Source organism: Balaenoptera musculus, chromosome 13, assembly GCF_009873245.2.
Source record: "Balaenoptera musculus isolate JJ_BM4_2016_0621 chromosome 13, mBalMus1.pri.v3, whole genome shotgun sequence".
Lineage (NCBI taxonomy): Eukaryota > Metazoa > Chordata > Mammalia > Artiodactyla > Balaenopteridae > Balaenoptera > Balaenoptera musculus.
The window spans coordinates 14,765,054-14,903,845 of NC_045797.1; the positions used below are offsets into that span (position 1 = coordinate 14,765,054).

The 138,792-nt window shown below is 46.4% G+C and overlaps 8 protein-coding genes and 2 long non-coding RNA genes across 23 annotated transcripts in view; 5 read left to right on the forward strand and 5 right to left on the reverse strand.

The window, feature by feature from the left end:
• Positions 1 to 2,463: 2,463 nt before the first annotated feature.
• On the reverse strand, positions 2,464 to 31,723 carry USP39 (ubiquitin specific peptidase 39). 7 transcript variants are annotated; one of them, XM_036873417.1, is made up of 13 exons: positions 31,389 to 31,722; positions 28,418 to 28,487; positions 27,053 to 27,147; positions 25,710 to 25,846; positions 24,328 to 24,480; positions 19,564 to 19,789; positions 17,865 to 17,942; positions 16,905 to 16,972; positions 15,964 to 16,152; positions 10,838 to 10,980; positions 5,912 to 6,047; positions 3,820 to 3,906; positions 2,464 to 2,973 (listed from the first exon to the last, which is right to left on the reverse strand). In XM_036873417.1, the coding sequence occupies exons 1-13, from the start codon at positions 31,654 to 31,656 to the stop codon at positions 2,926 to 2,928; spliced, it is 1,698 nt and encodes a 565-aa protein (XP_036729312.1). In that variant the 5' UTR covers positions 31,657 to 31,722; the 3' UTR covers positions 2,464 to 2,925. The 7 variants fall into 7 exon arrangements, with proteins under 7 accessions (XP_036729312.1, XP_036729315.1, XP_036729319.1 ...); XM_036873420.1 differs by having other exon boundaries at positions 31,396 to 31,526; XM_036873424.1 differs by lacking the exon at positions 27,053 to 27,147 and adding an exon at positions 30,904 to 30,955 and having other exon boundaries at positions 31,389 to 31,489.
• A 1,602-nt stretch (positions 31,724 to 33,325) lies between these two features.
• C13H2orf68 (chromosome 13 C2orf68 homolog) lies at positions 33,326 to 41,348 on the forward strand. 2 transcript variants are annotated; one of them, XM_036872362.1, is made up of 4 exons: positions 33,326 to 33,548; positions 33,632 to 33,750; positions 34,632 to 34,783; positions 41,154 to 41,348. In XM_036872362.1, exons 1-4 carry the CDS (start codon positions 33,442 to 33,444, stop codon positions 41,331 to 41,333), a joined length of 558 nt encoding a protein of 185 aa, XP_036728257.1. In that variant the 5' UTR covers positions 33,326 to 33,441; the 3' UTR covers positions 41,334 to 41,348. The 2 variants fall into 2 exon arrangements, with proteins under 2 accessions (XP_036728257.1, XP_036728258.1); XM_036872363.1 differs by lacking the exon at positions 41,154 to 41,348 and adding an exon at positions 35,150 to 37,415.
• Positions 41,349 to 41,869: 521 nt separating this feature from the next.
• TMEM150A (transmembrane protein 150A) lies at positions 41,870 to 46,135 on the forward strand. Of its 2 annotated transcripts, XM_036872360.1 has the most exons (8): positions 41,870 to 41,999; positions 42,523 to 42,702; positions 43,144 to 43,191; positions 43,532 to 43,618; positions 44,264 to 44,331; positions 44,611 to 44,738; positions 44,955 to 45,132; positions 45,355 to 46,135. In XM_036872360.1, the coding sequence occupies exons 2-8, from the start codon at positions 42,536 to 42,538 to the stop codon at positions 45,594 to 45,596; spliced, it is 918 nt and encodes a 305-aa protein (XP_036728255.1). In that variant the 5' UTR covers positions 41,870 to 41,999; positions 42,523 to 42,535; the 3' UTR covers positions 45,597 to 46,135. The 2 variants fall into 2 exon arrangements, with proteins under 2 accessions (XP_036728255.1, XP_036728256.1); XM_036872361.1 differs by lacking the exon at positions 43,144 to 43,191.
• A 686-nt stretch (positions 46,136 to 46,821) lies between these two features.
• Positions 46,822 to 49,080, reverse strand: RNF181 (ring finger protein 181). Of its 2 annotated transcripts, XM_036872367.1 has the most exons (5): positions 48,925 to 49,080; positions 47,782 to 47,912; positions 47,489 to 47,598; positions 47,233 to 47,307; positions 46,822 to 46,964 (listed from the first exon to the last, which is right to left on the reverse strand). In XM_036872367.1, exons 1-5 carry the CDS (start codon positions 49,008 to 49,010, stop codon positions 46,905 to 46,907), a joined length of 462 nt encoding a protein of 153 aa, XP_036728262.1. In that variant the 5' UTR covers positions 49,011 to 49,080; the 3' UTR covers positions 46,822 to 46,904. The 2 variants fall into 2 exon arrangements, with proteins under 2 accessions (XP_036728262.1, XP_036728263.1); XM_036872368.1 differs by lacking the exon at positions 47,233 to 47,307.
• Positions 49,081 to 50,959: 1,879 nt separating this feature from the next.
• Positions 50,960 to 57,828, reverse strand: VAMP5 (vesicle associated membrane protein 5). Of its 2 annotated transcripts, XM_036872370.1 has the most exons (4): positions 57,734 to 57,750; positions 54,923 to 54,998; positions 51,906 to 52,043; positions 50,960 to 51,429 (listed from the first exon to the last, which is right to left on the reverse strand). In XM_036872370.1, the coding sequence occupies exons 3-4, from the start codon at positions 51,987 to 51,989 to the stop codon at positions 51,220 to 51,222; spliced, it is 294 nt and encodes a 97-aa protein (XP_036728265.1). In that variant the 5' UTR covers positions 51,990 to 52,043; positions 54,923 to 54,998; positions 57,734 to 57,750; the 3' UTR covers positions 50,960 to 51,219. The 2 variants fall into 2 exon arrangements, with proteins under 2 accessions (XP_036728265.1, XP_036728264.1); XM_036872369.1 differs by lacking the exon at positions 54,923 to 54,998 and having other exon boundaries at positions 57,734 to 57,828.
• A 2,085-nt stretch (positions 57,829 to 59,913) lies between these two features.
• VAMP8 (vesicle associated membrane protein 8) lies at positions 59,914 to 64,066 on the reverse strand. Of its 2 annotated transcripts, none has more exons than XM_036872364.1 (3): positions 63,887 to 64,066; positions 61,653 to 61,811; positions 59,914 to 60,373 (listed from the first exon to the last, which is right to left on the reverse strand). In XM_036872364.1, exons 1-3 carry the CDS (start codon positions 64,049 to 64,051, stop codon positions 60,233 to 60,235), a joined length of 465 nt encoding a protein of 154 aa, XP_036728259.1. In that variant the 5' UTR covers positions 64,052 to 64,066; the 3' UTR covers positions 59,914 to 60,232. The 2 variants fall into 2 exon arrangements, with proteins under 2 accessions (XP_036728259.1, XP_036728261.1); XM_036872366.1 differs by lacking the exon at positions 63,887 to 64,066 and adding an exon at positions 63,134 to 63,413.
• Positions 64,067 to 73,027: 8,961 nt separating this feature from the next.
• GGCX (gamma-glutamyl carboxylase) lies at positions 73,028 to 94,807 on the forward strand. Of its 3 annotated transcripts, none has more exons than XM_036872389.1 (15): positions 73,028 to 73,173; positions 73,567 to 73,737; positions 74,871 to 75,029; positions 75,332 to 75,497; positions 77,171 to 77,249; positions 77,682 to 77,788; positions 78,659 to 78,822; positions 79,172 to 79,437; positions 79,585 to 79,716; positions 80,104 to 80,255; positions 80,697 to 80,866; positions 81,082 to 81,212; positions 81,835 to 81,982; positions 82,161 to 82,356; positions 82,792 to 86,005. In XM_036872389.1, exons 1-15 carry the CDS (start codon positions 73,131 to 73,133, stop codon positions 82,982 to 82,984), a joined length of 2,277 nt encoding a protein of 758 aa, XP_036728284.1. In that variant the 5' UTR covers positions 73,028 to 73,130; the 3' UTR covers positions 82,985 to 86,005. The 3 variants fall into 3 exon arrangements, with proteins under 3 accessions (XP_036728284.1, XP_036728286.1, XP_036728285.1); XM_036872390.1 differs by lacking the exon at positions 73,028 to 73,173 and adding an exon at positions 73,237 to 73,373; XM_036872391.1 differs by lacking the exons at positions 79,585 to 79,716; positions 80,104 to 80,255; positions 80,697 to 80,866; ... (2 more) ...; positions 82,161 to 82,356; positions 82,792 to 86,005 and adding an exon at positions 94,498 to 94,807 and having other exon boundaries at positions 73,049 to 73,173; positions 79,172 to 79,223.
• MAT2A (methionine adenosyltransferase 2A) lies at positions 86,376 to 93,115 on the reverse strand. The gene is made up of 9 exons (XM_036872392.1): positions 92,893 to 93,115; positions 90,584 to 90,661; positions 90,366 to 90,488; positions 89,985 to 90,097; positions 89,754 to 89,897; positions 89,361 to 89,579; positions 88,964 to 89,146; positions 88,679 to 88,812; positions 86,376 to 88,007 (listed from the first exon to the last, which is right to left on the reverse strand). Exons 1-9 carry the CDS (start codon positions 92,981 to 92,983, stop codon positions 87,905 to 87,907), a joined length of 1,188 nt encoding a protein of 395 aa, XP_036728287.1. The 5' UTR covers positions 92,984 to 93,115; the 3' UTR covers positions 86,376 to 87,904.
• A 37,469-nt stretch (positions 94,808 to 132,276) lies between the features above and the next one.
• The window catches only part of LOC118906517, a 14,848-nt gene continuing 8,332 nt past the window's right edge, over positions 132,277 to 138,792 (forward strand). Inside the window, exons 1-2 of the long non-coding RNA XR_005022499.1 lie at positions 132,277 to 132,290; positions 134,249 to 134,252. This is a non-coding gene — a long non-coding RNA (uncharacterized LOC118906517). The remainder of the gene's footprint in view (positions 132,291 to 134,248; positions 134,253 to 138,792) is intronic.
• The window catches only part of LOC118906516, a 6,923-nt gene continuing 3,034 nt past the window's right edge, over positions 134,904 to 138,792 (forward strand). The window contains exons 1-2 of the long non-coding RNA XR_005022498.1: positions 134,904 to 135,028; positions 138,551 to 138,671. This is a non-coding gene — a long non-coding RNA (uncharacterized LOC118906516). The remainder of the gene's footprint in view (positions 135,029 to 138,550; positions 138,672 to 138,792) is intronic.

Here is a 138,792-nt window from a genome sequence, read left to right on the forward strand (position 1 = left end):
CCTAGTCTTTTTAGGTAACACAATACTCAGCGTGGCTATGACTGGATTTGAGGAGTAATACATATAACTATCAGAGGATACATGACTCTTGGGACTGCATCTCATTTTGAGAAAGGTTGAAAACTTGTTTTCTCGTAGGAAGGGCAGCTGTCTCTATTAGGCATAAGGAGTTGTCTTCTTCATTGTGGTGGCCGCTGTATGGGAGTCTGTGTGTGTGAAACAGCACGTAAGGCATGGGATTTCCCTGGCGGTCCAGGGGTTAAGACTTCACCTTCCAGTGCAGGGGGTGCAGGTTCGATCCCTGGTCGGGGAGCTAAGATCGCACATGCCTCTTGGCCAAAAAACCAAAACATAAAACAAAAGCAATACTGTAACAAATTCAAAAGACTTAAAAAAAAAAAGAGCACACAGGGCAGCTGAGTCATCAAAGGGGTGGACTGGGCAGGTTATCAATTTAGTGCCCCTCAGCTCCAATTTCAGCCCTTTTGCCTGTTCTCTGAATGGATTGGAGCCCTTTAGATTTTTCCTGCCAGCTGCCACTGAGGCTTGGCAGAAGAGGGCGCTGGAGACACACCACAGGGAGAAAGGGCTTTGCTTCCCGGTTCCCGGGGGCTCCCTTGAAGGCAACGTGTGCAGCTTTCTCAGCATCAGGCTCTTGCCGCGCCCGAAGATTCTGCAGCGCACGGCCTCCAGCAGCAGCCAGGAGCTTCACCAGGCACTTCCCGCCTCCCCAGGCAGTCTGGTAGCAGAGTGAGAAGCCTCCCCGTAAACAGCTTTCCTTAGTGCACTAGAGAGCAGATTTCTGACAGGTTCCAGCGGGACAGATTTTCAGCAAGGTCTAGACTTCAGCCTTGGACACTCTATGTCACCCCAAGGAGCAGTGGCTGCTCCTTCTAGCTGCTATTCTTACACTCTCTTATTACTAGCCATTTCCTCATTACTCCAGTCCTATTACAGCTATTAATTCCTGAAGTTAAACTTTCCCTGATCATATTTTTGTATGGTTTCTCTCTCCTGATTGGACCTGGATTAAGCTGGCACTAGCGTAGACTAGACAGTGGCAGAGAACAAAAGGAAGTGGGGAGATTCAAAAGACACAAAGTAAAAGACAGGACTTGGTAACAGATTAGACAAGGGAAGTAGGGGTGAGGGGGGGATGACACCTGGAAAACTGTCCAGTCTATATAACTAGATGAACAGGGGAACCCTTCACCTACACAGAAACTTCCAGAAAGGGGTCACGATTGAGGAGAAAACTCACAAGCTCAGTTTTGAACAATGTTGAGCTTGAGTTGACTTTAAGACACCCAAACCATATCGAGTGGGCAGTTGGCTCTAAAGTTCAAGAATTTAGAGGAGTCTGGGATTAAGACTGGAGTCATCTCCCTTAAACTGGTAAGTAAAGCCACAGGCATAGTTGAAATGGCCTAGGGAAAAAGTAAACAGTGAGAAGACAGTGCCTGGCACTGAGTCTTGAGGGATCCCAACTCTTAATGGCTGGATAGAGGAAGATGAGCCCGCAAAGGAATGCTGAAGCTGTAAGAGAGGCAGAGGAAAATAAGGACAGTACGGTCGGCCCTCCACATCTGCAGGTTTTGCAGCCACAGATTCAACCAACCTCAGATTGAAAATACTCCGGAAAAAAAATTCCAGAAAATTCCAAAAAGCAAAACTTGAACTTGCCACATGGCTGGCGACTATTTACATAGCATTTACATTGTATTAGGCATCGTAAGTAATCTAGAGATGATTTAAAGTATATGTGAGGATGTGTGTAGGTTACATGCAAACACTATGCCATTTTATATAAGGGACTTGAGCCTCCTCAGAATTTGGTGTCCACGGGGGTCCTGGAACCAATCCCCTGAGGATACCAAGGGATGACTGTATTGTGTCCCAGAAGCAAAGGGTGGCAGCCAGAGGTGCACAGCTCCTACCTCCCATTAAGAGAACTCGCTTCAGCTGACTGACGGCCACCAATGGCTGTATCTTCAGATTTCCCACATCTTCAGGTCTGCCACAGTGCCCAGGCCAAGGCCACCCTTCCTCCAGGCAGCTCCTAATCAATGAGCTTGCCGAAAACCACTTCTGCTCGATTCTTCCGTGCTGCAGGCTTCCCACCGGCCTGGCTGAGAGGTTCTCAGAATTGCACTGCAGTCAGATGCTCTTCCTACCTCCTTCCCTCCCTCTTTCCTCACACAGCCCTGCACTGCAGGTTGAAACCACCCACCTCCAGACTTCTAGTTAAGCCCAATAATAATTTATCTCTTTCAGTCAGATATTTTGTTACTTAGAGATAAATGCATCCTAAACTGACACACCACCCACAGGCTGACAGGAAGAGACAAGCATGATGTCCACCGGATGACAGACTATAAGGTAGACAGTTTGTGAGGATTTTTTTTTTTTTAAATCCTCCCCTTAGGCAGCAGCCTAAGGGAAGGATATGAAACAAGAGGCTGGTTTAAAAACAGGAAAATATTTAATCCATACCAAAACACACACCAAGAAATGAAGAGAACTATAAGAAAACTATCTACCTATGATGGAAGAAGGGTGTTACTGGTTGCAAGCTCTAATTCCTATAATCTTGAGGCTTTGATGCTTAGAAGAAAACTATCTTGTCCTTCAGCTACTCCCAGCTATTCAGAAATAAATTACATACATCTGTAAAAGAGTCCTGGCCTGCTAGAAGGGAGACAGACAGGAAGGAGAAAGGAGCATCCATTTACAATAAATTGATCAAAGACCAGCTGAGTGACAGCACAGAGCCATCCTAGGCAGAAGGACCGGGGATGCTCTGGTGTGAACCAGGACACATAAAACCTGGGCTGGCTCAGGGGCTGGGCCATCAGCCTGTGCTCAGTATTCGTTATTTCCATCTTCAGCCAAAGCCCCCTGGGAGCAAAGCTCTAGATGCCTCCTTCAAGCCCCCTGCTGATTGGTTTCATCGTTATCTCGCCTCTTCCAAATCTGTAAGAAATGAATACAATAGATATTTAGGAGCCGGCATTCAGTCCACAAATATTTATCAAGTACCTAAATCTGCGCTAGGCAATGGACAAACTATCACCCCACTTGTGTATTTGCTAAGTCCCCTGAAACTAACTCATAATCTTTCAGAAAATTCCCTTTCATTCAACTGTCACTTTTCTACCCATCCTTCTCTTCCCATTCCAAACTCCTTTGCTAAAAAGTGACTCATAGTCAGACCTGCAACTTTAGACAAAGTCCCCAAGGAAAGAGTGATCTCTGGAACGAGCAGCGTCTCCCTCCTTTTTTACAAAGCTATAGCATCTTCTTAGCCTCAGTCTTCCTTCTCTGCAGGTACTAGGACAGTTAAAAAAAGAAGACAGAGATACTCTACTCCACGACCTCCCAACCCAGCGGAGAGGACAGTTAAACCAGTCCAGCTGGTGCTCCACGAAGACAGGAGACAGTGCGGTGGGGTCACGAAGAGTGCTGACTTTGCCCGGGGGGCTGGGGAAGCTTCAGAGACAACTCCTAGCTGGCGGCCCGGATGGTTCTGGGCTCTTCCTCCTTGAAACCAGACCCCACACTCGCAAAACTAACCTGGCTAACCGTTAGCAGAACCTCCTTGCTCACTCATCACTCTTCCATGCTTCTCCACCCTTCTCTTCCCTGAAGATCACTCCTGGGCTTTAAGGGCCATATAATCTGGTCCCACCACACTCCCCGGTGCACGTCAAAAGGCGCCCAACCTAACTCAACCCCATTCCGTGCCTTCGCCCACGTCATTGCTCTCACTGGACCCACACTCCATCTCCTCCGTGCTCGTGGCGTCTGCAGCCAACCCACCTGGATGTAAGCCTCCGACAGTGTGATCATCTGCGGAAGGATGTCAGTCACCTGGAGGTCTTGTAATTCATACCATTTGCCTGTCCCCTGCAGAGAGTACGAAGGGCTGGGTTAGTCTGCTCTCTGAAACTGAAAGGGTATAAGAGGGAAGGGATCACAGCTGAAAGCTAGAAAAATCAGAATAGTCACTAGACCATCACCCAGCAAGAGTTGTACGTAAAAGGGTGCATGGCCTCTGCTGGGCATCATTCAATTTAAAGACTTTTTAGGATGTTCATCTTGGCAAACTCAATTCCTGCTGAGGACTCCTTGAAGTACAATGGAGTCTCAAACACTATACGCCTTTTAAGGACAATAAAGAGAAAGGAGAGGAAGCCCTCTACTCCTCACCTAAGACGTCCCCCTGCTGCTCAGAAGTGACGGAATAGACACACTGACTTAGGAGGTGCAGTGTTAACCACAAGCGGACATTCCCACCCCCCGTCCCAGAGGACACAGCAAGTTAGTCAAGAAAAAGTGTCCTTGGTGGACACTGTCCACCATACTAACCTGTTTCCTTTGGCCTAAAAAAACAGTGCTGCAAATACGCAAAACCTACCTTACTTCATGCTTCCATAAACAAGGGGGAAAAGAGGTTTCTGGATTATGGCAGAGGCACTTCTGGAAGCTCACCAGCCTCACCCATCCAAACTTCTAAGAAATGCCAAAGACAGATATATTCCAGATATTCTGGATATTCCAGTAGTTCAGAACAGGAAATACAACAAAAGCTCAGGATCACATAATCAAGTCCCTATTCCTGGTAAAACCAAATATCTAGGTTCAAATCCCAATTCTACTGACTTCAGATAAATTATTCAAACTCTGAGCCTAGGTTCCTCACTAGTAAAAAGACAGTATTAACACCTATCTTTTTTTTTTTTTTTTTTTTTTTTTTATTTATGGCTGTGTTGGGTCTTCATTTCTGTGCGAGGGCTTTCTCCAGTTGCGGCAAGTGGGGGCCACTCTTCATCGCGGTGCGCGGGCCTCTCACTATCGCGGCCCCTCCCATTGCAGAGCACAGGCTCCAGACGTGCAGGCTCAGCAATTGTGGCTCACGGGCCTAGTTGCTCCGCAGCATGTGGGATCTTCCCAGACCAGGGCTCGAACCCGTGTCCCCTGCATTGGCAGGCAGATTCTCAACCACTGCGCCACCAGGGAAGCCCTTAACACCTATCTTGAAAGTGTGTTTTAAGTATATAAACGAGATGAACATCCATGAGCACATGGCATACTGTCTAGCACACAGCAAAGCGCTTGACAGACAGCTAGTTTTTATTAAACCCACGGCCCCAGAAGACTAATCAAATTAGAACAATCTGTGCTAGTAAGCTGTGTGATACCAAATATAGCTTAAGCGCGTTTCAGCCATTTTCAGAAAATTCACAAAATTTTTTTAGCTGAAAGGGAACCTACACACCAGTGCTTTGTAAACTTTAATTTCACACCAATCAGAGGGTCTTGTTAACATGTAGACTGTGATTCAGGAGGTGTGGGAGGGGTCTGAGATTCTGCGATTTGTAACGAGTTCTTATATGATATCAGTGCTGCGGGTCCAAGGATTCCACTTTAGGTGGTAAGGCTCTAGTCTAGGACAGTGCTTCTCAATCTTGGCTGCACACTGGAAATCTCCTGGGAACTTTAGAACACCATGATGCCTGGTTCCCACCTCCAGATAATCTAATGCAGTCTTAACTCTGACGCTTTGGGCCAGAAAATCCTTCGCTGCGCAGGCAGCCTGTGCACTGTGAGATATTTAGCAGCATCCCTGGCCTCTGCCCAGTTGAAAACCAACAGGCACAAATTATGTTGTTCCCGCGTAACTGGCCTGGGGTGGCCCAGGTGTCAGGAGTCTAAAATCTGCCCACAGGGGAGTCCCATGTGCAGCCAGAATTGAGAACCGTTGCCTTAAACTGACCACTGTCAGCTCTATTACTTGCAGAATCCCAAAGTCAAGGATAAGAAAGAGCAAACTGAAAGGAGCGCCCTCTGAAATGCCAAAGGAACCCCCCCTGCTCCTGCCACTGCACCATGAGAAGTCAGCCCCACTCACATGATGAAGCACGTGAATCCGGTAGGAGCCCTCAGAGGGCTTGCCGTCGTGTACAATGTTGGCGATGAGGTCGTAGGTGGTATTCTTGTGCACTGCCTGTACTTCTTCAGACAAGTACTCTCTCAGATCCACATTTCTGATGATGATGAAAATAAAGTGAAGATCAGACAAAGCCTACTAGGTTAGCCCTGTAGAGGTTAACTGTCTTACCCAAATGGACGGTGAAGCTGTGCAACCCTATTTCAGGACCCTGGATCTAGGTGGGCTTGAAGAGCCATGGGAGCCCAGGTTTGTGGAAATTCATATAATCTGCCATAAAAATGAGTCAAACTGGAAAGACTGGCTCTATGGGAAAAAGCACACTTTAAAAGCATGCTTAGGACAGGGAGGTCAGCTCAGTGCTTTGTGACCACCTAGAAGGCTGGGATAGGGAGGGTGGGAGGGAGACGCAAGAGGGAGGAGATATGCGGATATATGTATGTGTATAGCTGATTCACTTTGTTGTAAGGCAGAAACTAACACACCATTGTAAAGCAATTATACTCCAATAAAGATGTTAAAAAAATAAATAAATAAAAAGTAAAAAATAAAAGCATGCTTAGGGACTTCTCTGGTGGTCCTGTGGGTAAGACTCCACGCTCCCAATGCAGGGGGCCCGGGTTTGACCCCTGGTTGGGGAAGTAGATCCTGCATGCATGCTGCAACTAAGAGTCCGCATGCAGCAAAAAAGATCCCATGTGCCGCAATTAAGACCCGGCGCAGCCAAAATAAATAAATAAATAAACCAATCAATAAATAATAAATTTTTAGAAAAGCATGCCTAGCCGTCAAAAGTGCAGGGCCTGGAGTCATTCAGATCTGATCTGGAATCGGGGCTCTGCCACCTCAGAGCTGTGTTTGAGTTTAAGCAGGTGACATAACCTAGGGCTCCTCTATGAGAATGAGAGTCACCTTCTCCTCTGAGATGAGAACAAGTGTAACCGCCTCACCCTCTGCCCTATCTGGGAATCAGCTGTAGCTGCAGTGTCAAGGGGACACCTGGTCTCTGGCCTTAGGCTATGAAAGTCTGATCACATGATCATGTGGGCTGTCACTGTATATAATCACTGTTAACAATTTCAATATGGCAAACCAGGCAGATCAATCCGATTTATTTTTTTCTTTGATCTTCTGGAACCTTGCTTCTTTATTTGATTGTATTTCTTTTAGTTAAATAAGCAAAAGGTTACAAGTAACAAAAATCCACCCTAGGTAGCTTAAGCACAAAAGGGGTATTTATTCAAGGGTTTCAGACTAGGAAATGCAGCTGAAACCAAGCACTGGAGAGGCAGCAAGATCCGAGAGCTACCTGCCCTCTTTTCTGCTTTGACATCAGCTTTACTCTTTTCCCACCCAGCTTTCTTTCCTTTATGGAACCCACACAGGCTACCCCACAGCTTCCAAATTTCTCAGTTCCGGTTGCCAAAAGAAACTACTGACTAGGTTCCTTCAACTGGGACTTAGAAATATAAAATTTATTTTTAATACCTGGACATTCATTTTTTAAAATATAGAGAAGCATTCTTGATGTACTTAGAATAAAACCTGCTTTTGTGTTTTATTTGTTGAATTCTGTCAGTTGAAGTATATACATGTACACCGGTTATTACGAAGTCAAGAGCTATATAATAAATGCTTACTGTGAAGACTACATGACAATTACTAAGATCTTTCAAATAGCTAAATAGGGAAGTAGATTGACAGTTAACATGAATATTAAGAGAATGCTAACTACACTATTTTCAGGAAAAATATAACCTTCTGTAGCCTACAAATATTTATAAAAATTTAAATACAATGTAGAATAAGAGAGATTATATCCTATTTCTAATCTCTGTAGAACTGTCTGATGTGCTACCACTCAAAACACAAAACACAGTAATGTCATCTCTGGAAGGATTTACAATAAATGCTAATAGTGGTCACATCCAGTGGTCACTTCCAGATATGTATCTCCTTTTGAATTTTAGACTATGAATATATTATCTCTCCAAAAATACAAAAAGTTTTCAATGCAAACCATGTATTAATAAACAACTTTGTTCTAACTATATTATGTAACTTTCTGTGTGTTCATGATAGCTATTTATTTCTACAGACTGACAGTGTCCCATACAGATCAAACATTCGTTGTTGCTTTTTGTTGGATGTTTTGTTTTGTTCTGGCGGCCGCGCCACGCAGCTTGAGGGATGCTGGCTCCCCCACCAGGGCTCAAACCCGGGCCCCGGCAGTGAGAGCGCTGAGTTCTAACCACTGGACCACCATGGAATTCCCTAAACAGTCACTGATAAAAGAAAATTTAGATACGAGTCCGAGGAAACCCATGTGAGCTCTAGAAATGCCTCCCGGCTGCCAAAAACTGACTTCTTGTATTGTCTTCTCAGCTTTAACAACGGCTGTTCAGACTTCTCTGAATGAGTCCTAGAGAAATCTTCAGAAGTATTTATACTCAAGTTTACATGACTGAACCGAAACTGTTTAAGTGACAAAAGGGAATAAATACATGTTAAATCATTTTGTTTTAGAAAACAGTCAACGGAGCAAACCATACTCATCCGCCAATCAGAACAGTCCTATTTTGAGACCACCTAACTGGCTGGAAGTGAAACTTGAAACCTGTGCTCCAGAAACCCTATCTCCAAATGAGCAGAGGGTCCCTAATCCCTGCAAGTCTGATCAATCTCTGGTAAAAAGAAGATGTGTTATGAATAAAACACAGGAGAAGAATTAGGTCTGATAAGGGTCCTCCTCAAGAAGCAGGGACCTTGGCTAACCTAGAACCGTATTAGTCTAAAAATAATGACAGTGCACAAAGTAATTAAAGTACAGGTTTCCAGAATCAGTCGCACAGTTTGATGTTCTCTAAAAGGCTGACTGGTTGAGATGTAATCTTTTTCTCAACTTCTCCAAAGCTTTCTGAAAGACAAACTACCGAAGTCACAGTTACCAAAAATCCAAATGCAACTGGTGGCAAAATAAACATACTCCAGGTCCAATATAAAAGAAACTGCCGGAGTAAGGAAATTTCTGTGGTGACTGAGCAGGAACTACCACCAACACATAGTTCTTCCTCTGGAGCTGCCCTGGAGTCAAGGGCGCTCCTTCCTTCCAGGAACAAACTGGTGACTGTGGCAATTCACAAAAGCCCAGTTCTGAACTAAAACTCTGATCCACAGACTTTCAAGGAAAGCCTCTCTGTGGTCCTACGCAAGTTGGCAGAGAGCTGGCCTTCATGTCCCCCGATTTCATTCTACTTGTCACACAAACACGATACTAGAGAAGAACAGGATGAAAAGTGTGTGAAAAGAGAAAAAGAAGTTCTCCTGTAATCCTAACTACAAAGCTTTTCTCTCCTCACCTCTCACTGTTCTCAGAGTCCTGGTGATGATGGAACCAGAAACAATAAAATGTTACACCTGGAAGGACCCCTAGGGCTCATCTAGTCCAAGCTTCTCATTTAATCCAGGAGAGAATATGCAAATGACCTGCCCAAGGCCACATGGCTAGGACGGCACAGAACTCAGACTTCTTTAATTTTAGTTGCTACCCTCTTAAACACTACACAGAATTAAGAACCGGTACTGGGACTTCGCTAGTGGCGCAATGGTGAAGAATCCTCCTGTCAATGAAGGGGACACGGGTTCGATCCCAGGTCCGGGAAGATTCCACATGCCGCGGAGCAACTAAGCCCAAGCGCCACAACTACTGAAGCCTGTGCACCTAGAGACCATACTCCACAACAAGAGAAGCCACTGCAATGAGAAGCCCGCGACCGCAAAGAAGAATAGCCCCTGCTCACTGCAACTGGAGAAAGCCTGCGCGCAGCAACGAAGACCCAAGGCAGCCAAAAATAAATAAATAAAATAAATAAATTTATTAAAAAAAAAAAAAAACCGGTACTATTTTCAAAGGAGAACACTGGCAGTCCTGGAACAGTCTGGGCATCTGGAAAATGGAGGCGATGGAGGTAGAAAGACAAGAGAAGAAGATGAACATTTGCCCATTACCGCTCCCAAACTACTTTCTAAGGTTTAAAAACACCACACTCCTGAGCTATTACCGCATGGTAATCCTATCATCCAGCCGTCCAAATCGTTCTCAGTAAGAAACCACCTTAGGGCTCCGCTCTTACCTTATCTAAACGCCCACACACAGACCCACATTTCTCCCTGCCAGCCCTGCCACCAGGCTTCTCCGGGTTCTCAGAGAGATCATCTTCAGAGTGTGAAAAACCATGTCTCTTGGGAACTGGAAACCAACTGTCTACCCCCAAAAGGGCCTTGCAGGAGCCTTCTGTGACTCCTCCCAGTTTGCCATTAGAACACTCATAAATGTTTGCAAAAGGACAACTGCAGGGTCAATTAAAAATAAGACTATACATCAAAATGTATACCTTCCTCATCAATAGGGAGAAACTGAACACATTTCAGACTTTATCCTCTAGGGGAGAAATAAGGTAGTAGGGCCCCAAGAAAGCAAGCCAAATCTAGAGTCATCCCCACTGTCCCTCCTTAACTACAGCATACAAGATGCAATGACCAGCAAACAGATGGACAGACTAACTGCTCAGGATTATCTTCAAAGCCAGGAGAATCCTACCTGTCCTACCCTACTTTTACCAACTGTTCTTCCCTTTACTGAAAGACTACAATTCCCAGCAAGCAACAGGAGAGAAGATAAAAGAGGAATTGCCGCCAGGGAAACATCCATCTTTGAGGCCCCTGAAATATCTCTATCCTTCCAATAAAAACCCTTAACTTATGTAGTGTAGGTAGGTGCCTTGCAATCTCCAACTAAGACAGTCCAAAACTAAGAGTGGCACAAAGATATAAAAAGAAATTCAAGCTCATGCCCCCTAAGAGGAAGTGAAGGAGGGGAACACTCACGTAATAGGGAAGTTGACAATAGTCGGATTCTTCTCCACAAAGAAATTGTTCTTAGTGAATCGCTTAATACAAAAGATTAAATATGGAGGCAGCTTGGTGAGCTGGAAGCGCTTCAGAAAGTTCTCCTTGTAAGTCTTATATTCCTAGAGAGAGAAAAGAAAATTATCAAATTAGAGCAGGGACATGAGTTTTGTTTTGGCTTGTTTTGGGTTTTTTAATATAATTTTGCCTTACATGTAGAATTCAGAAGACACCTGATCCCAGAAACCACCTACAAGGCTGAGGAATAGCTGTTTAGCTACGGCTAAAATACCTCAACTGTAGGCCGCATTTCAGCCAGCACACAATCTTACTGTTGAACTCCAGCCACAGTAACATGGATATTCCTTTCTATAAGGAAAACAAAAATGTCAAGTGAAAAAGAGGATTTGCTAAAAGCTCAGAATTTAAAAACCATGAGAGTCTCACTTAATTCAAAATAAAGAAGAGCTTCCTGACCATTAGACGCATGCGCTGTGGAATAGGCACTTATGAGGCGGCGAGGAGCCCCTCATCACTGAGGGCTTTCCAGCAGAGCTGTCAACTGACATCCCACGTTCCTTCCTCCTCAAAGGCCCCGAGACTGGTGGGTCAAGTGCGATCTGGTGGGCAACACTTACTGAGGCCTCACTCAGCACGTTTGAGGGGATGGAGTGGTGGGGGCCCAGGACATTCTCCTCAGCCCAAGAGGCTTAAAAGCTAGTGAACATATATTTACTTTTCCTTAACACAAACACAATGTAGCACAGTAAAAACTAAGAGATAGGAATGAAAATACCAATGACACCATCACTCTCTGGAGCGTCACATCACAAGAAAAGACAACTACAGATCAATATTTCTATGAATATGGACGCCAAAATCCTCAACAAAATACTAGCAAACCAATTCCAACATAAACAACAGAGAATTATACACCAATTATACATGACCAAGTATGATTTATCCAGGAATACAAAGTTGGCTTAACATCCAAAAATCAATTAATGTAATGTACCATTTCATATTAATAAAATAATAAGGCAATAAATAGCAATAACCGAAAACTATACAATCATCTCATTAGACACAAAAAAGCATCTGACAAAATCCAACACCTTATCATGAGAAAAACACTCAGTAAACTACAGATAGAAAGAACTTGCTCAACCTGATGAAGGGTATCTATGAAAAATCCACAGCTAACATCATACTTACTGGTGAAAGCCTGGTGTGCTCCCTTAAGATCATAAGGATGTCTGCATTTACCACTTCTATTCAACACCGTACTAGAGGTTCCAGCCAGAGCAATTAGGCAATAAAACTTAAATAAGCAAATAAGAAGCATCCAGATTGGAAAGGAAGAAATAAAACTATCTCTGTTTGCAGATGACATGATCTTGTATGTGGAAGATCCTAAGAAATCCACTTTAAAAGTTTGGCAAGGTTGTAGGTTACAAAATCAATATACAAAAATCAACTGTATTTCTACACACATGCAATTAACAATCCAAAACTAAACTTAAGAAAACAACTCCGTTTACAATGGCATCAAAAAGAATAAAATATTTAGGAATAAACTTAAAAGAAGTTCAAAACATACTCTGAAAATTATAAAACATTGTTGAAAGAAATTAAAGAAGATAAATAAATAGAAAAACATCCCATGTTTATGAATCAGAAGACTTCTATTATTAAGATGGCAATAACCGCCAAACTAATCTACAGATTCAACACAATCCCTGTCAGAATACCAGCTAGCTTCTTTGTAGAAATCCAGAAGCTGATCCTCAAATTTGAACGTGCAAGGAGTTGCAAGGAACCCAAAATAGCCAGAACTATCTTGAAAAAGAACAAAGTCGGAGGATTCAGTTTCTGATTTCAAAACTAACTACAAAGCAGTAATAACCAAGACTGTGGTCTTGACATATACGTCAATGGAATAGAATTGAGAGTCCAGAAATAAACCCATGTGTCTATGGTCAAATGATTTTTCAACAAGGGTGCCAAGACCATTCAATGCGAAAAGAATAGTCTTTTCAACAAATAGTACTAGGACAACCAGACAGTCAGTCATATGCAAAAGAATAAAGTTGTACCTTGTACTTTATACCATATACTAAAATTTACTTTAAATGAATTAAAGGCCTGAAATGTAAGAGCTAAAACTACAAAAGTCTTAGATGAAAACACAAGAGTAAATCTTCATGACCTAGGATTTAACAATGGATTCTTACATATGACAACAAAAGCACACACTATAAAGGAAAAACCAGACAGTATTTCAACAAAATTAAAACTTTTATGCCTCAAATGATACTATCAAGAGGGTGAAAATGCAAGCCACAGAATGGGAGAAAATATTTGCAAATCATACATTTGATAAGGGACTGGTATCTAGATTATATACAGAATTCTTACAACTCAATAATAATAAATAGATAAATAACCTAATCTTAAAAATGCACAAAGTATCTAAATAAACATTTCTCCAAAGATGATATGCAAATGTCCAATGAGCACATGAAAAAATGGTTAACATCATTAGTCATCATGGAAATACAAATCAAAACCATACTGAGATACCACTTCACACCTACTAGGATTCCTATAATCTAGAAGATGAACAATAACGAACATTGGTGAAGATGTAGAGAAACTGGAACACTCATACACTGGTGGTAGGAATATAACATAGTGCAGCCACTTTGGAAAACAGTCTGGCAGTTCTTCAAAGGGCTAACCATAAGAGTTACCATATGACTTAGCAATTCCACTCCCCAATACCCACCCAAGAGAAATGAAAACATGTCCACACAAAAACTTGTAGACTGGTATTTATAGTAGCATTATTCATAACAGCAGAAAGGTGAAAACAACTCCAAATGTCCATCAGCTGATGAATGAATAAACAAAATGTGGTGTATTCATACAATGGGATATTACTTGGCTGCAAGAAGGAATGAAGTACTGATAGATGCTACAACATGAATGAACCCTGAAAACGCTATACTAAGTGAAAGAAGCAAATCACAAAAGACCACATATTATATGAAATGTCCAGAAGAGGCAAATCTATAAAGGCAGAAAGTAGATTAGCAGTTGTCTAGGGCTGGGGGAGACAAGAGGGTTGGAATGATAACTAAAGGGCGATAAAAAACATCGATGATGGAAATGTTCTAAAGCTGACTCTGGTGGTGGCTGCAGAGATCTGTGAATGTAGGAAAAAACCACTGAACTGTAAACTTTAAATAGCTTAATTATATGGTGCTGTGAACTGTATCTCCATAGAACTGCTACTTTTTGTGTGTGTGTGTGTGTTTTGTTTTGTTTTTTTTTTTTTATTTTTATTTTTGGCTGTGTTGGGTCTTCGTTTCTGTGCGAGGGCTTTCTCTAGTTGCGGCAAGCGGGGGCCACTCTTCATCGCGGTGCGCGGGCCTCTCACTATCGCGGCCTCTCTTCTTGCGGAGCACAGGTTCCAGACGCGCAGGCTCAGTAGTTGTGGCTCATGGGCCTAGTTGCTCCGCGGCATGTGGGATCTTCCCAGACCAGGGCTTGAACCCATGTCCCCTGCATTGGCAGGCAGATTCTTAACCACTGCGCCACCAGGGAAGCCCAGAACTACTACTTTTTTAAAAACTAAGTTCCCTTGCCACATGATGAGTAACCTGACAGCGCTGGAGAAATAAAAACTTTCCAGCTCTAGCACACATACCACAGCCACACCTTCTTTTAAGTAAATTTCTGATCATTTAAGGGTATAAGCACTATTGGAAAAAAATGTCTTTTTGGTGATATGAAGTAACTCATCTCTGCGTGACTGAAATAAAATACTGTGCTAAAAGCAAAGAAAAATTTTTAATCAAGTAAATGCCAAGAGATTTCACTGCCCACATCTGTGTCTATGAACAAGTTGACATCAAGAGGCACTATTTTTAATTATCTCAGAGTAGTGAAGGATAGACAGATTTAACATCTAAATGATGTCATAGCCTAACTTGAAAAGGTTTCTCTGGAATTTATGAGAAAATACTGGGGGGAAGGATTCCACCCTGGACATCAGTACCACATTCACACAGCAAGGTTTTAGCTAAACTCACATTACAAGAGCACTATTAACCAATTGTATTGGTTTCAAAGTTTTGTTTGTATAAAAGTTTGTTATAATTTAATAAGTGCCTAAAAGCTGTAGGTATAAAAAGCTTATACCAACATTGATGTTTATACTAATTTAAGTAATATTATAATAACAATAAACTTAAATCAATACTGAAGGTCCACGGGAATCTTAATATTACTTAAATTTGAACACACAGTAATAATAGGGACCATGCGGCATAGTTGAAAAAGTCAGATGAAAAAATCCCCAGCTCTGTCATTTAAAACCAATATAAACTAAAACCAAATAAAATAAACTGAACTAGATGAGCCCCAAGGTCTCTTGCCTCCCCAAAATGAAATGAGCCTAAGAAACAGGCTAGATATTTTAGGTTACCTATCTCTATGCATGTGCGTGTGCATGTGTGAGAGAGAGCGAGAGGAGGGGATGGGGGTGGGGGGGAGAAATGGGCATTTACTATCTGAAAACCAATGAACCTTAACTAAAAAAGAGAGCAGAAAGGGTTTGGAATGAGGCATCAAGTTAAAAAAAAAGAACCAAAGTTAAAAAGTTTAAAAGAATCAAAAGGATTAAATTTGTCTAGGATGAAGAAGGGAATTAAACCAAGAAACAGTTAACTCAGCAGATAAAAAGAAACCTTTAACTTGATGCAGAGCGATGGTAGAATAAGAATAAATTTTTTCATAGTATCTGTATTTTAGTTCTGTTCTTTTTCCACTTTAATACTGATGTCCTGTTTTTTAAAAGACGGGAGTCTTTTGTACTTTCTACTATCCTAAATACCCCCTTCCTTTCTCCATACTACCCAGAGGCACTGTAACTCAAGTTAAGAGGTGGGGGTGAAACACCAGGAAGTCTGGGAGGCTCAATAAACACAATACACTTTAAAATAAACGCATTACATACATGTGGCAATTTCCAAGTATAAAAAGAAAAACATCAAGAGAGAGAAAGGGGTATCAGCAGGGCAGGTGTGCTAATGGGCTACCTTCTCAGTGATGCCGTTGAACTTGGCCAAGATGTTGAAGAGCGGCACCTGGGGGATAATGAGCTGCTCCTTCTCGTCCTTGTAGAGCGGGGCAGTAGGAAGGTCCAGTGTCAGGTACATAAACGTGGACTCCACCATCGTCTCTTGGTACTCATCATTATGGAGCAGCTGCTCTTTTTCTTCTGCTGGCTAGCAGTGAGGGAGAAGGAAAAGGAGGGAAGGAGTGTGAGCAGAGTAGAGAACACCACAGGTGGAAAGAAACGATGTTTCTGTTACATTTACTTCATTTAATATTGAAGTGAACCAAGAGGGGTGCCCAATAGACTGGGCACTTTCACGTGCAGTTGTACCTGTTTAGATTAATACAAAAACCGAGCTTCCATCTTCAGAGAGATTTTATTTAAATACCAGACTCTTTACCAGACTCTTTTAAAAACTCATCTAGTTTTTAGATGATCTAGAAAGCTTATCTGAGCTTTCTGGAAAAAACACGCCAGCACCACCCAGTGGCCAGAACACTGAAATCAGTCATCCCTCGGTATCTATGGTTGGTTCCAGGAGCTGCCTTGGATACCAAAATCCACGGATGCTCAAGTCCTATAGTTGGCCCTCCATATCCACAGATTCCGCATCCTCGGATTCAACCAACTGCTAAACGTAAATGTAGTAGTTTCATGTATTGAAAAAAATCCATGTATAAGTGAACCAGTGCAGTTCAAACCTGTGTTGTTCAAAGGTCAACTGTATATCCAACCACTACCTCCCAAACTTAAGCACACTGGTGCAACAGGAACCTAGGGGAAGTGCCACTTGGCAGGTGTACTGTAGAACCTCTTCCTGGAGCAAAAGGCTGTACCAGTTATCTAATAAGCATCTCTCTGTCAACCCTAAATCCCCTCAGGTGATATAAATCGGTCCAAAACTCGGTTCAAGCCACTCACCAAATCAGGATGAGGAAGCTTTTTAGTGAAGATCCTCATGGAACCCTGGAAAACATCAGTCACAATAGCTGTACAAACAGAAATCAAAATGCAAATTCTGTCAGTTTGGAAAGCGTTTCCAAAATACAGTCCTAACTCCTAAATTTCTGAAATAAACCAGCATCTTCCAGCATAAGACCCAAAGCTCTCACTAAGCACAGAAGAACCTTTGTAACATATACCACTAAATTATACCTTTATAAGTATTTGTGTAAATAATTATTTTATGTCTATCTTCTTCCCAAGAGAGATGGGGCACACAGGCTGAAGATACCTGAAGAGGTGGCAGGGCTATGTGATAGAAAAAGCAGGAGGCCACAATCCCGCATGAAGAAACCAACACCATCAGAACACAGAAAGAAGAAAACTGCATTAGGTCTCCAAAATTATTCACCTGGTTCAGCAGTCTCTAAGCTAAGAGTTATTTTTGGCATTCATGAAAAATGTCTAGCTAGTGCTAAGCCAACCTGGATGCTAAGAAACACAGAGACTCAAGGTCTGCGAATCTATAGAGCGGCCAGCCTCATCTCCCCAAGTACACGCTCAGGGCGAGGGACGAGCTTTTAGTTTGTTCCACCAAATTACAAGCCAGGCAATCCGCCCACCAAGCCCTCACTCTGGCACCACTAGCATGTCTACAACATGCTGCCCGGCCCCCCAGTTTGAAACTGGGTCAGGATTTCTAGAGCACAATTATATAGCCATTTCCACTTATTAAAAATGCCATGAGATATAACCATATTCTAATAAAGAAAAATGGAGAGGAAACCATTCAGGAACAAGATTTAGCCCATATATACAGAGACACTACCCTAACACAAAAAGATAAACAGGTAAGAAGAAAAGGATGGGAAGCTGCAAAGCGTTTTTTAAAAGAAGCAAACAAAAAAGTGCTCCCTTTCACAAAATAACATGACTTACTCTTTTTTCTCTTCTTTGTGCCCCCCAGAGCTGAGTGTAGAGCATTCAAAAACCAGGAGAGAAAGTCGACTCCATCCCCTGGAAAAGAAAGAAAGATGGTACGTCAAAGCTGGGAGACAGTACGATAGTCCAAACCACACGCGGGTTGGCATGACTCCACATTCTCAGTGTTTCTCCTTCCTCTCCGGCCACGCCACCCGTCCCCTGGGCATCCTCCTCTACCTGGCCACTACACGCTGGCACTCCACCTTCTGATCTTTACTCTTCCCCTTGGCTCTCTGGTTCAACCAAAGTCTTCGATTATCATCTCTATTCCAAACCTGAGTCTCATCACCCATCAAGAGCCGTGACTGGGAGTTCCCGGTAGTCTAGCGCAGGGGTCCCCAACCCCTGGGCCGAGGACCGCCGTTGGGAAGCGGGGTGCAGAGCAGGAGGCGAGCGGGGGGCGAGCGAGGAAAGTTTCATCCGCTGCTCCCCATCGCTCCCACTACAGCCTGAACCACCACCCACCACCCTCCCGCCCCCCGTCCGTGGAAAAACTGCCTTCCACGAAACCGTTCCCTGGTGCCAAAAAGGTTGGGGACTGACTGCTGGTCTAGTGGTTAGGACTTGACGCTTTCACTGCTGTGGCCCTGGTTCAATCCCTGGTCGGGTAACTGAGATCCCGCAAGCCATGCGGCATGGCCAAATATTAAAAAAAAAAAAAAAAAATTAAATTAAAATAAAAATTTTAAAAGCCATTACTGAACTTCCCTTTTAAGTCACTCCTCAGCCAGAATGCTTTCAAAACAAAAATGTGAAGGCATATCTTTACTTAAAAGCCTTCACTGACTCCCCACTGTTATCAGGATGTAATCCAGCCTCCTTATAGTGGCATATAAACCCAACACCTGGTCCACCTCGGCTCTCATCATTGGATCCAAGGGTCCAGCCACATGCAGTCTTCTCTCTGCACCAGGCACCTCCATGCTCCTGTCCAGTGTCTTCTCTACCTGGAATGCCCAACCCCACCCTGTCTCCCCGCTACCTAAAACTTAGGTGGTCTCTTCCTTCACTCTGACCCCCAGCCCACCTCCCATGTGCTCGACGGGCGTCCTTACTCTGTGCTCCCTCCCATAGCATGTTGTGCTTCCTCTATCCCAGCACTTAACACCCTGTAATCATCTTTCTACGTAACTATCTTCCCCACTAGAATAGGAGCTCCTGGAAGAAAAAACTGTGTTTCTTATCCTGGTAGCATTAAAACCTACTAGCACCATGAGTGAATGGTGAATCAACTGACCTGGATGCTAGAGAATATCATATCAGATACAGGTACTAAGAGCTACTCATGTGGCAATAACTAATTGAGTTTGGAGGGATAAAAATAGTCAAAATAGAATATTCTAGTCTGCAACAGGGCAAAATGAGAACCAAAAGTGGCAGGCGCTTAATATGGGTTGGTGCCTTTCCCAGCCTCCTGGTTTTCCTGAGTCATAGAGTTTAGTTCACCAAAGCAGATAGACTTTCTATCCAGCTGAAATCGCTTGGGACTCCGGGCAGGGCAGGCTGAGGAAGGAAGAATGAGGAACCTAACCACACTATGCACTGGACACTCGCTCCGGCTACTGTCAGGTTCACAGCAAAGTGGAAGTAAATGTGCTCATCAAACTAGTTGTGTTGCCCTAAAGTCAGAAAACATGAATTACTCCTTCCTTACCTTGCTTGGTGATCTGAAAAGTCTTCTTGCTGCAAAGGACGACAGCTTGAAGCATCTCATGGGGAGAGACATGTGCCTTGAAATTTCGAGGGTTCCAGAGCTTTCTCATCAGCTCTCCAAAACGCTGGACCAACAAGAACATGATATCCCCGGGAGGACGCTTGATGTTCTTATAATTGTCTTCTTCCAGGAAGTAGTTCCGGAGAGGAGGAACGTTAGACAGAGCCTGGAAATCAAACAAACACTCCGATTAATCCACAGCCCTTCTTCAGGACCCCTGGGAGCCAAGCTCGTCCACCTAAAGTTCTTCTAATAGAACTGTGCCTGTGATGCCTTAAAGAATCAGAAGCAAATGCACTCCCAGAGAATCCCCCCCAGAGTTCACATTACAGAAACATCCTTTATAGTGAGTTTCATAGAAAGTTCAGTTCTGCAGACACTCTGCTAACGTGGGTATAACAAAGGAGTTTTAAAATAAAGGTATTCAAATCCCTATCTGCTGACCAACTTAATTATTTCCTTTGTTTACTCTAATTAGACCTGTGACTATGTTTGGATTCACAGGAACTGAAGGCTAGAAACCCAAATACTCTTTCTTCAGCATGTATTTGGCTGGGGCAGAGAGAACTATCTGGAGACCACAGTTCCCCCATCTCTCAACTGTACATTAAAACAATATGAAAAACATCTTAGTAAAACCTGGCGTCTTCCCCAAATGCGGTATTGAGAGGGTGGTAATAAAACGATACAGAGACTTCCCTGGTGGTCCAGTGGTTAAGACTCTGCACTTCCACTGTAGGGGGCACAGGTTTGATCCCTGGTTGGAAAACTAAGATCCCACATGTTGTGTGGCACGGCCAAAAAAAAAGAAAACAAAACAAAACGATACAACTGTATATAAAAATGAATGTACTCTGTTATGATGGAAAATAGTCAAAAGGTTTAAGAGAACAAAAATTAATTTTATCTCATTAAGCAAAAAGATAAAGACCAGCCATGTTAGTTCAAGAAGAAACACATGCTTATTAGTGTGAGTTATGAAACTGGGAAGGAGACCACGGAACAGACCCTAAATAAATGCATAGTCTCCCCATAGGTCCCTCCTGATGGGTTCATGAATCCTCGTCAGTGCTATGTTTACCATGACCACAACTTTCTTTGACAAGGTAATTCCTTTAGCAAGGATAGGAGGATGCTGTTAAACACAATAAACCCAGGTGTCTCTGGGGAAGACCCACATGTCTGGGGAAGATAACTCAGGATGCAACTCAGGATAACGATAGAGGTGATCAGGAAAGCCCCTACAAGCTTAGCTCAGCTGAAGAAACAAGGATTTCCTGCTTAGAGTTACTCTCAAAAAAAGAGAAGCATATGGATAGTTTATACTAATTCTTGGTTATCCATGCTATGGAGAGAGGTTGCTCTCTGGTTTCAGCAACAATACAAGCAGTAGGTGTCCTTGGAGAGAAATTATTCAGCCTCCAGATGGAGTACTTGGTCCATTCAATCCCATTTTAGTGGAAACATCACAAAGGATTTGTGCATCTCCTTGTTTGTACAAATAGAAGTCCAATGTACTATCCATTGCGCTACAGAGCCAGGTGATCTACTTATTTGTATAAATAAAGAGAACTTCCTATGGGGACTGAAACCCATCACAAAGCCAAAACTAACTGCCCTGCCCATATTCAAATCCTATCTGTCCATCCTGTAACAGTCTTCACAAAGCCACGAGAGGCTGTAAGAGAAACAGTCCGCAAAGTCTCTCTCCACCTAAGAATTTGACCTCTCCAGGGACCAGGCATGACACCAATGGCAGACACCAAAATTCACAGATATACTTTTACAATTTTTTACCAAATTCTTCATGCAAAAATACCACAAACAAAGTTTAAAGGCCAAAAAAGAACTAGAACAAATTATGTGCAACATATGCAAAAAAAAAGGCCAATATATATATGTATACTTTTAATCCTCAATAAAATGGACCACTAATAGAAAAATGAGCACATAAGTCCCAAAAACTCATGAAAAAATATAAGAATCAACTTTAGAAGTGAATTTTGAAAAAGTAAATTAAAATGGAGATACCTATCAAAATGGAAAAAGTTGGGCTTTCCTGGTGGCGCAGTGATTAAGAATCTGCCTGCCAATGCGGGGGACATGGGTTCGAGCCCTGGTCCGGGAGGATCCCACATGCCGCGGAGCAACTAAGCCCGTGTGCCACAACTACTAAGCCTGTGCTCTAGAGCCCGCGAGCCACAACTACTGAGCCCGCGTGCCACAACTACTGAAGCCCACGTGCCTAGAGCCCGTGCTCCACAACAAGAGAAGCCACCACAATGAGAAGCCCACGCACCACAACGAAGAGTAGCCCCCGCTCGCCGCAACTAGAGAAAGTCCGCACACAGCAACGAAGACCCAATGCAGCCAAAAATCAATAAATAAAATACATTAAAAAAAAATGGAAAAAGTTTTTTTCAGTGGTAACAGTGACAATGCAAGATGAAGAACACCCTTTTGGGAACCCTCCTACATTGTTAGTAGGAATGTAAATTGGTGCAGTCACTATGGAGAACAGTATGGCGGTTCCTTAAAAAGCTAAAAATAGAGCTACTGTATGATCCAGCAATACCTCTCCTAGGCATATATCTGGAGATAACTATAATTCGAAAAAACACATGCACCCCAATATTCATAGAAGCACTATTTACAACAGCCAAGACATGGAAACAAGCTAAATGTTCACCAACAGATGAATGGATAAAGAAGATGTGGTACATATATACAATGGAATATTACTCAGCCATAAAAAAGAATGAAATAATGCCTTTTACAGAAACATGGATGGACCTAAAGATTATCATACTAAGTGAAATAAGCCAGAAAGAGAAAGACAAATACCATATGATATCACTTACATGTGGAATCTAAAACACAACACAAATGAACTTAACCATGAAACAGAAACAGACTCACAGACAGAAAATTTATGGTTACCAAAGGGAAAAGGGTGGGGGAGGGGATAAATTAGGAGTCTGGGATTAGCAGATACAAACCACTACATATAAAATAGATAAGGGCTTCCCTGGTGGCGCAGTGGTGAAGAATCCGACTGCCAATGCAGGGGACACAGGTTCAAGCCCTGGTCCGGGAAGATCCCACATGCTGCAGAGCAACTAAGCTTGTGCGCCACAACTACTGAGCCTGTGCTCTAGAGCCCACGAGCCACAACTACTGAGCCTGCGTGCCACAACTACTGAAGCCCGCGCACCTAGAGCCTGTGCTCCGCAACAAGAGAAGCCACCGCAATGAGAAGCCCGCGCACCACAATGAAGAGTAGCCCCCACTCGCCGCAACTAGAGAAAGCCCATGTGCAGCAATGAAGACCCAACATAGCCAAAAATAAATGAATAAATAAAAATAAATAAATCTATAAAAAAATAAAATAAAATAAAATAAAATAGATAAATAGGGTCCTACTGTATAGCACAGGGAACTATATTTAATATCCTGTAATAAACCATGATGGAAGAGTATGAAAAAGAATAGATATATATATATGTATGCATAACCGATTCACTTTGCTGTATACCAGAAACTAACACAACACTGTAAATCAACTATACTTCGATTTAAAAAAAAAGAAAAAGAAAAACACCCTTTTGTGTTGCTGGTGGGTTTGTAAATTGCTACAAACCCCCTACAGCCTAGAATCTAGGCCCAAGGTGCATTAATACAAGAAGAGAAGGTTAAATAAATTAAATTCAACAAAATGGATTGACATGTAATCATTAAGGATGCTGCACAAGAATATTTATTGATTTCATAATATGCTTTTAAGTTAAAATAGAGATACATATACATACTACATTACTTTATAGATTAAAAAATACGAGCATATTTCAAGTCCAGAAAATAAATATAACAAATGTAACAGTGTCACAAAAAATGCAAGACTATATATATAGGATACTCACTGCAACACTGGTAACAGAAATAAAAATGTAAGACAAGTGAAATTTTATGTATCAACTGGGAAATAACAAAATAAACCATAATACTACCACATGACAGGATATAATGCATGTGTGTACATGCGTTTAGAATAAAGTTCTGGAGGTCTCTATACTGCTAACTATCCCAGGACAGAGTACTAGGGAAAGAAAGGAATGAAGCTTTTGTTTTATACTTTCTATATCTTCCCCCTACACAACTGCTTGTTTATAGTTTTTATTAACCAATTTTTTTTGAGTGAAGTAGGATGATTATTTATTTTCTTATGCTTACCAACGTTTTCTAATTTTTCTACAACATGCGCATATTACTTATGTAATTTTTTTAAAAAGCAAAACAACTGCAAACAGGACAACTTTGGCTTTCTGTCTTTCCCACTGCAGGACTTCAGCACAGGGGCAGGACAGAGACATCACAGAGCCAACACAATGAACATCTGCACCATGAAAAGAAAAAGCATCATCTAGCTCACGTGTCTCTTACTTGGTACTGCAGGCCCAGCGCAGCTCCATCCCCCATTCCCTGGAAGCTCCAGAGGCTGGAACAGGCCCACCATTTGGCGGCAGCCCCTCAAGCAGACAGGAATGTTCTGCTTGGTGCAGAACAAACACCCAAGAAGAGTCCTTGGCAAGACTCGGGGTCTGAGGACCACCCGACTGCACTCCACCAGAAGGCAGCTGTTTCTTAGCCAAGCTTCACAGTGTTCCCGGGTTACCCCCTCCCTCATGGTTCCCACCTCCAACCTACCTGAAGGACGGCATTGGCGTAGTCGTTGGCCTTTATGTTATTCAGGCCCACGATACCGGGCAGGTAAGTGGTGCCATCATATGCCCGGGACAACTTGGCTTGCTTGTCCAAGTTAGCGATCTGCTGCTTTGTGAAAGTGGGCTTCAACACATACTGCAAAGCAAGAGAAAATCCTAGGCTGTTTTAGGGCAGTCTACAGAGTTCACAAGATATATCCGCAACAGCAATTTCTGCCAAAAGAAAAGATACTTTGGTCGTGAACATCTCACCACCCACCCAAAGGGCTTCCAACAGTAGGTCTAAGGACTGAGGTAACATGGAATGGGCCCGCTCCACGCTGCTCATTTAGAAGGTGATCTCTGTGTTTAACCCAAAGTCACTGAACCCCAGGCCTTTCCTCAGACCGCAGGTCCAGCCAAACCCATGACAAACAACAGGGAGAAGCTGCAGGACACTCAAGTCTGCAGGAGGCAGGAGTCTGAGTCCCAGGTGGGACCTCACACAGAGCCAGCACGTGGGCCCGGTGCGGGAGCAGGAGTGTCACCTCCTATTTGTGCAGGACTGAGATCTCGGGACTCCCTGTGGCTGCAGGGGCAGGATCAGAACCTTCCCTGTCCTAGAGCTATGAGGGTCATCATGTCACACACTGGTCAGGGGTCGCCACTAACTCACTTTGAAAGCTTGAATTCCCTTCAGCTTCTCCGTCTATAAATACTGTCCTTAACCACTTTAACTTCAACTTTAATAGAATGTTATAAAACTTATGAAGTGGAGTAAGGAGTGTTTCAAATACTCTGAACACCAAGCTTTCCTTAATAAATAGAGCATTCAACTCTACTGAACATGCAGCCACTGCTGAAAAGGGAAGCAATAACCAACAGCTCCAACAGTCATCAAAGCCCAAGAGGACTCTCCATACCCCCCACTTAAGGGCAGTGACTCCTGGCACAGGTCACAAGCCAGAGCCCACAGATGGGCATGCTGGCCACTCTGGCAGCACCAGGTCAGAAGTAGCCGGAGGCTGGTATACCTCTTGGTATCCACTGTCCTACAGCAGGCCCCATTCACATCCCTACTCCAAAATATGGAAGGGTAATTTATTTCACAAAAACGCTTTCACCCTAACTGAAAAGTAGCAATATTTCTTCAGTCCTAACCCTCAACATTAAAAGCAGAAATGAGAGCTAGGCTGTAGACCAGGGGCCAAAATTATGAATTGTGACCTCCTTACTCTGTTTCCCTGGTTCCTCCCAAGGCGAAAGGAGCCTCTCGAAGCCCAAGGGACTGAGACTCTGCCCTGACCTTGGGTGGGGCAGATCCTCAGGAGCCCTGGGGTGGCTCCCAGGATAACTAGTTCCAAACCAACCCTCTTGGACACGCACCGTGATATCCTCCAGCGAGGAATCGATGATCTCATAGTTGTCTGGGAGGCAGTAAAACTTGAGGGTGTGGAGGTTGAGGAAGACATGGTGACTAAACTGGACACTGTGAATGTAGGCGTGAGACTTCAAACCCCGGCCTGTAGGGAAGAGTGAAAGGCTATGAGAGAAGGGCAGACTCCATAAGCACACAGATGAGGGGTAATTTTCCTTTCATTATTCTGTACCAGAACATGTTAATATCAGCAAAAACAAAGTACTACGCCATCCACGAAAGGAATCTCCCACATGAACTCCTCTCATCACAAAAATTAGCAAGAAAGAATAGCACGTTATCTTTATTCCCTAGATGGCACAAGACATAAGGGAACTAATTTCATATACATGAACACAGAAAATACGTGTGGGTGTATTTGTGCGTGTGTGTGTATATGTGTGTGAGTGTTTGTGTGTATATATGCATGTGTTTATGTATATGAACTAGTTTCATGTATTAGAAACTAGGAATATCCACATATATTTATATACAGTACATGTACGTGCATGCATACGCAGATTTGCACATACACACGTACATATCTGTGACGGTCCATCATCACTTAGTCCTGATTTTTCAACTGTCCACATTCACGACAATCCTGTACCTACATACTTTTGTTCACGTTGCCACTCCTTTCTAGAGCATCTCACCCTTAACCTATTCAAACTCTACGTCCTGCATACAGAGTACAAGTTCCACCTCCTCTGTGAACTCTACATAAACACTCCAGCTAACAATGATCTTTGCATATTTCAACTCCTATCATCCCTATTTATACTCAGCGCCACACAGGCCAGCCGTAATCTTTATGGTCTTAAGAGAGTTTGCTGATTGTTTTACGTGTTAACTTTGACAGTTTATAAGATCCTTATTAGAGCAAAGAATGTAGTTTATATTTCTTTTGAATCCTCCACTATACTGTGTACAAAACATTTGCTTGCTCTGAATGAACTGAAATAATAAATTTCCAGAAAAGGACAGAATGAAAAAGTCCTTAGAGTAAAAGGATTCTCAGAAAAAGACACAAGTATAGAAAACATGAGAGATTCAAAAACCCAGAGTCTCTGATACTTCCTACATAGTCTCTCATATGGCTAGTTCTTTCTCGCTTTCACATGTATTCGGGTTCTGACCAATCAGAGAACCTCCTGTGGATTTTCTAAGAGTATTCCAACTTCCTGGGAACAAAGATAGGGCTTATTAGACATGACTCCTAACAGCAGCTTACTTACTTAAAAAAAAAAAAAAAAATCCCTGAATAGAGCTGTGGCTAGTGCTGAAAATGTGATGCAAAACATTTATTTACCCTGAAAGTACTTGCCACACACCAGACAGGCATATGCATTGATATGCGAGAGGGAGATGGAACACAGTTTCTCAAAGTCAAAGTCCAGCACACTCCTAAGAGAACCAAAACAAAACAGAAACAATTAACAGGGATGGCTGCCTAGGTGAGCACCTGAGCGAAGCAGTGTCGCTGGCTCCCTGTTCTGCAGTCACGCAGCCGCCTTCAGAGAACAGTTCAACAGTCACATACAAACCGTGGGGAACATTAACTCTTCCTTACCTGGGCATTTAATATAGCACCGCCACCCACCAAGCCCCAAACCAGTGCAAAGGTATCTCCACCAACGACCCTCTTTCTTTTGAGTATTCACAACCAGTTGAGAATCTTCCATTACTTTCTCTGGAGGAAAAGCCACAAGTAGGACTAAAGTAACAGGGCCCCAACAGCATTCCAAATTAAAAGACATTAAAGGAAGGACATAAAAAGAGTGACTAAACCCTTTCACAAAAGAAAATTTTATTTTTGTCCATAAAAATAAATGGGAAGCCTGAAGAACTTTAGGGGAATACCTACCAACAGATCTACCTATTCAAGTGCAAAGTAATGAGATATGAGTACTGGGCGGGTTAAGTGACAAAAGAAAATTTACCTCCACTGAATTCACAGGTGGCAAGGGGATTCATTCTCAAGCATTAACTCTAATTAACTGGTAATGGTCCCAGGAAAGCTGCACTGTCAGTCAAAGGGGCCACTAGTCACACATGGCTATTGGTGTTTAAAAGTAAAATAATTAAAATTAAATAAAATTTAAAATTCAGTTCCTCAAACCACATTTCAAGCGCTCAATATCCACAAGTAGCTTGTGCCTCCCACAGTGGACAGCCCTTAGAGAGCAATTCCATTGTTGCAAAAAAGCCCATTAGACAGTGCCACCCTAGAGCATAAATGAAAAACCATCCTAAAATGCATCTGGGATCAAAGAATACCAAGATGGGGTAAACACCTCTGCTTTAGGATATATTTTTGTCTGTTTTTCCTCTGCTGAATCCCAGGCACCTAGAGTAGTACCTAGCACACAGTCAGTGCTCAATAATATTTAAATTTGCTATTGTCATCGACACCACATATCCCTTTATTTCCACATACAAATTCAAAATGAGCTAAAAGCTCTTTCTGCATGTGCCCACCCTAAAACAACATGCTCTCTGACACTTTAAATTGGAGGGCAAAGATTAAAAAACAAGGCAAGAAGCACAGTTTTCTGGGCAGAAAGCTTTAAAAGAGATAAAGTTTTTGAACGTATTGTTTAACGTACAGGCCAAAGAACTTTCTGCATAGACCCCATTGTTCTGCTGCTGCCCTAGGCATTCCTGTGCTACCGACCTGTTAATGGTATCCAGGTAGGGGCAGTGGCGGCTCCTCCGATCCTCGGAATCCATGCGGCCATTCTTTGCTGAAAGGAGAAGCACCAAAAGCTGTGAAAATGGGAAACCCATACTCAGGGTCAACTACCAGTACAAACAAACACAGAAATGGGAAAAATTAATCAGGATGAGCTCCTGTACAGGTAGCCAGACAACACCAAAAGAGCCCACTTAACGGAACAGGCCACAAACTGAGAGAATATACTTGAAACACATATAACCAACAAAGGAATTGCTTGCAATTACATAAAGAAATCTGGTGAAGAGATTAACAACAACAACAAAAAAAAGACAACCCAAAAGAAAATGAGGAAGACAGCCCTCAAACTTATGAAAAAATGCTGGGAATCCCCTGGCCGTCCAATGGTTAGGAAGGACTCTGTGCTTCCACTGCAGGGGGCTGGGGTTCGTCCCTGGTTGGGGAACTAAGATCCTGCAAGCTTCACAGCATGGCCAAAAAAAAAAAAACAAAGAAAAGAAAAGAAAAGATGCTCAACCTCACCAGTAATCAAGAACATGCAAATTTCCTTGCACAATGATATACCACTTCACACCTACCAGAGAGGAAAAAATAAAATCAGGCAATTCCAAGTGTTGGCGAATATGAAGAACAATAAGAATGCTCATGTAACTGCTAGTGGGAGTATAAACTGTTACAACCTCTTAGAAAATAGTACAGCAAGATCAAAGCTGAAAATACACAGACCTTTTGGCCCAGCAATCTCTCTTCTACTTATATACCCTAGAGAACTTTTGCACATGTGCCATCAGGAATGCTTTACTAAAAAGTATTTATAGCAGCAATATTTGAAAGAGACCAAACTGGAAACAACCCAAATGTCTACAACATATAAAAATGGGAGGAATATGTTTTGGTATATCATCAATAGAACACTGTGTTGCCATGAACATCTACCCAGATAAACCTCAACAATATGGCTAGCAAAAAAAAAAAGGCAAAACAGAAGACAACATATAGTATGATTCCATTTATAACAAACACAAAATAAAATACAGTTCTACTTAGGGACGTATATGTGAGTTAAAACTGTAAATAATAAAATAATAAAAGTAGAAATGATTAGAAAAAATTCAGTGATTACCCAAGCAAGCAAGGAAGGCAGATGAAACTGGGAAGGGGCCTATGGGAGCTTCTAAGGTACTGGTTAAGTACCACTTCTTAAGCTGAACAGCGTCGGGAGGCAACTCTCCATGGGTCTCTCGAATTTCTGCACATATTGTGACCAGAGGCACTGACTGCCTCCAGACTATCTTGTCAAAGTTGTTTGTATAGTGAAGTTTGTTTCTATAGCTTTGGAAGTAGGAGACAGTGTGTCCCTACAGAGCAAAGGGGAGGCAAGCTCACAGCCCATTATAGAAGATCTGGGTTCTCTAAGCTCAGAGTTCTCGTCCTGTGAGGACCCCCACTGTGTGTATGGGTTCTCATCGTGTTGCGCTGTGGGAACTGACTCAGGGAAGTGACAATGCTATATTCTGGCTACTGTTATTGCTGCAATAAGCTGTCTCAAGCCCAATAGCTCCATGTCTTCCATCAGCATCCGTGAAACCACAGCAGGCTAACTTGGTAGCGTACAAAAAGGGTAAAATCTCAGACCCTTCACAATTCTTGACAAGTGGTAGATTTAAGGTATATATCCACACTCTTCTTTAAACTATACATGTGCATGACATTTAGCTCATCTTAATACCTATAATCTATTTCATGAAAAAAATAAAAGGGGAAAAAAAAAAACCAGCAGTAACCTCAACTGGGATCCTAGTGTGTCCCAGAGAAAACAATCTCCTTACCATAACTATACAAAATATCTAAGAAACAATTTCTCTTCCAAAGAAAGGGAAACGTGAGGCTGACAGAATATTTAAGTAAAGGAAATCAAAGAATACCCTGAAATTATTAACTAGATTATTCAAAGAACATTTAACAAGCACTTACCACAAGCAAGGTGCTATTCTGGACCCTGAGGGTAATATAAAAACATGTCAAACACAGGACCCTGAGCTAGAAATTTAAGAGTTAACATAAGAGTATAATCTTATATAGATTACCAGGTGCAGAGACAGAATTATAAAATCCTGGAGAATGAAGACCACCCCCCCCCCGCCAATGAACACTGTCCCTAACATGTAGCCTTGTGATATGTTCACCTGCTAACCTACCAGAAAACAAGTACATAGGAACATATTCAAGGCAGAAGTTCCAAGTTCAGAGAAGGAAAAGATGTAATTGAGGTAAACAGGAAAAGCTTCAGAAACGATGGAAACCTACTTAATGATTGGTAAGATATCAAAAGTTGGAAAAGAGTGTACACACTACAGAGTACCATGGCTTGGCCAAGAGGTCTCCAGAAATTACTAAGAGAAGCAGAATGAGTCCAGCAGAAAGAGGCAGAGGGTACAGTCATGGATGGGAACTGACAGACTCACTGGCTTATTAAGGCTTTCAAAGGTCATGGGTTCCAGGACTCCTTCCGTTAACCTAGAGAGGGACAGACACGTGAAAATCACTTTCCCAAACCACCGTGACTCAGTCTCAGAGGCAGGACTAGAATCCATATCTCCTGGCTGCTACGGCCCTGGGTAACAGGGCAGTGTGGTCCAAATGCACAGCGTTCAGGCTCTCCGCTCAGAAATTACAGCAGGACTCACTCCTCAGGTATTTTGTAAAAAACTAAAAGGAAGGAACACCTGTAAAACAATTAGCACAGCGCCTGGCCCGCATTAGACATCCGATAAAGGAAAGCTGCTGTTCTTATTACTGTTAGAAATGCTATAGCTACGATCCTGATCAAGACTAGTACTATCCTCATTAAAACGGAGTCGGGTCGCGAGTGGAGTGTGACTTCCCCGTGGGGAGAGAAGGTTGGAAAAAGAAGAACGCGAGAGTGGAACCCGCGCCCGGCCCCGCGCACCTCGCACCTCCCGCTCAGGCTCCGAGTCCTCCTCGGCCTCGCGCTCCCGCTTCACCCGCACCGCCGGGACCACGGGCGCCAGGGCCTCGCGCGCGCTCGCCGGCTCGATCTCTCGCTTCACGCGCACCGGACTGCCCCGGGAGCTCGGAGCCTCGGTCTCCCGCTCCCGATCTCGCTCCCGTCTGACACGAGCCGAGCTGCTCCGCGACTCGGACTCGCGCTTCCCGCGGGTGGAACCACGAGACTCCCGCTTGGACCGGCCGGACATCGCCACTACCAGCCGAGTCGCCCGGCACAGACTCCAGGGAAGACCGAGCACGCGGCAATCAGCCAATCAGAAGCGGCGCTGTTATCGAGCCCAAGGTTTTCTACGAGTCGCCGATGGGGACAAATCACGCCGCAGAGAACTTCTGGGAAGTACTATGCCTCGGGGGGGGGGGCGGGTCTTTGCGGGTGCGCGCGCACCTGAGACCGATAGGCGGGCCTACTGCCACTTTACCCATTATGACCAGCTTAAAGAGACAGGAACCTTTCACTGGCTGCGGAATTTCTGGATAAGAAAAGCTGGCATTGGGCCCCAGGTGTCTTCAAGATACTGTGTGTCCCGAAACCAGAATTGGCAGGTCGTCTCCAGTTTCCGCGCCTCGGAGACCGACGGCCCTGCACAGAACTAGGCGACATCCCCAAGTCATCGCCTTCGTGGAGCAATCCGACGGCTCTAATTCACATTTAGAGGATTGTTCTTGGTATCACAGAAAAATGCGAACGACGAGCAGAAGGAGACTAGTGACGCTAATAAAGCTCAAGCTTCAGGGTCTGTGACTTTCACGACCCCTTCCACAACCCTGAACTATTCAATACTTTGTACAGTTCTACTGAGGTGTGATTGACATACAATAAAATGCACGTTTAAAGTGTGCAATTTGCTGAATACTGATGGAGGTATGTATACACTCTGAAACCACCACCACGATCAAGATAATGAACCTAACCACCATCCACCAAAAGTGTTCCCCTCTCCCGACCATTGATCTGCTTTCTGTCGCTAGAGATCAGTGTCACTTTCTAGAGTCTTATATAAATGGAAGCACCCAGAGAGTCCTCTTTTTATCCCCGGCCTCTTTCACTCGGCGTATTTGTTTTGAGATTCATCCAAGTTGTTGAGTGCTCGTTCCTTTTGATTGCTCAGCGGCATCCCACTGTGTGGATGTACCAGTCTGTCCCTGTTCTAATCACGGATTCCTAGTTTTGTCTCTTTTTAAAGAGGATTCAAAAATGGCACAGGCTCAGACGCCTGAAAAGCCCTGGGTCCTCCCACGCCGAGAGTTAAGACATCGGTCCGGTGGGCGCCGAGACGAGCTGGGCGGCGGGAAAGTCCGCAGAGCTCGGGTGCTGGGCGGGCTGGAAGGAGCGTCCCCGCCGGCGGCGGCGCGGAACCCCGGGCGGGCCGCGGGCTGGGCTGGGCTGGGCGGCCGGGGCGCCGCTGTGTGCCCTGCCCTGGCACTCGCCTCCTCACGATCTCTTTGGAGGTAGGTGATCTCAGTGCCCCCATTTGCAAATGAGTAAACTGAGACACAGCAGGGTTCAACAGTCAGCCAAGGTCACGCAGCTGGTGATGGAATTTCACAGCATCCAAGCACAGGAAAAAGGACGGGAAGGCGCCACACCGAACGCTGAGTGCTGTGATGGGTGCTTTGTGTTTTTCTGGATTTTCTGATGTAGCAGCACTAAGCCTAAATCCTGGTTTCCTACTGATAATGTCACAACGAAAGAAAAGCCCCGCCCGGGAATGGAAGTTGCGCATGCCCCATTGCCCCCCTGCCCCGCCCCGCCCCGCCCCGCCCCTCCCGCTCCGGGAACTCCGCGCGCTGGGACATTCGGCCCGGCTGGCCATTTCCCGACCGGCGTCAGGGCGCGAGGTCGAAAGTCGAGTGAGGAGGGGCGCGGAGCTCTCGGGGCAGGAGGGTGGCAGTTGGGGCAGTTGAGGAGGCGGTGGCGGCGGTGGCGGCGGCGGCGGCGGCGGTGGCCGCGGCTCCGCGCACAGGGGCTCCAGATGGAAGCGGCGCCGGGTCCCGGGCCCGGGCTCTGCTGCAAGCCTGGCGGGCGGCTGGACATGAGCCACGGCTTCGTGCACCACATCCGACGGAACCAGCTCGCCCGGTACCGCCCCGCCCCGCGCCACGGCTGCCAGCCCCAGCCTGGCCTGGCCCGGCCGTCCCTGACTCCCGCTCGGCTCCCCGCAGGGACGACTACGACAAGAAGGTGAAGCAGGCGGCCAAGGAGAAGGCGAGGAGGCGGCACACGCCCGCGCCCACTCGGCCCCGAAAGCCCGACCTGCAGGTGTACCTGCCGCGACATCGAGGTGAGGCCGCCCGCCCCGCGCGGTCTTCTGCCCCCGGGCCCTCTGCCTCCGCGCGCTCTTCTTTCCTGTCTAGGAAAAAATTGTCTTACCTCTCAAGGCTCATTTCATCTCCAACGTCTATCTCGACGCTCCCCAATCGCCGCTCAGTGATTCTGCCCGCAGCACAGGGAGGGCTCAAGGCCCGCAGTTAAGCATCACTATTACCGGACGTCCCTGAGAGTCGGCAAGTTGTCCGCCGCTTTGCCCCCAGCGTACTATATTTTCGCACTCCCACCAGCTAACAGGAAAAAAGTTAGGCACAGCTCTAGGCGACCAGGACATAATTGTGGAATGAAGCCCAAACCCAGTTAATGGGTTTTTTTTCCCCAGCTTACTTGTGATCTAGAGATTACGGTAGTTAACGTATGATGCTAAATTTGCTGAGCTCCCCTTAAGAGTGTTTTTAGAGGTTATGTGCAGCCATTCACTTAGCTTTTCGAGGATCCGGTAAGATGGGAACTATTATCATTTCTGTTTCACAGTCAGGGAAACGGGCAGAGAGAGGTTTCGTAACTTGTTGGAGATCTCAGAGAAATAAATGGCAGAGCCTGGATTTGAGCCCAGGCAGGGCCCTATCCACCTCTCCACTACCTTCCAACCGTGTAGACAGATGTGCATTGTATACCCACTGCGTGGTAGGACTGTGCTGGTCCTGGGGCAGGGATACAAAGGTGAATAAAATTCCTGATAGGTGGCTGATTTCACACACACACACACACACGTACGTACATTCTAGGTCCATGAGAAGATTGGGGCTTTACAGTATGTTTTCCTGTATCATCTCTGGGCAGGGGTTCCAGCAGCCTTCCTTTGTTCCCTCTCACTCTGGTTCATCCTTCCAGATGGCTCTACCCACCCAAGCAACCCAGACTGTGAGGAGTCTGGTGAAAGCAGCACTAGTGGCAGCTCTGAGCCAGAGCCCCCTGGTCATCAGCTCTTCTGCTTAGAATATGAGGCGGACAGCGGAGACGTCACTTCAGTTATCGTGTATCAGGTACGCCTGATGGAAACAGCTGCAGCCTGAAGGTCCTGGGCCGTGATGGAAATCACTGCCGGACCTGGAGCCACTGTTTTCCTCAGGGCCAGTGGGAAGTGTTTGTTCCACATGAGAGCACAGACTGCTGGGCGATGCTTTTGAGCACAAGTCACTGCCGTCACACAGTGATTCTCAGCGGGCAACAGGGAGGGCTCATGGCCCCCAGTTGAGAGTCACTATTACAGGGGACACCTGGGAAATGACAGGCACTGGCAAGAAGCTGTGAGTCAAGCAGAGTTCTGTGAGAGAGTTGTCTAGGGACAGGGCAGGTCGCCTCTTCAGAAGAGGCCAGGCCCTGAGCTTCCTGACTCTTCCTCCACGTAGGATGATGATCCAGGAAGGGTGAGCGAGGAGGTGTCGGCACACACACCTCTGGAGCCACCCATGCGAGAGGCCCTCAAGTTGCGCATCCAGGAGGAGATTGCAAAGCGCCAGAACCGACACTGACCAGACTGGAGTCGCTGTCCAGGGAGCCGCCCCTAGTTTGGGGGTGCCAGGACCAGTCTGAGCTGATCTTGAGGACCGGCCCCCCCGCCCCAGAGCTGCCACATCCACAGGAAAAGGGTGTCACAGGGATTACGCCTGGCCACCTCCCTTGTAGCCATTCTTTCTCATATATTGGCCCATTTGACCAGCCTAATGTTCTGGACGTTTTTGAGAATTTTGTTTGGTTAGCTTGGTGTTCTGGAAGCAAAGATTCCGGGGAGAGATGAGGCTTATGAGACCTTCTGCCAACGTGCTGCTTTCTCACCAAGGTCACGTGCCCCAGGGCATCTGACCACACTGCTCCGCCCAGCTCCATAAGCCCCGTTTGTTATTTTATGGTTCCTTTCTTCTGTGTTTCTGTTCACTTCCATCCGTGCTTTCCTAGATCATCTTTTCAGCTCTGTTTCTTTGTTCTTTTCTTTCCTTCATCTTTTTTGTCTCTCAATCCATCAGTTCCACCCCGCCCCCCACCTCCCAGTGTGACTGCGCACCTACGGATGCTCAGGACTTTGGAGATGGGGTTCTGGGGTCTACCTTTCTGACCAGCTCTCCCAGTAATTCTGATGCTAGTCAAGGGAGATGATCTTTGACGCCTACTTGTGAGCATGTCTTCCTCCCCTTCCATGGTTTTTGCAGGTTCCTCCCATGCTCCACCACTTCACACAGTCTAGGTAAGGAGATCTAGAAAGATGACGCCAGAACTAAACTGTGAGGATTTCTTGCAGCAAAACCTGCCAGGGTTCGGACTACAGAATTCCAGCTTCCAACCTCATCCCTAGCTGTGAACAGACCATCCTCTGCTCAGGCTAAAAGGGAATTATCAAAACCAGCCTGAAACCGTGTTTCCAATTGTGATTTAACAGCCTTGAATGTACATACAAAGGGAAATTCAACACTAGCAATAATTACCTGTTTCAAGCCCTAGTTGGGAAAAAGAAAAAAAAAAGCCTGAAGAGAGCCCTAGAGGGAGCGAAACAAGCCTCTTTCATCTGCCCTTCCCCTGCTCTGTGCTTTCTCCTTTCCTACCTCCCAAGAGTATAGAGTATATAAAACTCCCAACAGATCCTGAGAATAAAGATCCCAGGAATATCACTGCTTTCACCTAAGTGGACATTTTTCCTAATGCAGGTTTGGGCTACAGTCTGAGAAATCCACAAGCAATCCCATGCACTGCAGTTCCAAGCCACTTCAGTTTTCCAGCAAATGGGCCTAACCTCAGTGACTTGAAGTATGGGGTTTAAGTGAGCCCGTGAGCACTGAGACTTCTTCAAACCAAAGCCCCCTGCCCCAGAGGTTTTTCCTCATCAGGGTCTCAAGATCAGTCTGGCTGGTCCCTCTCAGCAGCTTTTCTCTTAAAGGACACCTGAGAGCACTTTTGGTTCATGCCCTACACCCCTGAAAATCTACCCCCTCTGAAATGGGGCAAGGCAGCTACTTGGACTCCATCGTTAAAGTGCAGCCAGTCACAGCTCGCTGGGAAGGTGAGTGAGGTGGATATATCAGCAGGGCCTGTGGAGGCAGCCAGGGACCAGCATGCTCCTGACCCCCAGAGCTGGCCCAAGGTTAAATGCCTTAAACTTGCCAGTCCTGGGCTCAGTTCTGCTTTCAAAGGAGAAAGTCTGTCCTCGTTCAGCCAGGCTGGAAGTGCCTTTTGACTTTTAACGTTAACTACCCTCCAGAGCCTCCTGGGTCAGGGAGACTATGCCATACTCCATCCCCAGCCTTCCTGCAGCTCAGAGCACCAGTCATTTTCGTCTTCCAGCTCTTCAGCTGATCTTCCGACTTGGACATAGGATTTCACTGGAACTTTTAGGCTTCCTAGTTTGGAAATATTTTGAGGTTCGTCTTCTCATGGCTAGATGGCCCATTTCCTGGATTTATTGTAGAATTGAGAAGTCCAGAAGAGGAGGTTGGGGGCATGGCGCCTGAAATTTTAGCCTCCGTTCCTGTGAGAATTGTGTACCTATCCTGTCCTTCTGTGTGTTTATCGTGTAATCCTAACACTCTCAGGTAAGAGAATGATGGGAATATCTTGCTTGTAAGCTTTTTCTTGAGGCCCTTTGCTTTTATCAAGTGCATATAAAATATTTTCCACCCAAGAAAACGTTCTAATTTGTAGCTAATTTGTGCCACGAGACTATGTAAAGCGCTAAGCCTGGTACTTAAATGAGGCATTGTCCTTCAGAGCAGGCCTGTTGGTGGTGATGGTGCCATCACTCCAGGTGTGCCTGAGATGCTTCTCTGGTGATGGCCCTCAGCCCACTGACAGCCTTACAGCTCCGCTCATTGCTTCTGCCACACCTCATCCCAGTCCAAGGTAGTACTATCCAGTATGGTTACCGGACTTGCCTCTCGACGTCTTCCAGCTGTTTTCAAATATCAGTGCTTTGCCATCAAGGAGCATGTTCCAGAGCATTTCCCAGAGGCTCTAGAGATGTCCCAAAGAGGACTGTCTCGTGCCGTTTGGTGCAGTGGCAACAGCATTAGACTAGCTGGGGCTTTCCGGCAGACTGCTTCAGAATCAGCACTCATTTAACTAGATATATTCTCAGCCGCCTAATAAAAGAAAGTCTTGTAGCCTGACAAGCATATCTCACATTAATCTAAAATGAAGTGATCTTCACTTACTAAGGCTAAGCCTTGGATTTTAAGGCTTTGTGTTTCCTGGGCCACCGTGGGTGATTACTAATAGAAGGAAGCTGGGGCCTGCAGGGGCTTTGGGCTGTGCGAGAGTAAACACTAAAGCTTGAGTTCCAGCCAGCTGGCAAGTATGGAAGTCTTTGAAGAAGGTAACGCAAGAAGGGAAAAGGAGAATGCAAAGCTTTTTGTACTGAGTGAGAGTCGGAGCCCGGCCAGCCAGTAGGACCAACGTGGGCAATAAGAAATGCTTGTCCTGGGACTTCCCTGGCAGTTCAGTGGTTAAGACTCTGTGCTTCCAATGCAGGGGACGCGGGTTTGATTCCTGGTCGGGGAACTAAGATCCCACATGCCTCACGACGTGGCCAAAAAAAATGCTTCTCCCTGTGGATGAGCCTCTGAAAGGGACATTCCGTCTCCATTGTTCCACTCTGAGGGGCACTGCCGTCTAGAGATCAGCCCACGAAACTGGAAGAAACCCTTTGGGGTGGTGGGTATCCAGTTTGCTGTGCATCTGGCAGGATCTGTGGATGGTAGGGTAGGGGTCCCCCAGCTGGTCCCAAATTTAAATGAGGCATATAGAAAGAAAACTAAGGACAGATTACTTTCCTACCTCTGAGCCTTCTTTGGGAAGAAGCACCATGGAATGGTGACAGTTATCTGAAACATTTTAAGCTCCCTCCTTGAACTCCTGTCCCTGAGGAATCAAATGACCAAGAAGCCACAGGAACCCACCCCAGATTTCCCCAGGAGGTGGAGTGATGCCAGAAGGGAAGAGAGTGAATGGCCCCTCGGCCCTCCCAGAGCCACCAGAATGAGACTGGTTGCACTGGCTCTGTCGTGTTAAGTGTGTAAAAAGCTATACATTCTTCTCTTTTCTCATTTCCCATGTTTATGCGTATGGATGAATAAAGTGACGTGGAAATTATTTGAAAATCCTGGAAGGAAGGTACTCGTCAAATACAGTATTTTTTTCAACCAATAAACTTACTATTTTTATAGCACTGTTTTTGCCAAGAGTTGTGAAATCACTTGTGTACATAAGGAAGTGAAGATTACATGCTGCCCTGAAGTCATTCAGCAGCACAGAATCAGCACTTGAAATCTCATCTCTTGTTCTGCCTATTTTAAGAACTGTCCTGGTTGGAGCATAACAAGTAGACTCACGTGGCATTAGAGCTGGAAGGGCCTTTTAAAGACATCTGGTCCTACTTTTTACCTGATATGCAACTCCTCCCTACCGACTACCCATGAAGAGCTCTTCTGTCTTGGGCTACTTCTCTATTTTAGGGATGACTCCGATTGTCATATTAAACCAAAATCTGCCTCCTTGTCAAGGCTCTGGAGTGCTTGCCTTACCCCCACTTTAGGATAGAACGGCCAGTTTAGAACCTGAGTAGCCCTCTCAGGCCTTCACCATGATTGTGGTTGGAGAGGAACTGAAACCCAGCTCAACAGGGGATAGTAAATGTTGATTAAGAATTGCAAAGCTGGGGCTTCCCTGGTGGCGCAGTGGTTGAGAATCTGCCTGCCAATGCAGGGGACACGGGTTCGAGCCCTGGTCTGGGAAGATTCCCACATGCCACGGAGCAACTAGGCCCATGAGCCACAATTACTGAGCCTGCACGTCTGGAGCCTGTGCTCCGCAACAAGAGAGGCCGCGATAGTGAGAGGCCCGCGCACCGCGATGAAGAGTGGCCCCCGCTTGCCGCAATTAGAGAAAGCCCTCGCACAGAAACGAAGACCCAACACAGCCATAAATAAATAAATAAATAAATAAAATTAAAAATACAATTAAAGTGAACTAAAATTAAAAAAAAAAAAAAAAAGAATTGCAAAGCTTCCAGGGGCCTTCTCTGGTGGTCCAGTGGTTAAGACTTTGCCTTCCAATGCAGGGGGTGCAGGTTCCATTCTTGGTCAGGGATCTAAGATCCCACATGCTTCCCCGCCAAAAAACCAAAGCATAAAAAACAGAAGCAATATTGTAACAAATTCAATAAAGACTTCAAAAATGGGCCACATCAAAAAAAGAAAATATTAAAAAAAAAAAATTGCAAAGCTTCCAAAGCAGTAGGAAATGCTGAGGGTTCACAGCACCATTGGGCAGATGAGAAAAAGGTGCCTGCTCCAAGGAGAACACCCCTGGTCAGGAAGATGGTGCTTCTTGGTAAATTTGAAAGAGGCACTCCCTTGTCCTGGGGCACAGCATGGCCAGCAGACGGACTGGATTTTACCACCCCCCCCCACCCCCGTCCTTCAGCCAGGTATTCTTGTAGAGTGATTGATGTGCACTGCCATACTTCTTGACCCTGATTTAACTACTTGTGCTGATGCAGTTTGAAAGAGGGCCCTCCAACAGGTTTCCTGTTTCCATTTTTACCTTACACTAGGTCCAAAAAGGTTTCTCCTTTCTCAAGCTGTTGTCCAGTTAGTTTATCTTCTCCATTTCCCCCATGGTACAGGGCCCTGTTTCTGCCTATTACGTTTGCTTCACCAGTGCTGCCGAACTTAAGCTCCCTGGTTCCCAGCAGCCTGGGCCCATGCTCCCTTCAGGTAAAGGTCTGTCGGCCCCAGTGTTGTCTCACAAGGGCTCCAACAGATGCTGGGCTGCCGTTTAGAGTGCCAGGTACACTTCCGGTGTGTGAAAGGAAGATTTCCTGCCCTTTTAATCATGAAAAGAATGTCTAGGAGGGCACCCTTGGCCTGTTAAGTGTGGGCGAAGAATGTCTCCTGCCATATCAGGAAAAAAAGGATGTGACCATCAAGCCTGCAGCCACCCCCAACTGTGCACCCTGAGGGGATTCAGGGTGGATGGAGAAAAGCAGGATATTGGCCCTAGATAGTTAAGGTGCATATCAAGGGAATGATTTCAAAGAGCCCAGACTCTTGTATCTTCCCATACATAGAAAAGCACTAATTCATTAACTTGAGGTGTCTGTTTACTGGTCTTTAATTAACAGTAAGCTTTTGATATTACAAATGCCTGGGTTTTGCAAAAACTCCCATCCTGGCTTCTCCCCTGCTGCTTTGGAGCAGTCCCTCAGAGGTATCCGAGAGAGGCTGCCTCCAGGGCTTGAGTCCTCAGAAAGTCTACCGAATAAAACAATTCTCAACTTTTAGGTTGTGCATTTTTTTCATTCAACATAAATTTTGGTGAAGCTGTTGGGTAATGTATCCTCACAGTATCCTGTTTGCTTTTTCCCAGATTGCTCTGGGTCTCCTGCCTTCCTCTCCTCTCCTTTGCCTCCCAACACCTGGCCAAGTGTGTCTACTTAGAATGGATATTGTTTCAAGTGAGTGCTCAGCAGTCAGGAAACACATTTTGGACACTGACTTCTGGACAGTACACCGTGTACTTGTACCCTTGAAAATAAAATGTATCTGATGAAAGTAGACCTCCTCCAGAGTGTGCTGAGCTGAGGGAAGCAAAAGCCAAATCCAGGGCTCTAGCGTTTCCTAAGGAACAGCCAAGGCTTTGTGCTTGCTTCTCTGCAGACCCGCCTCGCCTTGGACAGCGGCAGGCACGGGGTGCCACATGGAGGGAGGCTGCCCGAAGTCACTGTCGGCCAGTCCAGGCTGCAAAATGTGCGCGGCGGCTGAGGGAGGCTTCCTCCAGCCACGTGCGCGGTGACAATCCACGTGCAGCAGGAAGGCGGTGCACACTCGGAGCTGCCCGCCTCCCGAAGCCTACCGCGCAAGAGCAGGGTAGACGGGGCTATCCTTTTGGCTTCGGTGTCAGAGCCTCCGCTGGAGTCCCACGCCACCGCCCTCGGCGTCCAGGTCCCCAGAAGTCAGGGCACCGCCCACCCTTCCAGCGTGACGCGGGCGCGGGGGCTCGGGAGTTGTAGTTCCCGGCTGGGCGCGAGCGCCAGGGCTGGGGCGGCGCGGACTCCACGTCCCGGCGGGCGGCGCGGCTCGGCCCGGGGCGCCGGGGGAGGGGCTGCTCGGCCCTTTAAACCATTCAGGGCAGCTCCGAGGGCCGCAGCCGGGGACGGCGCCACGCGGGGGCCGAGCAGACGCGGCGGCGGCGGCGGCGGGGCGCTCCGGGGAGGTGCGTACTGGGCCCCTTCGTCCCCCGGACCTGCGGGGGCGCGGGTCCCCGGATCCCGGGGCCTCGCGGACCTTGGGCTCCGGGCGCCCACGCGGGCGGGAGCGGGCCGGGCTGAGCTTCCCGCGTGAACCCGCCCCTTCCCCGCGGCGCTGGTGGTCAGGTGGCTGCCTGCCCCCGGCCGCCTCTCCACCCAGCCCCGGATCCCCTCCCAGGCTTTCCTTGGCGTGGCCCCCTGGACTGTCCTGACTCCAGCCCCTCTCCCAGCCCGGGACCCTCAGGCCAGGGAGAGTGGCTCCCTTTCTGGATGTTAGGGCCCCGCGGCGTTTCTGAACATCTGGGTGGAACGCGGAGGCCCCCGGTGGATGCCGGAGGGTGTCCACGTTGCGGCGGGGGCTCAGCCCGAAGTGTGGGCGCTCAGAGCCGCAGCGGGAGCCCTGCCTCTGGTGTTGACCACCTTCCTCTCCCCCGCACCGGCTTTGGCCAGTCACTAGACCCTGGACTTTGACCTGTCTCTCTCCACCAGGCCCGGGCAGCTGATGGTTTTGGCGAAGTACCTTAAGGTAGCTGGGTCCACCCCCTCTTCCCCACCTACCTCTTGTCCTCCCCCCACACCACCACCACCCTGGCTCCCCTCCCTCATGACCGCCTGGATCCTCCTTCCTGTCAGCCTGTCAGCATTCTCCATCACTGGCCTATGGACTGTGTGAGTAAAGAGGGGGATGGGGGTAGGCAACTAGGGGACAAAGTGGACCCAGGCTGAGGAGGGACAGGACCCAACAGGAGCCTGATGGCACACACAAAGTCCCTTGTCCTGTTGCAGGCTCCAGGGTGGTACCCAGGGTCACTCTGGCTGTCTGCAAAGCCTGGCCTGGTGCCTGGGCACACAGCCCCTTGGGACAAGCTGGCACCACTGCTGTCCAGCAGGGTGGCCCTGACAGACACACTTCTAGCCAGGGCAACTTCCAGAGGTCCTCTAGCTTGGGACTAGGCTGTGGGTTCTAGAGTAGTGTCAAGCTGCAGGGCCACCCCAACTTGAGTCCCGGGAAAGGACAATGAGGCTGAATGGGGGCAGAATCAAAGGAAAAGAGTCAGTGGGAGAAAGCTGGGTGCACCATGGGGCGGGGTGACCGTTGTGCTCCCGCAGGTATGCCATGGCCGTGATGAACCACCACGTGTGCCCCGTGGAGAACTGGTATGGCGCACTCTGCAGACAGCCTCACTCTAAAGCTCCCTTCATCTCTGTTCCCTCTGGGGCCGGGGCTGCCTCGAGCCAGATGGAGACACTGGGCCTCACTGCTCTTCTCTGACATTGGCAGCGCCTGCCCCTCCCCAGGCATGGCTTCGTGCCCACCTACCTGCTTCCCACAGTCATTCGCCCCTTTGGCTTCTGTCCTAGGGGGGCCCTGGGAAGTGGGCTCTTCTGCCCCTGCCAAGGGAGGTCTGGGAGGGTGGTCTCCGAGAGGCCTGAGGCTACAGGCCAAGGGCCTGGGGGAACCCCTTTCCCCCAGGCTACTCTCTGTCCTGCCTGCCAGGTCCTACAACGAATCCTGCTCTCCTGACCCCACTGAGCAAGGGGGCCCCAAGACCTGCTGCACCCTGGACGATGTCCCCCTCATCAGGTAAGGCCTAGAAACCGCGCAGGTCACAGAGACCCAAGGCCCTGCTAGACTCCCAACTAAGCCCCCCCCCCCCAGCAAAGGCCTGTCCTTGGGTCTCAGGAATAATAATTCCACTAAGAGCACTTAATTACAATATTACTTACCAATTACTATGTACCGGACCCTGTGCTGAATGCTTTACATGCGTAGCGGCATTTAATTCTTCTAGCACTAAGGCAGCTGTTGTTTTCACCATTTTATAGGCAAGGAAAGTGAGACAGAGCTATGTCATCCATCCAGGTCTCTCAGCTAGTAAGTGGAGGCACCTGGATTTAAGTTCAAGCTCTCTGTTTGCCCAGCCCAAGTTCTGGCTTAAGGGAAGCCAGACCCCCTGCAGGCCTTGACAGTCTCAGGGCGTCCAAGAGCCTCGGGGTCTGCTGAGCAATCCTGGGCACCGCCTACCCCAGCACGCACACCAGCTCTGCCCTGGGGGGAGGTGCGGCCAGCCTAGGGCCAAATGTTTGTGAGGGGCACGGGCCCTTCTCATCATTCGGGCTTGCCTGCTAAGGAACAGGCACAGATAAGGCAAGGGAGAGCGGGCGGGCCAGAATGGGGCCTTCCGGTGCTCCTGCCCCCCCTCACTCTGTCCTCGCCCCCTCCTCTCAGCAAGTGCGGCACATACCCCCCAGAGAGCTGCCTCTTCAGCCTCATTGGCAACGTGGGTGCTTTCATGGGTGAGTTGTGCCCTCGGCCCGACCACCGCCCCGCTCAGTCCCGCCTGCCCTCACGCCCGCTCCCCACAGAGGCCCAGGAAGCCCTGGCCTCGAGCCGCCTACTTCCCTTCCGTTCCTTGAAGGCCCAAGGCTGACTCATACACAGCCACGCTGGTAGGGCACACCACCCGCCTGTCCGTTCCCTTCCTGCCCTCAGAGTATCTGGGGGAAGCTGGTGGGCTCGCTGGGCTGGGCTGGGCCAGGGCCAGAGCCGGCGCCACCTGTGCTCTCCTCCCCCAGTGGCCCTGATCTGCCTCCTGCGCTACGGGCAGCTCCTGGAGCAGAGCCGTCATTCCTGGGTCAACACCACAACGCTCATCACAGGCTGCACCAACGCTGCGGGCCTGGTGGTGGTGGGCAACTTCCAGGTGCGCCCGCCTGCCCACCTCTTGAACTTCCCCGAAGGGGGCCAGGCTTTCGGCAGGGGCCCTCAGTTTCCCGAGGGTGGACCCAGGCTGCGGGGTCTGCCCCTCAAGGTTGGGGGTGGGAAGAACAGGGCCCGGGAGGGGAAAAGCCCGGGAGGGAGGGACGGAGGGGGGTGGAGGGGGGCTGCTTCACGGGTCAGCCCCTCTCTCCGGGCCCAGGTGGATCACGCTAAGTCTCTGCACTACGTCGGAACCGGCGTGGCCTTCACTGCCGGGCTGCTCTTTGTCTGCCTGCACTGTGCCCTCTCCTACCACGGGGCCGCTGCCCCCCAGGACCTGGCTGTGGCCTACCTGCGGATCGTGCTGGCAGCCATCGCCTTTGTCTCTCTGATCCTCAGTATCCTTCCAGGACAGGGCGGCCAGGAGCTCCTCCTGTACCCCAGGCCCTATCCCACCCAAGACGGGGATCCGCCCCCACCCAGGGTGGTCTTCTGCCCCCCTCTCCCCGAGAGGTGAGGCCTGGTCCTCTGCCCCAGCCTAGCCGCATATCCGGGAAGGCAGAAAGGGTGTCGCGAGGCTCCCGCCCATCCTACTGAACGTTTCCTTAGCCCCATCCCAGGCGGGGTCTTCTTCATCCACGAGAGCTCTCAGCTGCAGCACGGGGCAGCCCTGTGCGAGTGGGTGTTTGTCATCGACATCCTCGTCTTCTACGGCACCTTCAGCTATGAGTTCGGGGCAGTCTCCTCGGAGACGCTGGTGGCCGCACTGCAGCCTGCCCCCGGCCGGGCCTGCAAGTCGTCTGGAAGCAGCAGCACCTCCACACACCTCAACTGTGCCCCTGAGAGCGTCGCCATGATCTGAGGCCTGGGGAGGGTGGCTGGCCCGGCCTCCGCAGCTCCCCACCCCGTATCTCCTTTGCGTTTATTTTGTACCAAAAAACGATTTTGAGAAAGTATTCTGTTGGGACAGAGGCTTCCTCGCTCCTGGGGGAGTGGCCATCCCACACCCACCTGTGCCATACAGGAGCGGGCCCTGGCAGCTGCCCAAGCTGCGCACAGCCTGCTCCCCACACCACAGTGTTATTTTTATGTTTTAAAGGTCACGTATCCTCATTCACCCAGCCAGCCCTTCAGGTGCCTTCTACTCCCCCGGTGCCAAGGCCAGACCACTGGGGTTTCCTGCTGCAGGAATTGGGGGCTGGGAACAGCAAGAGGGACAGCAGTCTGGGGGCGGGGGTGAGCACTCCTTAGTCTGTGGGAAGGCCTACTTCTGGGCCCACTGAGCTGCACTGGGATTCTTCACTCTGTCCCTTTCTTTAGGGCAAATAACACAGCAGAACCACGTGGGTATTTTAGTACTTTTTTTTATATATATATCTATTAAAAGAATTCTAATTTGCATGTTTGTAGTCTGTTATGGAGAGTCGGAGAGGGCCTGATCCTGGCTTTCCCTAAGCAAAGGATGGGAGAAAGCCTCTGCCCCCAGGGAGGGTCCTGAGCTCCCGCTGCTCTTTGAGAGCAGGACTGCCAAAAACAAAGGATGCCAAGCGCTATCCAAATACCCGGCAAGGGCTTGAAGGCCCTTTCTGGGCCTTTGAACAGTCTAAAGAGCCGACTCGATCATTTCACACTTCCTGTCCTGCTCAGAGTCTGGTTTGAAGTTTGATTCCACACTCAGGGATATGAGGAAGGGAGGATACAGAGAATAACTTGAAAATGTTTGTTAGAAGCAATCTTTGCAGTGAAGCAAAAGAAAGCCCCTGGGATTCTAAGGTTGACTAAAGATTGCAGGGGGAGGGAGAGAGATGGGCTAGTTTTTCTTTACCATTTTTAAGTAACTACTGGGTGCCAGACCCTGACGCATTTTGCTTTCCAACCACAGACACAGAGGCCCAAGCCCTGGCTGGTCCGGTTGGTGGCCAGGTTCTTGACCTGGCCCCTACTGCCCTGAGGCCGGCAGGCTTTGGCAGAGAGGGATACACAGCCTGGTACCTTCTACGGTTCAGGACCACCTTCCCCCATAGCAGCAGAGACCCACTAGAGGGTACAGAGTCCCTGCCCAGGCCTGTGAGCAATGGAGCGGCAAGATGGGTAAAGAAACTTTTAATGAGAATCCGAGGCAGAAGAGGAAGGTGTTGCGGAGGAGGGCTGGCGTGCGGTCCCAGCCACCTCATGTGTACATGGCTCCATGGAGGTTCTCGAGTCGGTGCTTCTGCTGCTGCTTGCGAGCCTGAAGAAAAGAGGGCACGCTGGGCAGGGGCCGTACCCCGAGGCCTGTGGGTGAAGGGACAGAGCAGCCACCGTGGGGCTGGCTCACTGTCTTCAGGCCCTGGGCACCTGCGATGCCAAGCCTCTTGCCCCTCGCTAAAATCACTGGGAAGGCCGCCAGACTCAGGGACCATGAGGCCTACTCAGGCCTGCTGAGGTGGGGAACGAGAGCGTCAAGGACGGACTCAGGGAGCCCCGTTACCACCCACTCCACTTACCCAGCCCCCTACCTTATCTCGTCTATACTCCTCATAAGTGTCATCATCAGTGGGCAGCTCGTGGCGGCACAGGGGGCAGGAATTTGTCTGGGAAAAGCAGTGCAGTGTACGAGCCCAGGTCTGGTCTTGATAAGCTAAAAACCGTCTCCAGCTCCCAAATCCCACCCCTACCCCTCTCCCGTCTCTGATCCCCCCAGTAGTCCATAAACAAAGCGGCTTGAGAACTGGGCCCAGGGCAGGGTGAGGGCTGGGAAAAAGGAAGCAGTACCTTGCTCAGCCAGGGCAGAATGCAGTTGGAGTGGAAGAGGTGATGGCAAGGCATCTCAATGGCAGTCTCCTCCTCCTCAAATTCCAAAAGACACACGGGGCACTTGAGCTCTTGAGGAGGGAGTGCTAATCAGGAGAGCTGCTATCGGCCCTACCTCCCAGCTCCCACTCCTGAAGGACACTTCTTGCCCCAACATGGCCTGGAAAACTGAAGGGCCAGACCATAGTCTGGCTTCCAGAGGGGGTGGGTCTGGCAGACCTGACCCAAATCGTGGAAAGAATTAGTGTTCTCACCAGCCTGAGAGCCCCTGATGACTGTCCTGGGGAGGTTCTCAACTGCAGTCTTGGCAGCAGGTGGAGGCAGGTGGTGATCCCAATCTACTACCAACCCCAAGTCTTCGAAGTCCATCCTATTGAAAAGGGACCTGGGAAGAAGAATCCAAGGTTAGAACCAAAGAAAAATCATACTTTCGGGGCTTCCCTGGTGGTCCAGTGGTTAAGAATCCACCTGCCTATGCAGGGGACACGGGTTTGATCCCTGGTCCAGGAAGATCCCACATGCTGAAGGGGAACTAAGCCTGTGCACCACAACTACTGAGCCCGCGCTCTAGAGTCCACGAGCTGCAACTACTGAGCCTGTGCTCCACAACTACTGAAGCCCATGCGCTCTAGAGCCCGCGTGCCACAACCACTAAGCCTGCGTGCTGCAACTACTGAAGCCCTCGCACCTAGAGCCCATGCTCCGCAACAAGAGAAGCCATTGCAATGAGAAGCCCACACACCGCAACGAAGAGTAGCCCCCGCTCGCTGCAACTAGAGAAAGCCCGTGTGAAGCAACGAAGACCCAGCACAGCCAAAACACAAAGAACAAAAAAACCCATATTTTCTCATTGCCCCCACAGTCCACTAAGCATTAACAGATAAATACTCTGCCCAGCTACTAGGACTAATAGCTACCCCTCAGTAGTGCTCACTACATAAAAAGCACAGTGGGAAATGGCTTACAGCTCCCATCAGACAACCCCAAGCACGCAGGCTGTTTATTCCCATTTTACACATGAGGCAACAGCTCAGAGAAGTTACCCAGGCCACGCAGGAATGACCTGGTAAAACCAGATTCCAAGTGGCAGTGTGGCTTCCATGCTTGGAGTTCCTACCCCGCCCCCATGACCCGCCTACTCCAGTACCTCCTAGAGCCCACTGCCCTCCGGCCCCGACTCCCCCGACTCTCCAGCTCGTCTTTTCCAGAACCCCCTTGCCCGGGCCCCTCCAAGGACGATCCAAATTATCGACTTCCCCCGAATCTCACTGTGGAACTAACTCTCCTGATTATCCGTCCTCCTCTGAATCTAATGCCCCAGATAATCCGCCTTCTCCAGCCAGCTTCAGCCCAGAAACCTGCTGCGTGAGCCCTACCTCCCAGCCCCGCGCACCCACCTTGCGAGCTCCAGCAGCATGTTGGTTCGGGCATCCTGCTCGGGGTGCAACGGCTCGCAGTCGTGTTCATCGAAATAAGACGCCATGGCAGCGGGCCTGACACAGCCCTCAGACCCCGCTGGACCTCAGCCTAGCGGTGCAGGCCAATAAACTGGCGAGTTGAGGGAGGGTGACCAATCATAGCATCCGAAAGGCGGGCACAGTGGCTCTTTCGCCTCAGGGAAAGCGGAAGTATTGATTTTATCACCTTTCATTGGCTCGATTAAGTCAGGTGACCAAAGGCTGACGCCAATGGCAGGGGCCGGGGCTGGTCAGAAAACTTTCGATTTGCAGTCCCGGCCTAGGGTAGGTTCATGGGAGTGACGTGTGGATCGCGTCCCTAGAGCCCTGAAAAACCAAGGGTCTGGGCTGTAGGGCTCCTCCATCCGCTCTGTGGCTCAGAGAGTCTCGGCGGGACAGATGTCAGAGGTGTCTCTGAGAGAGAGAGGGAGGCCCTGGCCCAGGGATCATGGTTCTGCGAGCCTAGGGAGGCCTGGTGTCAGGGTGCTTCCCGCTGCTCTGTCGTGGCCTCGCCGGGCACTTCTGCACGTTAGTTTGTTCAGGACTTGGCGCTTCACTCCTCCACTACTCCCGCAAAACAAACAAAAATTTCCTGCTCATTTCTTCTGTGTTAGGCACAATAATAAAGGCTGGGGCAGCCTCCCCAACCGAGAGGAAGACGATCCCTGCAGGGGAATCTGGGGCCTTACCAGCTCATGGAACTATGTGTGTGACCTTTAGCCCATTGCTCAACTTCTCCCCTAGCTTCTGTAAAACCAGTGGCTTGAATTAAATAAGTGGTTTGCATCCCCGGCTACCCATGAATCTCCTGGAGAGAGAAGAAGAGGAGGGGTTGCAGCTTTAGGGAAAAAAACAAAAAAACCGTGTCTGATACTTAGCCTCAAAGATTCTGATTTAACTGATCTAGGCCTGGGAGTGGTACTTTTTTAATAAGTTCTACCGGTGATTCTGATGTGAGGCAAGGTTGAGAACGACTGCACTAAATGATTTGGATGATAGCTAGCATTTAGTTGGCATCTAGAACCATTACATTGAGAGATATTGTACATAGGGTATAAATACTCTTCACAATCATCCTGGGAACTAGTATCATTATCCCCTGTTACATATGTAAAACCCAAGTCCACATTCACAGGGCCTCTTAGTGGTGTTGCACACCTAAGTGCAGCACCGGGTGCTTGCCTCCATCTTCCCCAGGAAAGGCAGATGGCGGTGAGCCTAGCAAAAGTAACACGCTCTGTGCGGGTACAGCTCCACACAACTCGATGGTTTGTTCTTGTTTCTCCATCAGTAGCCCTCACTCCACCTAACAAGGAACTGTTTCTGTTGCACACTTGACCCTGAATTCCCCTTCCCACCCACTTTGACATGCAGTTAAGGAGTTCAGGCAGCGGCTGCCCTGTTTCCCAGGTCTTGGTAGGGCCTTTCCTTCTTCCCCAGCCTTCACCCAACCATCTTACTTGGTGCCCTGAAGGCACTGCCTCCCTGGCCCTTTGAAAAGCCCCAATTCTTTCCCACAGGGCAAACTTTGTGACTCTGCATTACAGCACCATAGAAGGAAGCCCTTTCCCTTTCCTGCCACCTACCCCACCTGTGATCTGGCGTAAAGCTTGAGGGAGAAATTGGAGCAGAGGTGCTCAAGGGGAGAAGTCTCTCTGAAGGTGAGAACCTTGTGATATAAAGATCTTGGAAGTGCTTTCCTCTTTGTCATCCTATCTGGAGTCCCATGGGTCCTCTGAACATCCCAAGACTCAGAAAAATAACAGATTTCATTCTCAGGGAAACAGACTTGGAGGGCACTGGTTGAAGGGTCTGGTTTGGGGGCTGTTGTGTCTTTACACCTGCACCCCAGAAGGATCTGTCTGTAGGGTTGGATCAAGTTGAGAAGGGAGAAGGGCCACCTCCCAAGGCTGGAGTCCTTTGGGACTTTTTTCTGTTTTCTGAAGACCTTCAAACACACACATACACACATACACCAGTTTTTAACCAAACAGCAGCTTTTAACCCAACAGCAGCTTTTACTAAGCTCCAGGTGGGGCTGCCCTGGCATGGCCAGCGCAGCAGGTTGCCCTCAAGGGCCAGTCTCTGGTGTGATAGGAAGTAACAAAGGTGCACAAATTGGTGCTGCCCTTCCACGCTCACTGGGGTGGCTCAGAAGGGAGCAAACTCCAGGGTTCTCTGAAGACCAGAACCGACCAGTGTGGCTATTCGGCCTCTTTTCCAGGCCCAGCTGTGTCATTCCCCAGGCCCTGAGGCAGCACCTGCATCCTGGGCCTGTGGGGCACTGCTGCCCTTGCTGCTTTGTGGGAGAAACATGGCCAGCAACACAATCAGGAGGATGAGCAGACCACCGCCTACTACCAGCCCCAAGTAGATCCGGCAACGGACATTCTCCCAGCGCTTCTTCTGGGCCAGAGTCTTGGTTGTCTTGCTGAAGGCGGAGCTCTGTGGACACCCCCAGACACAGGGTAGGAGTTAGTGGTTTCCCCAGAGCCCTGGACCAGCTCCTTCCAACCCAGCCCCGGCGAGGCCTAGTCTCCTCCCGCAGCCTCCCCATCCTGTCAGCTCCCTTTCTCTACGCAGCCTGCCCTGGGATCCTCCCAGCCTGACTCCTGGTCTCCCACACTGGTGTAGCCCTTGACTCACAGCCCTACAGGCTCACCCCCAGTTAACAATGCCAGTCTTCAACCTGTAGGATGATCCACAGCTTCAAACCAAGGCCTTCGTACTTCATGAGACCTCCCCACCCACTGCATAGCTAAGCTAGGGATGCTTCAAGAAACCCACGGTCCCCACACCGGCCCTTGGGTGAGCCTCAGGCCCTACCAACGGCCGGGAGACCCTGAGCACAGCCTGAGAGCTCCCCCTGAGGGCCCCTCCTAGCCTCTCCCTCCCCCTCCCTGCTTCTCCAGGCCTCACACCATGTCCAGGAGTTGGTCTGAACGCTGTTCCAGCTCCGCCAACTTCCCGTCGCGCTCCAGGACCTTGTCGAAGTTGTTGAGCATGATTTCTGTCACCTCATCCGCCTGCCGCTGGCACCGCTCCAACTCTTTCCCTGCCTGGACACCAAGCCCAAGGTCAGGGCTACATGAGGCCCCCACCTGACCCTCATCTGGTCCTGAGACCTAGAGGCCTCCTTGCCCCACTGCACAAGCGCACGCGTGTGTGCACATGCACGTGTATGAGTAAGGGGAACAGCGCCTTTCATGCAAGGGTCTGATATGTGCGGAGGGAAGGGCTGGCCTCTTGGGTGTGTACGGCTCACCTTTGGCTCCTCCCTTTGCCCATCAAGGCAGGTCCTAGGTCGGCCTTGACTTCCAGCATCTCAGCTTCCTCTAAGATGCCTGAGGATGGGACCTTCCCAGGACCCACCCTCCCACAAAGCAGACGCTTGGCTCACCTGCTCCAGGATGGCCTCAACCTACTATGCACCTGCCTGTGGCTTCCCACTGGCCTAAGGAGGCAGCAAAGAACACAGAACCAAGCTGCTTGGCCAGAGCCAGACAGGGAGGAGATCCAGCCCACTGAGCTAGAAGGATAATTTTGGACCACCACACGTTATAGTCTCTGCCTAACCCCACAGACACACACACACACACACACACACACACACACACACACACACAAACTGAGATCAGATCTCGCTCCCCTCCCTCCTCCAGCCTCTGACTGGTCAGGCCAGTTCTGCCTCCTGGCCTGACCCTGCTCCCACATCAATGCTCAAAGTCGATTCGTTGTCTGCCTGGGAGCCTCGGCCTTCCTGGCCTCTGGCCTCCAGCTTTCCAGCTAGCCAGGATCTTCACTGGGATCCAACTCACACAGGAGAGACCAGCTCTTGGATTTCCCAGCCTGGGCAGCAGCCTCACCTGACAAAAGAACCCAGCTCATTTCAGAGGACTGGGAAGGGAGATGCAGGGTCCAAGCTGGGGGAGAGGCCAGGAAGAGGAAGAACACAGGGATCACAAGCAAGAAAGAAACTGGGCTTTGGATACATGCAACTGGGAGAGACCCAGGGCAGGAGGCCCTGGTAAGAGCCGGAGGTCCAGGGACATGTCGGGAGATGAATCCCAGCGGATTAGCAAACCACAGGAACTCCCTCCCCCAGCCCTGTCCCCCAGAGCCCAACCCTGTTCTCATCTCCTCCTCACAGAGCATGGGCCAAGCTCCCTTTCCTGCCAGACTATATTGCCCATTGTCTGCAGCAGACATTTTGGCACTTGACTGAATTCCACTTAAAACCAGAGAAAGGGAAGGGATCTGGTGGTCACAGAGGGCCACCTCCTACTCAGCCAAGAATCCCCGTTCAGGATCCCTGCAGCTGCCTTGCATGTAACCTCCAAGCATTCCCAGTATATGAATCCTATCTCCCCAACTGGACCATAAGCTCCCAGGGGGAGGGCAGGGGCCAGTGCCCTGCCTTTGTCTGCCACCAGCCTGGAGGCCCAGGAGGCCACCACAATGGTGACCATCCGCAAGGACTCAGTGAGTGAGCCAATCGCATTATAACTTATCCAAATGCAACTGTCATTCTCAAGTTTGTTATCCCAGTGTGTTTATCTAGCCCAGCTGGAGTTTCAAGGGGCAGGCATCTGAAACCCAAGTAGGTCAATATTTACTCATGAGCTAGAAAAGTAACCCATTTCGAGAGGGGGCCGGCAAACCACGACAGGGCAGTACACTCATGGGCTGGGGGAAGCAGTAGCTGGGGAACAAGGAAGCACTATGAAGAAAGCAGGGAATTTGTACTCATCTCTTGAGTTTTCCTGAGTCAACCACCATCACCACTATTATTATGACTAAATTATTCAACAAGTCTCCATTACTTGGAGTCTCTCACATTCAAATAGTCCAAGGCAAAAACCTGGGAATGGACCAAGATTCAAAAATGAGAATCACTGCTAGAGATTGGTGGGATGTTACATATCATTTTTTCTAATCTAAATGCTACAGCTGTTGTTATCTTATTCTCCAACATGGGGTGATGTTGGGTCACATTCTTCAGGACAGCTGGCTGTGCCTCCCACTGCAAGCTGTAGCCTCCTTCCCCCACTGCGAAGCCAGGCCTGTCCGGAGCCCAGATGGGCCCAGGCCTAAAAGAACACATTCGCACCAGGGAACACAGAGGGCTGGGGCTCAAGTCTCTAGCCCTCCTTGGCCCTCCTCAACCAGAGGAAAAAGGACACTGTATGCACAGGTCTCTGCTGGCACGGTGATTCAAATAAAGAACTGCCGGGTGTGGAAGGAGGTAAAAGACCGGAGGGCGGCCACGCTGCATCCTGCCACATAGAGTTCAACATAGTGCCTGGCACACCGTGAACGCGTGGAAAATATTTTCTGAATGAGTTGGGCCGGTTCTTGAAAAGATCGCTATAGGCTGGGGGAAAGAGGTGTGTATGATACAGTTAGAGAAGAGTAATGAGTTTACCCCATGAGATACAAATAGCGAGTGTTGAGCTGCCCACAGACAGGTGATTCCTGAGAACCGAGATGGACGGGGCGGGGGGAGGGGGGGGGCGGTGGCGGCATGTGGTGGAGACTACTGCCACAGGCAAACAGAGACACACTCTGGACAGTGACGGATCTGGCAGAGGGTAAAAGTCAAGAAGAGGAAGCTCCCGTGGAGGGAGGGATGGATCAAGAGTTTGTGTAGTTTTCTGAGCCTGGAGGGGCTTCAGGAGACTTTCTCTGTTGGTGGTAGACTGGCATGAACGAAAGTGAGATAACTCAGGCCAGAGGACACCAGAAGGCATGTAGAAATGCTATCAGCAAGGGTATGTGAAGAGGTCCCCAGGCTGGGGGGCCGGGAGGAACGGAGGGCAAGAGAGGAAGGGTGGGTGAGAGGGGAAGGGAGGGTGAGAAGCATTTCCGAGCTTGGGTAGGGGCAGCATTTTTGGCAGACGGAGGGTGGTAGTTACACAGGAAATTGACAGACTGTTACCCGGTGTGCAGAATATCCCTCCTTCAATTCTCAAATCTCTCCTCGGGTTTTTCCAGGCCAAATACAGCTGGTTCCTCTGAAAAGAAAGCTCTCAAAAACCTCCCTGTCCAAACTCTCCTGTCTCCCCTCTTTGCTGATTAGTGCCTACGAAACCCTATCCCAGCTGTCACTGTTGTCATCTTCAGAGGGACCCGGGCAGCGACCTGGTGTATCACCTCCTTCCTGGGTCAGCGCTCGCCTGAGCTCAGAGCCTAAGAGCCGGGCTCTGCATTACAGCCCTGGGTTCCTTCAAATCCTGCCTCTGCCACTCACCAGCTGAGTGACTAAAGACTGGGGATATGACCTTTCTGACCCCTCCGCTTCCTCATCTATAAAGTGGTGACAATAATATCTCCCATAACATTAGCTAAGGCATGTGGCATGTTATAAATAAAGTGCTTAGCACAAGTCCTGACACATACTAAAATGCTCAATAAATAATAGCTATTATTGCGGTAGCCCAAGTTTCCCTAGGTTTTTTTTTAGCTGTCAGATCCCAGGAACCACACCTGTGGTCAATAAAACCTCTTAAATATTTTTACGAAATACACAGCCAAGCAAGCTCTTGTGCACTTAATCGTTTCTAACCTAAATATAAAACTTGACATGGGCCTTTGATAACCTATATCTATTTTATTTCCATCAGGCGCTGCAGGCTGTTGAGAAGGTTTTACCTCTTGGTAGTAATAATAGCTCCCACTCAATGGGCACATACTCTGAGCTGAGAACTGTGCTGCTAGCTCTTTGTTCACTTTATCTCATTTAAGCCTCACTACAATCCACTGAGGAAAGTACTCTCATCCCAGTTTTATAAGAAACTGAGGCTCGGAGGGGTTAAATCACCCATCCAAGGTCACAGAGCCAGTGAGTAGAAGATCTGGGAGTTGAACAAACTTAGTCTCCAAGGATCACATTCTTAACCCCTGTGTTAAACTGGATGCGGGTAAAGGGAGGTCAAATGCTTTAGCTGGCTGGCTAAAGACTCACCAAGTTTGATGCTGCCAGCTCAACTTGTGTGCATATGAGGGAGGCCTGTGGCTCAAAACCCAAATTCTTTGCACAGAGCATGAGTGAGGACCATCTACAACATGAATGAATTCATTACCCATTCAATTTCTATCTTTCCCATCACTATTTTGTTCCTACTCTATCCCCTATACAAGTCACCATGACTGGCACAAAGGAAATGCCCAAGAAACACTTGTTAACTGAATGAATCAGAAAAGAGGAGAAAAGAAGGGAAAGCAAGAAGGACCAGGTAGGGAAGGCGGATGGGAAGAAGGAAGGGAAAGCGCTAAGGGTGGACAAAGGGGCAGCAATAAGAGAAAAAACAGAGGGAAGGGGCTAGGAGATGGTTGGGAGAGAGAGATCAATCCCCAGGCTCAGATCCACTATTTGCCTCAGATGAACCTGTGAGAGTCCCAGAGTTTCCCAGCACCCCCCAGTAAATTATCACAGCCTCAGCCTTCATTTCAAGAGTTTCCTCTTCTCACCAAGTGCTAAGGGCCAGCCACAAGCCCAACCTAACCCTGCCTGATTCCTTGCTCTGCCCGCTGGGAAGTGGGCTCTGGGCTCCGTCCCATTCCCTGGGCCTCCCTCAGTTTCCTGGCCTGGCCTTAGAGCTCAGTGCTACCTTCCTGCCCCGCTTCCTCTTCCTGCCTCCAGTTCCCTGGAGATGAGGCCATCCAGGCATCTCGACCCCCAGCCAGGCCACATCCACATCCATCACACCTCTGCTGGCTTCTCCATGGCGGAATCTTTTTTTTTTTTTTGGCAGTATCTTTTTTTTTTTTTTCTCTTTTTGGCTGTGCCATGTGGGATCTTAGTTCCCTGACCAAGGATCGAACCTGTGCCCCCTGCATTGGCAGGGCAGAGTTTTAACCACTGGATCCCCAGGAAAGTCCCTCCATGGCAGAATCTTAAAGCACCAAGCCTGCTTCCTGCCGGGCACAACTTCCCAGGAGTTCCAGGGGAGAGGAGAAGCGACTGGCACCAACTGCTCCTGACACCTTTGCCTTGGAAATGACAAGTGGGGACAGAGGCCAGAGTCTACAGCAGGAGTGGGGGATGACTCAACTCAAGAAAGTGTCCCTAGGTACGGGTTAGAAGGCAGTCAGGCTATGCCACACTGATAACTTCAGTGGAACTTTTATAGTAAACATCTTTCTTTCTCTGTCCCCAGGGGAAGGAGTTTGCCCTCCAACACCCTGCCACAGGGCTGGCCTCTACCACCCCATCGGCTCAGGTTTCCAACCCCTGGGCCAGACTTGGCCCCTCACAGCTCCAGGAAGGGCTGAAGAGGTCACCATATTACCCACCACTTCTCAGGAGCAGGTTTTGAGGGCCAGGCAGGTCTCTGCCATTGTATCTCCTCTAACCTCCTAAGGACCCAGCAAGGCGGGTATCGCTGACCCCACTTCACGATGCGGAAAAAGAGGCTCAGGGAAGCTAAGTGACTTGCCCGGGGTCACAGAGCGGGTAAGTGGCCACCACCAGGATCTCAGCCCGGAGTCTGACTCCGAAGCCGGTGCTCGTAACCGCTTGGCCCCGGCAAGTGGGAAGCCGGAGTCCCGCTCACTCGGCGCGGGGCAGCCGGGACCCTCGCACAGCCGCCCTTTCCCTCCCGCGATGCGCGCGGCGAGCCGAGGGTCCGGCCCCGGTCCTGCTCCCGAGCGCCGTTCCGAAGGACGCCCCCGCCCTTGGACTTCGGACTCCCGCCTCGCACCTCCCCCCACCCACGCTCGCCCTCTGCCCCCCGTCCCGGGCCCTCACCATCGCCGCCGCCGCTGCCTCGCCGCTCCGGTTCCTCTGCCCGAGCGGCCCCAGTGCCAGGGAGCTGGGAGGAAGCGGAGGGCGGGGCGGGGCCTGCCTCGCGGGGGCGGGGGGCGCGCCTTCTGGGAGCGGCGACCGAAACCAAGTCAAATCAGTCAAGTCGGAAGCGGCCGGCGATGGCTCCCGGGATCCCGGTTCGGCACCTCTCCCCGGGCCGCCGGCGCCCGGCTCGGGATGACTGCCCAGCCTGGTGAAGTGGGACCTCCGCCCAATCAGCCTGGTGCCTGGTCTACAGCTCGGGACCCCAGTCTATGAAATGGTCCCAGTGGAGTGGGCTCTGGAACGGGCTCAGGGAATCCTCTCTGGAACGGCATCCAAGCTCAGGTAGACCGGGTTGATCTGGGGAGGAATCATTTATTCATTCAACAAGCTCCTGTAGGAGCGCCATTGTCCTGCACTGTGCTAGGCGCAGGAAACGCAGTGAACATCTGGACAGGGTCTTTGCCACCTGGGTGAGTGCAACTCACCCATAATCAAAAACCGACCACACCAAAGTTCTGAAACTAAATAAAGTTTATTCACAATAAATATCATGAGTGCACTACCTGCCACTGGAGGGTACATTTTAAAACGGTCAATTGTATGTTTTGTGAATTTTACCTCAATTAAAAGAGAAAACAGACCCCCGTGGAGAAGGTGCTAGCTCTAGCTTTTTCTTTCTTTCCCCTTCACCACGTGGGCAAGTGCAGGCCTGTCCTGATATGACCCCCTTCCTCAGCTGGAGGATTAGGGAGGCTGGTGTGTCTAACCTTCTGTCCAGAGCCTCCCTGAGCTGAATCTATCCATCCTCAGCCTGCCCTTTCACTGCTACAGAGAAGCCACCAGCCACCTGTTCTCTACCCCACCCCATACCATCCCAACATCTCAAAGATGGCCCCTCTGGGGGAAGGGGGTTGGGGGCTTCCCTCTCCCACGTTGACCCCCATGTGAGCACAGACCCCACCCCCAGCCTGGACAGACTAGGTCCCAATCACCCCAGTTGCTTGGACCTCGAGTCTAGGAGTGGACTGAGAAGAGAGAGGATGGACAGGATCCTGACAAAGTCTGCCCCCAGGGTCTCTTCTGTGCTTTCCTCCCTTCCTAGTTTTCAGGGCATGGTTCTATTTTTTTTTTTTTGGCTGCGCTGCACGGCATGTGGGATCCTAATTCCTCAACCAGGGATCAAACCCACGTCCCCTGCATTGGAAGTGTGGAGTCTTAACCACTGGACCACCAGGGAAGTCCCCGGAGCATGATTCTAGAACCTGACTTGCCAGTACTAGTCCCCAGTCCTGTTTCCCAACCCCGCCCCTTCCAGACTCCCTCCCCAAATCAGGTTCTTTTCAATTCTGGAAAGCCTATGGGGGAAATAGGGACAGAGATGACGTGAACCCTTCCCCCAAACCAAGGCGCACTGGGCACTGGAAAGATTGACAATGATGGTGGAACCTGGTGGAGAGGAGGGAGGCTCAAAGACAGAGAGGTCCATTGTCCATGGAGGGGAAGGAAAGCCATAGGCCCTGTCCTGTGACACTGACTGTGCCCAGCCACGAGATACGGGTGAGAGATGCTCACCCCCTCAGGACAGCTGAGACCCAGAGGCCCTGCTAAGTTCCAGAAGGACAGGGGCAGACAAAAGACAAATAGAACTCGCAGAACCACAAGAGAAGGAAAAGCAGTTAAGTTCCTCTAACCCCCTCACTCTAAGACTACAACAGGGCCACCAAAGAGAAACGGCAATGATGGGAGGGGTGGGAGGCCCTTAACCAGATTCCTAAATGCTCTGCCCAGGTAGGCTTCATGTCTCGGCTAACACTTCCAGCAGAAAACTAATAAAGGAAATGGCAAGACCCAGCGGGGATACTTGAGAGTCTTACATACTACCCTAAAATGCTGGGAAGGTTTTGAATTTTTCATACACCAAGACCTCCAGAAAATTCCTGTTCTTGAGACCGGTGACAATGATGGAACAAGGGGAGATAAAGACAGAGAGTTTCCATCTTTTTTCTCCAAACATATGCTCTCCACCCCTCCAACAGCTTGGGCCTCCAATGGGAGGATCTCTGCCAGAGGGCATCCTTGGGGAGAAAAGAAATGGAAGGGCCAAAGGCAAAATGGAAAGGGAGAAAGTACCTCACATGCATAGGGCTACTGAAAGGTCTTTATTGCCCACTGGCCACCCTCAGTTCCATCAGTTTCCCAGCCATGCGCTGGCCCTTCTGGGTCTCTCCAACCATCTCTGAGGACACCTGAAACACAGCCACAGTCCAGCTCTCTCCTTCTGGGGACCAAGGTGCTCCCTGGGGCAGACAGTGTGGTAGAGGGGCCTCAGAGTGAGGGGCGGGAGGATGGAGCAGCGTTCCCTGTGGAGAAGGACAGGAGGGAGGGCCCCTCTTGGCACCCACTATGGAAGGTTGCCCCCGAAGAAGAGGGCAGGGTGGGAGGGGTTCCCTAAGTTACTTAAGGGATGGCACCCGTGGCAAAGAGCACGATGAAGAGGACGATGATAAAAACTATCACGCAGATGAGGACGATCATCTTCACATTCTTCCACCAGAACTTCCGAGCCACCTTCTGCGATGTGGTCTTGAAGTGCTCGGACTGTTGGGGATAAGGCAGAGTCACCCAGTGCCTCCTGCCACTGGAATGAGCATACCGAGACCCACATTCCATACATCTAAACATTTAAGTGCTAAGTTGAGGTAACAGACTGCTAAATAAAATAGTTAGTTCTGTCCTCCTACCTTGACAAATGTACCTTCACAACCATCTAGTGAACCAATTCAAATTTAGAATTCTTGGGCTCCCTCTGGTCCCCTGCCTGCCCCCTTCTCTTCTTACCCCTGCACTGCCATGCACACTGAGGGGCCTCTGACGCATGCTCACACCCAGGGTTGTGACACTGGCAGCACAACCCACCCTTGGGAGGGCAGACACTGGGGCTGAGGGGTACAGGCTCCAGGTGGACACATCTCCCTGGTTCCATAACTCCTGGCCACATGAGGACTGCTGAAGCTGGAGGAGGGGCCAGGGCAGTATCGGGGTTGGAACTTAGGGAAAATGCTCTTCCTCTCCCAACCTGAATTGCAGAAATTGTTTCCCTGCGCCATGCTTCCCAGATTGGGCTGTGGAAAGAAACACTAAGTCCCAGGGAGTCAAATGAGCTATGTTCAAGATTACACACAGGACTCAGAAAGCCATGGCCAGTCTCTCAACATGGACATGGAATCTTAGCCTCCAGCCCTCTGTTGAACTTTAGAGTTACTCCCTCCCTGAACAGCTGGCTTCAGCCTCTGGCTGGAGGGGGAGAAGAATGAGATCTAGCAAGATGTGTGGGAGATATTATTCCAGCCTTCAGCCAGCAGAGGATCCTGGGATCAAAGACTTTTACTCCTCTTCCCAGCTTCTTTTTAAAGCTGGCTCAGCAAGACTCTAACAGTTTTCCACCCCCTGCCTAATAACTCCTGGGGAAGGCCAAAGGCCCTAAGAGGATTTTCTGGAGCCAATATTTTTGTCCTGGGGAGGCCAGGTCCAAATGATTGTCAAGGGCAGCCTTCAAAGGGCAAGTTGATTTCATAGGAGAGAAGCCTAAGAAAGCACAGGCTGACTGAGCCATCTATCTGTCTCACAAAATGTCTCCGTGGGTCCACCCCCACATCCCCAGCCCCAGTCCCTGAACCCATTCCCTGGACTCCAGTACCAATCAGTGGAGTAGAGAAGAATCAGAAGTGGGGATTCAGCTCACAACAATTCCCAACGCAGGTAAAAAGGCAGACTTCCCTCCTGATCATTCTGCCACCAAGACCACCAAGCCTCAAGCCCCCAATAATCCTCCTTCCCCCTCTTCCCCTGGCCCCCACTGGGCTCCCCATCATCTCACTGTGGCTTCCAGATCCTCTGTCTTGTTACGGAGATGGTCCAAGTTTTCTCCCCGGGCCAGGATCCGCTCCACATTCTGGGTCATAATATTCTTGACTCCCTCCACTTCACTCCGCAGGTTTCGCACACGGTCATCTCCTCCACCACCACTGGCCTCCTCCTGGGCAGCCACACAGGGGTTAATTAGGCCGAGGGCCGGAGGGACTGAGACTCAGCCTCAGAGGCCAGAGGAGGGGGAGGCCTAAGGTGGACTTTAGCTTTTTGTAATGCTCTAACTGTTTGCAAAGAGAATGTTTTCCTGTAGTACTTGTGTAATCAAAAACAAATGCATTTTTAAGCCCCAGATGGTGAGAGTCATGCTAGGAGACAGACTGGATCCAACTTCTTTGTGGGTTCTCAGGGCACGTGAGAGGACAAGAAGCACGCTCCCAAAGCCCTCTCCACTGCTTCCTTGTTCCTCAGAGAGGGTCAGAGGAGACCGCTGAGCCAGCACCTAACAAGGCACAGCCCCACCGTTACCTATGAATTCCCAGATCCCACCGGTCCTCATTAAAAATGCCTGTGCCCCGCTCCCCCGCAGACCACCCTCCCCTAGCCTAACCCGCCCTCTCTTCAAGACAGCAGCTGGAGAGCTGCTCCGGCCTCCTGGGCAGCCTGAGCCCCGGCAACCAGGCTCCAAGTCCCTCACAAGTCCCCACGAGAGACAGCCGTTGGGCCACAAACTTCTGCTTTCCCCACCACTAAGCACCGCGCGAAGGCACCACGCCATGGCCTGCTTAAGCAAGTATGAAATATACAAACAGCAGCCTGGGTGTTGGGGGTAATGGAGGGCAAGTCCTCCCTGGCTGATGCCTCATCCTCAGGCTTTCTGATAAGGTTTTTGAACAGGGAGGGAAAACACGGCTAAGCTCCTCCCTCCCTGACCCTCTGGACTTCCAGACACAAGCCAGGGGTGTGGGTCCAAACTAGATTATCACAGAGAACCAACTTCTGACTTGTTTTTTTTTTACAAACCCTCAGCTCTCTTCCTCATGTTTATGGAGAGGGGGCAGATTCCTTGGACTCGACGGAGAGACAAATTCTTTGGGTTTCTGTACAGGGATAAAGTGAGAGGCAGAGCGGGATTCCTGCCGCTGGGCTGGAATCTGCACCGGGAACAGCAGAGGCACTGCCCAGGAATGTCACAGCACCCGAAGGCCGGAGGGCTGGAGGAGGAGATGAATTAGGATCTCCCACTCCCACCGCAGCTCCACTCCTGGCCAGCTCAGGGCTCAGGGGAGGGAGGGAGCAGAGAAGGAGCAGGAACACCCGCCCAGGCAGCTCAGACCTATTTGCAGCCCAGCTGTCAAAGAACAGAGGTCACAGTCAGCGCTGGCCCAGCCCTCAGATTTTGCCACCAGCTTTCCTTTGCTGATCCCCAGCCCCCAGCCCACCTCTGGCTGCTCGTGAAATCAGCCCCTTCTTAGTTTCCAGCTCTCTCACCATGTTTCCGAGCGGCTCGGGCCTGTCGGCAGCAGGACTCTCGCCTAGTCTGTTTCCTCTCGGGCAGCCTTCGGTTCACTTCCTGCTTGTCCAACTTTCAGCCCGCCCCCGCCCACCTCGCATCCACAGCCTCTGCGGCCACACCTCGCGCAGGTTCCCCAGGTAGGCGGGCACTCTCCACTGCTCTCCCAAGTCTCCTGGGAAACCAGGGCTTAGGTTTAAAGCGACAGGGCCCCCCGGCACCACATTCCTTCTAACTTGTCAGGAACAAGAAAAGAAAGATCAAGCAGTCCTCCTAGGTTTCCTGATATAGCAAGGGCAGCCGACTCCTTTTTTAAATTTTTATTATTATTATTATGTTTTTTTCGGCTGCACCACGCGGCATGCCGGGGATCTTAGTTCCCTGACCAGAGATGGAACCCATGGCCCCTGCAGTGGAAGCGCGTAGACTTAACCACTGGACCGCCAGGGAAGTCCCCCATCTCCTTTTTTTATGTTCTGAGTATCTCACCCCCAATTCTTAGAGACTGAAATCAACCCTAAGCACCCTGCCAGACCTTGTTCACATGGAAACAGAACGCACATATGAACACTTCTTGCTGGACAACCCTTGTTCCCATGTCCGTTTTAGTGGAGAAAGCATTGAAACCCCCAAAGTCTGGAATGCTGTAATCCTGGGCTCTGGTGTCGGAAAGCTGCACACCCTGAGTGAACTTTTTCACCTGCCTGGGTTTTGCCGGTGCTGATGCTTACCTCATAGGATGGTGGTGAGGAGTAAAAGGATAGCACATGCCATGTGCCTAGCACAGTGCCTGGAACGAAGGGCTGCCCACTGCTCAAATCAGGGAATGATGGCTCACCAACCCTCCTTTCCTTCCAGAGTTCAACAATCCTGCACGTCCCTTCCGAGGCCACCATGTCGGTTGGTGAGCCCCATCAGAAAGGGTCACGCGACTGCCCTATGGACAAGAGAGAGGGCCCAGGGCAAAGGATTTTTCCACCAACCTGGCTCCAGGCCAGAGAAAATCGACTCTTCCTGGACAGTGTTTATGGAGATAGAAGAACAATAGCAGGGACGTGCAGAAGGGAACAAACATTCCTGTCCCATCCCAGAAGAAGTAACAGTTCCAAGAGGGAAATGTCAGCGTCTCTGACAAATGCTTTTTTAAAGAGTCTAATAAATTTCGGACCACTGTAGCATTTGGAGACCCTTTATTCTCATTTATAATGAAATCTTACTCCCAATTGGATGATTATTATCTTTTTCAGGCCTGAATTTCGGGGGACAGGATCAGCCTGCTTTCACAGAGAATGTGGCTGCCTGTCTCCTCACCATCCTTAGAAAGGCGACAATGAAGCCAAGCGGAGGTGGCTCAGAATCCTTGATCTATACTTTCATTGTTCAGTACAGTAGCCACTGACCACAAACAGCCATTGAACATTTGATATGTGGCTAGTCTAAACTGAGATGAGATGTAAGAGTAAAACACACAGCAGATTTCAAAGGCTTATTATGAGAGAAAGACTATAAATATCTCTTTAGTAATTTTATATATTGATGACACATTGGAATAATGTTTTGGATCTTTTTTTTCCCTTTTTAAAAAATAATGTGTAACGTGCTTTATTTTATTTATTTTTTCGGCCACACGGCATGCGGGGATCTTAGTTCCCCCCCCCCCCCCCGCCCCAGGGATCGAATCCGTGCCCCCTACTGTGGAAGCGCGGAGCCCTAACCACTGGACTGCCAGGGAATTCCCAAGTGCCTTATTTTTTTATTGAGTTATAGTTGATGTACAATATTATATAAGTTACAGGTGTACACTATAGTGATTCACAATTTTTAAAGGTTATACTCCATTTATAGCTATTATAAAATACTGGCTATATTCCCTGGGTTGTATGATATATCCTTTTAGCTTATTTTATGCATAGTAGCTTGCGCCTCTTAATCCCCTACCCCTAAATTGCCACTCCCCCTCGCTCTCCCCACTGGTAACCACTAGTTCGTCCTCTATATCTGTGAGTCTGCTTCTTTTTTGTTATATTCAGTAGTTTGTTGTATTTTTTAGATTCCACAAGTAAGTGATATCATACAGCAGGGGACCCCAACCTTTTTGGCACCAGGGACGGGTTTCGTGGAAGACAATTTTTCAACGGACAGGGGTTGGGGGGTGGGAGGGATGGTTCAGGCGATAATGCGAGCAATGGAGAGCGGCAGATGAAGCTTCACTCGCTTGTCTGCCGCTCACCTCCTGCTGTGCAGCCCGGTTCCTAACAGGATGTGGACTGGTACCAGTCCAAGGCCTGGGGGTTGGGGACCCCTGTCATACAGTATTTGTCTTCCTCTGTCTGACTTATTTCACTAAGCATGATACCCTTGAGGTCCACTCATGTTGTTGCAAATGGCAAAATTTCACTCTATTTTATGGCTGAGTAGTATTCCATTGTATATATGTATATACCACATCTTCTTTATCCATTAGTCTGTTGATAGACACTTAGGATATATTGTTAAATAAAAAAAAAAAAATGTTGATAAAATTAATTTCACCTGTTTCTTTTCTCTTTTAATTTGGCTAATAGAAAATTTTAATTACCAACGTGGCTCAAATTACATTTCTATTAGATATGCTGATCTGTACCTTAATATTTATGTGACGTTGGACAGATTTATGTAACATCTCTAAGCCTCAGTTACCTCCATTGTCTATGCCTGGTACTTTAAAAACCCTCAGTAAATGGTGGCTTTTGTGATTACTATTACTATGGATTCCAGATGCTAAGTGAATTGGTGGTTAAGGGAACATGAGGGGTGCCAAGAAACAAAGGGTCAGAGTAGGAAGTTTGTGGGGAGCAGGAGGAAATGACAGAGGATTCCCGGGGAGGGAAGGACAGTTACAGCAGTTGAGGAGTTACTGGGGTCTGGTATGCCACTGCAAGCCTTGGACATACACTGGTGTCCCTGAGGGAGATGACCCTTGGCCTAGACCCAGCAACCATCAGGGAGATTCTCAAGTGCCCACAGTTGGGCCTGTGACCTGTCTGTCCTCATCTTCACCATACAGAATTGCCGCAGGCTTGGCCTCACCTGTACAAACATTACAATGTTACCCTTTGTCAGAAGACCACCTGGGAGTTCCCTGTTGGCCTAGTGGTTAGGATTCTGGGCTTTCACTACCGTGGCCCACGTTCAAACTCTGGTCAGGGAACGGAGATCCCACAAGCCACAAGGCGTGGCCAAAAAAAGAAGAAAATGAAGAAGGAAAAAAGACCAGCTGGCTAACACCCTCACAAGGTGAGACATTCAGTAAGGCACCAAACAATACTCGATGAGCAGAAATGGTCAGGGAACAAGAGAACAAAAGTCACTGATTCCTTTACAGTCAAAGAAGGCTCTATCCCAGGAGAAGGGGAGTGTCAGTCACTTTGTAAGGAAAAGACGCTACATGGTAGGAGTTGCAACCAAAGAAGCAATTGGGGTGTGATGAAGAGTGTTCCCAGTCCCTGCGTGATCAGAAGATTTGGGCATCAGCTCTATGGCTCCCTGGTTGTGCAGTCTTAGGCAAGCTTCCCTCTGGGAGTTTTGGTTTCCTCATCTGCAAAATGGGAATAAGAATGAAAGCTATTTTGCGGGGTTATTATCAGGATTAAATGGTATGGGTATATATTTCTATATTTCTGCTAAAGCACATTACAAATGAGAAAGGAGACTAATAGAATAAATGGAATGAGAAAATAGGGGAAGAGGAATATGAACAGCCTGCAAAGCAACCAGGCAAACTTTGTGGTACACTGGCATATATCCCAGTCTCATTTATGGCCCAAGGGGGCAGTTGACTCCTGTACCTCTCAGGGAAAAGGCTAGCGAACAAGAAGAAAGTACATTCAGGAGGCTCAGTTGGAATTGCTCCCTGAAAGATCATAAAGCTCTCCCCACTGCCAAGGCCTCTTTTGTCTCCAAAACCCTCTTTATAGACTGTTACACCACTGGCCACCCCATCTGTGACACAGTCACCCCCATCTCTCCCAATGTGCTCTTCCTTTCTGACCGTGACCTTAGAACCCAAAGCTTCTGCCCTTGGCCATCTTATGGCTCCGCGATAGCGCAACAGTTCTCTATGGGGTTGATTTTGCCCTCCAGGGGATATTTGACAACGTTTGGAGATATTTTTGTTTGACAGAACTGGTGGCGGAGGTGTGCTACTGGCATCTAGTGGGTAGAGGCCAAGGATGCTAAACATCCTACAATGCCAAGGACAGCCCCTCCCCGCACCTCACCCACCCCGCAACGACAAAGAATATGCAGACCAAATGTCATACTGCCAAGGTTGAGAAACCCTGCTCTCCCTCTGGAAGTGCAATCAATGCCTTTACAGTTTCAACAGCCATTTATGGACGATCCCCAAATCCGTACATCACTCTCAATTGCCACTGCTTCCTCTCCAATACCCTGGTCAGTCCACAGACACATCCGATAGCCAACCCAAACCCTTTATCTTTTCCCCATGTTCCTCCTCCTGGATAGTACTCCCATTCTATCAGTGTCCCAAGTTAGGAACCCCTAAACCATCCTACACACACAACGGGACATCACTAAGTCTTGGTCATGTCTCTCAAATCCACCCCCTTCTTTCCATATCAGCTCGTGCTTCCTAGGTAATGCCGGGCATTATCTCTTCTCTGAACAATTCCAGCCACCTCCAAACTGACCTTTCTTTTCCCATCCATTCCTCCTGGGGTTACTTGTTATCTTCCCAAAACACTGATTTGAGTATGCTGCACCTCCAGGGTAGAGCCCAAACTCCTTAGCTTGGCATTCCAAGATTGCTGTCAACCTGCTTTTTGAAGCTTATCTCTCATGAGACTCACCTCCCAGCCCCCCAGTCATACGAAATTACCTGCCCTTCCCATAACACACCATCCCCTTTTATACCTTTGCTCAAGTGGACTTGTCTCATGATGAGTGAATATCCTCCTTCATTCATCACTGTCTATGGCAAGTCTATTCATATTTAAGACATTGCTTCCATGAAGTCTTCCAGATTTCCCCACTGAAGTTAACGTCTTCCTCTTCTGATCGCCATCACACTGTATCTTTTATAGAGCTTATAATATGCTTTGCCATTAACTACATACACATTTGACTCCTCTGAGACTCTAAGTTCTGTGAAGGCAGGGGCTGTGTTTTTACTTTGGTACCCCTCGTAGAAAATAACATATATCCTGCACATAGTAGGCACTCACTAAATGTTTAGGGTATTGAATTGAGAGATCTGAAAGAGGGCTTCTTTCTCCACAGTACAGACAGAAAGAGAATTTTTATTAGAAAAGAACCATGAAGAAATTCCTTTTGTAAATTTTGGACTATTTTATGGATAAATGAATGTTTGATGCCATGAGTCTCTATATATTGGTCCTGAAAGGATAAACTGGAAATCAACACCTTGAACAAAAACAAGTTAAAATCATGGGATGGAGAGGTGAAGAGTTAGCACAGCTCATTTACTAGCTGTAGTTCTCTTACACAGAATGCTCTCAGTTCACCCAAGACTACTGAGAACTTTTGATTTCCCTCTCTCGTCTCAAAATTGTACTCATCCTTTAAGGCCCAAGTTTTCAAAAAAACTTTCCTGATTTCTCCAGTCATAATTCATTTCTTCCTCAGTGCTCCCATAGCACTTTGAACCTCACTTAATTCTTATGACTTCCTACATTTTATTATTATTTTATTATTTCTATATATTTTTATTATTATACTTCTATAGGACAGAGGCCACAACTTAATCATTTCTGTTTCCTCCTCTGTAACTTGTCCAGTTCTTGGCACATAACAGACCATCAACACTGAACTTAATGGAACCATCTAACTTTGAGTGATCCTGGAAGATCTAGCCCAAACTTCCCAACCCACACTGTATTCATTTGGACTGGGATTTGACAGTGGATTAAGAGGTCCATCCCCCTAAATAGATCTATGGCTTCCAAAGTGACTTGGCCCCCCTTGCCTATTAGGATGACCTAGAAGTGGGCCAGACCCTCAACAGCAGGAACACTTGTTAGCCCAGTGATTCCACCTGCCAAACACAACTGTGCCCAATAATCTCTACTTTTACATCTACCCCTGCTGCTTCTTCCCTTTAGGATAGTGGTTCTCAGCACATGGTCCATGAACCCCTGGAGTCTTTAGGGACAAAACTACTATAATAATACTGAGATGTTATTTGCCTTTTTAACTGTGTTGACATTTGCACTGATGATGCAAAAAGCAATGGTGGGGGCTTCCCTGGTGGCACAGTGGTTAAGAATCCGCCTGCCACTGCAGGGGACACGGGTTCGAGCTCTGGTCCGGGAAGATCCCACATGCCGCGGAGCAGCTAAGCCCGTGAGCCACAACTACTGAGCCTGTGCTCTAGAGCCGGTGAGCCACAACTACTGAGCCCGTGTGCCACAACTACTGAAGCCCACGCGCCTAGAGCCTGTGCTTCGCAACAAGAGAAGCCACCGCAGTGAGAAGCCCGCGCACCACAACGAAGAGTAGCCCCCGCTCGCCTCAACTTGAGAAAGCCCACGCGCAGCAACGAAGACCCAACACAGCCAAAAATAAATTAATTAATTAATTAAAAAAAAAAAAAAGCAACGGTGTCAAAACTGCTGGCAACTTAGCAGGAGTGAGACAGTGGAACCAAATTGTAGTAGTAGTCATTGCATTCCTTCTTGCCATGCGTTTGCAATTTTTAAAAAATGCCAGCGTGCAGCCTAAAAAAAAAAAAAAAGAAAGAAAATAAAATGCCAGTGTCAATTAAGAACACCCTTAATGAAGAAGTACAAATTAATAATTTTATAAACTCTTGACACTGGTATACAGATCTTTTTACTATTTTGTGTGAAGAAATGGGAAATATGCATACAATGCTTCTGCATACCCAAATACGATGTTTCATAGTTTCTAAGCAAAAGCACTTGTGCAATTAAACTGTGAGCTCAACTCACCTTTGTTTGTTTTCAAATTAATAGATTTTATTTTTTTGAGTAGTACGGACAGTTCCCATACACCCCTTCATGCTCTCCCTGTTTCTCCTATTACTAACATCTTGCATTAGTGTGGTATATTTGTTACAATTGATAAGCTAATAGCGATATTAATAACAAAGTTCATGGTTTACATTAGGGTTCATTCTTTATATTATACATTCTATGGGTTTTGACAAATATATAATGACATGAACTCACCATGACACCATTAGAGTATCATACAGAATAGTTTCACTTCTCTAAAAATCCTCTGTGCTACATTCTTCTCTCCCTTCCTCCCCCCAATCCCTGGCAACCACCAATCTTTTTGCTATCTCCATAGTTTTGCCTTTTCCAGGTTATCACACAGTATGTAGCCATTTCAGATTGGTTTCTTTCAGTCAGCAATATGCACTTAAGCTTCCTTCATGTCTTTTTGTGGCTTAATAGCTCATTTCATTTTATCACTGAATATTCCATCATATGGATGTGCTAGTTTATTTTACCCATTCACCTACTGAAGGACATTTTGGTTGCTTTCAAGTTTGGGCAATTATAAATAATGCTGCTGTACAATCACGTGCAGGTTTTGTGTGGGCATCAGTTTTCAACTCATTTGGGTAAATACCAAGGAGCACAATTGCTGGATCATATGGTAAGAGTATGTGGAGTCTTGTAAGAAACCGCCAAAACTGTCTTCCAATGTGGCTGTACCATTTTGCAGTCCTACGAGTAATGGAAGCAGAGTTCCTGTTGCTCCACATCCTCGCCAGCATTTGTTGTTGTCAGTGCCTTGGATTTCAACTACTCTAATAGTATCTCACTGCTGTTTTATTTTACTGTATTGTATTTTTTGGCCATGCCAAGCAGCTTTCGGGATCTTAGTTCCCCAACCAGGGACTCAACCCGGGCCACAGCAATGAAAGTGCCTAGTCCTAACCACTGGATCGTCAGGGAATTCCCAAATTTGCAATTTCCTAATAATATAAGATGTTGAGCATCTTTGCTTTTGTCTTTTTTTTTTTTAAACAAAGTACCATTTTACTTGAAAGGACATTGGACAAACTATGGTTATTCAAACTGGTGCGTTTAGCAAATATTTTCTCAAAAATGAAAGGAGCCGGTTCGTTCAAGGAAAAAAATAAATGGTATTTGTTGCCAATGGTAAATTTGAGCTTTCAAGTGAAAATTAAAAATTTGAAAACTTGTATCTGCCACTGTGAGCCTGGCAGCTTCCCAACGTTTAAGAGACTCTGCATTTAAAAGAGCTGTGTAGGGCTTCCCTGGTGGCGCAGTGGTTGAGAATCTGCCTGCCAATGCAGGCGACACGGGTTCGAGCCCTGGTCTGGGAAGATCCCACATGCCGCGGAGCAGCTGGGCCCGTGAGCCACAATTACTGAGCCTGCGCGTCTGGAGCCTGTGCTCTGCAACAAGAGAGGCCGCGATAGTGAGAGGCCCGCGCACCGCGATGAAGAGTGGCCCCCGCTTGCCGCAACTAGAGAAAGCCCTCGCACAGAAACGAAGACCCAACACAGCCATAAAAATAAAGGAATTCCTTTAAAAAAAAAAAGAAAAAAGTTAAAAAAAAAAAAAAAAAGAGCTGTATAACTCAGTGAACCAATGTTTTCCAAATTACCATGCATATTTTACAAAATCATGCGTGAGTAAAAGGTCCATTCAAAGTGCAAGATATACCAATGATTTTAATGTAATAGAGCATAAAATTCATTATATGATTTCCAATTTCACATCTGACTAACCTTTAAAAAATGACTACTTGTAAGTTTTGGTGTGGTACAAAAGAATATCCACAGTTATCTAAACAGGCTATTAAAATGCTTCTCTTTTTTCCAACTAAGTATCGGTAAGACCAGGTTTCCTTCACATACTTCAATCAACACCATTTCACAACAGATGGAATGCAGAAGCAGATATGAGAATCCAGCTTTCTTCAATGAAGCCAAACATTAAAGAGATTTGCAGGTAAAATAATACTATTCTCATGTATTTTCTTGGTGTGGAAAATATACTTTTTCTCTTAAAAAGGTTATTTATATAAACATGTTATGGGTTTATTACTTTTTTCTTTTAGTGAATCAATACATATTTTAAACATTTCTCAGTGTAAATTTCCAATACGGTAAATACGGGAAAATATAACCCATTATAAACAAAAGTTCTTTAGGGTTCTCAATGATGTGTGTAGCAGTGTAGAGGGGTTCTGAGACTAAAAAATGTGAGAACCCCTGGTCTAAGATGCCTTCCTCTGATCCTGCTGGTCAGTCCCAGTGCAGAGAATTAGATGTTACAATGCTGTTCAAGACTCACCTCTCTAAGACTTTCCTTGATCGACCACTCTATTCACTGCCCCTACTCTGCATACCCTCTGCAGCTATGTTGTTCCGGTTTCCCCTGCTGCTTTCAAACCTCTGGTTCATGGCAGGTACTGAAGAGAGAATAAAGAAACTTGCACACAGTCTCTAGACCGGGGCAGCCCTTCCAGGTGCGTCCTAATTCGGCGGGAACCTTTCTGGGAAGAGTCTGACATTTGCGCCCGCGCTGCTCACATCTGGAGAGGCCTAACGGGGGCGGGGAGTGACCCAGGGAAGTTGCGGGCGCTCGGAGTCTTATTAGGTTGAAAGCGCGGAGAGGGATCGGGAGGCCTCAGGGAAGAGACTGGTCATTCGGCGGAAGAGAGGCAGGTCCGGTGACACCTTCGCTCCTCCTCGGTCACCGGGGAGGGCGGGGCCTGACCACGCCCCTTCGCGGCCGCTTCGCCCCGCCCCAAGGCTCCTCGCCCCGCCCTCTGCCGCCAAGCAGGGAGCCCGGCGCGGCCGACTAGGGCTCTTCACGACAGTCCCGGCACTTTCCGGCCGGCCTCGCGGGTGCTGATGTGTCGGGGAGGCGGGACTTAGGGGAGTTTTCCCTCGCGGCGCCACCTACTCGGGCGCTGTCGCTGTGGCCGAACTACCTCCCCGAGGCCATGGTGGTGTCTGCTCGGTCTGCGCGGTCCCCGCCCGACTCAGGTAGGGTCAGAGCCCCGCCTTGTGGCGGATAGAGAGGGGCGCGGGTTTCAGAGGGGTGGGGACGGGAGGACTTCCCTGTGGGACCTGGGGAAGGGAGCCTCCGATGGGAAGGAGCCATAGAGAGAGATTGCAGTCTTCGGCTTCGGGGTGGTGATGACATTCAGGACGCTTTGCGGCTAGGGGGCTGCTGTCTGAGAAAGGTTCTGGGGCATTGGGGGATCCTGGAGGAGGGGCTGCACTGCAGGGATGTTTCGGGTAGTCAGAGATCAGTGGGAGAATCCAGGTGGGCAGAAGCCCTGGGCCTGTGATTTCTGTGATTTGAGGAGGAGCCTATTTTAAAGCATCTCCATTCCCATACGCGCACACACAACTTTCTCCATTTATCGGTTGCAGATAAAGTACAAAAAGATAAAGCTGGACAGACCTCAGGGCGCCGTCAGGGCAGCCGAATGGGGAAGCTCTTGGGTTTTGAGTGGACAGATGTGTCCAGCTGGGGGAGGCTGGTGACCCTGCTGAATAGACCAACGGATCCTGCAAGCCTGGCAGTCTTCCGTTTTCTCTTTGGTAAGTCGAGCTTCTGGGAGGGGGCCAGCGTGGTTGGGGGTGGGAAAATGACAATCGTCCCTTGTCCATTTCTTGGATACTTACTTGCTTAGTGGACTTACCTTCCTTTTCCTAAGAGCTGAAGTTACTTATATCCTGGAAGAGGTCGTTGTGACCCAGTTTTGTCTCCAATTAGGATTTGGAGACCAGAAATGCTTTGATCTGAGGCTATAGGAAATATAGAGGTAGAGGAACAGGAACCCATTTTATTTGTGGCATGAAGTTGCCCAGTAAGTATGCTAAGGACTAGACTTTAGAGAAATGGCAGGGGTGACAGGGCAGACATTTAGGCTGTGACTCCCTAATCCAAATCTTTCTAACTCATAGGCCACAGCATGTATGTTTGGAATGGGTTACAGATATGCTGAGATATTACTCCCCTGAACCCAGTGGTTCTCAACGGGGAGTGATTTTGCTCTCCAGGGGACATTTGGCAATGTCTGTAGACATTTGTGTTTGTCACATCTTGGGGGTGGGAGGGAAGGGGAATAGGTGGTTACTGGCATCTACACAGAAGCCAGGGATGCTGCTGCATGACCTATGAACCACACGATAGCCCTCCCAGCAAATAATTAACCAGGCCAAACTGAATAGTCCTGGGGTTGAGAAATCTTGCCTTAACTGGAGATGCCTTCCTGGCCTGAGTAGCCCCTTCTGTTTACCCCAGTGTGCTGGCCAGATACTGCTCTGCCAGGTGTGCCAGGAAGTAAAAGAGGTTGAGGAGCACCACCCCAGAGCATTTTCTGTAGCCAGTAGGGCAGACCTTTACAAATATTACTATCAAAACCTGAACAGCTTTGATCGCATTTTGTACACTTCTTTCATTTAATCTTCTCTGAAACCCTGCAAAATATTATGAGCCCCCTTTCACAAATGGGGAATTGGCTCAGTGAGGTGCAGTGGCTGTCTGAGATCACACAACTGGCATAATGCCTAGCACAGAGTAGGCACTCCATGATTATTGTTGAATGAATTCTTTCCGGGGTTAGGAAAGAAGTCTCACCCTGGAGCTGGGTGTGCTCGACTGTATTCCAGCGTGTTCCACGGCTCCCTTTGCTAAGGCCTAACGGCCCCCTCCCCCTCTGCCTTCTCAGGGCTGATGATGGTGCTGGACATTCCCCAGGAGCGGGGGCTCAGCTCCCTGGACCAAAGATACCTGGATGGGCTGGAGGTGTGCCGCTTCCCGTTGCTTGACGCCCTGCAGCCACTGCCACTTGACTGGATGTATCTGGTCTACACCATCATGTTTCTGGGTGAGGGAAACTGTAGGAGAGAAACTCAGAAATACAAAGCATGCTGGTGAATGACCAAGGTCTTGGGTTTCTTATTTCACTTCCTCTGTGACTTACAATTTCATCCTGCTGACCTGTGTGTCATCTGAGCTGTGACCCCGTAACTCTGTTTAAAATGTTGAAATAACATTTAATTGAAATTCATTTTCACCTGGTTATAAAATGTCTGATAACCTTTCCTAATCCTACCCACAGCCTGTCCCAGGGGAGCTGGGCCTGTTGTGCCCCTCTGACATCTTAATCCTCTCCCCCACAAATCCCAGGGGCGCTGGGCATGATGCTGGGCCTGCACTACCGGATAAGCTGTGTGTTATTCCTGCTGCCATACTGGTATGTGTTTCTTCTGGACAAGACATCGTGGAACAACCACTCCTATCTGTATGGTTTGTTGGCCTTTCAGCTGACGTTCATGGATGCAAACCGCTACTGGTATGAGTCCGGGGAAAAGAGGGAGGGGTTGGCTGCGTCAGGATGGTTACCAGAGATAGGGGCCCGGTGAGGTCCTAGAATTTGTCCCAGCAAACGTATTTTCAGCCATGCGTTGCAGAGTGTGGTTACAGGGTGACACTTTGATTTGGATGGATTTGGGAGAGGGAAGGGTCCGTGAGGTTGGGGCTCTTGGGGTGACAAAAAAGCAAAATGGCTCCATTCCCACCCCTTCACTCTTTCCCTGTCTCCCCAGGTGCCTTGATCTATCCACTTCCTGTAATCCTCTTAGAGAAGAAGAGAAGACTAAAGCCAGACATAGCTGTTTTCAGATACTACAAGGGTGGTCATGTGGAAGAGGGAGCAGACTTTCTCTGTGTGAGCCCAGAGGGGCAGAGTTAGAGCCAAGAGTAGAAGTTGCTGTGGGGCAGAGTCATGTCAGAAGGAGCGGGCCCACCAGGGCTGCTGAGTAGTGCTGTCCTGGGAGGAGGTAACGCTCCTCGACCTCTGGCTCAGGTGACCATCTCTCAGGGGAGATGGAGAAGGGATTTGGAGACAGGGTGGCAGGGTAGATGAGCTTTAACGATTCTCCCATTATTAAGTGAAAAGCGAGTATGAGCTGTCAGTAACATGAGTATAGGGGGAAAAAATCTCAAACGTTGGATTTGTTGGTGATTTATCAGTCATTAATTAAACTTCATTCATCAACACACACATGCAGATACCCCTTTTGTAAACCTTCACATTCATTCAGAGTGGCCAGCTGTCATCACAAAGAGGCACTTTTGACAGAATACTCCTGAAAAGTCTCATTTTTATGACTTTTACACAGTTTGAAAAAATATCCATCACTTACTGAAGGCTTTCCACGTGCCAGACACTATGCTAAACACTTGTAATTTTTCCACATTATAACCCCATTAGGTCCATAGTGCTGTTCCCATTTTATAGATGAAGAAACTAAGGCTTAGAGAAGTAAAGGACTTGCCTAGGGTCACACAGCATGTAAGAGGCGTAAGTGAGACTCCAGGTCTCCTTAACTACGGACTCCCATGCTCTTGACCACAAGTGTAAGCTGCCCCTTTCCTGGCTTCTCTGCTCATTCTGTGTCTTCTTGAAAACCTACTTTGCTTCTGCCTCCCCAGAATACATCTGATCTTAGTAGCCTGGTTTTATCAGTTCTTAGCCTAGGTAAGCTGTTAGCAGGTACCCTCTGGCACTAGATCCTAGCATACAGGTCTATGGAGTGTCAGTTTGTCTTGGAAATTGAAACTTTTTTTTAAATGCACTATATATATTTTCATACACCTTTAGCTTTTCAAATGTTGCCTCAAATTCGTTCTTTTTCATATTCAGCCATATTCTAGCATTGTAGTCTTGTTCCCAATCTATTTCTGTAGGAGAAACTAATTTGCTAACTAAACGAATGGTAAACACTGAACTTTTTGTTGTTATAACTCACTAGTAATATTTCTGTTATGACTTAAAATAGTCGTTGTTGCAGTATGCTCATATAATTCTAAAGAACCTCAGAATAGCCCAGAGGACCAGAGAAGGTGTGGGAGACGTCCTGGGTTAGAGAGGGCATTATATTTAAAAAGCATTTCTACCAATCCCAAGGTAGAAATGGGACTGGACTAAGAAGCTGTCCTCCATCCTTCTCCCCCTTGCTGCAGGTCTGTGGACGGCCTGCTGAATGCCCGGAAGCGGAACGCCCACGTGCCCCTTTGGAACTATGCTGTGCTGCGTGGCCAGGTACAGGATTTCAGGAGAGGGGGAGGTGTTCTCAACAGCCATTGTCAGCACGGCTGTCCCACTGCCAGACTGCGCTCTGCTCTGCCTCCCTGGATCTTCTCTTTTTCCCCTTTTGCTGGAAAGCTGGGCTGGCTTTCCCCTTGTATCCAACCCCCTAATCTCTGGGGTCTCTCACCTTGTCATAGAAAGAGTCGAGCTTTGTTCCCGCTGGATTAGAATCCTCATGAGGAAAGAGTAACATTATGACTCTCCTTGGTGCCTAGTACTGTGCCTGGCATCTGTAGGATGTCGGGTGAGTGAGTATGTGAGATGAGTGAATAGAAGAATGGATCTAGTCTCCCTTGGGCCCTGAACTGGCATCAGAACTGATTTGTGACTGTCTGTGGAGGACAAGGTTCTGACTTTGTTTGAACATTTGTCTTGTGTTTGCAGATCTTCATCGTGTACTTCATTGCGGGCGTGAAAAAGCTGGATGCAGACTGGGTGGAAGGCTACTCCATGGACTACCTGTCCCGGCACTGGCTCTTCAGTCCCTTCAAGTGAGCAGCAGGGCAGAGGCCTCAGGTGGCCCAGGTGCAGAGTGGGGGGCTCGCCTCCCTCAGGTCTGCGGTCACGGATGCTCTTCCCACTTTGCCTGAATTTGCCACGTGTTTCCCTCTGTCCACTCATCTCCCTGTTCAGCGGAAGGCAGAGTCGATGGTATCAAAAGACCTAGGCCTCGCTGCCCCTGGGAGACTTACAGTGTGGGCGGAAACAAAGGGAAAAGCAGTCAAGGAAAGGAAAGCGCCGGTGCTAGGTGGCTTGGTGAGTGAGGCAGTGGCCCCAGCAGTTGCTGTGGTGGTGCCGCTGTCCTCAGGTTGCCACCCCAGCCTCTCGCCGGGACCCCTTGGCCGGCGTGCGGAGCAGATGGACGGTCGGCGCCCCTTACGCCGACAATACCATTGTTGCCAACTCTTTCCAAAACAGAGCTGCTCCTCTCTGACCTCACTCTTCCTCCCATTTCTTCCTTCCTCTTGTTTTACTTTGTTGTTTTCCCTCTTTCCTGTCATCTCCCAGTTCCTAAAGTTTGACACCATGTTGATGTTAGCCAAGCGTTCCCCTGTTAAAGTTTCTTCTCATGTATAACCTCCACGAAGAACCTGCCCGCCACAACACACACTGCTCAATCAAATTGTGCCCTCGGAGATGCACTCTTGCTTATTACATAGGGTATGTTGAAAAAAGATGGCCACCTAAAGTATGTGGAAATGAAGAGGGGTTGGAAAACCCTACCAGAGGATGTCTTTGTGTGGAGTTCTTCCACGCACCTGCTGGGGTGGATCCTGCAGCAAGGACAGGACAGCAGAGGTACATCTGCTGTGAGTATGCCGTGAGTGCTGGTGCCTGACCTTTGACCCTGGTGTCCACAGATTTGTACTGTCTGAGGAGATGACTAGTCTGCTGGTGGTGCACTGGTGCGGACTGCTGCTCGACCTCTCTGCCGGTTTCCTGCTCTTCTTTGACGCCTCAAGGTCCATTGGCCTCCTCTTCGTGTCCTACTTCCACTGCATGAATTCCCAGCTCTTCAGCATTGGTCAGTTCCTGTAGTCTGGTGGGAAATAGGAAACCACAGGTGTGCAGGGGAGGGACGAGCCAGCGGCATGTGTGGCAGTGGGAGGTGGTGACAGGGACGGGTGCCAAGCTGTGCCGGATGCGGTCTCTGTGAGATGGAAACAAACAGGGAGGCGGCTGGCGGCTTCCGGGCTCAGCTAGTACGTTGTGTAGTAAGTTTCTCCGGGGAGAGACAGACTGGAGTTGAGGACTTCTTTCATCACCAGTGGAGTACCTGGGAAAGGCTGCCTAGGGGAAGGAGGTTGAGGCGATTACCCACGTTTTCCTCCGGCCAAACTCCCGACGTGCTGGTTTTCTCCCTGCTTTTCTAGGTATGTTCCCCTACGTCATGCTGGCCAGCAGCCCTCTCTTCTGCTCTCCCGAGTGGCCTCGGAAGCTGGTGGCTCACTGCCCAAAAAGGCTGCAAGAACTGCTGCCCCTCAGGACTGCCCCCCAGCCCAGTGCTTCCTGCGTGTATAAGAGGAGCCGGGCCAAAGGTGGTCAGAAGCCAGGGCTGCGCCATCGGCTGGGCGCCGCCTTCACCCTGCTCTACCTCCTAGAGCAGCTCTTCCTGCCCTATTCCCATTTCCTCACCCAGGTACGTGTGGGCTGGGGGTTACCTTGGATAGCGGTGGAGGCGACGGCAAGCGGGAGAGAATGGGGCTGGTGTTGCAGACCTCTCTTGGCGGAGGATGGTGTTAGCGTGAGGACCGTCGAGCTGATTGCCGCTGCCCTGCCTCCTCAGGGCTATAACAACTGGACAAATGGGCTGTACGGCTATTCCTGGGACATGATGGTGCACTCCCGCTCCCACCAGCACGTGAAGATCACCTACCGTGATGGCCGCACCGGCGAGCTGGGCTACCTCAACCCTGGGGTGAGATGTCTGATGCTGACGATTTACTGGCCTTCAGAGGCCCCCTTGAGCTTTGGGGTCTGGTTTGGTCGTAAACACAATTATGAAATAAAACACATTTGGGTCCACTCTGCCCTTTCTCTGGAGCCCCGTGGAGCGCTTCTTTGGTGGGGGTTGAAATAGGGTGATGTCGTTCACTTCCCTGAACTGAGATGAGATTTAGGAAAGGTGAGTACCACTAGCCCAGCAATGAAAAATTCTTCCAGCGAGTTTTTTGGGGTTTTGTTGTTGTTGCTGTTTCTCTGTCAGAACTGGCAGCAGGCAGGGGTCTCTGTGCCATTGGCATTGCATGACCTGTCCAGAGGCTCCATAACAATGAGGTGGGACTAACGTGGGGGTTTGGGGCAGGTATTCACACAGAGCCGGCGTTGGAAGGATCATGCGGACATGCTGAAGCAATATGCCACTTGCCTGAGCCACCTGCTTCCCAAGTACAATGTCACTGAGCCCCAGATCTTCTTTGATATTTGGGTCTCCATCAATGACCGCTTCCAGCAGAGGTGGGCAAGGGGAGCAGAGAAGGGGGAGAAATGAAGTCTAGCTCTTTCTGCCAAGATGAATAGCCCATGCTCCCCAGTGTTGTCTTGCTTGAAAGGCTGTCCTCTGGTGCATGTCCCTGTTGACCTGGTTGTGGGCATAGCTGATTGCTTCCAGCAGGGGGCACCATCACCCTGAAGAAAAGGTAACGCACTTACTCTTTTAGAAGCTGTTATCACAGCTCTCCTCAGGTGGCCACTAACTCCCACTCTTCCCAGTGCTCCAGAATGTCTTTCCCCTCCTCTCTGTGTCCCAAACTGGCAATAACATGCTGACATAGGCCATTTCTTCTTTCTGGAAAACCCTGTTTCCTCTATCTGGGAACAGTGATGAAAAGAACAGAACCGGAAATGCTGGTGCATAGGTGGCTGTGGCCTCCATAGAACATGGTTTTCTTTCCTAAGGATTTTTGACCCTCGTGTGGACATCGTGCAGGCTACCTGGTCCCCCTTCCAGCGTACACCTTGGCTGCAGCCGCTACTGATGGACCTGTCTCCCTGGAGAACCAAATTACAGGAAATCAAGAGCAGCCTGGACAACCACACCGAAGTGGTCTTCATCGCAGATTTCCCTGGTACGGAGGAGAGCAAGGAGGCTTTGCTGTCTCCCTCCTGGCTTCGTTGGCCAGGGATATGGCGTGTGATGGAGCGGGGAGGGGCCTCTCCTGGTGGGAGGAAGGTTTTTGAAACCTGAGGTGGGGGGTGGCGGTGAAGGTGTGATTTCTCTGTTCCGGCTGGTGGTGAGTTCACTCCACCATGGGGTGGATTGGGGAACTCTTGCCCCTGGCAGGGCTGCACCTGGAGAACTTTGTGAGCGAAGACCTGGGCAACACTAGCATCCAGCTGCTGCAGGGGGAGGTAACTGTGGAGCTGGTGGCAGAACAGAAGAACCAGACTCTTCAGGAGGGAGAAAAAATGCAGGTATTTTGCTTGAATTAACAATGGTAGAGGGACCACCACTTCCCTGGTGGTCCAGTGGTTAAGAATCCACCTTCCAATGCAGGGGACATGGGTACAATCCCTGGTTGGGGAACTAACATCCTACATGCTGTGGGGCAACTAAGCCCGCCCGCGCCACAACTACTGAGCCTGCGCCACAACTAGAGAGCCCACGTGCCACAACTACTGAGCCCACGTGCCCTGGAGCCCATGTGCCACAACTAGAGAGAAGCCTGTGTGCCGCAATGAAGGTCCCGCATGCTGCAACTAAGACCCAATGCAGCCAAATAAATAAATAAATATTAAAAAAACAAAAACAACGACAGAAAAAAACAATGGTAGAAACGTTTAGATGAGTAGAGTTGATTTATTACAGACTCAAAATACTTCAACATAACAATAACACAGTGGGAGCTCAAAAAAGCAAGGGCCCCGGGGTGGGGGGGGCTGTGAATAGCCTCATTCAGGGTTCTAGAGGTCAGTTCCTTTGGACTCCAAAACACAAGAAAAAAGATGTCTGGGGCGGGGTACAGTGTAGGGAGGCCATAGGCTGGCTAGGGAAAGGCTAGAGGATGAAAGAGATCAGTTTCTTCCCTCTTTTCAGTTGCCTGCTGGTGAGTACCATAAGGTGTATACAGTGTCGCCCAGTCCTTCCTGCTACATGTACATCTATGTCAACACTACAGAGCTTGCACTGGAGCAAGACCTGGCATACCTGCAAGAATTGAAGGAGAAGGTGGAGAATGGAAGTGGTGAGTATATGAAGATTTGGGCTGAGATAGCCCGCTTTACAAGAAGTCAGGGTTGTGAGTGAGGATCTAGCCATTAAAGAATGAACTTGAAGCGTCTAGCTGGGGAAAGGGGAGTTCTAGGAGAGAGAATGCTCTCTCTCTCTCTCAGTGATTCCTCTTTTTGCCCTCTTCCGGGCAGAAACAGAGCCTCTGCCTCCAGAGCTGCAACCTCTGCTGGAAGGGGAAGTCAAAGGGGGCCCTGAGCCAACACCGCTGGTTCAGACCTTTCTTAGACGCCAGCAAAGGCTCCAGGAGATCGAACGCCGGCGAAATGCCCCTTTCCACGAGCGACTCCTCCGCTTTTTGCTGCGAAAGCTCTATGTCTTTCGCCGCAGGTGAGTTTTACCCACAACAGTATGTGTCTTTGCCATCAGATGTTTGCAGGCTGAGTAACTTTTCTCTGCTGAGGGTAACAGTAGGGACTGTTTCCCAGGAAAGGACAATCCAGTGCTAAATTCCTCCCTTTTGCCCTCTCCATTCTCCTCTCCCTGATTGAATGGGAGAGTAAGTGGTGTCTGATGGCCGCTGTTTTGTTCTGCCTCAGCTTTTCTCCAGCCTCCCTGTGGGTTATTCCTACCCCACCCTGGAGTCCTCTACCAGACTGTATAAGGAGTGGGGTGCCCTTCCAACTGGGGTGTTGGGGTGCCTGGGGGGAGAGTCTCATTTATGCTTGGGTGAGGGGGTAGGACCAGGTGTCCCCTAAGGGCTTTGGCAGGAATGCCTATGTTGAAACAGGAGTTTGGATTGCTGGCTTTTTCCCTCTTTTTCAGCTTTCTGATGACTTGTATCTCACTTCGAAATCTGGTATTAGGCCGCCCTTCCCTGGAGCAGCTGGCCCAAGAGGTGACTTACGCGAACTTGCGACCCTTTGAGCCAGTTGGAGAGCCGAGTCCTTCAAACACAGATTCTTCAAATCCTCATCCTTCTGAGCCAAATGCTGACCCTGTTCACTCAGAGTTCTGAGGGAGGCCAGGTGTTGGGTATAGATGTAGGAGCAGCCGGTCACAAGACCATTACCTATGCAGTGGACATCCGAAAAAATTACTTCAGATTTTTTTTACGTTTTTCTTCCTTATCCATAGCTCTGATAAATTCAGAGGTGATAGATTAGAGGAACCAAGGAGGTAACGCAAGGATAAGATTTATCAATCCAAGGCTGAGGGGCTTGGGGAGTTAAAAAACAACGTGAAAATGTCTTTCTAGGATGAAAGGGTAAGGATCAGGTTTAAAGTGACTGGCTCCTTGGTGAAGGAGATTTAATGTTCCGTGATGAAAATAATTGCTGGCTGTTCTCAAGTGCTTGCCAGATGCTAGGCACTGCGTGAAGCACTGTGCCAGCATTATTACATTTAGTCCTTAACGGCCATAAGCCCTATTCTATGGTTGGGGAAACTGAGGCTGAGAGGTAATATAATTTGCTCATAAGACATATACCTAATAAGGGATGGACTGATGGTTTGAACCTCAAGTCTGTTTGACTTAAGGTCCTGCACCCTGCTGCTTGTAATTTTCAGAATCCTTGACAATAATTCTGAAATAACGTAGCTTAAAACTTGTCCAATTATAAAGTATGATTAGGATGGTGATCAGGTTTTAAATGCACACAGAATAATTTTCTCTTCACTGCAATTTTGGTTCCTTCTTTGTTCCTATTATTTATACACCCAGTACGTTTTTCACTAGCAGTCATGAGCATAGTTAGACTATCACAGGGTTAAACAAATAACGAAATTTAGGTGATTAGTAGTGGTATTTATCTACAAATAAGCTTAGTATTTAGCATTATTCTAGCCTTTAATGAGCAGGAGGTGATGTAAAGTAAGATTTAACCAAAAGTGATGAGGGATTAGGGAATGTTTACAGTCACTTTGTAGACTTTGGATGTAGAAAGCTTGGATGTGATTCAGGAGGATCCTCAATTCTGTGAAAATTCAAAGGCCTGGTCCTGGGCTAGGAAGTTAGAATGCATAGAGTAATTAAAAAGAAAAAGACAAACAAACTAAAAAACAGGCCCTGCTTGGGAGCTCATGGTCTTCAGGCAGAGACCGTCAGTAGACTGGCAGTCCCAGTAACTTTGATAAAGGATCGCATCTGTTTTCAGGCTTCTCTTCTCTCCCCATGCTCCGCTCCACCCAGTCTCAGGGTTCTTTCCTAGGCAGCTGCCTTTTCACTGTACACACTTGGGATGATTATGTCTATTCCATGGTTTCCAGTGATGCTGCTGCTTAGGTTTCTTTCCTGTGCCCTAGACCTGTGTATCTAACTAGCTCCAGCTGGATATCCTACAGAGCTTTCAAACTCTGTCATAAACAGAACTTGCATTCATCCCCAACTCAGGCTTGCGTCTCCTTTATTAGTGAATGGCAACTGTTTTTTTTTTTTTTAACCAAGCCATCTGTGAGTCATCAGCCTTGACTCTTCCCTTTTCCTCACATTTCTTAAGATTTCAAGTCCCATTAATTCTACCTCTTACTTCTTGGACCTATTGAATTCATCTCTACCACCTCTGTTCTTTCAGCCTTTATACTGGAATCCAATTAGGAACAGACCAGAGCAGGGCTGCCATGTAGTTGTGCAGGTTGGGCCTGAATATGGGCACCCAGCTGAGGCCAAGTGGGGCCTGAGTTAAGTCCCTCTGATTCATACAAGGCATTTTGTGGGTCAGTGATGGCTGTGCCACAGGGCATCTTGCACCGATGTAGGGCAAACACTGGTTTTCAGTCCTTTTGCAGATCTCAGCAACACGATACACCTTGGCACCATGTCCTTCCCCGCAACCGCTGCCCACACCCTCCTTTTTACTTGGTTTAAAAAAAAAAAAAACCTCTTTTTCACTTCAGAAGGAAACTCCTGCAAAAAGTTATCTTTCTTAATACAGGCAAGGATGCTGCTTTCCTCCAACCTGTCTTATTTTCCAAATGAAAATGTTGGGGTGGGATGAAGAAAGGTGCTAGTCTAATACTGGTTAAGAAAAGCTGTTCACTGGTGAAAATCTGGGTTATTCAGGTTTCAGGAGTATTCAGGCCCTGGTAATTAATGTCCCTTTCGCCAGAAGGCTTTGCATCCTACCCCAAGCATTTAGATCTTCTGTCCCTGACCAGTGTCATCCCCCTTGAAACTCTCTAAAGTATGATTTTCAACTTAAACATGAAATAGGACATTTCCTTCCATGAACACTTTATGCTTTTGATTCTCAGCTGTAATCACCTTCACCCCTTGCTGTTCCATGCCTTTGCTTCTACTGTCCTCCCTCAGCTGGTTAATCCCCACCTCCACCCCAGGGCTAGGCAGAGGACAAGACACCTTGAAGGTCACTCTCTTTAGTCTGCCAGCTCCTTGAGAGCAGGGGTCATCCTAGTAAATAAATATTGAACCGAACCTCAAAGCAGTTCTCTTTCTGGTGTTACTTCACCAGCATACAGGCACGTACTCATCCTCATCCCCCCCCCCACCCCGTTTGGTCAAGATGGTTAACTTATCTTTAGATAGCAATGCAGTGGCATCTAAAGGCTTCTTGAAACTTTTTCTGGAGTTTTTCAATGTCATGCAAAGTTGAACTTCTCAAGTTTCAGAGCAGGCAGGTCAGAAGATTTAACCTTGCCTTCCCTCCCAAATATGTTTCTAAACTTCTAAGCCTCCAGGCAACCAGGTATAAGCATTCCTTGGGCCTCACGTCTGCAACAGCAGAGCACAGTGAAGTGTTTGAACCACTTGATCTCATAGGTGCTGGTACGAACATGTGCCAAGTGGCTGCTAGGCTCAATCAAGGAAGGATGGTCCAAACTCTGGCTGATAAACCTCCTACAATTTTAGAATAAGCCTTTGGGAACTTGTTTAAATTTCATTTTGACTCATTCATTGTATAAGATATATTGGAAACTAGTCCCTCTCACCACTGTTTAAAACATGTAACTTGCAGCCTTTAATACCTGTTTATATAAAAGGGAAACTTAAGGCATTAAACTGTTTCTACATTTTCAAAAAGATGAAAATTGGTTTAAATTTTCAAGTGTGAACACTATCACTCCTTCCACGTTACACTCACGTTAATGGTTTTTATGCCCTTAACCTTAGATGATTTAAAACACGGCTGATGGTATAGAACTGGCTGCTGTAGTAAGGAGCTGTGAATTTTGCCCAGTGCATTGGCCAAAAAAGGCAGTGCTGGACAAACTGCGATCAAACCTTGAACTTTCTTAGTGCAAGGGATATGATTTATAAACCGTTTAAATGCCTGCAGTCAGGATTGAAGTGATTTCCCTAAACCATGGGTGGGATTACAATTACTCAGAGTTAAAAAGTATGTTCAATTCATATTCATACCAAAACACTTTAAAAGAATAATGGACACAGGTTAAGGTAGAACCTAGCATTTTATTTAGATCTTCATTAAACTGTTGGAATTGAGAACCAGACATACGTAATAAACCTCCAAAAATAGATGCTGAAAGGCACTTTCTGCTTAGGGCAAGCAGTCATGGAATAAGCATGTAAACAAGCTGGCTTCTCTGTACCACACCAGCCAAATCAGCTTTCTCCATGGCCAGCTGCACCAGCTCTGCCCTCCCTTCTGTTAACACCAGCCAGAACCCCTGTAGGTCTAACCCAAGGTTTTTCTGTAGGACACCTTGGCCTACCTGGGAATGCTGGAAACATGTTAAAGGAATCATGGTGTTGAGGAAAAAAAAAAAAAAAAAAACTTTTAAAAGCTGCCATCTGAGGTGATGGCTTCTCTGTACTTACGCCATACCCCAGAATACAATAAATAAGCAATTAGAAAATGTTCAAGTATGAAGGGATTTCCTCCTCCCCGCCAAAAGCACTGCTCTCTGAAGGAAGCTGGTTTCTCTGTAGCTACACCAGCTGTTCAGAAAGCTCATTGGACCTGGTTTTGAAAACAAAACAAAGTTAAAACCCTGGGAGGAGTTATTGTGCAGTGTGGAGTGCTCAGTCTTTCTTATAAAGAAAAAAAAAAGTTATCTGGTACCAAAGTGTGCAACCTACAGACCCTCAGGTACAGCCCTGTGACTTCTTTGTATGACATCACAAGGGTGCCAAGTGCCTGTTTTTCTAGAGCTAGGAGTTGGTGGTTTGGCTAGTGCTGAAACCATGCATAGGATTGATTTACTAAATAAAAACCTTATTACGTACGTCCTCCAAAAGACAGCTGAAAAGTGGAGAGATTTTGATTTGGTGCTGTTTAAGAGATGGCAATTAAGAGCATAAGCACCAGGGAGATGGTTTAATGGTAACTGCCTTTTTTTTTTTTTCCTTTCTCATGTCAGGCTAGAGCTCCAACTGGAACTTGCGTTACATGCAAGAATGATTGGATAGAGAACACTCCCTGACAAAGAGCTACATAATTAGAAATGGATCAAGTTATAGGGAGGATAAGGGAAGGCTTCACATTCATAATAGAGCTCAAGACATTACAAATTCATGCTGACAGGGCTGTGGCATTGCCAGACAGAGGCTATAATGGAACTACAAGTACTTTACGTGCACATTACAAGGACATTTTCAGCATTTGGTGGGAAAGTCAATGCAATTAGGATTTTAGAAGGTTGGGTGATAGGGCACAAATGTTCAATTTCAAAGCATTGTTTACTACAGTGCTGTTGGTTTGTTTCTAGGCAGTTACATGGATCACCTATGCTCACTAAATTCATTATAATGGTGAACAAAACACCTAGGGACAGAATAGCAAGCCCAACTTACAGTCCCCCACACAAGCTAAAATTCATGTCATTGACTAGAGTGACTGCAACTGATCAGGAGCTGAAAGAGGACAGGAAAATTTAGGAAGAAGGGCCCTTTCCCTCAGAGCTTGAAGGCTTCTCTGTAGCCTACGCCAACAAGTCTGGGGAAAAAAGGCTAACACTTTCAATATTTAAGCTTTTTGGGCACTTCCCATGGGAAGCTGTCCCTACCAAAGTGGCCATAGGCTGCAGTCCTCTGATAAATTGGCTTCTTCAGATCCAGATCCCTGGAATATACAAGTCCGTAACTTAATATGTAGCATTCAATTAAAATAAAGCAAAACAATCAGCAAGACTCATTTTCAAGACTTCTGGCAAATGAGTTCAGTTCTCTGGGGTATGCTAGGAAAGAAGTTTGTGGCAAAAGTGTTTGTTACTTCCCTGGTGTCCAAACTCCTTGCACAGTCCTTATTAGTAACTATAGTTCTTGTTTTTCCGTCCCTGGCTCAACAAATATGAAAACTTGTCATTATTCTGAGACATTTCAAGTGCCAAAAGCTCATCTAAAATCATGGAATACTTACCGAGGTCCCACGCCCACACCCTACCATGGTTATTTTCTTTGTAACAGCCATGCCCATTCATCTGTACTAAAATTTCTTTCAAGTAAACATCCCTTAGGTAACAGGAGCACAAAGCCTATATCAAATGTGGAGGACTTTCTAGGGTGGTTAGTCTAAGCCATGCAGCACTGTAATTTTAGAGCTTTCCTAATAATTTAAGCCTTTACTGACGGCAATTTAAAAATGACATCAACACATTCTAGGAATTACCATGCTTCCCCACTCCAGTCTTCCTTCACACCTTCACTTTCTCAGATTTGAATATATCAAGTATATATACATACACACCCACACCCTCAATGTTTTTCACTAGCAATAGTCTTTACCATCTTTACCTGACAATGACCCCAGGGCGGAGATCAAAATTCTTCTTCACAATCTCTAATAGCTCTCTCTCACTCTTCTGAGAGGTGCCATAATGGAAAATGGAGATAGACAATGGATGAGATACTCCAATAGCATAAGAGACCTAAAAGAATTTAAATGTCATAAGAGTCAGTGATCAAAAGACCCACATACTTGTGTAATACACTGGTATCAAAAAAAAAAAAGTAGAAAACTGCTAAATGCCCTCCCGCTTACATGCCTTTTAGTCAACCCAGTTATATAGAAGTATATACCTGAACAAGAACCCTTCTGCACAGACCTCCTTTAACAAGGGATTTTGCCACCCAACGAGCAGCATAAGCAGCTGAACGGTCCACCTTGGTATAATCCTTTCCTGAAAAGGCACCTCCTCCATGAGCTCCCCAACCACCATAAGTGTCCACAATGATTTTCCGGCCAGTCAAACCAGCATCACCCTGAAATTATAGGACTTAAGTTACTTTATGCCTCATCCTTTCCAGTGGTTCTAGATCAGGCTTGTTAAATGGTTATTCAATATCACTTGGCAAATATCCTCAGAAGAGGCACACGCAGGCTTCAAAAAACCTAGGAAAAAGGTGGAAGTAGCCAAATTTTTGCAAGTAACAGAAGATCCAAAAAAGCAACTGAATTGACATTGTAAGACCTTACCTGAGGCCCACCAATAACAAATCTGCCACTTGGCTGTAGATGATAGATTGTATCCTCATCAAGATACTTTGCAGGTACAACAGCTTTGATGACTTTCTCCTTTAGGGCATCCCTCATCTCATCAAGACAAACTTCTTCATCATGCTGAACAGATATAACAATTGTGTGGACTCTGATGGGAAGCACAGCACCTCGGTCCTGCATATACTGCACAGTCACCTTGAAAGCGAAACAGATCATCAGAACATCAGTCTATTAAACAATAGCTTTGTTCCTGATTCTCTACATTACAATACAGAGAACAAACCATATTCTTCTCTTAGCTTTAATCAAAACACCTTACTGAAGTCCTGTGCCAATGTAATGTGTGTAGTTTTGATACTCGTCACTTACTTGAGTTTTAGAATCTGGGCGTAACCAAGGCAAAGTGCCATTCCGGCGTAGTTCAGCCAGTTTGGCATTGAGCTTGTGTGCTAAGACAATGGTTAAAGGCATACATTCCTCTGTTTCATCAGTGGCATAACCAAACATCAAACCCTAAAAAAGGAAAAGTTACCAATGCAATCAATCCAAGCTTTAGAATTTAATGTTAGAAGAGATGCAAATAGATGTCTACCAAAATACCTGGTCTCCTGCACCAATGTCTTCCTCATTCCGATCAAGATGAACACCTTGAGCAATATCTGGTGACTGTTGCTCCAAGGCCACTAGCACGTTACAAGTCTTGTAGTCAAACCCTATAAACAAAACGATGTTTTTTTGGTTTGTTTTTAAAGGGCCATAGCAATACTTTGTATTTACAATTACCTGGAATTCTAAATGCTGCTAGAGAAATCAAATATACCTAAAACTTAGTCCTTTCAAAGAATAGGGCTGGAACAAAAAGACTAAAAATATACAAGTGGAATTAAATATTCCCAGGAACACTCTAGAAGATATAGCTAGAGAGGACTGAAAAAAATACCTGGAAAAATGAGGTTAGACAGCCCACTCATTAAAACACACCTTTGGAAGAATCATCATATCCAATGTGTTTAATGGTTTCACGAACCACTTTCTGGTAGTCAACAGCAGCTCTGGACGTAATTTCCCCAGCAAGAAGGATCATTCCAGTTTTAGCAACAGTTTCTAGTAAAAGAGAGGTTCACACTCAAACATCACTTTTATGAAGTAATTTTCATGCTACCTTTTCATCAGGTGATAAAGCAGTGTTCTGAACCTACCACAAGCTACTTTGGCATCAGGGTCCTGCTGAAGGTGGGCATCAAGAACAGCATCACTAATCTGGTCACAAATCTTATCTGGGGGGAAAAAAAAATTCCTGGCTTAATCAATTTACTGATAATGTCATGTATGTCATGCCCCCTTCCCCTATAACTACAGCTGTGAAGATCTTTGTGTTTTCTTTTAAAAAAACTGTGGCGGGAATTCCCTGGCAGTCCAGTGGACTTCGTGCTTCCACTGCAGGGGGCATGGGTTCAATCCTTGGTCAGGGAACTAAGATCTTGAAGGCCGCTTGGCAGGGCACCCTCCCCCCACCAAAATTGCGGCAAAACCTATATAGCATAAAATTTACGAATCTAACCATTTTCAAGTGTACATTTTCAGCGACATTCCAAGTATGGAGATCTTAACTGCTATACTGCTTTCGTGGAAACCATTTCCCTGAAGAATAAATGCTGGATATAGTGCTACATGTTTCCTAACTTGACACCTTGGTCTTCATATAGCTGTACCACAGATCACCAATTCAGATAAGCCAGCAGAACACCCAGCATGTTTAATACATTTAAGCTCATTGCAGTATATGCACTTTACACCTTTACAAGGACTTCAGTCCCATCTTTAAAGTATTTCAGACATTTTGAAAAATTAAGTTCCCAGGCAAAAACAATTTCTATTGTTAAACAGGATAGCCACATAACGGAGATTGATTAAATGGAAGTAAGTAGAAAGTGTTTTATCTTCCATCCAAAAGCAAAGCAAGGAACATTTACCTTCACAGCATTAATTCTCAAAGACAATGGTACTTACATTTTATCCCCCGAATTTAAATTTTTCACTATAAATCTAACCAACCAGAAAGGTGGACCGTTTATCAATTTCTCCCTGATTCTAAGGAACGCCAATTAGGGCAGTGAGAAATAATGTCAGAGTTAAATGATGAAAGCAACGACACTTCACGAACAAAGGGAATAAAACGGCAACCATCTGATTTTGTGTTAAGAGTAGTCCAGGAACAAGAGCCAAACAGACTGGAAAATCCCCAAATGTATTCTGAATCCTTGCTGATCTTCCCCTCACTGTACTACCCTCTATTAAAAATCAGAAGAACAGAAAAAAACCCCGAGTATCACTTTCCTAAATTTTCTATAACCAGCCAAAAAAAAACTTAAGCAAAATGTGTACCACAATCCAGTCAGAGGCCCAGGACAATCTAAACATTTACAAATGCCTGCGGCTTTAAGTTAATAAAAGGTGGTTCAAATACACAGTGCAGTTCTCAGCGCTGGGGGAAAACAAACAAAACCACCCACACCACACCTGACCTTCACTCATCAGGATCTCGGGGTTTGTCCTCTCCTCTACCACTAGGTTGCCCGTGGGATTGCATCATAGGCACAGTAAGCTTGCTAGAGAGAAATGGATCCTTAAGCCAACAGACGAGGAATCTGTCATTGTGGTCATCCCAAGAAAGGGCTGGACCCGTCTAGTAGAATAACGATCTTCACTAGGTGAGGTTTTCAGGCTGGGATCGAAAGTTCCTTGAAATAGCTTCATTCGTTCACGTGTAAATTGATCGCCATAATGGCGGACCGGTGGACAAAGCCCGGAGGAGGATATATGGAGTAAAACCTTGCCTAACAGTCAGCCCCAACGCAATGGCGCCATACACTTAATTCATGCTTCCTATCCTTTTCACGCACGATCCAAATAAGGAATGCCTCCTCCGACAAGCACTATATTTAGTTGGAGGATGTCACCTTGACGCGAGGCCATATACCGGCTAAGGGCATGTCGTATTCTTCAGTGTAGCCAAAGAATTAACGGGAAGCGCGGAGGCCCGGTAGTCCGGGCCACGCTCTGCAAACCAGCCGGCTCCCTCGCCCAGAAGCCACATGCGGCAAACACGTGGTTGAGGCTGCAATGCGGGGCGCGCGCTCTCGCGGGCCGGACGCGAGCACGCGAGGCGGGCCGCCCACTCGAGGTGGCTCGGGCCGCAAGGCGGGGAGAAGGAAATAGTGCCCTCCCCGGCTAGAACACGAGCGGCCACGGCCCCCGCCCTTCTCGTTTTCTGGAATCTTCCGCATGCCGGGGCGCGCGGCCGGATGGGAGGGGAGGAGAGAGGAAGGGGGAGCGGCGGCCACGCGCTCGGCAGCGGCGGCGCCACGAGGAAGGCGCGCGGCCGCCGCTCTTTCCACCAGCAGCCGGGAGAGGGCCACCGCCGTGGGCACCGCGGCCGGCGGATCCTACCGGCCAGTCCCGACCCCGCGCCCCGCCCCTCGCTTCGCTCCAGGCCCCGTCACCTCACCTGGGTGGCCTTCCCCCACAGACTCGGAGGTGAAGAGGAACGTGCCCTCCTCGATGAACGCGTCGTGGAAGCCGTTGAGCTGCCCGTTCATGGTGGTGGCGGTGAGTGAAAGTGGCGTTGAGGAGAAAAAGCGGCGAGCCGACAAGTGCGAAACGCGCGAGCAAAAGACCGCGTTCTTGTCAGCTCGAGCGGGCGGCGCAGAGCAAACGAGGCGGCGGGCAGCGCGGCCTACTATTTATACACGGCGCCCGCGCGCGCCCGGCCCGGGCCCCGCCCCTCGGCGCCGCGCGCCAATGCGCCACTCGCGCGGGGACGGGGGAGGGGAAGGGGCGGTGCACCGAGGGGAGCTCGGACCGAACCACTCTGCCAGGCAGGGGGAAGGGAGGGGAGGTAACGCGCCCCTCTCGCGAATATTCGCCATCTTAAGCACTAATAACAAGGGGTGAGGGGAAAGGCAATATACTGGGTCGTTGTATGCTTCCGTGTTCGACGTGGGAGGAAGAGAGACAAGGGCTTTATGGGCCTGCTCCCCTGTACTGTGACATGGCACCTCCCTTCCGACCGTTGGCCGGGCTACCTGGCCGCTAGGTCGCGTCCCCCAGCGGGGGCCGCGGGAATCGTCGGGGGTTTTATCCTCTGGCTCTCCCCGAGGGTCTTTCCGGCTGCCCTGCCTGGGGATGCCCGGGTGACAGGGAGCCAGTGGCCCACAGCCACGTGAAAGTGGCCATCTTGGCTGGTCAGCGTACGATCCTTCGCACGGCCTTGTGCATCCTCGTCCTGAGCGCTGCCGGCGGCTGGCAGTCCTGCGGGGGGCCGTCTAGTTGCTGGCAATTTCTTGGTTAATGGTTCTGTGGTGAAAATGGCCGAAAAGCGGAATAAAGAGAGTTCTGTCATCGATTTCAACGATTGCCGTCCCCCTTCCGCCCCCAGCGCTACAGTTTCTGAGAGAGGCCCTTACTCTTTGTGGACCCTACGGTGGAGGCCGCGCTCGGCCCCTTGGCTCCAGCCTTTTCTCCAAGAAAGGAGGCTGCTCACGAGGCTCACCTTGCACTTGCTGACTTTACTATCTTGGAGGAGGAAAAAAGTCGATGTTTAGAGTATGATTTCAGTCTTCTGTTCAAGAGACTGTTGAATATTGGGGTGGGGAGAGCCCCGTTTACGCCCTTGTATGTGATTCAGCAGATCTCTTGACAAGGTGATGGTCCGTTTCCTGAAGCTTTCACTTTAAAATGTCCACCTGCGTTTGTGCCAGTTTTGCCCATTTAAAGGAATTATAGGGAGAGGAGGGAAAAGAACAAAACCAAACTTGATCCAACGAGGAGCCGGGAGTCGGGGACCGATTTCATGGCTCTCCGTTTGGAAGGAGCCCACAAGTGGCGGGTGGGCCGGTGTCACTTCCGTCCCGCACAGGGGCTTCGGACTTGGTGCAGGGCCGGGGCGGGGGGCTGCTGCTGTCGCGGTGGCCCCGAGCGCGTGAACTTCGGGTTTAATGATGTTATTAGGAGACCGCCTGCTCCTAGGATAGGATGCACGTTACCCTGGGGAGATGAATGAGACCCCTCGCAGCAGTCTCCAGCTGCTTACCGCTCAGAGAATTAGGTAAAGTCGGAAGAGCAATCCTCTCCGCGGCTTGCGGGAGGAAAGGTGGGTTTGCTGATTGGGAAACAATGGAAGCACTTGGGCTGTGCTTGGGGCTTTGACAAAGAACATTAAAAAAGGGCCCATCTCTAGACTTTATGACCACATCCATGGTCCTTCAAAGCAGGGAACAAGAAAAGGCAAAATCACAAAAGAGACAATATAGATGTTTATATTTGTTTCTGTTTTTCAAACTAACTTAATGGAAAAATAACTGTGTAAGACGTTCATCATTTCTTGTTTGTTTTAGAGTAGTTCACCTTTTTTTTTTTTTAAGCAGAATGACAATTTGTTAACTTACAATGTGTAATAAAATTCCCAACTGAAACAAATTGCATGTGTAGGCTGCTCAGTGCATTATCTTCCAGCAGAAAAATCTATAGGGGAAGCTAGAATATAAAGTTATTTGATTAATATGGAGTCAGAACAAGGAGATTAAATTCTATGATTAGGTCATTAAACCCTGATACCCCTATGCTAACAACTCCACAGTGGGGTTGTTCCTGCCAAGGAGATTAGAATCAGCTGTTCATACTTGCTTACCTACTCATTCTTGTTCTTAGCGTATGTAACTTAATGGTTAAGGGTAGGGGTTTTGGAGTCAAGCCTCTGCCACTTATTAACAGTGTTGAGCAAACAACTAACCCTCTCTACACCTCAGGGTCCTCAGTCTGTAAAATTGGGGTAATAATCATACTCTCATAGGATTGCATCAAGGATTAAACAAAATCATGCAAGCAAAGTCCTTAGCACAGTATCTAGCACATAATAGTTAGCTGTAAAAAATAACCCTTGAGTGGCTTCCAATTGCCGTTAGAATAAAGACCAAAATCCCTACATACCCTTAAAGGCCTCAGTGTGATTTGGCTGCTACTTCTTTAACCTCAGCTTGTGCCGCTTTCTCCTTTTTGTCTTCTACTTTGCGTTCTTTTAACTATGAACAGTTAAATTTCTTAATTGATTACGCTAAAAACAAAGCAAAGCACATTTTCATTGATTTATATTTTTCACATTGTCCCTTCCTCCCACAAATATTTACAAGCATTTCTGTCAAGCAGACCCAGTATTGGTGCCATGACAGTCCTGGTCTCTGCCCACCCATAGCTCTAAATGAGGGGAGATGCCTGGCTAATTCCTCCCCATCCTTCCCACCCAGCTCAGCTGCCACTTCCTGGATGTAGCCTTCAGCTGCCTCTTTCTGGATGAAATCTTCACCTACACAGATTTCTCACAGGGTCCTGTGTTTTCCTACATGGCACTCAGTGCTCTATGAAATACAGATTTGGTGATTATTTGATGAATGTCTCAACTCCCAATTAGATTTGTAAGCTCCATGACAATAAGAAGGTGGTCCATTTTGCTCAGGCTTTGTTGCTGAGAGCCTGACACACAGAAGGTGCTTAAGAATGTTTGTTGGAGGAGAGGGAGAGAGAAGAGAGGGAGAAAGGGAAAGAGACACAAGGAAAGGATGAGTAAATATAAGGGATGGCACAAAGAAGTGGAGAAATGAGAAACCCTGGGGATCATGTAAAATCAATGAAAAGAGCCACCGCTTTGTTTTAGTCACCAGCGTTATAATTTATAACCCTGAGAGCTCTTTACTAACAGGGAAGCTCATCGTCATCCTGTTCTGAGAGGAATGAGATATCTGATTCCATACATTAGTGCCCTAAGGCTGAAATAAACTAGGAGGAGTTACTGGTTTATTTCATATTTAACATGAATGAGATTTGTTGAATGTGAAATGTTGCAAAACACATAGAAAAAATCGAATCGCCTAAAGCCTCCAGATCTCAACCCAAAGAACGTTAACGTGGCAGTAGTTCCATGAAAGAGGCAAGGTTGGTATTGGATAAACTGGTGTGTGGGACTCAGCAAATATGATGACTCCAGGTCTTATCCATCTGCCAGTCAAGGAGAGAGTACCAGTAAGTAAGAGAAAGCATTTGCAGTGCAAGAAGCTGTTGATTTGTCAGGAAAACAGAGGGAGATGACACTAGGTATATCAAAAAGCAATAGTGAAGGTGTGGAGATGTTGAGAAGAGAGCTCCTAAGCTTTCCAGACTACCTTCTATGTGATGACAGGCCAAGGAGAAAGAAATTTAGGCCAGACGTCTCCAAAATTGTGCCAGTTCTTTAGGGCCATAGCTCAGACATGGCCTCAGGAGCAAACTAGCTCTAGTGGGTTCTGAAACAAGTACTATGTGAATCCCCTCAGTGTTAGGCTTCTTGTAATCTGTTTTTGTTTCTCTGTTTTTCTCTCCTGATAATCAGATCTTTTAACAATTCCAGTAGGTAGAGAGGGATGGAAGAATGCATAGGGTACAATGAAGAAGACACTGAAGGAGACAATAATATAATGATGACGACATCTATAATTTATCGTGACAGGCACAACAATTCCAGTGAGGCATATATTATTTCTCTTCCTATTTTATACATGAAGAAACTAACATGTAATCCTCCCAGGTCACACAACAATTCCAGTGAGGCATATATTATTTCTCTTCCTATTTTATACATGAAGAAACTAACATGTAATCCTCCCAGGTCACACACCAAATCAGTAGTGGGCTTGAGCTTGGATCTGAGCTCTAAATTCACGTTCCTTGCTACAAGTCATAGGATAGATACTTCACACTCCCTGAGGTAATTAACCATAAAATTTGGTTTGTACCCTTCCGTACCTTTTTCTATAAACATGCACACGCACGCGCACACACACACACACGTTTACCTGAAACATGGATTTTTCTCCTAACAATTTTCATGGCCATTTCTCCAGGACACTATATAGAGATAGAAATCATTCTATTTTTTTTCTCTTTTTAAAAATTTCTGGTAAAATAAACATTTACCATTTTAAAATATACAGTTCTGTGGCATTAAGAACATTCACAATGTTGTGCAAAATCATTCTTTTTAATAACAGTAAAACATACTATATTGTGACTCCACCATACAGTTCATTCAACTGTTGCCTTAATGGTTGATATTCAAGTTGTTTCTCATTTTTGCCGTACACGCAATGCTGATGAAGGTAACATCTTTGTACGTATACTTTTGTGAAGCAGTGTTTTTATTTTTGTGGAAGAGATGTCTCAAAGTGGGATTGCTGAGACAAAGGACATGTACATTTTTACGTTAGTAGTTACAGCCAATTACTTTCCAAATGGCTGTCAAAACTTCACGTGAGAAGTATGAGAAGGGTACGAGAATATCTAGAAGCCACAAAGGAGAAGACTGATAGACTTAACTACATAAAAATGAAAAATTACTGTGCAAGTAAAATCCAAAGACAAACAATAGAAGAAAACATTTGCAATGCATATGACAGACTAAGGCTTAGTACCAATTGATAGGAAAATGACAAACAGCCCATGAAAACTAGGAAAAAGTATAAGTGAGTAATTCACCCAGGAGGAAATGCAAACATAGGAAAAGATACTTAACCTCATTGATTGGGAGATGAATTAATTCATTTGTATAGTGAGTTTGGGAAAAACAAGACGTGTGGAGGAGGGGAGGGTAGAAGGAGGAATCTAAATAACAGGAAGCTCCGTCTCTAGCTCCCCTATTAGTTTGGCCTTTAGTGGAGCTTTCGTTTTTCTGATGATTGATCCTTATGTGGCTTTTGATTGTTTGTTGTTTTGGGGGCATTTAACTCAGAAAGAGTTAAAGACATTTAGTAAAATTGCTCTAACAAAATCCCTTCCCTAACTATTTACTTATTTATATAAACAAGGTTGCTCAGTGCTTATACCTATAAAAATGAAAAATAGATCAGTAATGAACCCTGTCTCTTTCTAGCAGTAAGTAATATTCTTTCATGGATTTTAAACTAGTATACATACACACGTGTGTGTTTATATGTTTTTCCTTTTTTGATTGATAATTATAAAAAATTAGAATATATTTATTTTGATCAGTCGTTTACTGATTATTAGTAAGTCAAGCCAAAGGAAATTTTGCTAACTCTTAGAGACTTATAGTTATAATAAACATTTTCTGATATATATATTTCAATTTATATGCATATTTTGGTACAGAATAGGTGATAGGGTGATCAATAAAAGACTTTCAAGATAAAACATGAAATATATTATTACACTAGTATAAAATTCTGCTGGGGAAGTAGATTGGAGTTCACAGAGAAAAAGGAATAATACAAATTTTTGCACTATTAAAGAAGAATTTCTTCATGTACCTTGTTTTTTTTTAAATAAATTTATTTATTTTATTTATTTATTTTTGGCTGTGTTGGGTCTTCGTTGCTGCACGCAGGCTTTCTCTCTAGTTGAGGCGAGCGAGGGCTACTCTTTGTTGCGGTGCGCGGGCTTCTCATTGCGATGGCTTCTCTTGTTGCAGAGCACGAGCTCTAGGCACGCAGGCTTCAGTAATTGCAGCACGCGGGCTCAGTAGTTGCGGCTTGCGGGCTCTAGAGTGCAGGCTCAGTAGTTGTGGCGCACGGGCTTAGCTGCTCCAAGGCATGTGGGATCTTCCCGGACCAGGGCTCGAACCCATGTCCCCTGCATTGGCAGGCGGATTCTTAACCACTGCACCACCAGGGAAACCCTGTTCATGTACTTTTTATTTTTATTTATTTATTGTTCATTATGTTTATTTTTATTTATTTATTTTTTTGGCCACACCACACAGCTTGTGGGATCTTAGTTCCCTGACCAGGGATCGAACCCAGGCCCTCAGCAGTGAAAGTACAGAGTCCTAACCACTGGACGGCCAGAGAGTTCCATATTGTTCATTATTTTTAACTGAATGATAGTGGGTATTAACTCTATGATATTTAGATTCCATTGGATCTATTTAAGAGTGACGGCTTATTGTATTTTAAACGCCAATATTTACAATATGTTGAAGGATACAACCTTTCAACTATTTCTTAATGGTGAAAAACTTTAGATGTCTACTTAAAAATATGCTTATAGCATATAATTTTTAAAAATTATTTTTGGAGTTAAAAAGCCACAGAAATTTGAAGAACATCTACCTAGATCCATTTGAGAAGAAAGAATATTCCAATAATTCATCCTCAGATTTAGAAATAGATTTCTCCACAACATTGTAAATCAACTATACTTCAATTAAAAAAAAGAAAAGAAAGAAATAGATTTCTCTAAGTTTATGTAAAAGTGATTGCAAAAGCAGAAACTTCATGTGAGCCAAGTCCAGGTAACATGTGAAATATCAATACTGTAATAACTCTCCAGTCCAAAATAGTGTGTAGATGCTATTTTTTTTTTTTTTTTTTGTAGATGCTATTAATCAGATATTTTGCAGGGTTTCTCCAACCTTGGTGGCAGTGACATTTTGTGCTGGATAGTTTTTTGTTGTAGGGAACTATTCTGTGCACTATAGGACATGTAGCAGTATCCCTGGCCTCTACCCACTAGATGCCAGTAGCAACCCACCCCCACATGTTATGACAACTGAAAATGGGCTCCCCAGGTGAGAACCACTAAGCTATTGGAAACATTGCAAGGCTATGGTTAACGCTGCAGTTCAAAAGTCAGGGTCCAAATTGTGCCCTGTCTGGAAGGCAGCCTTGCTTTCATTCTCTGAGGATTGGGATAAACTTGTAAGTCCCTAAAAGTCTTCCCGGATGAAGCCCACAGCCCTGCAGGGTGTAAGGCCCCTGTGTGTGGACTACTATAGACCTGAGTCTCTGGGAATAGCCTGACAGGGAATAGTCACACTTGGCTGGGCTTTTGGACCCTGGACGTGGGAGCAACACAGGCGAGGAGGGGTGGTGAAGCAGATTGGAGGCTGGCCAATGCTCTCACTTCCTAGAGGGGAAGCTATAGGTGGTATGGAGAGGGCCTCCCAACCTGAGATCCAAGAACACCAGCTGACCAGACATATCTCATCCAATTGAGCCTAAGCACCATCCAGGAACACAGGACTGTGTGTCTGTGGCGCTTCACCTTTACTCTAGGGGCAAGACATTTTGGTGGATGCCACTATTTGCTCTCCTTGCAGGTGACCCTGGACCTGGACAGGAAGTGGCCCTTGCTGGACAAGTTCCTGCTCAGTGAAATTGCTCAAAACCTGCAAATTCAGTGCTTGTGGTCCACAGCCACAGGGAAATGCCAGCTCCCTGCAGCGCAGTGGTTCATAACCCTTTTTGTAGGTCTGCAGAAAGCTGGGGATCTCTCCCTAGAAATATGCAGCCCATATACTCACACACACATAACTGAATATGTAATTTCTGAAGCTCAACCATATACTACAAGTTAAGAATCCTTTATAGTATCTCATGAATTTAAATTCACATTCCCTAGTAACCTGCAGTCCCACCTCTAGCAGCCTATTCTTTTTTTTTTTTGAGTTTTTGTTTGTTTTATTTTATTTTTTTAAACATCTTTATTGGAGTATAACTGCTTTACAATGTTGTGTTAGTTTCTGCTGTATAACAAAGTGAATAAGCTATATGCATACATATATCCCCATATCCCCTACCTCTCGCATCTCCTTCCCACCCTCCCTATCCCACCCCTCTAGGTGGTCACAAAGCAGCGAGCTGATCTCCCTGTGCTATGCAGCTGCTTCCCATTATCTATCTGTTTTACATTTGGTAGTGTGTATATGTCCATGCCATTCTCTCACTTCGTCCCCGCTTACCCTTCCCCCTCCCCGTGTCTTCAAGTCCATTCTCTACATCTGTGTCTTTATTCCTGTCCTGCCCCTAGGTTCTTCAGAACCTTTTTTTTTTTTTTTAGATTCCATATATATGTGTTAGCATACAGTATTTGTTTTTCTCTTTCTGACTTACTTCACTCTGTATGACAGACTCTAGGTCCATCCACCTCACTACAAATAACTCAATTTCGTTTCTTTTTCTGGCTGAGTAATATTCCATTGTATATATGTGCCACATCTTCTTTATCCATTCATCTGTCGATGGACACTTAGGTTGCTTCCATGTCCTGGCTATTGTAAATAGAGCTGCAATGAACATTGTGGTACATGACTCTTTTTGAATGATGGTTTTCTCAGGGTATATGCCCAGTAGTGGGATTGCTGGGTCGTATGGTAGTTCTATTTTTAGTTTTTTAAGGAACCTCCATACTGTTCTCCATAGTGGCTGTATCAATTTACATTCCCACCAACAGTGCAAGAGGGTTCCCTTTTCTCCACACCCTCTCCAGCATTAATTGTTTGTAGATTTTTTGATGATGGCCATTCTGACTGGTGTGAGGTGATACCTCATTGTAGTTTTGATTTGCATTTCTCTAATGATTAGTGATGTTGAGCAACCTTTCATGTGTTTGTTGGCAATCTGTATATCTTCTTTGGAGAAATGTCTATTTAGGTCTTCTGCCCATTTTTGGATTGGGTTGTTTGTTATTTTGATATTGAGCTGCATGAGCTGCTTGTGAATTTTGGAGATTAATCCTTTGTCAGTTGCTTCATTTGCAAATATTTTCTCCCATTCTGAGGGTTGTCTTTTTGTCTTGTTTATGTTTTCTTTTGCTGTGCAAAAGCTTTTAAGCTTCATTAGGTCCCATTTGTTTATTTTTGTTTTTATTATCAACCTATTCTAAAGAAATATTAGCATTTGATGTGTAAATATGTTGTGTGTGTTTATATCAGCATTTTTATAATAGCAAAAATATGGAAAGAGCTTAAATGGATACTAGCAGGGAAATTGAAAAATTGTTCATTCATTCATTCACAATGGAATACTATGCAGCTATTTAAAAGAATGAGGAGCTTCCCTGGTGGCACAGTGGTTAAGAATCCAGCTACCAATGCAGGGGACACGGGTTCAAGCCCTGGTCTGGGAAGATCCCACATGCCGCGGAGCAACTAAGCCCATGCACTACAACTACAGAGCCTGTGCGCCTAGAGCCCGTGCTCCGCAATGAGAGAAGCCACCGCAATGAGAAGCCTGCGCACTGCAACGAAGAGTGGCCCCCGCTCGCCGCAACTAGAGAAAGCCCACTCACAGCAACGAAGATCCAACGCAGCCAAAACTAAAAATAAGTAAAAAATAAATAAATAAAAATAAGAAGAATGAGGTACAATTATATGTATGGATTGAAAATAGGTCTGTGATATTCTTCTGTATAAAAAAAATTGGAACAATTCTCATCTTGTCTTTGTAAAAATTATTACATATGTGTAAATACAAATGTGTGTGTGTGTGTGTATATATATATACATTTTTATATACATATAAAATATGTTTGGGTTCATAGAATAAATACTGGGAGTCTAAGCACCAAACTTTATAGCAGCTACTTCTGTGGGGTGAGATTTACGCTTTTCCTGTGTTATTTAAAATTGTAAAAATTTGCAACACTTATTTCTGTAAGTTAAAAATAATATTAACAGCAACAACAAAAGTGAGTTATCTCTAGGGTGTGAAGTGTGGTGGAGGAACCTGCTTCAGTCCAGTCAGCCTAGCCTCCCCAGGTAGAGTAGGCATTTTCTATGGCACAGCTCCCATGGGAAGCTCCCAAATACCAGACAACCTGCTTCTGAGGTGTCAGCACCACTGCAGAGCCCTCTTTGAAAAGGACAGCCCCCCACCATGCTCCATTAATTGATCCTTTGAAGTCATTTTTCCCTAGGGAGAACACCGAACTTTAATTTTTTTAAATATACAAACTTTACAAAATAGACTGTCCAAAATAGACTCCTCTCTCTTATTCTCTCTCCCTTTCTCCCCCTCCATCCCTCCCCCCTACCCTCCCCCACACACACCCTGGATACTGCCCACAGTCACGGCCTAAGTTACAGTGTTCTGATATATCCCATTCCAGAGCATCTATTCCAGAGATATTGCCCTAGGCATTCCTTTGGATTGAGAATTGGAGATTGGACTAAATTCATGGTTTCTGGACTCTGGCTGGGCCTTGAGAACCATCTCTCACAAACCACACCTTGTAGACGTGGCCTGGTGTGTACAGACTCTGCCCTCTTTTTGGACTCTCGCCCATTGCTGCCACCAATGACACTGCCAGGCTCTGACCCTCTCCCCTTGGCCTCCTGCCGTGCTTCCCTCCTGACGTTCCCTCAGACACACTTGGGAGCACATAAACTGGAGGGAGTCGGTGTTGAAGACTTGTATAACTCTCAGCTTTTGCTCTTGTTCTAAGCAACCAAATCACAAAAGACAGTGTCTAATAGTAAGTGGACCCCATGTAGGTTTTCCTCTTGGGAGCTGAGCAGGAATACAGCTATCCCATCCTCTTTACGGTTATTTTTTAGGCTTTTTTTAAAAAAAATATATGTATAAAAGTAATAAAGCACATTAAGGAAAGTTTGGAGGAATAGGATTGAGAGTCCAGAAATAAACCCATACATCTATGGTCAATTGACTTTCTTTTTTTAAAATATTTATTTATTTATCTATTTGGTTGCATGGGGTCTTAGAGGCAGCCGGCGGGCTCCTTAGTTGTGGCTTGTGGGCTCCTTAGTTGCAGCTCACCGGATCCTTAGTTGCAGCATGTGAACTCTTAGTTGTGGCATGCATGTGGGATCTAGTTCCTTGACCAGGGATCAAACGCGGGTCCGCTGCATTGGGAGCGTGGAGTCTTATCTACTGGGCCACCAGGGAAGTCCCCATATGGTCAATTGATTTTCAAAAAGGTGCCAAGATCATCCAAGGGGGAAAGAATAGTCTTTTCAACAAATGGTGCTGGGACAACTGGATAGCCACATGCAAATGAATGAAACTGGGCCCCTACCTCACACCCTATAGAAAAATTAACTCAAAATGGATCAAAGATATATATGTAAGAGTTAAATCTATACAACTCCTAAAAGAAAACATAGGAGTAAATCTACATTGTCTGGGACTAGGCAATGGTTTCTTTTTTTTTTTTTTAATTAATTTATTTATTTGTTTATTTTTGGCTGTGTTGGGTCTTCGTTGCTGCACCGGGGCTTTCTCTAGTTGAGGCAAGCGGGGGCTCTCTTTGTTGTGGTGCACGGGCTTCTCATTGCAGTGGCTTCTCTTGTTGTGGAGCACAGGCTCTAGGCACGTGGGCTTCAGTAATTGTGGCACGCGGGCTCTAGAGCGCAGGCTCAGTAGTTGTGGCACACAGGCCTAGTTGCTCTGCGGCATGTGGGATCTTCCCGGACCAGGGCTTGAACCCGTGTCCCCTGCATTGGCAGGCGGATTCTTAACCACTGCCCCACCAGGGAAGTCCCTAGGCGATGGTTTCTTATATACGACACCAAAAACACAAGCAACCAAAGTAAAAATAGATAAATTAGACTTCATCAAAATCAAAAACTTTTCTGCATTAAAGGAAACTGTCAACAAAGTGAAAAGACAACCCACAGAGTGGGAGAAAATATTTACAAATCATATATCTGACAAGGGTCTAGTATCCAGGATATACAAGGAACTCTTACACCTCAACAATAAAAAAACAAGATATCTAACTTTTAAATGGGCGAAGGGTTTGAATAAACATTTCTCTGAAGAAGATCACAAATGTCCAATATGCATATGAAAATATGGTTTAAATCATTAGTCATTAGAGAAATGCAAATCAAATGCAAATCAAAACAGTGAGATACCACTTCATGCCCACTAGCATGGCTATAATAAAAGAGACAGATAATAACAAGTGTTGAGAACGATGTGGAGAAATTGGAACACTCATATATTGCTGGTGAAAATGTAAAATGGTGCAGATACTATGGAAAACAGGTTGGTAGTTTCTCAAAAAGTTAAACATAGGATGATCATATCACCCAGCAATTCCACTCCTAGATATATACCCAAGAGAGCTGAAACATATGTTCACATAAAAACTAGTACATGGGGCTTCCCTGGTGGCGCAGTGGTTGAGAATCTGCCTGCCAATGCAGGGGACACGGGTTCGAGCCCTGGTCTGGGAAGATCCCACATGCCGCGCAGCAACTAGGCCCGTGAGCCACAACTACTGAGCCTGCGCGTCTGGAGCCTGTGCCCCACAACAAGAGAGGCCGCGACAGTGACAGGCCCGCGCTCCGCGATGAAGAGTGGCCCCCGCTTGCCACAACTGGAGAAAGCCCTCGCACAGAGACGAAGACCCAACACAGCCAAAAAAATAAATTAAAAAAAAATTACATTTAAAAAAAAAAAAAAAGCCTCATTTAAAAAAAAAAAAAACTAGTACATGAATGTTCATAGCAGTTTTTTCATAATAGCTAAAAAGTGGAAACAAACCAAATGTCTATCAATAATAAACAGAATGTGGTATATCCATACAATAGAATATTATTTGGCCATAAAAAAGAATGAAATACTGATACATACTTCAGTGTGGACAAACCTTGAAAACATTATACTAAGTGAAAGAAGCCAGTCACAAAGGATCACATATTATGATTTTATTTATATGAAATGTTCAGAATAGGAAAATCTATAGAGTCAGAAAGTAGATTAATGGTGTCCTGGACCTGAGAGGAAAAGGGAATGGAAATAATTTGCTAATAGATATGTGGCTTCTTTTTGGGGTGATGGTTGCATAAGAAGTAAGGTGTGGTCAGCTGACTGGGCCAAGCATCGTTGGACAGAAAGCTCCAGGAGTAGATCCTTACTTAAACTTTCAGGGACCACTCAATCTTCAATTGTTTGAGGCTCCTATTTGGGCAAAGTTGAAATTCATGGAGTTCTATCAATCTATTAACTTCCCTGGGAGAGACAATGGTTCACACACCCAGACTCAAACTAACAACCAAATAGGCAGAGGATGTGAACAATCTACAAGAAACACAAATAGCGAATAGACATGTATTCAACCTCACTCATAGTTAAAGAAATGCATCGCAAAACAATGAGATTTCATTTGTCATCCATCAGATTGGTAAACAAAAGTTTGGTAATGCCCAGTGTTCACAAGATTATGGGGAAATAGGCACCCTCATACACTAGTCCTGGGAGCATAAACAGATTCAGCTCTCCTGGAGGGCAATTCAGCAATGTCTGTCAACATTTTGAATGCCTATTCTCAGTGACTTAGCAATTCTACTGCTAGAAATTTGCCCTAGGAATATACTGGCAAAATTATGCCAAAGTTATGTACAGGGATGTTCACTGCAACATTGTCAGTAATAACAAAAAAACTGGAAAGAACCTAGACATCCATCAGCAGGGGATAAGTTAAATACATCCACGTAATGGAAAAGTATGCAATCATTAAAACATGAGGTAGACCTGTATATACTGGCATGGAAAGATCTTCTAGATGTGTTTTGTTTAAAAAAATAAACCAATGTGCACAGCAATATGATCTTATTTGTGTTAAATTAAAAAATAGATATATGCAGACTTTTTCTTTCAGGAAGGGTACATAAGAAGTGATGGTAACTTTTGGAAAATGGTTCTGGGGGTTGGCAGGAGGAAAAGATAACTTCTGCCTTTTATTTGATGCTTTTCTATACTATTTGATTTTTTTAATACTATGTGAATATAAGACTTTTAAAATAATAAATATTTTAAAAGCGGACAAGGAACGTGGAGGGATAAAGAAGAAGGAGAAGAGGGATCCCTTAGTTGGGAGATTATGGTTTGTCCTAACACAAGACTGTCTTGTTTTAGCTGCATTAATGATAGCATTGTGACCGATCATTTGGGTTTTAGGAAGGTCACCAGGGCAGTGGGCTGGAGGATGGAGGGGAGATATGAGACTAGAGTCAGAGGGACTGATCAAAGGTTTTTGCAACAGAGCGGGGCCCAAATTGAGAAAGTGATGGCGGCGGTGGAGAGACTGCCCCAGATAGGAGAGTTATTAAAAAGGGAGACTGATGGTCTTTTTTTTTTTTTTTAATATTTATTTATTTTGGCTGCACTGGGTCTTAGTTACAGCACTAAGGGCTTTAGTTGGAGCATGCAGATTTCTTAGTTGCAGCATGTGGACTCTTAGCTGCGGCATGCAAACTTTTTCGTTGTGGCATGCACGCGGGATCTAGTTCTCCGGCCAGGGATTGAACCTAGGCCCCCTGCATTGGGAGCATGGAGTTTTACCCACTGGACCACCGGGGAAGTCCTGGAGACTGATGGTCTTGATGCCTGATTGGATAAGGAGGATGAGGGGGCCCAGGCATCTGCTTTGGGCAACTAAGTGTGTGGTGATGCTGTCCAAGGAAACACTCAGAAGGAAGGAGAGGGATAGAGACGGAAGAGGGTGGGAAAGAAAATAGTGAGTTCAGTTGTGAACATGCTGAGTTGATGAACATGTTGAATTTGATCATGTTGAGCAGACATATAGGGATGGAGCTCAGAGAATTCTGAGTTGGAGATGGAACACATCAGATCGACGACCAGTAGTAGTTGAAACTTAGGATTTGGGTAGACCAAAAAAAAGGCCGGGTTCAAGGTGGGACTCTAGAGATCACCTATCCTTAAGTGTTGGGTAGAGGAAGAGGAACCCTCAGTGAGGCTGAGGAGCAATCAGAGCTGTGAGAGGAAAACAGGAGGGAGTGGGGTCACAGACAACTGATGGTCTCTGTTCCTGGCCAGACACAATAGCTGATTTTTTAAGCTACCCTGGACTTTCTGTTTATGCTCTTGAAAAGGCCACCCACCAGTGAGAATGGCCCCACTCCAAGTTCACGATTTGTAGCTCTGCTGGGCCTCCCTGTACCACCCATCATTTCTACTTATCCTTGGTTGGCTCTGGCTCTCATTCCCCAGTTATTCTAAACTGTCACCGTGTTCATTTCTCACATTTCACTGCCACTCTCATCTTTGTGGCCTATCTTGCCTTTCTACTTCAGGGAACTAACGAGGCCCTCAGGGGTGAGTGCCTTTAACATCTCAGCCCTCTCTCTGTAAGTGTATCTAAAACAAGATTTACCTTCTTTCCTAGTGTTCAGTCTCAGAGAATGATGTTCAGCTCCTGTTTAGTTCTAGAGTCCCTCCAGGAGGTCTCACTGACCCTATTCCATCCCTGAGCCTCAGCTACTTGCTCCTTCTTCTGTCTGTATGGCTGTAACACACATTGTATATTTCTCTATCACCACATTTACCTTGTGGAACCAAAATTATCTCACTCTCTGTCTCCTCCAATTAACTTGATCCTATGCATGATATTTTCCCCCATTAACCTCTTATTAATATGTAACATTCAAGCAGAAAAAATGCACATATTGTAAATGTATAGCTCACAGAGTTTTCACAAACTGAATATGCTCATGCAATGAGCCCCCAGATATAGAAACTAAGCATTATAGCAATAATGTGTTCTCTTACACGCTCCATCTCCCTCCCCAGGGGAACCACTGTCCAGTCTTTTAACAGCATAGAATAGCTTCAGCTGTTTTTGTAAATTAAAACAAAATAAACCCAAAATAGTATTTACTCTTTTGTGTCTGGCATTTTTGATCATCGCATCTGTGAGAGTCATCCATATTGTTGCATGCAGTTGTAGATAGTTCATTTTCATTGCCATGTAATATTCTGTTGTGTGAATAGACCATGATTTATTGATCCACTCAAGTATGATGATAAGTAGCCCCATTTGGGGCAATTGCAAATAGCAGGCACTATGTTCTATTTACTTTCTAATCTCCAGCATTTCACGCATGCTTAGCATAATGATTTGTGTATGAACAGGTAAGAGAATTTAAGGAGTACTTTTCCACTGTATTCTTGGGTGGTCAGATAATACCTGAAATATTAGATTCAAGCCTGGGTACCATGTTTAAAATGTTTTAAGGGGCCATTGATAATTCTAATTGTCTATTGAGGGCAGCCATGGTGGTGTGTCTGGAAGCCACGCTGTATCAGATCTGCTGGAAGGAACTGAAGATGTTTATTATGGAAACGAGAACAAAGAGGATCAGACATGGACCTGCTCGCTTTTATTTTATTTTTTATTTTTATTTATTTTTTACAGCATTATTATTTTTTAAATTTATTTATTTATTTATTTATCTTTGGCTGCGTTGGGTCTTCATTGCTGTGCACGGGCTTTCTCTAGTTGTGGCAAGCGGGGGCTACTCTTCGTTGCAGTGTGCGGGCTTCTCATTGCAGTGGCTTCTCTTGTTGTGGAGCATGGGCTCTAGGCACGCAGGCTCAGTAGTTGTGGCTTGTGGGCTCTAGAGCACAGGCTCAGTAGTTGTGGCTTGCGGGCTCTAGAGCACAGGCTCAGTAGTTGTGGCTTGCGGGCTCTAGAGCACAGGCTCAGTAGCTGTGGTGCACAAGCTTAGTTGCTCCACGGCATATCGGATCTTCCCGGACCAGGGCTCAAACCCATGTCCCCTGCATTGGCAGGCGGATTCTTAACCACTGTGCCACCAGGGAAGTCCCCTCGTTGCTTTTAAAGACAGCACTGGGCCAGTGGCTAAATATTTAGGAGAGGCAGCTTTCTGCTCAATAATAATCATGATATTGGCTTGTATTTAGAGAGCAGTTACCATATATCAGGCCCTGACACGTGCTGAGGGCTTGCTATCCATTAGTTCAATACAAGAATGGCTTTTCAGGGCTTCCCTGGTGGCGCAGTGGTTAAGAATCCGCCTGCCAATTCAAGGGACATGGGTTCGAGCCCTGGTCCGGGAAGATCCCACATGCCATGGAGCAACTAAGCCTGTGCGCCACAACTACTGAGCCTGCGCTGTAGAGCCCGTGAGCCACAACTACTGAGCCCACATGCCACAAGTACTGAGCCCACGTGCCACAACTGCTGAAGCCCGCATACCTAGAGCCCATGCTCCTCAACAAGAGAAGCCACCACAATGAGAAGCCTGTGCACTGCAACGAAGAGTAGCCCCCGCTCACTGCAACTGGAGAAAGCCCACGCGCAGCAATGAAAACCCAATGTAGCCAAAAATAAATTAATTAAATAAATTTTTTTTTTTAAATAAATTTTTTTAAAAAAGTTATCCAAAAGATAAACTTTTTTTAAAAAAATGGCTTTTTAAAGGGTGAGACTTGAGCATGAGCTGCCTGGTGAAACTGTGATCACTTCATGGCTGCAGACACTAGCAATCGCTGAGCCCTAGGAAGTTATATTTATAGGCTCATGGTTTATCTGAAAAGCCCTCCTCTGACTTGGCTCCCTGCCTTATTCCCCTCCTTCTTCCTAGAACTGTCCTTCCTGAGAGCAGCCTCCTGTAGCACCGCCCTGGGTCCCATCACAGCAAACAAATTATTAGGTGTTTCTGTCAGGAGCTTCCATCCACTCCAGGCCCACCTTGCCTGGCTGGGACCATCTCCTTTCCACCCCAGGATGTGTCCCCTTCCAATGACTCAAAATTTTCACCTGGGGGCTTCCCTGGTGGCACAGTGGTTAAGAATCCACCTGCCAATGTAGGAGACACAGGTTCGAGCCTTGGTCCGGGAAGATCCCACATGCTGCGGAGCAACTGGGCCCGTGCACCACAACTACTGAGCCTGTGCTCTAGAGCCCGCAAGCCACAGCTACTGAGCCCGTATGCCACAACTGCTGAAGCCTGCGCACCTAGAGCCCATGCTCCGCAACAAGGGAAGCCACCACAATGAGAAGCCCATTCACTGCAAGGAAGAATAGTCCCTGCTCGCCGCAACTAGAGAAAGCCCGCACGCAGCAATGAAAACCCGATGCAGCCAAAAATAAAATAAATTAATTTAAAAAAAACAAAAAACTTTTCACCTGCTTGGATGATGACTCTGGCCAGGGCTGTGGCCACAACAGGCCTGACCCTTCAGGCAGCCAAGGGTCATTTTGAGTTATCCTAAAGTTTGTTTGTTTATTTGTTTGAGACAAAAAGAGTGAGGTAGGAGCAATGAAATTTAGAAAGTACCTGGAAAAAAAAAAAAAAAGCTGCGGAAATCCTTTTTCTAGATGTATCCATCCAGTTTAGGCCTCAGAAAGAAGAAAATTGCAGACAAATAAATCTGATTCGCTGAATGCAAAAGGTGTTTGTCAGGGGAAGCAAAATGCTGTCATCCTCGCAGGATAAGCTATGAGGCTGGCCCTGGGACAAGATGCTTTATCTCACCAGTGGCGCCTGAGGCCGAGGCTTGGCAACTGCAGAATCACCAAAAAGACAGTGGCCTGAGTTAGACAAGCAGGCCTTGTGAAGTGCTGGCGAGCTGAGTCCCAGCCCTCTCTGCCCTCCCTCTCGCTTTCTCTGCTCTGTTCCCTGCCTGGGCACCCTCCTCTCTCCTCACTCCTGTTTCTTCTGAATGCTTTATTTTTTTTTTCTTGGAAAGGGGCTAGCGAGAGTCCAAGATTTAGGAAGCTGAACAACATACGGGCAGATCCCAGAAGGCTCACTCTCCCCCACATCCACAGCCATAATTCATATCTTCTATTTCTTCTCTTCTGCCAGACAAAGCCAAACACACACTAACAGTGTTAACACGATAAATATCAGCAGTCCTGACCTTTCTCTCTGGGTCCTGGAGTCGCCCTGACTCCCAAGCTCCGACTTGCCTGTGCTTAAAGTGGATTAGCACTTACCCTAGGCTGCAGGGCCCTGCACTTGGGCTTGATGGGAATCAAAATAGAGATTACCTTATTTGACTTAAAAAAATTTCCACTTGAAAGATAGAATCCCCCAGAGAAATACACTGGGGCTTACACATACACAATTTTAAATTGGATTTTAAAAATAGTTTGCCAGCTGTTTGCTAGGTCGTGCCTTAGGTCTCATCCTTGATTGATGTTGGGTCCATTTGGGAAATAAGGCCAAGAGGGGACAGAGAGACTGGCAAGGCGGCAGGATCCTGGATGCCTGGGGATGTTCCCAGGAGCCCTGGCAGTTGTTGCCATGGGCCTTTGGAAACCCTTGGAGCCCTGGCACCAAGGGCTGTGTCTCACCCAGGGAAACTGACGGAGGGCAAACCACCTCCCCTGGACCTCATCTCATTCCAGCACTGCTTCTTCTAGGCCGAGGTCCGAAAAAAAAGAGATGAAAGAGGACTGCTCTCAGCTGGAAGGGTCTTTCACGCTTTTTGTGGCTAAATACTTATCTTAGCTCCTTGTATCACCTTCAAGTGATACATACACGGGCCCTGCCCAGAATTCTCACCACCCCCTCCTCTGTTTCTGCCCAACTGCTTTTCCTCTCTCAGGCCTCAGCCAGAATGTCACTTTCTCAGGGAAGCATGAGGGGCAGCAGAGGGCGGTGCTTAAGAACACCAGTGTGTGGCGGTGGGGGGGGGAGGGTTTAAACCCTGGCTCAGCACTTGCTAGCTGTGTGACCTTGGGCTGGTCACCTAACCCTTCTGCACCGCAGTTTCCTCATCTGCAAAAAAACGGGGCTAATGATAGCACCTACCTCACTAGGGTTGTTGTGAGGGCTCAGTGAGTTCATATGTGGTGTATAGAATATGTACAGTGCCTAGAACGTGGCCTAGCAGGCAATAGCATCTGCTTTTATTACCCTCCAAAGCACATCTCCCCAGGCTCAGCTGCCTGCCGTTGCCCTGTCTCCCCCACCTCCTGTACTTCCGTGCAGCACTTGTTTACCGCTATTGCTTAATTATCTGTCTTCTCCACGAGGGCAGGAAGCATGTCTTGCCACTGGCCAGTCCTCATAACCTAAACCCTGCTTAGCTTATGCCATACTCAAGAAATGTGTTGGGGTTTTTTTTGAGTTATTCTATAGCTCCTTTTTTCTTTACTATTTCACAATTTCAACACTAAATCCTTTTTATTTATTTGTATTTTGACAATAACAATTTCATCCATACATGAAGCTGCTTTCTACTGTGCATCATACTGTCTACCTCTTATCAAACTGGCTAGTTTAAACTCTCATGCAAAAAATATCTTCTTACCATAGACTTTATTATCTGCATTATTATTTTTTTCTTTAAAAATTTTTTAAAAAATTTAATACAGTTTTTAACAGTTACTTTCCATTTACAGTTATTACAAAATATTGGCTATACTCCCCGTGTTGTACAATACATCCTTGAGCCTGTCTTACACCCGGTAGTCTGTGCCTCCCACTACAATAATAAATGAAAAATAAAAAAAGAAGAAATGCTAAAACGCAAATATGATCCAGAAGACAGAGAAACTTGGGGCTCTTGGGTCATTTTTCTCCATCTACATTTGCTCCATATATGTACTTGGCCTCTTCATTTTGTTTGTCTGACTGTTAAACAAAGATAGAGTTGATGAGTTTTGAGTTCCGGGATTATGAGGATGAGGCTTTGTAATCACGTCTTTTGCAGGAGACTTCTGCCCCTATCTTGTTTTTCAAACTCGAATTCAATATTAAATGCATATAGTAGACCATATGAGAAAGTGTAAAAAATGAACACCCAACTACCTGCAACCCAGTTTAAGATATGTTACAACCCACACCATTGAAGCCCCCCTTGTGTACTTCTTCCCATCCCAGCCCCCTCCTAAATTTTTGTTGCTTATCCTCTTGCATTTCTTTGTAATTTTACCCTAAAATACTCATCCTTGAACAATCTGCTGGCTTTGCACGCTTTTGAACTTTATATAAACTAAATTATACAGTATGTATTCTTTGATTTGCTTTTCTCACCGCTCCACATGATATTTGTGACATTCCTCTATGCTGTGGCCTATAGCTGTGTAATACTCTGCTATGTGAATGCTCTGCCATTTTTTTCTCCATTTGCCTCTCAATGGATGTTTGGATTGCTTGCAACTTTTTTGCTGTTGCTGGCAGTACTGCTGTGAACATTCTTGCATGTGACTCCTGGGGCCCACCATCAAGAGTTTCTCTGGGGTTATTTCTGGGACTTAAGGTTTATACATTTTCAACTTGTCTAGATAATGCTAAATTGATTTTCCAGAGGGATTCCAGCTTCCCATCTGGTCCCAAGCCTCAGTCCCTGCTCTGTTCATCCTCAGGTTCTAGCAGACCTGTTGGAAAGGGGCTTTGAGACAGGGCCAGAGAGAAGCCTGTCAGCTTGCACTGCAGTGACCCCCCACTTCTGGGCACAGGAGGTGACAACCTGGCCTGGGCAACCTGGAAAATCTCCTCCTGTGGCTTGGGTGGAGTCTGGCTCACAAGCACCACTCAGAGCTGCACAGACAGGAGCAAACTCTGTTGACCCAAAGCCAAAAAGTCCAGTGCAAACCAAACAAATGTCTGGAAACAACATTCTGACTAATCCATTTCTTTTCAAGATAACAAAAGTTTTAATATTTCTTTAAGTGAAAGTGGTATTAAAAAACATTAATTTCCTTGTTACAGCTTACCTTTGAATTCATTGTTTTAAAATTCCAAAGTGTCTTGAGTGTAGTAGTTTTTCAACAAATATGGACTTTTATTTGGGGCATTCGCTGCCTTGGTCAGCAGGATTATTCAGGCATCTAGCTGCCAAAGCCAAAAATGGAAATGCTTTCTCCTGTTTTCTGCAACTCTCCTCAATGATTTTATGTTGCCTGTTTAATAATAATTTAAAAGAAAGATGTAACAACGAAACCTGATGAATCCCTAAGGCCTGTTGTGACTTTCTCCTGGAAACCCTTACATGTTTAGCCACTGTCAGCTCAACAGGGTGCCCCGGCCCAGCTTCTCTGTCTACGAAGGAGCTCAAAGTTTGTTGGTTGCTCATACCCCCTTTTGAGAAGGCACGTTGATCCTTCAAGAAAATGATCCTTGGGGCAGTTTGTAAGCAAAATCTGTTGTTAAAAGCAAGAAGCTATAGAAATAAGCCAGTATTGCGTGTAAACCTAGTTATACCTAGCTTGGGTTGACTGGTCACTTTGATTCACTAATAACATTCTTTTTCTCCCGTCACATGTGGTCACAAACTCTTGACAATTTGTCTTTTATAATGTTTCTTCTGCCCCTCCCATCATCGTGTTTGGTCCTTTTTCACCTCATGCCTGAACCCTAAGAGACTGAAATCATCTCCCTACTTGAGTTCCTCCTCATCTAACCCACCACCTCTGGATTAATCTTTAAAAAATAAGAACCAAACGGCAGCAACAAAGCCCATACACAACAACCGTTTTCCCCATGATACCCTGCTTTTTGGCCTCCAAACTCATTGGCTTCCATGGAGTAAAATCCAGACCCTTCAGCCAAGGCATGCAAAGCTCTCCCCAAACTCCTTGGGCCTCCGTGGCCATCTCTGCAGAAGCCTGCAGAAACATACCCCCAAAGCAGCACAGCTTCAGGGCTCAGGACCCCTGAAGCCAGCCACAGACCGGGGGTTCTGAGGCCCTGCTCCATGACGGCCCTACCTTCAGAGTTGTCATTCCCTCTGCCCCACCCGCTTCTCCAGTGCACCCCACACACCAAGTTCATCAGACACAGCCAGCCCGTGTCGGCCTCTGCAGCCTCTCCTGGTGCTTCTCCCTCCCCAGAACCCATCCCTCAGCTTGGGTCTCCCAGGTCCCACCTATCCTTTGGGGCCCCACCTCCTCCAAATCTTCCCTGACTCCCTTCATTTGACCATCGCCCCCTCCTCTAGACTTCTGTCCTGACCCAGAACGTATAGCTGATTCCATACAGACCACCCAACTGGATTGGAAGCCCCCAGTGGGCAGGAATTATGACATTTATGCACACCAGTGCCTTTCATGTATTCTGTGCCAATATATGTTGCATTTCAACATACGATGGTGAAGATGACAATGCAGGGGAAAATTAAAAACCAAATAAAAGGCTAATTCCCTCTTTCTCTGTTTCAAATTAGACCCTCCCTCCCCCTCCTTCAAAATCTGCTAAAAAACACTCAGCATAACTTCTTTATCATGTCATGTATTTAAAAAAAGGAAGCAACATTCTAGGGAATAGAGAAGTTGAAAAAGCAAACAAATACATTTCTTTCAATGACTCAAATAGCCTACGAAAGATAAATAAACAACTTGGACCGGAGACAAAATGTTGTTGGCTACTGAGGGAGCTAATCCAGGTGCTTCTGGGTCTAAGCCGAGCCAAAGCCTGGGCAGGATAGTGAATAAGCCTTTACTGCTGAGCTGGGTCTGCAGGGTGAGTTGATAAAAAGGGAAAGCGGCTCACAAAAACCAAAAAGAGGGCCAAATTGAACCTCACTGGTCATCTCTGAAATACCAAAGGGTTAATATTGTGTGGGAACAGTTTTTTGTTTTGTTTTTTTTTTAAATGCCCACGCACTCCGGTAACTAGAGTGTGACAAGCGGGAGAAGTGTGGTTGTAAATCCACAGGGACTTGAGTGGAGACCCCCCCATCTGATTTGGGACTTGCAGAGCTGTGGCAGTTACTTCACGGTAGTGTAAGATTCTTGTTTTGAAGGGTAAATAAACTTCATTTAAAGGGGAAACAAATATTCTAGGAGGGGCCTGTCTTTGATAGGAAGTAGAATCACTTATCGTTAAGTCATGAGTTATATTGCAAATATTTAGGTTTCTTTAAAAGAGTGGAAAAAAAATCTTTTTTCTGCAGTCTTTCCATCACTTCATCCTGCCCATCTCTGCCAAACCCATCTTTCTAAAAAATCCACTTTCACCTTGGGACTCTTTGCTCACAACTGTGTGGTGGTTTTCTGTTTCCTAATGCATGAATGTAAATATTATCGTGCCTGGCCCTGAGGCCCCGGTAGTCTGGCCCCTTCCTAAAGCTGTTTCCCCCTCCCCACAGCCAGCCTCCTCCCTGCTGGGTGCCCGTGCTTCACCCCTGCACCTGGGTTCCACTGGAGGCCCAGCTCCTCCTTGCAGCCTGATGGAGATGTTCCAGTGCACGGTGAGCTTGGAGCTTCCTGTGAAGCACACAGGAACGATTTTCTGCGGGTTACACTTAGTTCCCTAGTTAAAGGGTAAAGTCCTCGAGGGCAAGGACCCATCTTTTCCGCCACTGAGCCCAACTTCTATGTCTGGACTACAGCCAGCCCAGGGTGGCTCTTCCGTGCTAGTTAGTCAGGACATCGGGCCCTCATCTGTCTTGTCCCCTCACTTCCTTCCCCCAAGACCTACACCATCCCCCTCTGAGTCTCAAATCAGGGCAGCCCTAGTGCCCCCACCTATCTTAATCAGATGAGAATAATCAGAGATGATGTATTTAAAGAAGCCTTGGGCGAGCAATTACCAATAGCTCAATTTCATTTACAAGGGACTTTCACTGTTATCTCATACAGAAGTAGAGGAGACAACTGTTACCCCCATTTACAGATCTGAAGAAAACAGAGGGATTAAATGCTCTGTTTGTGGTCACACGTATAGGATGTGTCAGAAGTGGCATTTAAAGTCAGGACATGTTTTACAAAACAGAAATGGGCTCACAGACTTCGAAAACAAACTGATGGTTACCAAAGGGGAAGGGTGGCAGAGAGGGATAAATTAGGAGTTTGGGATTAACATACACACGCTACTATATATAAAATAGATAATCAACAAGGACCTACTGTATAGCACAGGGAACTCTACTCAATATTCTGTAATAACCTATATGGGAAAAGAATCTGAAAAAGAATGGATATATGTATAACTAAATCACTTTGCTGTACACCTGAAACTAACACAACATTGTAAATAAATTAAACTCTAATATAAAATAAAAATTAAATTAGTTTTTAAAAATAAAAAAAATAAATTCGGGACATGTCTTTTAAGTCTGTCAATGTCCTTTTTCCTATGCCAGGTTGACTCTTGGTAGCTAATGGTGATAATAAAGCTATTTTTATTTATGAAAAAGGAAAGATATGTCAATATTTATGTTTAGATTTTTTTCCTACTTATTACTACCTTGAAGGGTAAATTTTAATTATTACTACCTTGAAGGGTACAAAATATGGAAAATGTTTTTGTCTTATCTGTCTTATCTTCCTGAATTTGGGATAGATTTTAGGATTATTATTGGCCATCTAATGTGTTTATGTTTATCACAGTGAAAACCAGTTAACCGTTTGGGTATTTAATAAAAACCCATGTGTATTTTAGAAAAACTACCCAAAGTGTCATATATTGGTAGCAGTATATTGACATATAAAAGATAACATGTTATTTTTAGGCATTCCTGGAATTGTGAAACTTAGATAGCATATTTATTTTTAAAACGTGTTTATTTAGTGCTTTATATGCATTATAAACCTAATGAAAACTCTGGAATGAGTGTGTAAGAACTGCCATTTTAATCTCCGTTTTATTTTATTTTTATTTTTAAAAATAAATTTATTGGGTTTCCCTGGTGGCGCAGTGGTTGAGAATCTGCCTGCCAATGCAGGGGACACGGGTTCGAGCCCTGGTCTGGGAAGATCCCACATGCCGCGGAGCAACTAGGCCCGTGAGCCACAACTACTGAGCCTGCGCGTCTGGAGCCTGTGCCCCACAACAAGAGAGGCCACGACAGTGAAAGGCCCGCGCACCGCGATGAAGAGTGGCCCCCACTTGCCGCAACTAAAGAAAGCCCTCGCACAGAAACGAAGACCCAACACAGCCAAAAATAAATATAAATTAATTAATTAATTTAAAAATAAATAAATAAATAAATAAATAAATTTATTTATTTACTTATTTATATTTTGGCTGTGTTGGGTTTTCGTTGCTGTGCACGGGCTTTCTCTAGTTGCAGTGAGTGGGGGCTTCTCTTCGTTGCGGAGCACAGGCTCTGGGCCAGCAGGCTTCAGTAGTTGTGGCACGTGGGCTCAGTAGTTGTGGCTTGTGGGCTCTAGAGTGCAGGCTCAGTAGTTGTGGTGCACGGGCTTAGTTGCTCCGTGACATGTGGGATCTTCCCGGACCAGGGCTCGAACCTGTGTCCCCTGCATTGGCAGGCGGATTCTTTTTTTTTTTTTTTTTAAATAAATTTATTTATTTATTTATTTATTTATTTTTGTCTGTGTTGGGTCTTCGTTTCTGTGCGAGGGCTTTCTCTAGTTGCGGCAAGCGGGGGCCACTCTTCATCGCGGTGCGCGGGCCTCTCACTATCGTGGCCTCTCTTGTTGCAGAGCACAGGCACCAGATGCGCAGGCTCAGTAGTTGTGGCTCACGGGCCTAGTTGCTCTGCGGCATGTGGGATCTTCCCAGACCAGGGCTCAAACCCGTGTCCCCTGCATTGGCAGGCAGATTCTCAACCACTGCACCACCAGGGAAGCCCAAGCAGGCGGATTCTTAACCCCTGCGCCACCAGGGAAGTCCTATCTCCATTTTAAAGATGATGAAACCAAGGCCTAAGTTGGTGTGACCAGGGCCACCCAGCTCATTCGTGGCCACATCAGTCAGGGTCCCGGCAGGAGGAAGAGGACACACTCTAACTGGATCTTTTCAGCAGAATTCAATACAGGAACTCTTTACAAAAGTGGGAAAAATGCAAGGGACATTGTGGAGTTTTGGGGAGCTACCTGGGCCTGTGAAAGAGAGAGGAGGGCGCAGTCACCAGAACCTGGAGAGAGACACCTTCGGGGGGAAGAGACGGCAGCCTGCGGCGACCTAGGAAGGAGTCGGGGGAACTAACAACCAACCTCTCTCTCCTCCTAGAGATCCCCGTTGGCCTTACTTAGGCCAGAAGACAACGGAGCCTGTTGATGTGTATACAGGTCAGTCTCCCGCGGCACAAGGCAGGGCAGAGTCCCGTAGGGCGTGGCTCTGGGGTGGGTTAAGCAAGCAGAAGGTAACCAGCACAGAGATGAATCATGGTTAAGCCTCAGACTTCCTGTCTCCTATTTCTTCCTATGCTCTTTCCGTAACACCGTGGCTTAGACACACTGGGTCTTAGCAGAGAATTCCAGAGGCGATCCCTCCAGAGACCACCCTTAGGGCCACAGCATCCCTCAGCGTTAAACTTTAAGCTAGCTTCCTAAAAACTTTGCTGTGAGTATTAGCCTCTACATGAGGACATACAATCCAATGGGACCTGCAAATCAGACAGAGTCAGGAAGCTGGTGTGCAGGCCAGGCCAAGATGGCGGCAGGGCTGGCAGTTGGAGAAAGCCTACGCTGGAGTCATCACTGGTTCTTGGCCATCACATCTTGGCAGAGATGCCCCAGAGCCTTTACTGCAGCTACAGTGGGCATTAGCTACAAGGCTGGCAAAGTTTCAACAAGAAAAGAGTCTACTATCTTTTGCATCTGGCAATTAAAATATCTTGAAAGAAAGATTTCATCTCACAGCATTGTCTATAACAATATAATTTGCGCTTGGTTACTCTGGCTTTATTTTTATGTAATGCTCCTGGCATGAAACTCCAGGTTTTATGAAAAGAAATTATCTTGGGGCGTTGGAGCATTCTGCTTTGGATGAGTTCTTTATTCACCTTTATCCTTGGTTTGATGGGGGCGAAAGTCATAAAAGAATTTAATGACAGTGACCTCTTCCAAACCCAGGAGCTATGAGAGCAGTGTAATGAGAAATGCAAAACCCAGTGTTCTCATAGAACACAAACTCACCCACAAGTCATGGAGAAAGAATTCTCAGTTCCTGTCCTAGCAGAATTGTTTCCAGAGAAATGAAGTTATGGTTACATGCAGCTCTATGGTCTGAGTGGTCATGTTCCCCAAAGAAGTGTAACTGCTAGAGCCTATAGCGACTTTGCTCTGAGTTCAATAAAGCCAAGTCACTCCTCCCACCTCTCACCCAAATAAGATCCTATGCTCTTGCATTGCCCCCCAGGACTGAGGAATATTTTTCCCAGTTCCACTATTAAGCAGTTTCCCTGGTACCATTGGAATCAACCAAAGAGGCACAAAGGTAAACCCATGGATTCTCATGGCAATGGCTCTGGCACAGTGGTCTCCTGGCCGTTTCTGCCTCAGGGCTTTTGCACTTGCTGATCCCTCTTTTTGGACTACTCTTACCCCAGATTTCTTCATGGGGTGAGAATATACACAGAAGTGGAATTGCTGGATCAAATGATAATACTGTGTTTAATTTTTTGAGGAGTTGCCCTACTGTTTTCCACAGTGGCTGCACAATTTTACATTTTCACCATCCCACCTAACCTACTTTTACTTATATATCTTGTGTAATGTCCCTACTCTTTTTTTTTTTTTTAATATTTATTTACTTTTATTTAGGCTGTGCTGGGTCTTTGTTGCGGCATGCAGGATCTTTAGTTGCAGCATCCGTACTTCTTAGTTGTGGCACGTGCACTCTTAGTTGCGGCATGCGGGATCTAGTTCCCCGACCAGGGATGGAACCCGGGCCCTTACCCACTGGACCACCAGGCAAGTCCCTGTAGTGTCCCTACTCTTACTTGAATGTAAATTTCGCAAGGGGAGAGATTTGCTTCCCAAATGCCTAGAACCTTGCTTGGCACCTGGTAGTTGGTGATCAGCCAGTATTTGTTTAATGAATGCAGCTGTTTCGGTGCCTCTGACCTCATTTGCATCATCCTGAACCCCTTAATGCCGTCAGAGCCGTTCTCAGCCCACCTCCTCAGAGGCTCCCCGCTTCCCCCACACATGCCTCTTGCAATACTTCTTCCTTTCTGCTTTGTATTCTGGTTATCGGTGAACTTGCCCCATCTCTCCCTCTGAATCCTAAGCTCCTTAATGTTAGGGAGCACTGTTTGTTTATTGTCGTTCTTCTGCCATCTTTCTGGCCCAGGGAATCTATTCTCAACCCACACCCGTTAGAAGGATGTTCTGAATACCTGAGCGACACTGGGGGCTGGGCTTGGGCACTCCAGAGCTCTCTAAAACCAGTCCCCTCCCAAGAATCCCGGGCTATGTGGCCTCTGCACACGCCTCTGAGCCTGGCCCTCCTGGGTCTGATGAGGGCATTGGACCAATGACTTCTTGGGTTCCTCTTAGATATTAAGCATGCTGTGGAGCCACCTCTTTGACAGAAAGAGCATGGTCCTCATCTTTGAGAGCCCACGGTCTGATGTGAATAAAATAAATATGTCAGAAGAGGTTAAGGACTCAAAGGAAGCCTGTGCCCAGAGCTGTCCTCGCCTGGATGGACGGTGTACCCAGCCTCTCCTTCTCCCAGTCATACTACCCGCTTGCTGGGGCTTCAGAGCACAAAACACCAGGAAACTCAAGGGGAATGCATGCACTTCCCATTCTGGTGGAGAGAAAAAAAAAATCTTTACAGCTCACGTGATTTCATTGGTTATTTTAAACTGTTTATTTTTTCTGTCCCATCCTCAGGGAATAAACATTTGCTGGCAAAACTTGGACTTTGGCGTCTTCCCCCTTTGCTTAGCTATTTGTGTATAAATATGACTTGAGTAAAATCTCGAAAGGACTGCCAATCCTGCCTACCCTGCTCCCATTCCCTCTTATTTCGTAAGAAAGACTTAATGAGTTTGTACCCAAGAGTGGAATGTTTCAATGACACTTAAAGCCTTCCACGTACTTAAAAAAAACTCTTTTCAAATGCATAAACAATGCACTAACAATAGTTACAGATTATTAAACAAATCACTCAGAGTCCAACAACCCTAACAAAATGCTTTTTATTTTTACCGATTACCTTCCAGTTTTACCCTTATGAGTACATAGTTTACACCGTGGTAATCAGACCGTATAATACCACTTTGCATGCTACATTTTCCTTTTAACCTCTGTAAACAAATACACATTTCAACAAATGTATTATTCTTTTTTTTTTAAATGTCCTTTCTTTTTTTTTTTTTAATTTTTATTTATTTATTTATTTATGGCTGTGTTGGGTCTTCGTTTCTGTGCGAGGGCTTTCTCCAGCTGCGGCAAGTGGGGGCCACTCTTCATCGCGGTGCGCAGGCCTCTCACTATCGCGGCCTCTCTTGTTGCGGAGCACAGGCTCCAGACGCGCAGGCTCAGTAATTGTGGCTCACGGGCCTAGTCGCTCTGCGGCATGTGGGATCCTCCCAGACCAGGGCTCGAACCCGTGTCCCCTGCATTGGCAGGCAGACTCTCAACCACTGCGCCACCAGGGAAGCCCACAAATGTATTATTCTTAAATATTACCGTTTGGTAAATCCAGGTCAGATCTGTCACTGATTGATTGCCGAGTGAGTGGGTACTGGGCTGTATAGGATACAGAAAGATAGAAATTGTCCCTGCCCTCAAGGAGTTTACAGTCTCACGGAGAGATAAGACATGCATACAGGAAACAATCTCGGACGGTCGGTAATTACATGGAAAGGTGTGTGCGCAGTACAGATGACAATGCACTCGTGGTAAGCAGGCGTTCTGTGTGGTGGAGAGTTTCTCAAGGGTTGGGGAACTGAGAGAAGCCTGCCTCCCCTTGAAGGTGAGAGGGTGATGTGATGAGCAGCTCTGAAGAGGCCCAGGGAAGGGAGGGGAGGGACGGTTCAGATAAGGATGAATGCTCGAAGGGGCTGAATACAGGGGACATACAGTTAGTTTGGAAACCACTGGAGCAATTAACCCCACAGGTACAGAAGGTGACTTTGTTGGGGAATGGTAGGACCAAAGACACGAAGATGCTGAGAACGAGAAAGAGAGTTGGAGTTGCCCGAAAGGGGGACGGAATACAAAGTCGATGTGACTGGGATGCCGGAGAGGGATACGGGGGAATCAGTGTTGTTGTCTCAGTGGTGTAGCGGGAGTGCAGGTGCTTGCTGCTGCTGTTGTTTTGTTTTTGAGATAAATGGCATCTATCTATCTAGATGTAGCCAGTAGATCTGGGGAGGTTTAAAGTACTGGGGAGCAGGAGGTGGAAGGGAAGCAGGCCCTGGGCCTTGGGGAGGGATGGCACGCCAGGACTCACAAGTAAAAACACAGGTCAAAGCAGGACCTCTCTCCTCTGGTTTATTGCTCTATTTCTGCCTACAGCAGTGCCTGGCACCGAGGGAGTCCTTATAAGTACAGTATTTGTTGAGTGAGAGCTGAATCAAGTCTAGTTTTGCAAAATTTCTGTACAAAGTCCAGCAAATCTCAATTCCTCCTCCAGGCCTCAGTGTCAGCTTGCTATGATGGAGTTATTTTTCCAAGTGCTCCTCATGGCCCTTTTGGGCCGGGTCAGGCCGGGAAGCCACATGAGTCTCACTAATCCTGAGCCTTGCTGAGGCCTGTAATGATTGGCACTGGGGGACAATGACTTAAGATCCCACTTAGTCATCCTGGCAGCTGCTTCCTGCCTCCCTTCCCTCGTTGCCTTCTTGGGTGGGAAGAGGATATTGCCCAGACTCATCAATTATTACCACTGGAAGGCAGCTTACCCAGCGGCACATGCGCCCCTGTCATCAGACAGATGAACTGAGTCAGGCCCAGAAAGGAGTGGGGCTGATCCAAACACAGGGCTGTCTGGAATCAGCTCACAGGCCAGCCTCATCCACACAAAAATCTAACAAATATCACTGAGCATGTGCTACGTGTCAGGCGCTGCTTCGGTGCTGGAGATACAGCAGTGAGCAAACAGACAAAACTGCGGAGGTGGGGAGAACAATCTTCAACCAGATAACTAAGGTGGACGGTGAGAGGAGTCAGGGCAAAAGCAAGGGGGTGGGGAATGGGGCTCGCAATTGTAGGGAGGTGGTCAAGGAAGGCCTCGGCAAGAAAATGACATCAGAGCAAAGCACTGAACAGGAAGCAGGAGGGAGCATGGGGCTGTCTGGGTGAAGAGTAGTGCCAAGGCCCTGTGGTAGGAGTGGACCTGGCACGTTCCAGGAACAGTGAAGAGTGATGTGAGGGGAGAGTAAGAGGAAATGGGGCCTGAGGGGTAACGGGGGCAGGGTGCATGCGATCTCAGAGTCCCCATGTGAGGCCTTTGGCTTTTATTCTTCCCACTCACTGCCCATTGTCTAATTCATGACCCAACCTTTTCCTGTTGACTCTCAAGGGCGCTGGGATGTCTGTGGGCAGAGAGGAGAATGGGGCAGCCAACAGGGCTCTTGAAAGCACATGGCAGTGGCGTGGGCAGCTGCCTGGGCCACCTGTGCTGGGCCCGCCTCTGCGCTCCTGCTCCAGAAGTCTTTCAAGCCGACAGGACAGAGTGGCATCCCATTTCAGGATAAGGAGAAAGAGCAGAGATGCAAAGCAAAGCCAAATCAATTGAGTATGTAGAATCTTTAAAATATTGGAGAAGGGTGGGACTTCCTTGGTGGTCCAGTGGTTAAGACTCTGAGCTCCCAATGCAGGGGTCCCGGGTTCGATCCCTGGTCAGGGAACTAGATCCCTCATGCTGCAACTAAGAGCCCACATGCTGCAACTAAAGATCCCGCATGCAGCAACTAAGACCCAGTGCAGCCAAATAAATAAATAAATATTAAAAATAAATAAATAAATAAAATGTCGGAGGGGAATGAGTTCATAGCTGAAGCCAGTGCAAAGGGCTGAGTCAGACTCCAGCAGCACCCATGCCTTGGCTGAGTGAAGAATAGAACAAGTATTGATGTACACGTGCCTGGCAAACACTGATGCCCAATGGCAACCATTTTATTAACTCGGGCTTCTAATCTCTAGTGTCCCATGGTTCCTGCCAGCGCTCCATGCCCACATGAACGAGGCTCCTGCTCCAACTGGTTTGCCAGGGACCAGTATGGATGCCAGGCCCTGGGTGGGCAGCTGAGGCAGTTGGTTGATTAGCACAGTAGGTTTAGAGCAAACTCCTGCCTGCCAGGGACCCCACCGCCCAGAAGAAGCTGTTACACACCCCAGGGCAGAGCCAGGTGGGCAGATCTGTTTCCTTGAGCATCTCACTCCCTCCTGGTGACCAGGTCCTCTGCTCTGTGATGACCTGAGAAAGGTCTGGGTAGAGCTGGAATCAAGGGTCAGAGCACTGTAGAGTTCAGTCAAGCTGGTCTTGAGCCCTGGCTCTGGCTATAATTCTCATCTATGTTCCCCACCCCTCCCCCAAGAGGGTCCTGTTCAAGAGTCAAGGCCAACTCAATTCCACAATTTTTTTTCTTTTCCAGCTGCCAGGCATTTTATCTGAGGCAGGGAATATTAAGATTGATAAGGCATGAACCTTCCCTTCAGAGATTTGAATCTATTGTGTATGTGTGGAGTACACACATGTGTGTATATGCACATTAACTCACACATGCTTGTGGGAGGCTGCCTGAGATATTAGTAGGAAGAATCCTGAACTTGAGTGAGATGGCTTTGTCCCAAGTCCCCGGGGGCCTTTGGGTGTACCACTTGTCTTCTTGAAGTCTTGGATTCCATTGCTGTTCAGCAGGGGTAATAATGAAGCTTGCCCTGTCTGCATTAGTGGGCTTGTTGGGAGGACCAGAGGGGCAATGCTTATAAGTGGGAAAGTACTCAACACACACACAGGATTGTGTACTCATGAACGTTCATACCATGTATGTGAACACAGAAATGCACAGTTATCTGCATGAGCCAAAAAGAATAGGCTAAAATCAAAGAAGGGGCACCAACAGTAGCAGGAGAAGAAACCTGAGAAAGATGCAGGGTGTCATTCCAAATGCATCTCCATATGTGGGCATATTGGTTGATGTAGGGCTGTGTGTTGCCCAAACCCTTGAAGGCCCAGCCCTCCAGAGTCCCCCTAGCTCTCTAGCAGAGCAAGAATGTCCCTCCTCAGTCTGAGGAGGCTGCATCCTCCCCAGGTCAAGGCCATCATTATCGTCAGCTACAGCCGTTATTGAGCACGTACTAAGGGTGAGGCATTGAGGCTACGAGGAGAACTAACATTTAAGGAAGTACCCAGTACCAGATGCACAACACCATGCAAACATTTTGCAATCATTATCTCACTTCATTGTTGACCGTAGCTCTGCAAGATAGGTATTGCTGTCTTCATTTTATGGAATAATAATAACAAATACTATTATTAAATGCTTACAAAGTATTTAACATGAATTAATGCACTTAATCCCCACGATAGCCTTGTGAGGTAAGTACTATTATTTATCCCCACTTTTTGGAGGAGGAAACTGAGACAAACTGAGGTTAAGTAACTTTTCCAAGGTCACACAACTGGTATGTGGTTGTGCCCAACTGCCTTTTCTTGCTCAGATTACTCCCTTGCCTTTCCTAAACTCTGTGCTATATCACAGGGAACTACATTTCCCAGGCTCCCTTGCTCTCCATTTTCCAGGTTGATTCAGCCAATGGCAAGCACTAATGGAAGCTTGGAGAAAGGGAGGAGGAGGGCAGCCAGAGTATTTTTTCCCTATCCCTATCTCTACTTCCTGGGGTGTCTCTGGCAACAGCTGTGTCTCCCGTGGCTCCTGTATCTGCTCCACAGGCCCTTGCTCCATGGTCCCAACTCCCATCAGGCAACCTTATGGGGTTCTAGATTCCATCACATGGCTCCCACTCTACGCTTTAGCAATAGTACATCCTCCTCTTGTTGCACCCCCAGTAGAGTAGCTTCCTATTTTTGCATTAAGCTACTTAGTCCTTCCATATCATGTCACCAATTCCCTGTATTAAATCCCCTCTGCTTAAAAGACCTAGAAGACTTTCCATTTGCCTTGGTGGACCTTGCTGATATCCAGAAAAAATGACTGTAGAGTCCATAGTCTTAATCTTTTCAGATGAGAAAACTGACTCAGACTTACTTCAGGTTGTAAAGCCAATGAACTATAAAAAAAAGAGCCAAGAAAAGTTGGGAAAAGAAAGAAAATAAGAGGCTGTCCTTTTAGATATCAAAACATACCTTGAAGCTATAGTAATTAAAACAATGTGTGCAGACATAGAATCAGTGGAACAAAACATTGGGACAGAATACAATCCAGAAACAGTTATGGGAATAAAAGAATATTTTACTTGTTAAAGGAGACATTTCAAATAAATGAGGAAATGCTGCTGGAGGGATTAATTCACCCATAAATTTGAGAAAAGACCCCCAAATAAATTCCAGATGGATTGAGGAGCTAAACCATATGAAAGCACTAGAAATAAATACAGGAGAACTTTTTTTTTTTTTTAATCTTGAGATTAGGAAAGCTCTTCCCAAACAAGACTGAAAATACAAAAACCATAAAAGGATAAAGCTGACAGGCTTACAATTTATATAACAGTTTAAAATATAAAATTTTGGTGTGGAAAAGAACTGAAGGCTTTAAATAAGTTCTTGCCTAACTGGCTTTGTTTGGAATCTCCAAAATGCTCTGAAAATGGGAAGGGAAGCTGGGACTCGATTTCTTGGGTGCTCTTCCTGTTCTTGAATGGGAGGAATTGTACATTTCTATCTAGCACTTCATCCAGCTCGAGGCACAAGGAGCCACCACACAAAGGTGGGGAGATGCTGCCTGCTCCCTCATGGGCAACTTTCATTGAGTCCTTAAACTGCAGAAAAAGAGATAAGCTCAAGCCAAAGGTATTTGGAAAGTGGAGATGAAGAGGGCAGAAATTCTGTACTCTTTTTAAAGAAAGTTATCCATGTGGCCTACTTATTTGCTCATGAGTGTTTGGGAGAGGGCTAGGGGGACAGAACAGAGAAGGTTCTGAATAACTGATTAGTGGGCATCCAAAGCAGATGGGCGAGGAGACATCACCTAGAGCAGGAGGACAGCTAAACGGAGCACTTAATTCTTAATTAGTTTATATTAAAAAGTGTGATGCTTTTCTTCGTACAGAAAACTTTATTTATTTTCTTCCTGTGGTGTAAACTGGGTCTCTAAATGGTTTAAATTATTTTGTTTCTAGTTTATCATTTTCCACATTATTTTTTTTTGAATTAGAGTTTTTCTTTATATTATTTAAATACATACAGCAACAAGTAAAATAAGTTCAAATATTAGAAGTTTCTGGTTCAACTGTTAATTGGACATTTTACCCTGACTCAGAACACTGGACTTTTTGTCCAAATGTGATTTGTTTTAAGGTTTGTTACCCTCATGGGATTTATTTAATGAAAGCATTCAAATAATAAGATTTGTTTTTGTTGGAAAAACTTGAAAAAGAATATGGTAGATCTATCCAAAGAATATCCATGATGCTTTTACAAAAAAAAAAAAGCAAGTTCTAGGACATATGTATAGATATGTTCTCTCCTTTGTAAAAAATAGAAAAACAAAAAGAAACTTACATGTGACATATGTACATATGTCTATGAAAGGGTCTGAAAGGATGCTGCCCACAGTAGGTACCACCTGGGGAGTAGAGAATGAAGAGGGCAAGGAGAAGAGGTTTACCTTTTATCTTACGCATTTCTGTATTCTTTTTTCTTCTAGAAGCATATGCTACTATGTAATTTTTTATTTCAATGAAAAAATGTAAACAAGGCTAATGAGACACAGAGTCAGGATTTAAATCCAAGCTGCCTTCTGACCCCAGGCTCACCTGGTCATGGAGAAGATGGCACACACATCTGCCAAGAGGAGCCCACAGTTACTGAGTGAGAACTGTTGAGAATAGCATCTCAGGAGTCTGGTTGTGGGAGTGACCACCGAGCCATGGGGCAGGTGGAAAAGGAGGAGAGGATCAGGGGAAAGAACAACAAAGTCCTTAAGACAGAGTGGGGTTGCTCGGGACAACTGCTGGGCTGGAGGGCTCGGGCAGCAGAGTCCTAGGGGTGAGTGGCAAGGTGGGAAGAAAGCAGGTGTGGGCGGGCGAGGGACTGAGACTTGATCCGGCGCTCTGAGGAGAATGATCTAGATGGAAGTTCCCAAAGTGTGGTTTGGGGACCCCTAGGGGGCCTCAAGACCCTTCCAGGGGCTCTGTGAGTTCAAAACTACTGTCACAACAATACTAAAATATTATTTACCTTCTTTACTCTCATGCTCTCATGACTGTGCAGTGGAGTTTTCCACAGGCTGCATGAAGTGTGATGGTGTCATCACTCTGATGTTAACATGTGATAGGGTATTTTTTTAATGAATTAATAAATATTTTTAAAATTTCCCAGATTTCATTTCTAGTACAGTAAATATTGATAGATATAACCCACATAAACAAAACTCGCTGGGGTCCTCAGTAATTTTTAAGAGTGTAAAGGGGTCCTGACCCCCCCAAACTTTGAATACTACTCACCCAGAGAGAGTAGTGGTGGTGGGAATGAAGATGAAGGGACTGTGGCAGGAGCTTCTAGCTCCAGAGATTTCCAGGCAAACTGTTTAAGTGGATGCCTGTTTTCTTCTTACTGCATACAGTAAAACACAAGAGGAGGGAGATAAACTGCGGGAGGGACTGTTAAACAAAAAGGAGCTAGGACTTGATGGCTTTACAAATTCTCAGCCTCTCCAGAGGTAAAAGATGCTAAAATTAAGAAATGGCTTCTGAGGAAAGTTTAAGTCCAAGGGGATGTTCCAACAGAGGTCTAGAGATGGAGCAAAAGTTGTGACTGTAAGTCTTCTGTTAAGACCGCAGAAAGAACTAGGATAGTACCTCAGAATACCATTCAGACACACAAAGAATTTTGTGAAACATGTATGCTTCACAGATTCTGTCCAACAGCAGAGACTCTGGAAAGCTTAAGGGCGTCATTGTTCCTTTGCTGTCTCAGCAGGAGGCCAAGGAGAAGGACTTATCTTGCAGAGATTTGTGGGCGCAGCTTTTGTCTAGTGGAGAGAACCCCAATGAGAATCACAGGATACTCACAAAGTTTTTCTGAGAATGATATCAGTAAAAACACTGCCAACTTAGACCGAAAGGGACAGGAGATAGTACAAACGGAAAAAAGGCCATTGGACCCCAAAATTCTACTGGCAGAAAAAAGGCTAAGAAACTACTCAGCTGCAAACCCATGGGCTACCCTTCATGAAAAGAAAGGCTCAGAGAACAGAACCACGAACTCAGAGGGCATAGCCAAGAACCACAGAGAATTATTCCTAGTCCTTGAAACCTAGTTAAGTAAGTTCCACCATTTGCCTGCCGGATTTTGGAATTGCTATGACCCTTCGTGTGACTACTTTGTGGTTCCCGTTTTCCCCATTTTTGAAGAGACATGTCTACAGTGTTTATCCTATGCCTGTTCCACTAGTGTGTATATTCGTGCTGAGGTAGATATAGTGTCTAGTTTCACAGGTGCACAGATTGAGAGGAAGTACGTTCAAGGAGCTATACCTGGATCCTGATCCACACCTGGTCCTCATTTAAATGATGACATTCTGGATTTTGCACTGTTGCTGTAATGGGATGTGACTTTTGAGGACCTTCTGAGGGAGTGAATGTATTTTACACATGAGAGGGGATGTGAGTCATTGGGTTCAGAGGGCAGACTGTGGTAGGCAGCTTCTAAGAAGGTTCTCAAAGACCCCGACCTTCTGGTTTTCATGCTCTGTGTAACCTTTCCCCTTGAGTGGACCTAGTGCCTTTTTTTGTTTGTTTGCTTTTTTGTTTTGTTTTGTTAAAAAAATTTTTTTTCTTTTCTTTTTTATTTATTTATTATTATTTTTTTAAAATTTATTTTTGGCTGCGTTGGGCCTTCGTTGCTGCACACAGGCTTTCTCTAGTTGCGGCAAGCCGGGGCTACTCTTCGTTGCAGTGCCTGGGCTTCTCATTGCAGTGGCTTCTCTTGTTGTGGAGCACGGGCGTTAGGCGTGTGGGCTTCAGTAGTTGTGGCATGCGGGCTTCAGTAGTTGTGGCTCACGGGCTCTAGAGCACAGGCTCAGTAGTTGAGGTGCACGGGTTGCACCCGTGGTTGCTCCGCGGCATGTGGGATCTTCCTGGACCAGGGCTTGAACCTGTGTCCCCTGCATTGGTAGGCGGATTCTTAAACACTGCGCTACCAGGGAAGCCCTGGACCTAGTGTCATGATTCTAGTGAACAGAATATTGGCATATCACTGTGAGATAATGAATGTTTGTTGAGGGGGGGGGAGGAGGGTACAATATACATGACATAAAATTTACCATTTTAACCCTTTTTAAGTGTGCAGTTCATTGACATTAAGTACATTCATATTGTTGTGCAATCATCAGCATCATGCATATTCAGAACTTTTTTTATCTTCCCAAGCTGAAACTCCAGACCCATCAAATACTAACTCCTCATTCTCCCATCCAGCCCCTGGCAACCACCATTCTACTTTCTGTCTCTATGAATTTGACTACTCTAGCTCTCTCATATATGTGGAATCATACACTCTTTGTCCTTTTGTGACTTATTTCACTTAGCATAGTGTCTTCAAGTTTCATTCATGTTGTAACGTGTCAGAATTTCCTTCCTTTTTAAGGCTGAATAATATTCCATTGTATGTATAGACCACATCTCGTTTACCCATTCATCCACTGATGGACACTTAAGTTGCATCTGCTTTTTGGCTATTGTGAATAATGCTGCTGTGAACATGGATGTACGAATATCTCTTTCAATCTGTGCTTTCAGTTCTTTCGGGTATTTACCTAGAAATGTTTGCTGTTTTAAGCCACTAAATTTTGGGGTAATTTCTTACATAGCAATAGATAACTAATAGAGGAGCAGATTTGAGAGGTATCACAAGCAGAAACTTCTTTTTTCCCCAACATTTAATTAGGAAAATGTATTTATTATGAAAATTTTCCGATGTACAGAAAAGTTGAAAGAACTTTTCAATGAACATGCATATATCACCACCTAGGTTAAACTGTTAATAGTTTGCTGTATTTTCTTTATAAATTAGGTTAAATCATGCAATTGCTGTTTTCATAGGCTAAAAATGATATAATATTGGCAAATGTCATATTCTTCAATCTTATATTGTTCTATATTTTTCTGAACCATTTGAAAACGTGTTGCAGACTTCATGATATTTCACCTCTCAGTACTTAAGCATCTCCTAAAGTATATTCTCCCCCACAAATAAATACCATTATTGGGACTTCCTGGTGGTGCAGTGGTTAAGAATCCACCTGCTGATTTAGGGGACTGGGGTTCGAGCCCTGGTCTGGGAAGGTCCCACATGCTGCGGAGCAACTAAGCCCATGCGCCATAACTACTGAGCCTGCTCTCTAGAGCCTGCAAGCCACAACTACTGAAGCCCACCCGCCTAGAGCCCGTGCTTCGCAACAAGAGAAGCCACCACAATAAGAAGCCTGCGCACTGCAACGAAGGATAGCCCCCGCTCACCGCAACTAGAGAAAGCCCGTGGGCAGCAATGAAGACCCAATGCAGCCAAAAATAAATAAATAAATAAATAATTAAAAAACCCCACCATTATCACATCAAAGAAACTTAACCTAATATCCCTTAAGAAAATTCCTTAATAAAATTTAATATATATATTCCATATTCAGATTTCTCTAGTGGTTCCTAAGATGTATTCTGTAGCTGAATTTTGGAACCAGAAAATACAGTTCATATATTACATTTGGTTATTATGTCCCTTTGGTCTCACACATGTTACTTCTAAAAGGATTCTCAACCCTCTGTCCGTGGTCTTCAGGGGATCTCTGAGAGTCCTGAGAGTTAATACTCAATTGTGTCTGTGTGTGCACACATGCCTGTGTATGTCAGTGGATAGATTAGGTTTTCTAAGTGATGGTACACCAGAGGTTGAGAATTTGTGATGTAAAAGCGGCAGATGATTGACTTGAAGAGGGAGAAAAGCTAAACACCATGACTGAGCACCAGTACACCAGGAGGCTGCTTTTGGGGGGAATGAAATGGCTTTAGACAAATAACATAATCTCTTTGTTCATCTCTAATTTGTGAGTAATAATATTGGTCCATCTACCTCAATAGATGTGAAACACTGCATGTGAAAACACTTTGCGCATCAGAAATGGCTCAGAGATCATCAAAAGCTATGCAATGTTAGTTACTAAAAGTACAGAGAATTTGAGTTTTCTGAAACCTTTGCACCCTGACCTCTACCCATGTTGTGGTGAGGAGAGAATGTGTGCCGCCTTAGGCTGGTGTTTTGCAGTTCCCCGCCTAGGCATGCTCTGGATGACAGATCCGGGAGAGGGTCTGGGCTCTCTCTTGATTGGGGTAATACCTGCCGGTTCATACATCAGTTGCTCTTGCATTGTCTGGCTGAGGGTTTGCCTGGCAGCTTGGCAAGACTCCTGCCTAGAAATAGGCAGAGTGGGAATATGACAGGACTTGTTACAGTCAAGACAGTGGAGCCCTGTCTCAGAGACTTAACTTGCCTCTCTCACCATAGGTAGCTTGTACAAGTTGCTTCGATACCCTTTCTATGGGTAAAGATAATCTTATTTTTCTATGCTTCTTCCAGAGGCCTTGGACTATTGAGTATTTATAAGGGAATTTGTGCCCAGGCCAAGCTGGATGTGGGGAAGGGGCTGGAATCAGGACCCAGGCTTCCTTGGCCAACTATTTCGAGCAAATAAGGTAAAAATGAGGAATGCCAGGTGGCCCATGAAAACTGGAGCCTTAGCCTAATAAAGGTTGCAGTTGAGGAGAAAGAGCTATAACACCATAATGATCTCTATTTTAATGAAAACATCCCCTTTATTGATAATAAGCTTAGGAGAAAGAGCTATAACACCATAATGATCTCTATTTTAATGAAAACATCCCCTTTATTGATAATAAGCTTAGGAAGATTTAGCTGGGAAAGTTCCTAACAATACTTCCTCCAAGTCCTATGCCAGCCTTTGTTCTCAAATGCCAGATGTGAATTTGTCAGTGTAAGATCTTTATGAAACACGGCAAGTTTAAACACAGCCATTCTCCTACTTCTCACCTCTGAATTCCGTGTTATGTTCTCAGAATGGTTAAGATTTTTTAGAAGGTGTTAATTAATCTTTCAACAGATTTCTGTTTAACTGCTAGAAACTTGACCAAGCTATGTGATCCTTATAAAACCTTAGACGACTTGGGAGCCAGTAAGAAGATGAAGTCTAACAGATGTGGTTTTGGATTAGCTGCTGACCTAATAGCTGGTAAGCTATTTAACATCTCTAAGCCTTGGTGTCCTCACTTGTAAAAGGGGGACTCAAAATTGATTCAACAAACACACTTTGAATGTTGACCACGTGTCAGCACTGTTCTAGGCACCAGGGATCCAAGGGGAAGCATGGCAGATGTGCTCCCTGCTCTCCTTGACCTTATCACGGGATGTGGGTACTGAACAAAAGATTATATAATTAAGTAGTTAATTCCAATGGCGATAATAGCAACTACCTCAGCAGATGTTGTGAGGATTAAAAGAGTAAGGCAGGCCTTTCTCACCTTCTGAGGTGGCCCACACTCTGTCTGTGTAGTGTGTTTCTCTCTAAATAAATCCACTTCTTACCTATAAAAATAAATAAATAAATAAATAAAAAATAAAAGAGTAAGGCAAATTCAAGACTGGTGTCATAATACTAGTTATTAGTTTTGCTAACAGTCCTAATTAGTGTAAATATGAGTTGGGTATTAGTTCCTCTCTTGTTTTGGGCGGATATTTAAGTGGTTAGAAGTAAGAGCCGTCACGTGACTTAAGTGTGTGTCCCTTAGAGCAAAGGGAAAGGCAAACGTTCCTCCTAGTGTTGGGGACATGGTCTTCCCCACTTAAGGAAAGAAGCCGAACTTGCTACTCATTGCTGTCAGGAAGACGAGTTTTAGTATTAACATTAACTAGACCCACAGCCTAACCCTGGGAGTGGAGGGTGTGGGCCCAGAATTTTGCGAAAGGTCTCTGAATCCTGATGCGCACCAAGCATCGTCCATAGAATGAAAACATATTTTGGCTACATATGGACATTACTATAGTTGTAGATGCTGATGTGATTCATGCAATATAGATTCCTTTAAATGAATTACTGGTCTTACTAGCATTTTTTCATTACGTATTTTCTCAATCAAATCTTCTCCTTCTTCTTCCTGGCTTAAACCCTTTAACAGCTTCTCATTGCTCAGGGTAAAGTCCACACTCCCTCCCCAGCACTGCAAGATTCTGCTGACCTCTCTTGGCAAATGCTCCACCCCCACCCCTGTGTATTCACCAAGCTCCGACATGAAGGCTGTTCTGGGCCATGGCTAAGAGCCTTCGGGGCTCAACTCAACACTTGTTCTGGCATGAATAGATACAGCTCCTGAGTTGGGAAAGATATCGACCCTTCCTACAGACATCATGCCATTTGAGGTGGCTATGGGTCCACTCGGGCACTGGATCAAGCAGGCCTCACATTGGGTCAGTCAGTACTCCCCTAGACCATCTCTCCTCCTGGACTCCTGTTCCACTCTCTCTTCCCCTTTCCCTCTGGGAGTCAACGAGGCCCAGTTGGAGGTGAGGTCCCCTTAGCTTCTTCCTCTGTACTGTTGCACCAACCCTCCAAGCAAGTACCCAAGCCATTTTCCAATTAAAGCCATTTTCCTTTCAAGGGTTTCAAATATACACAATTTTGGAAGTCACAAAACTTCTTGATGTCAGTTTTCCATGAACTCTCTCTTCAATGTTTATATGGAAACCCAAGCTCCATAATGCCCTGTGCCTTCACACTGTGTGTGTGTGAATTATTCAAATCCCTGGAGAGAGAGTCACTGATAAAAAGTGGGGCGGGGGGAGCATTTTTTACTCCTCTCTCCACTCTTAAAACCCTCCAAAGAATGAAGAAGAGAAACAACTCCATCTTTTAAAAGATGAAAAAAAGAGAAATCAATCACTCCATCTTTTATTATGAATAACAAATAACAAAAGAATGTACTTAACATATATGTACAATTTAACTAATAACAGTAAAATGAACACATGTACCTACTAATTAGCTTTAAAAATCCAATTTGGGCTTCCCTCGTGGCGCAGTGGTTGAGAGTCTGCCTGCCAATGCAGGGGACACGGGTTCGAGCCCTGGTCTGGGAAGATCCCACATGCCGCGGAGCAACTAAGCCCGTGAGCCACAACTGCTGAGCCTGCGCGTCTGGAGCCTGTGCTCCGCAACAAGAGAGGCCGCGATAGTGAGAGGCCCGCGCACCGCGATGAAGAGTGGCCCCCACTTGCCGCAACTGGAGAAAGCCCTCACACAGAAGCGAAGACCCAACACAGCCATAAATAAATAAATAAATAAATAAAATATTAAAAAAAAAAAAATCCAATTTAACTAGTACCTTAGAAGGTCCTGTGTGGACTATCCCAGTCACACCCCTTTTTCTCCTTCCAGGCAGTATCGATTATGCTGAATTTTGACTTAATCATTCCCTTCTTTTTCTTTAGAGGTTTACTCTTTTTTTTTTTTTCACATTAGTTAAAATTTTATTACAATCACGTTTTGAAATTACGTATTACATATATGTCTATAAACTTATATAGATACATACATATGGATTCATACATATGCAAATATACAAATATACAGACATTGTCATCCCTAACGATCCTCCATGTGAATGTAAAAGAGAACACAAGTGACTTATGCATTGATTTATTCAGCAAACTTTTATTGCTTACTTGATTATATCCTATGTGGCACAATTTAAAATAAGAGTACAAATAAATTTCACGCCCATAGATTTACTCTTGTAAGTTTTATCAAACATTTGGTTATTCTGTGATAGTTGGAACTAAATGTTCTAACTGGGATACCAATAAATTTCAGCCATAATTATTTTATTGTTTTAATATCGTTCCCCAGGATGTGGGGTAGGATAAGACAGTGTGTTATGTAACATTATGGAAATGGAATTATGTGATTAATTATAAGTATAGTTGGAGGATTTAGATAAAGTCATAAATCATCATAACAAAGTAAGTGGGGTACCTCTGAGCCAGAGCAGCTTCACAAGAAAGGATGGAAGGACAAAGCGGATACAATCAGGGGAAAGAAAGCAGCAGCAAAAACAGCTTTTGAGGTCTAATAAGTGCATACTTGGAGTCTGCTTCCACTGTTGCCAGCAGCTGGCATGTACGGGATGTTTCCATACTCCCACCCTGCTGCTGTGTACCTGTGTACCTGTGTACACAGGTACGCCCACACTCACCTGCACCCTGACACTTTCCCTCACAGGCAAATTGATCATTTCCAGATCAAAAGGAAAGGACTGTAAATACCTCACCCTAAAGGTGGATTTAGACCACATCTTTTGCACTTTGCAATCCAAGTAATATCTTAGAACAGTTTTTCTAAAACATTTTCCATTGAAGACTTTTTCTTTGGGATATTTATAGTTGTTAGATGAAACTTGACCATTCCAAGGACAATTATAATTGGGAGACAAGGTTAATGAAGGTTAAACAATCTTGTTAAAAGCTATCTGAAAAAAAAAAAAAAAAAGCTATCTGACTTCTGGAAACCTTTAATATGTCACTGTATATTACGAATTTCCAAGAGGGAAGTATAATTTGCAAGTTTCTCAAACATATTTGAACAAAATATCCTTTTTTCACAGAATGTATCAAAAGACTAATATTATGAGGCACATATATTTTTAATTATATTAGGGAGTCCTAAAACAAGGGTACAAATACAGTTCTTTTATTTCTATAGATACCAAATTATATGGTATCAAAGTGTAAATGTAATACCACAACCCTACTACCAGCTGTGACATCTTTGGGTAACTGACCCTAGTGTGCGCTATTTCCTCCAGGAATACATGAGCTGAAAGGTAAGCCATGGCGCCAGTATCTCTGGACCTCTTTTAAAAATTCTTAACATTGAAGGACTTGATATTTATATTTTATCTAAAATTATAGTAATAGTCATATAGCTATTTAGATATAGTTATT

What these genes read in the sequence shown, in the direction of transcription:
- VAMP8 (XM_036872364.1), bottom strand. Translation starts at nt 64,051, where the DNA reads ATGGTGGCCTCGGAAGGGACGTGCAGGATTGTTGAACTCTGGAAGGAA. An exon ending in CCTCACCACCATCCTATGAG is followed by an intron (nt 61,812 to 63,886) that starts GTAAGCATCAGC and finishes GTGGCTGCCCAG; the next exon opens with GAGGAGGCCAGTGGTGGTGG. An exon ending in CAGAGGATCTGGAAGCCACA is followed by an intron (nt 60,374 to 61,652) that starts GTGAGATGATGG and finishes TATCCCCAACAG; the next exon opens with TCCGAGCACTTCAAGACCAC.
- RNF181 (XM_036872367.1), bottom strand. Translation starts at nt 49,010, where the DNA reads ATGGCGTCTTATTTCGATGAACACGACTGCGAGCCGTTGCACCCCGAG. An exon ending in CATCAGGGGCTCTCAGGCTG is followed by an intron (nt 47,599 to 47,781) that starts GTGAGAACACTA and finishes TCCCTCCTCAAG; the next exon opens with AGCTCAAGTGCCCCGTGTGT. An exon ending in AGGAGTATAGACGAGATAAG is followed by an intron (nt 46,965 to 47,232) that starts GTAGGGGGCTGG and finishes TCTTTTCTTCAG; the next exon opens with GCTCGCAAGCAGCAGCAGAA.
- C13H2orf68 (XM_036872362.1), top strand. Translation starts at nt 33,442, where the DNA reads ATGGAAGCGGCGCCGGGTCCCGGGCCCGGGCTCTGCTGCAAGCCTGGC. An exon ending in CGACGGAACCAGCTCGCCCG is followed by an intron (nt 33,549 to 33,631) that starts GTACCGCCCCGC and finishes GGCTCCCCGCAG; the next exon opens with GGACGACTACGACAAGAAGG. An exon ending in CTTCAGTTATCGTGTATCAG is followed by an intron (nt 34,784 to 41,153) that starts GTACGCCTGATG and finishes GCTTTTTCCCAG; the next exon opens with ATTGCTCTGGGTCTCCTGCC.
- USP39 (XM_036873417.1), bottom strand. Translation starts at nt 31,656, where the DNA reads ATGTCCGGCCGGTCCAAGCGGGAGTCTCGTGGTTCCACCCGCGGGAAG. An exon ending in TTTTCAGATCACCAAGCAAG is followed by an intron (nt 17,943 to 19,563) that starts GTAAGGAAGGAG and finishes TTTCTTTTCCAG; the next exon opens with GGGATGGAGTCGACTTTCTC. An exon ending in AGCTTCCTCATCCTGATTTG is followed by an intron (nt 16,153 to 16,904) that starts GTGAGTGGCTTG and finishes CCTCACTGCTAG; the next exon opens with CCAGCAGAAGAAAAAGAGCA.
- TMEM150A (XM_036872360.1), top strand. Translation starts at nt 42,536, where the DNA reads ATGGTTTTGGCGAAGTACCTTAAGGTAGCTGGGTCCACCCCCTCTTCC. An exon ending in ATCACTGGCCTATGGACTGT is followed by an intron (nt 42,703 to 43,143) that starts GTGAGTAAAGAG and finishes GTGCTCCCGCAG; the next exon opens with GTATGCCATGGCCGTGATGA. An exon ending in TGGTGGTGGGCAACTTCCAG is followed by an intron (nt 44,739 to 44,954) that starts GTGCGCCCGCCT and finishes CTCCGGGCCCAG; the next exon opens with GTGGATCACGCTAAGTCTCT.
- MAT2A (XM_036872392.1), bottom strand. Translation starts at nt 92,983, where the DNA reads ATGAACGGGCAGCTCAACGGCTTCCACGACGCGTTCATCGAGGAGGGC. An exon ending in ATATGATGATTCTTCCAAAG is followed by an intron (nt 90,098 to 90,365) that starts GTGTGTTTTAAT and finishes TTTTGTTTATAG; the next exon opens with GGTTTGACTACAAGACTTGT. An exon ending in CGCCCTGGGGTCATTGTCAG is followed by an intron (nt 88,008 to 88,678) that starts GTAAAGATGGTA and finishes TGTATATTCCAG; the next exon opens with GGATCTGGATCTGAAGAAGC.
- VAMP5 (XM_036872369.1), bottom strand. An exon ending in CAGACCAACTCCTGGACATG is followed by an intron (nt 51,430 to 51,905) that starts GTGTGAGGCCTG and finishes GGGTGTCCACAG; the next exon opens with AGCTCCGCCTTCAGCAAGAC.
- GGCX (XM_036872389.1), top strand. Translation starts at nt 73,131, where the DNA reads ATGGTGGTGTCTGCTCGGTCTGCGCGGTCCCCGCCCGACTCAG. An exon ending in AGTCTTCCGTTTTCTCTTTG is followed by an intron (nt 73,738 to 74,870) that starts GTAAGTCGAGCT and finishes CTGCCTTCTCAG; the next exon opens with GGCTGATGATGGTGCTGGAC. An exon ending in AATGACCGCTTCCAGCAGAG is followed by an intron (nt 80,256 to 80,696) that starts GTGGGCAAGGGG and finishes TTCTTTCCTAAG; the next exon opens with GATTTTTGACCCTCGTGTGG.